The sequence below is a fragment of the Paroedura picta genome, chromosome 16 (assembly GCF_049243985.1).
Source record: "Paroedura picta isolate Pp20150507F chromosome 16, Ppicta_v3.0, whole genome shotgun sequence".
Lineage (NCBI taxonomy): Eukaryota > Metazoa > Chordata > Lepidosauria > Squamata > Gekkonidae > Paroedura > Paroedura picta.
Genome location: NC_135384.1, coordinates 15,826,991 through 15,952,665, shown reverse-complemented (window position 1 = coordinate 15,952,665; position 125,675 = coordinate 15,826,991). Strand labels below are relative to the sequence as shown.

The 125,675-nt window shown below is 42.6% G+C and overlaps 10 protein-coding genes and 1 pseudogene across 11 annotated transcripts; 7 read left to right on the top strand and 4 right to left on the bottom strand.

Annotated features, from left to right (window-relative positions):
* Positions 1 to 9,587: 9,587 nt before the first annotated feature.
* Positions 9,588 to 18,254, top strand: LOC143825508 (vomeronasal type-2 receptor 26-like). The gene is made up of 4 exons (XM_077313535.1): positions 9,588 to 10,394; positions 11,322 to 11,549; positions 11,896 to 12,022; positions 17,353 to 18,254. Exons 1-4 carry the CDS (start codon positions 9,588 to 9,590, stop codon positions 18,252 to 18,254), a joined length of 2,064 nt encoding a protein of 687 aa, XP_077169650.1.
* Positions 18,255 to 23,539: 5,285 nt separating this feature from the next.
* On the top strand, positions 23,540 to 34,493 carry LOC143826514 (vomeronasal type-2 receptor 26-like). Its single transcript, XM_077315351.1, has 4 exons — positions 23,540 to 24,340; positions 30,032 to 30,259; positions 30,814 to 30,940; positions 33,236 to 34,493. Exons 1-4 carry the CDS (start codon positions 23,540 to 23,542, stop codon positions 34,135 to 34,137), a joined length of 2,058 nt encoding a protein of 685 aa, XP_077171466.1. The 3' UTR covers positions 34,138 to 34,493.
* A 1,406-nt stretch (positions 34,494 to 35,899) lies between these two features.
* Positions 35,900 to 46,037, top strand: LOC143825507 (vomeronasal type-2 receptor 26-like). The gene is made up of 6 exons (XM_077313534.1): positions 35,900 to 36,054; positions 37,690 to 37,981; positions 38,578 to 39,462; positions 42,108 to 42,335; positions 42,669 to 42,795; positions 45,136 to 46,037. Exons 1-6 carry the CDS (start codon positions 35,900 to 35,902, stop codon positions 46,035 to 46,037), a joined length of 2,589 nt encoding a protein of 862 aa, XP_077169649.1.
* Positions 46,038 to 54,233: 8,196 nt separating this feature from the next.
* LOC143825506 (vomeronasal type-2 receptor 26-like) lies at positions 54,234 to 62,109 on the top strand. The gene is made up of 6 exons (XM_077313532.1): positions 54,234 to 54,244; positions 54,411 to 54,702; positions 55,316 to 56,200; positions 58,982 to 59,209; positions 59,544 to 59,670; positions 61,199 to 62,109. Exons 1-6 carry the CDS (start codon positions 54,234 to 54,236, stop codon positions 62,107 to 62,109), a joined length of 2,454 nt encoding a protein of 817 aa, XP_077169647.1.
* A 3,152-nt stretch (positions 62,110 to 65,261) lies between these two features.
* LOC143826451 (olfactory receptor 5G9-like) lies at positions 65,262 to 66,218 on the bottom strand. The gene has a single exon (XM_077315264.1). It carries the CDS (start codon positions 66,216 to 66,218, stop codon positions 65,262 to 65,264), a length of 957 nt encoding a protein of 318 aa, XP_077171379.1.
* Positions 66,219 to 68,737: 2,519 nt separating this feature from the next.
* On the top strand, positions 68,738 to 78,401 carry LOC143825505 (vomeronasal type-2 receptor 26-like). Its single transcript, XM_077313531.1, has 6 exons — positions 68,738 to 68,892; positions 70,365 to 70,578; positions 71,252 to 72,157; positions 75,231 to 75,458; positions 75,793 to 75,919; positions 77,491 to 78,401. Exons 1-6 carry the CDS (start codon positions 68,738 to 68,740, stop codon positions 78,399 to 78,401), a joined length of 2,541 nt encoding a protein of 846 aa, XP_077169646.1.
* Positions 78,402 to 81,299: 2,898 nt separating this feature from the next.
* On the bottom strand, positions 81,300 to 82,254 carry LOC143826466 (olfactory receptor 5A2-like; annotated as a pseudogene).
* Positions 82,255 to 88,239: 5,985 nt separating this feature from the next.
* On the top strand, positions 88,240 to 96,277 carry LOC143825504 (vomeronasal type-2 receptor 26-like). The gene is made up of 6 exons (XM_077313530.1): positions 88,240 to 88,253; positions 88,421 to 88,712; positions 89,308 to 90,213; positions 93,114 to 93,341; positions 93,677 to 93,803; positions 95,367 to 96,277. Exons 1-6 carry the CDS (start codon positions 88,240 to 88,242, stop codon positions 96,275 to 96,277), a joined length of 2,478 nt encoding a protein of 825 aa, XP_077169645.1.
* A 3,163-nt stretch (positions 96,278 to 99,440) lies between these two features.
* Positions 99,441 to 101,233, bottom strand: LOC143826444 (olfactory receptor 5G9-like). 2 transcript variants are annotated; one of them, XM_077315256.1, is made up of 2 exons: positions 101,115 to 101,233; positions 99,441 to 100,456 (listed from the first exon to the last, which is right to left on the bottom strand). In XM_077315256.1, the coding sequence occupies exon 2, from the start codon at positions 100,395 to 100,397 to the stop codon at positions 99,441 to 99,443; it is 957 nt and encodes a 318-aa protein (XP_077171371.1). In that variant the 5' UTR covers positions 100,398 to 100,456; positions 101,115 to 101,233. The 2 variants fall into 2 exon arrangements, with proteins under 2 accessions (XP_077171371.1, XP_077171372.1); XM_077315257.1 differs by having other exon boundaries at positions 99,441 to 100,412.
* Positions 101,234 to 110,447: 9,214 nt separating this feature from the next.
* Positions 110,448 to 111,404, bottom strand: LOC143826379 (olfactory receptor 2AP1-like). The gene has a single exon (XM_077315158.1). It carries the CDS (start codon positions 111,402 to 111,404, stop codon positions 110,448 to 110,450), a length of 957 nt encoding a protein of 318 aa, XP_077171273.1.
* Positions 111,405 to 115,647: 4,243 nt separating this feature from the next.
* LOC143825503 (olfactory receptor 2AP1-like) lies at positions 115,648 to 121,745 on the top strand. The gene is made up of 4 exons (XM_077313529.1): positions 115,648 to 115,791; positions 117,454 to 117,461; positions 117,921 to 118,877; positions 121,700 to 121,745. The coding sequence occupies exons 1-4, from the start codon at positions 115,648 to 115,650 to the stop codon at positions 121,743 to 121,745; spliced, it is 1,155 nt and encodes a 384-aa protein (XP_077169644.1).
* The last annotated feature ends 3,930 nt before the right edge of the window (positions 121,746 to 125,675 follow it).

Here is a 125,675-nt window from a genome sequence, read left to right as displayed (position 1 = left end):
GCCCCACAGTGGTTGCTGTGCAGTCTGCAAAGACCTGCTCGATGGCATATGACTTATGCCAACGTCTTCCTTTGGATATTACTGGTGCCTCTTATGGGGCTGCGAGCAGCTAGTCCGTCCTCTTGGAAACGCTCCATTCCAGACTCTCAGACGAATGTTCTGGAGCCCAAAGGCTCCATGGTGGTAGATAGTGAAGACAGTGAAGTACTTGACTACCCTCCCAAATGGTAAAAACTCTGTGCTAGTACTGAAGAAGGTCCCTGGGTCACAGATACTGACTCAAGAAGAGCTGCTGAAACTGCTCCTACAGGGAACTAATCATGTTGCAGAAGACATCTCGGCAGGTGACTCAGATCCGTCCTTGAATGAGTCCTCACCTCAGGAGACTTCTGTTTCTCCCCCTTCGGGCTCCTTGCCACGTCAAGATGAAAACATTCAGGGTGAGGGTGAAGTCTTTGAAAATGAACTGAACGAGAAGTTGATCGACCTCATGCTGGGAATCCAGCATATGGATATAAAAACAAGCTACTCTTGGTTATTACAGTGACCACCATAATTCTAATTATCATTGCTGTTATCTGCCTAACTGAGGTCTGGTCTCAGCGTTCTGCAGCGAAGAAGGGGAGCTTTCGGGGCAAGGAAAAGGAACCCCTGCCAGATGAAGGGCTTCCCAGAACTCCCTCTCCATTGATAAGCCCAGTGTTGAAAAAATATTATCTGAACCAATGCTGGAACAATGGATTCAACCTGTTACTCCACCTCCATCACCTGCAGAACTTGCTCCTCCTCCTGCTCCTGCTCCTGCTCCTCCTCCTCCACCACCACCACCACCACCACCTTCTACTCCTTCAGATAAGTCCAAAGAGAACAAAAGTTCAGAAAAAACAGAGGCCATCAGTCCAAAAGCGGCAGATGAAGACATAGAGAGCTCTGCTGAGAAACTGGTGAGCCCCCCTTCAACAGAACTTATGAGTGGAGGACCAGAAAGTGGAGAGGGGGATGATGGTGAAGGCAAAGGTGAAGGTGAAGAAGATGAAGAAGACAGTGACTGATCTCTCTCAAGTTATGGCTATTTACCGAAACTGTAATAAAGTTTTAGTGTTGCATCTATTAAACATGTGATTAAAAACACCTCTCTGACGTAAAGTGTTTTGATTGGGTTTGACCGAAAATCTGCAGTCATGTTTCCATCTCTAGAAAGAGCACTCATTCATTATTTATAGATTTGTTTATTAATATTAAACTGTTTATCTTGCCCTTCCCCGAGGGCGTGGGTGTGAGATATGGGTGTCAAGAACCTGTGGTTTGGAATGTTCGTTGAGTGTGGGAGAGGACTGACCTTTGGGAATTGTGGCATAGAGGTTAAATATGAGCTTTCAAGAGCCATGACTTCACATATGTGAAGGGAAAATCAGACTAGCAACAAGTTCCTCCCAGTTCTGTGTCCCTACTCCTTCTGTCTCCATTTTGTTACTGTTGATATAAAGTTCTGTGCTTACATGCTTCTTTCACTGTTGCCCTTTAGAACATGGATTTTTGTACACTGCTGTTTACTACCCAAAAGCTGTAAACAAACACATTTTCCCTTCATCTCCCGACAATAGACAACCCGTGAGGGATGTGGGACTGTGTGAGCTCTGAGAGAACTGTGAAAGACCTTGAGTCACCCAACAGGCCTCAGATGTCTCTAAGCAATTGCTTCCTATCCCCTAATAGTCACCCATGAGTGAACTGGGGCTGAGAGGTCTGAGAAAACTGGAATGGCCCACAGTCGCCCAGCAGGCCTCAGGTGTCTCTAAGCAGTTTAAAATCGCCTTTTCTCCCTTTCCCCCATAACAGGCACCCTATAAGAGAAGTGGGGCTGAGAGGTCTGTGAGAACACAGTCGCCCAGCAGGCCTCAGGTGTCTCTAAGCAGTTTAAAATTGCCTTTTCTCCCTTTCCCCATAACAGACACCCCATGAGAGAAGTGGGGCTGAGAGGTCTGTGGGAACTGGAATGGCCCACAGTCGCCCAGCAGGCCTCAGGTGTCTCTAAGCAGTTTAAAATCGCCTTTTCTCCCTTTCCCCCATAACAGGCACCCTATAAGAGAAGTGGGGCTGAGAGGTCTGTGAGAACACAGTCGCCCAGCAGGCCTCAGGTGTCTCTAAGCAGTTTAAAATTGCCTTTTCTCCCTTTCCCCATAACAGACACCCCATGAGAGAAGTGGGGCTGAGAGGTCTGTGGGAACTGGAATGGCCCACAGTCGCCCAGCAGGCCTCAGGTGTCTCTAAGCAGTTTAAAATTGCCTTTTCTCCCTTTCCCCATAACAGACACCCCATGAGAGAAGTGGGGCTGAGAGGTCTGTGAGAACCAGAATGGCCCACAGTCACTGAGCAGGCCTCAGTTGTCTCAAAGCAGTTTAAAATCGCTGTACACCAATTAGGAGTTGGGGAATTCACGTTAAACCTTCTTACTAAGTCTAGAAATGTTGTCTAATGTTTAACTAGGGGGAAAGCCTAGTTTTAATTGGTTTTAGTTGGACTTTTTCTAAACCACCACGAGCCTCTTGGGAGTGGAGGTTAATAAATTTAATAATAACAACAATAACAATAAAACAAAATATGGAATTTTTGTTTTATGCAGAAAATGAAACCTATGACTCCTTTACTGACCCTCATCAGTTTAGCTTAGTTTCACTTTTCAAACAGAAAGATTATACGATCGAATTTTTCATTCTTTTAAGTCTCAAATATCAAATGCCTGCTGAGGATTGTGTTTGTGTGTGCTTGTGTGCATGCATGAGAAAGAAAGAAATACTGAGAGGGAATATTCCTAAAAACGTTTCCCCCCTCTAAGGCTCTTTGGTCCACATTGTCAGATTAGAACAACAGGGGTAAACACTGTTTGGCAGGTTATTTTCAACATAATGAACCACTACAGTTCAGTACAGTACTTCAAAATCCTTGTTGACTTGCAGACGTGCAGTTTGGCTTAAGGATGACGCTCACACAAACCAACTTGGCAAAAAACTGGCCACAGCTTTTATTTAACATTCAACATCAAGGTGTTGGCATTCCAAGGGGAACAGAGGCCTAACCCACCCTGCTAAGGTCATCTGACCTTATACCTCCAGGCAGCGCCCTGGGTATCCCGTCCCAGACCCTTGCTGAGCCACGGGCTCCCTTGCTGCCTGGAATACCTTTCCAGATGGCCTGAATTGCCTCAGGAGGCATGGACCTCCTTCAGCCAATTCAATGCCACCTGCCTTCTGCGGGTGTATTTGGGCCTTCCCAGCCGGGTCGGCCTCCCACAGAACTCTTGCCTCTTCTGAGGCCCCATGCTTGGGCAGTTTTACCTTTAAACTCCCCTTTCTTGGTTAGGCCCTTTCCCCTTACCCTCCGCCTGCTGTGACAATATACAAACAAATCCATAACTAAACATTCAAATACACCACCCCCGAATCCCCGCTGTCATATAGGGTGGGTGGGTGGGAAGCAGCTCGCTCGGCTGGCCGGGGGAAAGAGGCCGGCCGCCGAGCACGTGGCGCCTTATAAAAGGCGCCACTCACGCTCCTCCCACCCTCCTGACGCGGCACGTCCGTCCCGCGTCAGGTTGCCCGGCTCCGGGCGCTCCCTCAGAGCACCATCCTTCCCACCCCGCACGCTGCGGCATCACACATCCTGATGGAAGTTTTTGTCCACCTCATTCCCTGTCATCATGGGCTACCACTTGACAAGCAGTCATGATAATAACGAATGAAAAAAGAAGTCATACTCTGATTATAATTTTTTTTAACAGATAAGGCTTACCATTGGCATACTTTTCAGTCCATATTATCCAGGCCAGGATGTTACATGCAGTCGTAGGGGAGCTTTAGTGATCCCTTCCCACTCATATGTAACTCTTTACTCTCTGCACAGGTCTTTATGGACTGTCTTATTTTTGCTACAAATGTAATTAAAAAAAATTAAAAACCAAGTTTAGAACTGCCTCTTTCCATAATCTGTGAAGAAGTTCAGGCTATGGAATCCTCTGTTCGGGTATATTGAATGTTCAGCCTTATTTTTCCCCAAATGCTATGTCATTATCCTGAGGCCTGAACTGAACACAAGAGAGCAACTGAAAAGGAAAAGGGATTAAATTATTTAATCAGCCACCTATTTGTTCTCTTGGTGTATTTTTATCTTACAAATACGGCATTTTTATTTTGGGGCAATAATGAAACCCATGAATCATGTCCTGACATTCATTAGTTTAGGTAAGTTTAGTTTTCAAACAGAAAAAAAAAATTATGCATTTCAATCCTTCATTTTTAAAGACTCAAATGTAAAAGAGCAGTTGGGGATTGTGTGCGTATGCATGTGCTTGTGTGTGTATGTATGTGCTCATACAGACCCAAGCATAATAGAGAGAAAGTGCTTTCCTAGAATTTTTTTCCCTTAGGCCACATTGGTCTGCAATGCCTGGCAGGATATTTTTAACATACTGAACCAGTACAATACAGCGCAGTACTTCATAGAATCATAGAGTTGGAAGGGGCCATACAGGCCATCTAGTCCAACCCCCTGCTCAACACAGGATCAGCCCAAAGCATCCTAAAGTATCCAAGAAAAGTGTGTATCCAACCTTTGCTCGAAGACTGCCAATGAGAGGGAGCTCACCACCTCCTGAGGCAGCCTATTTCACTGCTGAACTACTCTGACTGTGAAATTTTTTTTCCTGATATCTAGCCTATATCATTGTACTTGTAGTTTAAACCCATTACTGCGTGTCCCTTCCTCTGCAGCCAATGGGAACAGCATCCTGCCCTCATCCAAGTGACAACCTTTCACATACTTAAAGAGGGCTATCATGTCCCCTCTCAACCTCCTTTTCTCCAGGCTGAACATTCCCAAGTCCCTCAACCTATCTTCATAGGGCTTGGTCGCTTGTCCCCAGATCATCCTCGTCGTTCTCCTCCGTACCCTTTCAATTTTATCTACATCCTTCTTGAAGTGAGTCCTCCAGAACTGCACACAGTACTCCAGGTATGGTCTGACCAGTGCCGTACACACAACCTTGTTTTCACATATCCTGATGGATGTTTTTGTACACCATCCTGCCGTTCATCATGTCTTATGACTTAGTAAGCAATCATTAAAATAACACATTAAAAAGTCATACGCTGATAATTTTTTTAAAGTAGGGTTTTCTGGACTTTTAATTATTCTGTTCTCTTTGTTAAATTTTATTTTGTAAACGACCTCTCATAGTTTCTCTAGAAAATGGCATATAAATGTTCTAAATTTTTAAAAAAAGATGTATTCAAGGAGAAGCTATTCACTTTTTTGCATTGTGACTTCCCTTCTGGGAATCCCTATATATATATATATATATATATATATATATATATATATATATATATATATATATATATATATATATATATATATATATATATATATATATATATATATATATATATATATATAGTCTACATCATGGACAGAATGGGCATCTGGTGATCTGAACTTATTATTCAAGCATCCAGTCCCCTGAGAGAGAAGTTGGATTGAGATCAGCCAAATATTTTTGGTTCACGATTTCTGCAGCTAATTATCCCAGAACTCTATCAACAGTCTACCAGAAATTATCTCTATCATAATTATGGGGAAAAAAATCACTTCTTCCTCCAGGCTAAGTACCAATAACTTTCAGAAGGAAACTGAAAACAAATCAGAAATGAATCATAAAAATTCTGACTATGAAAGCTGGCACTGAACATTTCAGTGCTTAAACAAGGGATGATGGTATAGAGGAGACCAAGGAGAGTCCATGTGGAGAGTAGCATTTTTAATTGAACATACCATTATCTGTGATGTTTCTGCTGATATAAAGCTGCTTCCTCATGTACAAATCAAATAGTATGAAGTGCTCTGGAAACAATCCTCGTCAGATTCCACATCAGTGGTATCAGACAGGTGAAATCCTGATGGGTGGAATTGTCACTCATGTTGGTTGTGTTTCCCAAACCTTTCCATTTCAGCAGCAGTCCGACCAGGATTATAAATGTGATCCAGTGTAAGGGAATCATTGGTCCTCTAACATAGTTTGATAGTGATGATGTATTGTGACTTCCGAAATGATGTACTCATGGTCCAAGACCAAAGATTATGCTTGCAATGCAGATAGACTGCTCTCTTTTTGGCTAGACCATACAGACGTAGAATTTAGAGATTAAAATTAGTAGATATAGAACGCTCAGAGGTTACAAGCAGTATAGAAGGTAGTAGATATTTAAAATAAACAGCACAGGATTAGATACATTTATTTTGGTCAGCGACCAGTACAAAAGAGTAAAACACAATATAAGATGGTTAAAAGTTCCAAAATACTTCATGTGTTCAATAGATGCATCCTAACCTTTGTACATATTTGGCCAGGCGCTTCTACATAAGAAACAGCAATATAGATACACCCGCTCAATTGCAGGCTATTTTGAAACAGTCAGTTCTACACAGGGGATGCAAACATTTGAAAATATATGATGAGGGACCTGATTTTGAAAAAATATATAGAAATTTCTGAGAAAATTTAAATGTGATGAATATGTAAAAATAGTTTTTATGACTCAAAAGGCTCATGACGGTTATCAGTATAGACAGAACCAAGTGTGACAGCAGAAGAAATATATTTTTGTCCCTCGGGTTAAATATCTCTAACATTATAGGTAACAAAGTTTGAAAGACGTATTATTCATAGTATAGAGAAAGCAGAACAAGAGTGTCTAGCCCACTGTTCACAAGAGTAAAACTAAGGATCACTGAATGAATATTTTATTACCAGTATATATAATGCTGGGAGTGATCGAGGGCAAAAGAAGAAGGGGACGACAGAGAATGAGGTGGCTGGATGGAGTCACTGAAGCAGTCGGTGCAAATTTAAATGGACTTCGAGGAATTGTAGAGGACAGGAAGGGATGGAGGATCATTGTCCATTGGGTTGCGATGGGTCAGACACGACTTCGCACCTAACAACAGCAACGAATATATAGAACAGATATATGAAAGTAATTCTTCACAGAGCACTAGCCATATGAAGGTGTCTGGATTATACATGCGAAAGGGGGTTAGGAAAATTCAGAGATCAAGGGCCATTTCTTTGGGAAACTATCAAGACCCTCCAGTATCCTCTTGAATGTCAATCATGGGAGGGGAGGTGGGGTTGGAGTGCCTGATGGCTCCATGTCCTCCTTGTGGGTTTCCCGGGAGTTTTGTGTGGTGGAAAATGCAAAGTGGATTAGATGGGCCATTTCTCTCAAAAACAATACTGTGACCAATCCAGATACTGCACATTGAAGTATGCTTTTCTAAGGATTATCAGTTAGTTAACATCTTACTTGCAGATAAAGATAATGCTATTTCTTATTACAGTGGCAAAGTTCTGTTATATTGCCAGGAGAGTGCAGAAGTCCTTTTTGGTTGTTAAGACACTTGGTTTTGAGCCTAATAATTTTACTGTGGTTTTTTATGTTTTGATGCTGGGCAATCACCATAAATAAACACATGAATACACGAATGCTCTTCTAAATTCATAACTCATTATCTTTTCAGCCTGTTAACAAAGTTCTACCAGCACATCCTAGCCTTGGCATTTGCCATCCATGAGATCAATGAGAACTCCCACATACTGCCCAATGTCACTCTCGGGTTCCACATCCGTGACTCCACCATAATTCAAAAATGGATTTACAGGATCACCCTGGACCTCCTCTTTGCATCACCTGATTTCATCCCGAACTACCAATGTGGCACCCAGAAAAACATGATTGGTGTCATTGGGGGATATACTTATGAAACCACATCAGACATGGCAACTCTCTTAAGTCTTTACAAGATCCCACAGGTAGGATCTGAGAACTGGGATTATTTAGACTTTCACTAATTTCACATGTTCTTTAATCATCTTGGCTGATTTGTTATCAAGGACTGCAAAGAAAAAATATATATAACATAGAAAATGAAGAGGAAAGTGAAATATGTCCAGTTACATTTGGGTGGGATACAGATCTTGTAATAACAGATGCCAGGAAGGGTTCCAAAGAATGCGTATTGAATGTTCAGGCTGAATATGTTCATAGGATTTGGGGTAGGTGGGTTTACAGTCCTTCATTCTGTTCACTGCATGGGTGCTGATCTGATTGGTTCACCAGTCTGGCCTACCTACTATATAATCCATTATGTGTACCGTGAACAGTTCTTCAGTTATGGTAGCTACAAAAAAATTGAAGAAAAGAAGAATTGTACAGACAAGGAAATGTCATGGATTTACACAAAACTGGTGAACATTGGCTGTGATATTTTGTGGTCCTAAGATTAAGAACAACATTACTAGAATACAACATTTTTTGTTTTTATTTTAAATCTTCTTGGAACATCCAAGCTAGAGGGGTCTGTTTTTTTTCTGGGATACTGCTAGAGGACTGAAATCAACTTCCTGAATCAAGTTTATACATTTGGGTATGTTCAGAATGACGTGAAGGAAAGTGATTATCAAATGTATGGGCAAATGAAAAAAGAGGAACTTCAAAAAGAAAAAAGAGTATGCTTCAATTTTCACCTTGGGATCCAAATCTGTTTAAAGCCAGAAAAGGGATTGCTGGATCTTACATGGATTATTGTATTGTATTAAATGTCATGCTGAAACTAAGGTTCTGTTTCACTCATTAATCAGAAATAATGGTCACCTACAAAATAATTACTTGTTTAGGTTCAGTCAGTGGGGCATATTGGAAATAATCCCCCCCTCCAAAAACAATTACTAGGATGGAATACTGCTATTGTCAGCTGGGTTGCCGCCTTGATTTGGAGGACAGTTACATTAGACACATTATTAACAATCCATACAATTCTACACAATGCTGATCTTGTGAAACAGGAGATGACCTGTTAAAGTGTATTCTATACTCTCTGCCTCTCTTTCACCCTCTGAGTCCCAACGTTGCTTTGTTTTTTAAAACCCTACATGGCTTGAAACTAGAGTAACTTCTCCAAAAGCATCCTGTCCAGGAACTAAGATAACAGGGCAGGGGCCCTCCTGACTCCCACCCTTAAAGGAAAGACATTTGATGGGCACATGAGTGAGGGTCATTTCAGTGGCAGCCACACAGGGGAGGTGTGCCTGTCCCTCTCTTTGAATTGTTAGGAAGCATTAGAATACACTGTTATTTAAGGTTCATTTTACTAATGTAATCCTTCAATGAATGAGATTTAAAATTGTAGTCTTCCATGTGTTTTATAATATTGGTTTTATTCAGAATAATAGTTGATTTGAATATTCCAAGATGAAAATTAACAAAACAATTCCAGACAATAGTAATAGCAGGAGGAAAAAAATATGGGACATGTGCAACATTTTGGATATATGAGTTGTTCTTCATGCCATTTATGTTGGGAAAAATATAGATTCAAGATCTGTGGTATCTTTTAAATACTTTTCAAAGTAGGTGATGAGTGGACCCAAGTATTCCTATTATCCATCTGAAACATGATTATTTCCTTCTTAGTTGTCCTTTGGCTCCTTTGAATCAAATGTGGATGACCCAACTGGTCGTCCTTCCTTTTACCGCATGTTCCCTAAGGAAGACCTTCAGTATGAAGGAATCATCCAGGTACTTCTGCATTTCAGGTGGAAGTGGGTTGGCCTCATCACTGTGGATGATGAAAGGGGAGATCATTTCTTGCAGACGTTGGAGCCAATGCTTTCCAGGAATGGAATCTGTGCAGCCTTCACAGAAAAGTCAAGCAGACAAGTTTGGGGGGATGACTTATATTTTCTGAACAATTTTCTTGACAATAGTATTGGAAATTTCTTGGACAGCAAGGCAAAAGCAATTGTTGTATATGGAGAAAGTGGGACAATTGCGTGGCTGGCAACCGTTATCTATGTGCCCACAATTCTAATCAATCTAAACAAGACTGCATGTGTGGGAAAGGTGTGGATTGTAACAGCCCAGGTTGATTTTGCATTCCTTCTTTTTCACAAGGCATTTGATATACAAATATTCCATGGTGCTCTTTCCTTCTCAATCCATTCAAAGGACCCCCAAGGCTTCCATAGATTTCTTCAGTTGTTAAAACCTTCCTCGGCCAAGGGGGATGGTTTTATCAAAGACTTTTGGGAGCAAGTGTTTGACTGTGCACTACCAAGTTTTGTTAACCCAGAAGGGTCTAGTAAAACATGCACTGAAGAGGAAAGACTGGAGACTGTCCCAGCACCCTTTTTTGAAATGAGCATGACCGACCATAGCTACAGCATATATAATGCTGTCTATGCCGTTGCACATGCCCTACACATCTTTGACTCATCCAGAAACAAGAACAGAGCAATGGATAATCAAGGCAGCCAGTCTTCACTGAATGTACAGCCTTGGAAGGTAATTACTCTTCACTTGGGTGGGTGGGGGGGTTCCCTGCCCTGGTTATATGTCAATCTGTTTTTAAGAGTGGGGGAATGAGATTTGTAAATGGTTTTTCATGTCCTTCTGCATGTAAGAAATTTACTTAGCTGTCATGGATCTCCTGCCCCATTACTGAATTTTCCTATTATCTGGATTTTGTCACCATCATCCAGTCATAGCTATAAACAGTATTCTCTGCCCCTGAACTTGAATGGAGACTCCATTGCCACATTGCCCTTCTAGGCTTAGTTATTGACTCCTCCAGGGAAGAAAGTTACCTGCAATTCCCCTCCCCCCTTAAATTTTGGTTCACCTAGTTCAAACAGGATTTTTAATGCGGATTATAGAGGCCAGAATGTCTGTCTTTTCAATGAAAGGGAGACAGAAATCTGCCACTTCCTGCTGTGGTTCCATTTTACCAGTGAGAAATATGACAAGGTGGCTTGCGACTTGCTGCCTCTAGGTCATAGTGACCCTGGACTTCCTAGATGGTCGCCCATCCTAGTGCTGACCAGGGCCAACGATGGCTTCAGAAGGTGGACTGGATTTTCCTGTTGATTTCTTTCCCCTCCCCAGACTCTGTCTTTCCATTTTGCCAGCTGATTGGGCCCTCCGAGTTTTTATTCCAGACAGAGCCCACCCTTTCTCCTCCCACATTGCCCTTACCCTTTTATTTAATACCGTGGGAGCGGATACAGATAATTGGCTGAGTCATTCAGATTCTCTTTTTTATGCATGGGTACAAGAAACCCTGGGGTTTGTTGATGGCCTGGAAGGGTCTCCCAAATACGTGGCAGTTAATTTTTAATACATTTTAATAATTAAATATTTATTGGAAGGAACTGACTAGCGCATTGTGGTTTGTAACATGGATTCCAGCATACTTTCTCTCTTTCCCCCAAGCTCCACTCCCTTCTTCAGAGAATTGCTTTCAACAACACTGCTGGAGAGGAAGTGGCCTTCAATGAACATGGAGAATTGGAAGGTGGATTTGATATTACCAACTTGGTCACTTTTCCAAATAACTCCTATGTCAGAGTGAAGATCGGGAGGCTGGAGCCTCAGGTTTCTCTTAGTAAAAGAGTAATCATCCATGAGGACAGGATTCAATGGAACAGAAACCATCCACAGGTGGGAAAACATCTCAGTGTCTCCAAAAACAAATGCACCACTCTTTGTGTTTAAATAAAATGGGTAGGTAGACATTGAAGGGGAGCAAATGGGTTCCATGAATGTTTTAATCCATGATATTTTCTAAATCCTCTCCCAATTATATTATCACTGCACTCAACAAGCATAGCACATTTCAACCACTGATGGTTCCACTCGTCTTTGGTGAATATGCCTTCGTCTCACGCACAAGAAGCCATCCTTGAGATTGCACATATCACACTTCCATTACCATGAGATTTTAATTCTGAAGAAAAATGCTCGCATTTTTTTCTCAGTTCTCAATTTTTACTTTCTTCAAGGACAGGTGCCTCCTTTCTCTCGGTGTAATGATAACTGCATGCCTGGCTACAGCAGGATAAAGAGGGAAGGGGAGAAATTCTGCTGCTACGATTGTGATCTGTGTCCAGAAGGGAAAATCTCAGACAAAGAGGGTAGGAGCTGCTCACATAATGAACGTCCCTATTAACGATGCCCAATCTCAACTTGTTGTAGCTAAAAGAATGGCAGACTGTAATCTGAAGAACTGGGTTTGATTTCCTACACCACTACATGCAGTCATCTGGGTTATCTTGGATTAGTCACAGTTCCCTTTGAGCTGTTCTCACTGAGTCATCCTCTTAGATTTCTCTCAGCCCCACCTACTGCCCAGGGTGTGTGTTGTGGGGAGAGGAAGAGAAATGTGTTTATAAGCTGCTTGGGAATCCTTCAGTATTGAACTTTATTGCACTAGGCCATCAAAACATCAAAGTCATAAGGGTGGACCCGGTCTTGGTCCTGTGCAATGCAAGGTCAATCAACAGCAAGGCCTCAACTCTGCAACAATTTTTCGCGGAGTCTGGGGCCGACCCTGCGTGCGTGACTGAGACCTGGGCGAGGGGTGGCGAAACAGTCGCCTTAAAGGAACTTGCCCCCCCAGGGTTTGCGGTCCTGCACCAATCCCGGGTCCATAGGAGGGGAGGGTTGTGGCAATCTTGGTCCGGGAGGATTTCTCCTACAGGGCTCTCCCGGCCCCAGACATCAGGGGAGTGGAGTGCGTCGGTATTGGGTTGGACTCGGTCGAGAGTTTGGCCATCTGGTTGGTATACCGTCCGCCCAACGCCCAACCAGATGTCCTGCCGAGCCTGCTGGAGGCGGCAGCCGCCTGGGCCTTGCAGTACCCCAGGCTTATAATCTTGGGGGACTTCAATGTCCATGCGGACGCGCTGCCCCCAGGACTTGGCTCGGACCTAGTTTCGGCCATGGCGACGCTGGGGCTCTCGCAATTTGTTGCTGGGCCCACCCATCAGGCCGGCCACACCCTCGACCTGATCTTTGGGGCAGGGATAGAGGTGGTTCTGGATACAGCTTTGGCCGTACCATGGTCAGACAATTATGCCCTGCGGGCTCGGATCAAGACCCCACCCCCTCCCCAGTTGGGCGGCGGGCGCATTTTTGCCTGCCCAAGGAGACTCATGGATCCAATTGGTTTCCAGAATGCTCTGTGGGACCCGAAACCTCCCAGCATCTCGTTAGCGGCCATGGTGGAGGACTGGCAGTCCCGCCTGTCGGCTGCCATAGACGAGATTGCTCCTAGACATCTTCTCTGCCCTTGACTCAAACGGGCACCCTGGTATACTGGGGAGCTCTGGGAGAAGAAGAGGGAATTGAGACGACTAGAGCGAGTGTGGCGGAAGGCCCGTGACGAGGCTACAAGAACATCTCATTGCACGTTTATGAGGGCGTATGAGATGGCAGTGAAAGCGGCTAAACGTGAATTCTTTGCCGCGGAAATTGCATCCGCTAGCTCTCGCCCAGCTCAACTATTTAGGGTTGTTAGATCTCTTACTGCCCTGGAAGATGGGCGCCAGAATAGTAGGAATTTGACCATCAGCTGTGAGGCATTTGCGAGCCATTTCGCGGATAAAGTCTTGTCGCTCCGCCACTCCCTTCCAGCTACAGTTAATACAGTTAACGAACTAGAGGCCCGTTGGCCGCCTTTGGAGGTAACGTTTGATGGCTTCAGGCGGCTCTCTTTATCCGAAGTGGACGGGTTGCTGGGGAGGATGAAGGCAACCACCTGCCCCCTTGATCCCTGTCCGTCTTGGCTCCTTAAGGGACGGATGGACGGATAGGTGAGCAGCTCAGGGATATTGTTAACTGCTCTCTCCAGTTGGGGGAGTTTCCTGAGGTGCTGAAGGAGGCGATGGTGTGCCCTCTCCTCAAGAAGCCATCCCTGGACCCACATGACCCTGCAAGCTACCGCCCAGTAGCGCATCTAGCGTTCCTGGGTAAAGTGGTGGAAAGGGCTGCGGCGGACCAGCTCCTAGCGTTCCTGGAAGATACTTCGGCACTCGATCCATACCAGTCTGGCTTCCGCCCTGGTCATGGGGTGGAGACTGTGTTGGTCTCCTTGTTGGATGACCTCCGTCGCCAGCTTGACCGAGGTGGCTCTGCTGTGCTAGTTCTTTTAGATCTGTCGGCTGCGTTTGACGTGGTCGATCATGAGCTGCTAGCGAGCCGCCTCGCCGGTACGGGGATAAGGGGTACAGCGTTACACTGGATACGCTCCTTCCTCCAAAATCGGACACAGAGGGTAGCGGTGGGAGAGGAAGTATCGGGCCCTTACCGGCTCCCTTATGGGGTCCCACAGGGCTCGGTGCTCTCTCCTACATTATTTAACATCTTTATGCACCCTCTGGCTCAACTGGTACGGAGCTATGGGCTGGGTTGCCACCAGTACGCTGATGACACCCAGCTCTTTCTCCTCATGGATGGCCACCCAGACTCCCCCCCAGATCCATTTGCCAGATGTTTGGAAGCCGTAGCTGGATGGCTCTAGCAGAGTCGCCTGAAACTCAACCCCTCCAAGACGGAGGTTCTGTGGTTGGGCCGTAGGGGGGCAGATCAGGAAGCGCGCTTACCCTTTCTGGCCGGGACGCAACTTAATATCGCATCTCAGGCCAGGAATTTAGGGGTGACCATCGATGCCTCACTAACACTCAAGGCACAGGTTAAACAGGTAGCTAGCCGGGCATTTTTCCATCTTCGCCAGGCTCGGCTACTAGCGCCCTATCTGTCCTCCGAACACCTGGCCACAGTGATCCATGCGACGGTCACCTCTAGACTACATTTCTGTAACTCGCTGTACACCGGCCTGCCTCTGGGCTTGATCCGGAAACTGCAACTCGTCCAAAATGCGGCTGCTAGAGTCCTCACAGCTACACCATGGAGGGCTCACATCCAGCCAGTTCTGAGGCAGCTGCATTGGTTACCGGTCGCCTTCCGGATCTGGTTCAAGGTTTTGGTTTTGACCTTCAAGGCCATCCGTGGTCTAGGCCCAGCATATATGAGGGACCGCCTTTTGCCCTATATCCCCCGCAGGGCTTTACGCTCTGCGGGGGCTAACCTACTGGTCGTTCTCGGCCCCAAGGAAGCCCGCCTGGCCTCAACTAGGGCCAGGGCCTTTTCGGTCCTGGCCCCAACCTGGTGGAATGAGCTCCCGGAAGAGCTGAGGGCCCTGCGGGAATCACCAGCATTCCGCAGGGCCTGTAAGACGTAGCTCTTCCGCCAGGCTTATAACTGAGGCCGGGCGGAAAGAAAATCAGCCCCCCCCTCACAAACTGGCGGTAGAGAGCGTCACCCCCCGCCGTAGATGAGGATGCGAAGAGCAAATGAGTAGGCTACGCCATCGCTGTTATAATTATTGTAAATCATTGGTTTTTATTGTCATTTTATGGTTTTAGGGGACGGGTTTATGTAAGCCGCCTCGAGCCTTCGGGGGGAGGCAGGGTATAAATATAATAATAATAATAATAATAATAATAATAATAATAATAATAATAATAATAATAATAATAATAATAATAATAATAATAATAATAAAATTGTTCAATACAGTAGATTAGTTCAAACAAGCACACATCTATCACGGTTATCAGCTAAACAGAGTAAACATTTCATTTAACCCATACATTCTTCTCTTTCAGGTAGTGAGAAGCAGGGTAAAAAACCTCAGCTCTTTTCTTCATTAAAGTGTTTTCATTTGACGGGTTCGGATGTAAATATTTGCACTGTGAGGAAACATTAAAAAATAATGTGCTGTTTTGTTATTATAGTTCAAGAATACATAAAAGAAGTTGGGTCCTTCTGGATCAGACCAGTGGTCCATTACATCCAGCATTCTTTCTCACTAGGAGTCACCATTTCATAGAGGCCAAAGCCTTCCCCTGATGTTGACTCCTGGCACTGATATTCAGAGGTTTATTGCCTCGGAATGTGGAGGTTCCCTTTAGGCAACATTCTTATCAGCCATTAACAGTCTATCTTCCATTAATCTGTCTGGTTCCATTTTAACACTGCCTTGTATCTATATCAACAAGCAGAAAATTCCAAGTTTTTAATTATATGGTTTGTAAAGAAGTATTTCCGTCTATCTGCGTCGAGTCAGTTTCCTCAAAGGCCCTTAAATTCCAGTAGTTTTTATAATGGAGACAAAGTTATTCTGTCTGTGCTCTCTATCCCTTCAATTGTTTTCTAATTGTCTTTCCCTCTAGTCATCTCTCTTCTAAACTGAAAAAGCCTAGACTCTTCAGCCTTTCCTTATTAGAGAAGTCTGTCAACCCTTTTCTGTTCTCTCCCTATATCTCTGATGTCTATTTTTAGATATGGTGACCAGAACTGTACAGAGTGGCTCAAATGAAGTCACACGACAGAACTACATAGGGACATTAAAACATTGGCTGCTTTATTTTCAGTCCCTTTTCTAATGCTCCCCAGGATAGTGTTAGCATTTCTCACTGCTGCAGGACATTGGGTTGACATTTTCATGGAATTATACACTAAGAATTCAACTCTCCCCCCCCCCAGTTTCTGCAAGATCAGATTACATTAGCATATAATTGAAGCTGGGATTTTTTTCGTAACTTTCCACTTGTGTTGAACATTCATGTGCATTTCTCTATTTATTTCCAGAGATTTTGTGAAGTTACAAATGTTCACTTATAAATGAAACAGAATGCCCTGAAACCAGCTTAGTTCTCTTTCAGGAAAGGAGAGTAAGACTTATCAACGGGCACAACAAAAGTTCTTTAACCACAATAGGCTTCATGCTCTTATCTCAGTTTATCCTAGAAGGTGCAAATGTGGGCATGGCTTCTTTCAAAGATAGGACAGAATTATCAAACTGTTTTCATAATGAATTGATGGTACAGTTGAAGGTAACTACTATTGCACAAATATTTCTCCTTTTTTGATGATCAAATTGGCTACGTAGGCTTTCAAGATCTTGATTTGCATCCCCCAATATTAGCTGGTTGGCCAATCCCTATACTGCTGTATGCCAATGATGTAGTTCTTCTTTTGAGAACCCCCACAGGGATTAGGTGAATACTTTAAAAACTTGCCATATACTGTGAAAAAGAACATCTTGAAATTAACTACCAGAAGACCAAAATGATGACATTTGGTAAATGGCCAAAATCTAGAATGTGGGTCATAAATAAAACAAAATGCCCTGAAGGCACTGTGGCGTAGTTCTCTTTTAGGAAAGGTGATTAAAATTTATCAACAGGAATGACAAAATTTCTTTAACCACAATAGGCTTCGTGCTCTCACCTTAGTTTATCCCGGAAGCTGCAAATGGGGGCATGGCTTCTTTCAATGATAGGAAATGATTATCAAAATGTTTTCCTAATGAGTTGATGGTTCAGTTGATGGTAACTGCTATCATACAAATATTTATCTTTTTTGATGATGAAATTGGCTAAGTTATTTTTGTTTTCAGACATGGACCATTGCATCACTTGCTCTGAAGGTCATTATCCAAACCAGGGACGAGACCAGTGCCTTCCCAAGACTGCAATCTTCCTTTCATTTTCTGAACCTATGGGCATTATTCTGGCCTTTACATCTCTTTCCTTCTCACTGATAACAGCCCTGGTGTTCATGACCTTCATTAAGCACCAGAACACTCCCATTGTTAAAGCCAACAACCGGAACCTCACCTACATTCTGCTCATCTCTCTTTTCCTTTGCTTCCTCTGCTCCTTGCTCTTCTTTGGAAGGCCTAACAAGGTGACCTGCCTCCTCCGACAAATGACTTTTACCACGATATTCTGTTTTGCTGTTTCTTCTGTGCTGGCCAAAACAGTGACTGTTGTTGTGGCATTTATGGCCTCCAAGCCAGGCAATCTTTTTCGAAAATGGGTTGGAAAACAATTGGCATATTATATTATTATTTCTTGCGCCTTGGTTCAGGTTTGCATTTGTGCTGTTTGGCTTGGTTCTTCTCCTCCTTTCCCAGATATGGACACACATTCACTCAGTAGAGAAATTATAGTACAATGCAATGAAGGGTCAGTCACCATGTTTTACTGTGCCTTGGGTTACATGGGATTTCTTGCCACTGTATGCTTCATTGTGGCTTTCCTAGCCAGAAACTTGCCTGACTGCTTTAATGAAGCCAAGTTCATCACCTTCAGCATGTTGGTCTTTTGCAGTGTTTGGCTGTCCTTTGTCCCAACCTACCTGAGCACTAAAGGAAAAGAGATGGTAGCTGTGGAGATCTTCTCTATCTTAGCTTCCAGTGCCTGCCTTCTAGGCTGTATCTTTTTCCCTAAATGCTACATCATTCTCCTAAGGCCTGAACTCAACAGAAGAGAACAACTGAAAAGGAAAATGGATTAAATTATTTAATCAGCCACCTGTATGTTCTCCTGTTGTATTTTTATCTTACACAACTAGGGCATTCTTATTTTGTGCTGAGAATAAAACCCATGAATCATTTCCTGACATTCATTAGTTTAGTTGAGTTTAGTTTTCAAACAAAAAAAATATATACATTCGAATCCTTTCTTGTAAGTTTCTAATGTAAAAGAGCAATTGGGGATTGTATGTGTGTGTATGTGCGTTTGTGTGTGTATGTGCTCACACGTACCCATTTATGAGAAATAAAGAGAAAGTGCATTCCTATAATTTATCTCCCCTAAGGCTTTTACGTCCAAAATATATACATTTAGTAAAATGTGGGTAAACACTGCCTGGCAGGTTATTTTTAACATACTGAACATACTGAACATACATACAGTGAAGTACTTCTCACATTCTTTTTACTACATATCCTGCTGGAAGTTGTTGTATACCCTCCACCCTTTCATCATGGTTTACCACTTAGTAAGTGATCATTAAAATAACATAAAAAAGAAGTCACACTCTGATAATTTTTTAAATTGTAAAAAAGGGATAAGTTTTGCCATTCTGTATAATTTCAGTCCACATTATTCAGGACCTGTCACACGATCACAGGGGAGCTGTCTGTCTTATTTTTTGCTTTAGGTAAAATTTTAAAAATCATTAAAAGGTTTTCCAGTCTAGCATATTTGTGGGCTCTGTTTGGCACTAGCAGATAACCCTGCCTTCCAATAATAAAAGAGAAAGGATGGGAAGCTGGCGAGGATTTCTCAGTTCATGATGTTATCATGCAGTTTGGGTTTGGCAAAACTCCATTTGCTACTTCTGACTTTCAGATCCTCCTGAATGCAGCAGTGAGCTGGGTTGTTCCCAGAGTCGGCATTGGACCCATCCAATGCCCTATCCTTTGAGGCTTGTTTGATACCCACCTTGCTCTCAGTTAGGCATAAGGCTGAAAAAATTGTCTTTGCTCAAGCTCTTAATTAAGAGGGTGCTCGTACAATATTTTGATTGCTTCTAACTTGAAAAATCAATTTTAATACACTTGACTTAGCTTGGTATTTTTAATGTTACGTTTTTAAAATTAGTGTTTTCTGGACTTTTAATTATTCTATTCTCTTTGTTACATTTTATTTTATAAACTACCTTGAATAGGTTCTCTGAAAAATGGTATAGAAATGTTCTAAAGTTTAAAAAAATGTATTTGAGGAGAAGCTGTTAACTGTTTTTGCATTGTGACTTCCCTTCTGGGAAGCCCGATTTTTTTGTTTGGACTATGTCATGGACAGGATGGGCATCTGGTGATCTCAAGTTATTATTCAAGCATCCAGACCCCCTATAGAGAAGCTGGGTTGAGATCAGCCAAATATTTTTGTTTCACTATTTCTGCAGATAATTATCCCAGATCACTATCAACAGTCCTCCAGAGATTACTATAAGTACCAGTAGCAAAGTCCCTTCTTCCTCCAGGCTAAGTTCCAATACCTTTCAGAAGGAAACAGAAAATAAATCGGAAATAAAGCATAAAAGGGCTTATTATGAAAGCTGCCAGTGAACATTTCACTGCTTAAACATGCAATGATTGTATGGAGGAGGCCATGCTGAGTCCATGTGGAGAGAGGCATTTTTGATTGAACATAGCATTGAAGTTCCTGCTGATACCGAACCAGCTTCCTCATGAACAAATTAATTAGTATGAAGTGCCGTGGAAATAATCCTCCTTGGATTCCACATCAGTGGTATCAGCCAGGTGAAATACTGATCGGTGGAATTGTGACTCATATTGGTTGTCTTTCCCAAAACATCGCTTTTCAGCAGCAATCCGACCAGGATTATAAATGTGATCCAGTGTAAGGGAATCTATGTTCCTCTAACTTAAAAATCACTGAATGAATATTTTATTACCAGCGTACATAGAACAGGCATATGAAAGAAATTCTTCACAGAGCAGTAACCATACTGAAGCTCACTGGATTACACATACAAAAGGGGGTTAGGAAAATTCAGAGATCTATCAAGGGCCATTTCTCTGGGTAACTAACAGGACCCTCCAGTATCCCTTTTAATGCCAGTCATGTGAGGGGAGGTGGGGTTGGAGTGCCTGATGGCTCCATGTCCTGCTCGTGGGTTTCCCAGCAGTATTGTGCTGTGGGAAATGCAAAGTGGATACGATGGGCCATTTCTCTCAAAGACAATACTGTGACCAATCTAGATCCTGTGCATGGAAGCATGCTTTTCTAAAGATTATCTGTCAGTTAATATCTTATTTGTAGATAAAGATAGTTCTATTTCTTATTACAGTGGTGAAGTTGTGTTATATTGCCAGCAGAGTAAAGAATACCATGGTTGATGTTAAGATACTTGGTTGTCAACCCAATAATCTTACTGTGGTTTTACCTATGTTTTGATGCTGTGCAATCACCATAAATAAACACATGACTGCTTTTCTAAAAAAAGAACTCATTATCATTCCAGCCTGTTAACAAAGTTCTACCAGCACATCCTTGCCTTGGTGTTTGCCATCCATGAGATCAATGAGAACCCCCTCCTATTGCCCAACATCACTCTTGGATTCCACATCCGTGACTCCACCATAATTCCAAAATGGATTTACAGGATCACCCTGGACCTACTCTTTTCATCACCCGAATTCATCCCGAACTACAAATGTGGCACCCAAAAAAACATGGGTGGTGTCATTGGCGGATATAATTCTGAAACCACATCAGACATGGCAACTCTCTTAAGTCTTTACAAGATTCCACAGGTAGGATCATGTCGTTTAATCACCTTGACTGATTTGTTATCAAGGACTGCAAAGAAAAAAAAATATATAACATAGAAAATGAAGGGGAAAGTGAAATGTCAAGATTTATTTGTATGCGATACAGATCTTGAAATAACAGATGCTAGGAAGGGTTCCAAAGAATGCGCATTGAATGTTCAGGCTGAATATGATCATGGGTAGGTGGGTTAACTGTTCTTCATTGTGTTCATTGCATGGGTGCTGATCAGATTTGTTCACCAGTCTGGGCTATCTACTATATGATGCATTATGTGTACCGTCAACAGTTCTTCAATTATGGAAGCTACTAAAAATGGAATAAAAGAAGAATTGTATGGACAAAAAAAATTAATGCATTCACACAAATTTGGCTGTGATATTTTGTGGTCCTCAGATTAAGACCACCATTACTAGAATACAACAATTTTTTAATCTTCTTGGAACATCCAAGATAGAGGGGTCTGGTTTTTCTGGGATACTGCTAGAGAACTGAAATCAACTTCCTGAGTCAAGTTTATAAATTTGGGTAGGTTCTGAATGACATGAAGGGAAGTGATTATCAGATGGAAGGGCAAATGAAAAAAGACATTTTTTTTCTTCATTGAGAATACATTTCAATTTAAAAATATATATCTTAAGGTTTACAACTCAGGATCCAAATTTGTTAAAAGCTAGAAAGGGGATTGCTGGAGTTTACATGCATTATTATACTGTATTAGAAGAAGAAGAAGAAGAGTTGGTTCTTATATGCCGCTTTTCCCTACCTGAAGGAGGCTCAAAGCGGCTTACAGTCGCCTTCCCTTCCTCTCCCCACAACAGACACCCTGTGGGGTGGGTGAGGCTGAGAGAGCCCTGATATTTCTGCTCGGTCAGAACAGTTTTATCAGTGCTGTGGCGAGCCCAAGGTCACCCAGCTGGTTGCATGTGGGGAAGCGCAGAATCGAACCTGGCATGCCAGATTAGAAGTCCGCACTCCTAACCACTGCACCAAACTGGCTCTCATGTCATGCTGAAACTTTAGGTTCTGTTTCACTCACTGCCATTAATCAGAAAAAATGGTCAGCTTAACAATAACAACAACAAAAATAATTTGGAGGACAGTTATTAACAATCCATACAATTCTACACCATGCTGATAGTGTGAAACAGGAGATGACCTGCTAAAGTATATTCTATGCTCTCTGCCTCTCAGTCACCCTGTGTGTTCCAACTTTGTTTTGTTCTTTAAAGCCATACATGGCTTGGAACTAGAGTAACTCCTCCAACAGCATCCAGGCCAGGAATAAACATAAAGGAGCAAGGGACCCACCTGTCTCCTCTCCATCGAGGAAACTCATTTGGTGGGCACATGAGAGAGGCCATTTCAATGGCAGCCACTCAATGAGGGAAAGACTTACCAGGGCGGTGTGCCCACTCCTCTATTCGAATCATTAGGAAGCATTACAATACACTTTTATTTAGGATTCATTTTACTAATTTATACCTTTAATTATTGAGATATAAAATCGTAGCTTTTCATATTTGTTTTAGAAGTTGGTTCTTATATGCTGCTTTTCTCTACCTGAAGTAGAGTTGCTTACAGTCACTTCAAGTGGCTTACAGTCACCTTCCCTTTCCTCTCCCCACAACAGACACCCTGTGAGTGGGGTGAGGCTGAGAGAACCTTGGTATCACTGCTTGGTCAGAACAGCTTTATCAGCACCCTCGCAAGCCCAAGGTCACCCAGCTGGCTGCATGTGGAGGGGGTACAGATTCAAACCCGGCTTGCCAAAAAGGTGCCATATAGAGGATGGAGCAGAATTGATCTCTCTTGTCCAAGAGGGATGGACCAGAACCAATGGGATGAAATTAATTCTAAAGAAATTATGTCTAATCATCAGGAAGAAATTCTTGACAGTTAGAGCGGTTTCTCAGTGGAACAGACTTCCTCGGGAGGTGGTGGGTTCTCCATCTTTGGAAATTTTTAAACAGAGGCTAGATAGCCATCTAACAGAGGGGCTGATTCTGTGAAGGCTCAAGGGCTGGCAGGTTACAGTGGATGAGCGATTGGGATGTGAGTGTCCTTCATAGTGCAGGGGGTTGGACTAGATGACCCATGATGTACCTTCCAACTATATTATTCTATCACACTCCGAACCACTACACCAAACTGGCTCTCTATTACATTTTAGTTGATATGAGTATTGGAAGATGACAAGATGGGCAATAAACATTTTAAATAAATAAAACAATTCCAGACAATGGGAATGACAGAAGGGAGAAATTTATGGAACATGTGCAAATATCTGGAAATATGAATGGTTCTTTATGCAATTTATGTTGGGGAAAATATAGGTTCAAGATCTGGGGTAACATTTAAATATCAAAGAAGAAGGTGATGAGTAGACCCAAGTATTCCTATTATCCCTCTGAAACATGATTATTTCCTTCTTAGTTGGCCTATGGCTCCTTTGAATCACATGTGGATGACCCAATCGGCCGTCCTGTCTTTTATCACATGTTCCCCGAGGAAGCCCTTCAGTATGAAGGAATCGTCCAAATACTTCTGCATTTCAGGTGGAAATGGGTTGGCCTCATCACTATGGATGATGAAAGGGGAGATCGTTTTTTGCAGACGTTGGAGCCAATGCTTTCCAGGAATGGAATCTGTGCAGCCTTCATAGAAAAGGCAGCCAGGCAGGTTTTGTGGGATGACTTCGATTTTATGAGCAATTATGTGGGTGATAGCACTGGAAACATCTTGGAGAGCAAGGCCAATGCAATTGTTGTATATGGAGAAACTGGGATCATTACGTGGCTGGCAACCATTCTCTTTATGCCCACATTTCTAAAAAATCTAAATGAGACTGCCGGAAAGGTGTGGATTGTAACAGCCCAGGTTGATTTTGCATTCACTTTTTTTCACAAGGTATTTGATGTACAAATATTCCATGGTGCTCTTTCCTTCTCAATCCATTCAAAGGACCCCCACGACTTCCGTAAATTTCTTCAGTTTTTAAAACCTTCCTCATCCAAGGGGGATGGTTTTATCAAAGACTTTTGGGAGCAAGTGTTTGACTGTGCACTACCAGGTTTCGTTAACCCAGAAGGGTCTTGTAAAACATGCACTGAAGAGGAAAGACTGGAGACTGTCCCAGCCCCCTTTTTTGAAATGAGCATGACTGACCATAGCTACAGCGTATATAATGCTGTCTATGCTGTTGCACATGCCCTACATATCTTTGCCTCATCCAGAACCAAAAATGGAGCAATGGACAATCAAGGCAGTTTGGCTTCACTCAATGTACAACCTTGGAAGGTACTTACTCTTCATGTGGGGAGGGGAGAGGAGTTCCCTGCAATGCTTATATGTCAATCTGTTTTTAAGAGTGAGGGGATAAGATTTGTAAATGTTTTTTTCATGCCTATCAGAAAGTAAGAAATGTACTTACAGGCGATGGTTTTAGTGGCATCAAAATTATAGTACAAAGCTGTGGGAAAGCACTGGAATCTCCCACTAAGCAAAGCTAATGGAAATGTGCTTAATAAAGCCCTAGAGAAGGCCCACAAGAATTTAGAAATGGTAATATATTTTAGATATTTTATGGTAGAAAAATCCACATAAACCTTTATTGATTTATTTTTCTATTTTTAACCCCATCTTCCCTGAAGGCTCAGGGAGGTAAAAGCAGGTAAAAACAGACCATTTAACATTTCATATTATTTAAAATACAATTTCTAATCTTCAAATCTTTGGAAAGATTCCATAGTCTCCTCGCAATCTACCTTCAAGGCTGTTTGATCTGGGTGGCTAAACAACAGATGTTTGAACTAGGGTTGTGCACTGAGGCCCCGATTTGGACCGTTTTGGATCCGAATCAGCCCGATTCGGACCGTTTTGGATCCGAAATGGCCCGATTCGGACCGGTTCGGATCCAAATTGGCCAATTCGAACCGGTCCGAATCGATTCGGGGGCCAATGCAAGTCAATGGAGGCCAATGGAGGCCATTGACTTGCATTGAAAGGCTCCCGAATCGATTCGGAGCTGTCCGAGCCGATTTGGGGCCAATGCAAGTCAATGGAGGCCATTGACTTGCATTGGAGCCTCCCGAATCGTTTCGGACGATTCGGGGCCAATGCAAGTCAATGTCTCCATTGACTTGCATTGGAAAGCCTTCCCCGCATTCCCTGGGAGCTGGGAGGGAGGGGGTGCTAGTTGCACCCCTGAAACTTCTTGGAGATCTCAGAGAGGGTCTTCCCTGGGTCCTCAGAAAGTTTCAAGAAGATTGAACCAAGGGGTCCAATGCTAGGGGCTCCCAAAGAGGGTGCCCCTATCCGCTCCATTGGTTACAATGGAGTGTCTGATTCTTTAGGCTGAACATATTTCTCCATAGACTTCTATGGGGAATGTTCCTTGGGAGCCCCCAGGATGGGACCCCCTGGTACAATCTTCCTGAAACTTGCAGGGGACGGAGGGAAGACCCCCCCCAGAGCTCCCCTGAAAGTTTCAGGAAGGGGGCCAGCACCACATGGGCCTTGTGGACCATGGGCACGACCAGACCCAAACTCGCCGTGTCAGATGAGAGCATCTCCATGAAAGTCTTGAAGGGCCCAAGCACTTCCACGGTCTGAGAAATGATCTCCCACTCTCGGTGGGTGAGCCACTCCCCAGGCATAAACATCCTCATCTCCTGGACAAGGGGGTCTAAGGCTCTCCTCTGCTCCACCAAGCGCTTAAGCATGGCGTGGGTGGAGTTCCAGCGCGTGCTGACGTCTCTGATAAGGCAGTGCTGCGGCACGCCCATCAGGACCTGCTTTCTCTCCAGCCTCGAGATGTCGTACGAGCTGTGAGAGAAATGTGCCACGATCTTCCGGCACTTCTTGATGAGATGCCTGAAGTCAATGGCTTCGGCGGATGAACCGGTTCCCTTGGAGCCGATCCCAAGGGCAACCACGAGGTGGAGAAGGTGGGCCGCACAGGAGATGTGCTTCAGGCCCATGCCCTTGACCACCTTGGTCATGTTGAGGGCACCATCTGTCACCAAGAAGCCCTTGGTGACCCCCGTCCCACTGCCTACCCACCCATCTACCATTCTACGAATGGTGCCCTCGATGTTGTCTGCCGTGTGCCGCACATCAAAGGGCTCAATGTTCAGCAAGGCATGGCGATAGCCTGCCCGGCAGCCCTCACCCTGCCTAACAGGCTCAACCCCACCCAGCACCTCCCGTACGTCCCACCAATGCGCAGTCAGCGAGATGTATGCATCCTGCGCATGACATGACGTCCATATGTCCGACGTGAAGTGTACGGTCCCTGAAGCTCAGGATATCTCTACCCCCACATAGCACCTGGCTGCCCTATAAAGAGAGGGCAACACTGTCCTGCTAATTGTGGTACGACTAGGAGGCATGTACCAGGTGGATATGCGACGGCATAGTTGGTGGAAGTACATGTCGTCGGCCAGACTAAAGGGGTACCCACCCACGGCCATGAGCGCAGCTAGGTCATGGTTCGCGGCCCTACACCCTGCCTCAAACCCCCCTTTTGGCATGCCACTGCCAGCCCGGGCAAGCATCTCCACCATGGTCGCTTGCCTCCCTCTAACTCCAACCGCCCCCTAAGAAGAACTCTTAGGGAGAGCTCTCGAGGTGGAGGTCCCAGGTAGACTCTCCATCCCTATGCTGGTAGGTTGTGCCTGCGCAGGCACCCCACTGCCAGCCTGTCTCTCCCCCTGAAGCAGGACAGCCTGGTGGTGATTCTTCAGGTGGTTCATGAGGCCGCTAGTCGTGTAGTGGCGCTCTTGCCTTCCACGACTAACCCTCTGCCTACAGAGCTGGCACTCCGCCAGGTGGATTCCCTCCACTGTCTGGAAGTAATTCCAGACTTTGGAGCCTTTGGACGACGCAGGCTGGCTTGCAGCCTGCGAAGTCCTCTGAGCTGCCTCCTGTGAGGAGCTCGGGCCGGACACACCGTGTCCTGAGGTGGGGACAGAAGGAGGTGAGAGAGGGGGAAGGGGTCGAGATGGCGGGGCAGGGGGTGCCACCTCCATCTCTCCATTTTTCACCACCTCTACCATCTGCTTCTTTTCCCCCCCCAATTGAAGCCTGCTGGATCCTGGAGGAGAAAGGGGAGTAGACTGGCGGGCCAGTCCTTCACCCATCTACTCCTGGTCTCTCTGCAGCCCCGAGGTGATGCCTGGGGACATGAAGGACAAGCCACTCATGTCCCCAAGGCTCAACCCGAGGGAGAGATCAGGCAACTCCTCCTGACGCCCCCATGCCTCACTAGCAAAAGGAGCGGCACGAGGGGCTGCCTGATCAGCAAGCCCCGCAGAAGTGCCAGCAAAGACCCCTGCCTGACGCACCTTAGAAGGGGGCGTCCCGGCAGCCGCCTCAATAAAGAGACCCTTGCGGACACTCTTTATTGCACCACTCCGGCCAGAGGTCGGAGTGGTGGAAGGTCGACCCAAGACAGGCCTCTAGTTTTCTGTAGGGCCTTTCCCCCAGGGCCCCTAGCCTGACCTTCCTTCTTCCCACTCATGTTCCCTTGGACAAACTTTTCCTACTAACTGTCTGTAATCTAAGACACAGGGAAATTTGAGGCCCTACCACTAACTGCCCTAACACCTGTTTCTAAGGAAACCTTGAAACTTATAAAACCCTCCCACCAGCTACCTGTTTAGTTTTTTTAGACCCTAAGCTGACCTAACTTCTATGGAGTTTTCCTGTTCTCTCTCTCTCTCTCTCTCTCTTTTTGTTAAACTAAAGGAACATGTCTGGTCCTAGCTAAGTTTAACTGGCCCTACCTAACCTACAGCAGGGAAAAATTAGAAGAAAAAAAACCTTTTTAGACTTTTAAAGTGTTTTAAACTACCTGAGTGTTACTAGCTAGAAGGAAGGCTGGAGCAGATTTGTGCACCAAGCCCCCACCTGATCTGCTAAGAAGAACCCCTAAACCTGTGGGCCTCTAAATCAATTCCTGTCTCTACCAGGAAAGCTGGCCTTCAATAAAGCACAGCCCCTGCTGGTTTAAATTTTTTTTAACTATTAAGAAAATACTATTTTAACCTAAAACCCAAATCAGTGTTCTCTTATAAAAATCCTATCTGGCTACTTAGGAAAGAAACTATCTATTCTAAAAAAATTATTTGCACTTTATAATTTCTCCTAACACTATGGATTTTACTGCCTATTTAAAGGGTCACTAATTGGACACCCCAAGTAGAACGCAGCAATACCCCCCAGGAAGGAAACAAACAATCTCCAAAACACCAACCAGCTGCCAGCCACCCAGGGCACTCTCCCAAAGGTGGCAACCAAGCAAAAGTGGCCCTGCAAGGCCCAAACTGCCAAATCAAACCAAGCCTAGCCTAGGCCAACCAAACAGTTTCTGCAAACAAACAACCAGCAGCCACCCAGGGCACTCCCCCAAGGGTGGCTACCAAGAAAAACTTGCCCCGCAGGGCCCTAACCAAACAAGCTAACTCTATCAAAGAAACAGCTCCCAACAAACAAGCAGCAGCCACCCAGGGCACTCCCCCAAAGGTGGCTGGCAAAAACTGGCCCTGCAAGGCCCTAAGCTAAACCAACCTAAGAACAAACACAACCCCCCCTAAACTAAAACTAGCCCCCCACCAAAAAACACCTACACACCTATCAAACAACCAGCTGCCACCCAGGGCACGAAGCCCAAAGGTGGCAACTGAGGAAACCTGTGGAAAAAAACCCAAAACAACCAACCCCCCCAAAAAACAACCAGAAACAATGCAACTTTACAATACAAGCCCTAACCCCCACCCCCAAAATACCTTCACAAAAAACAAAATAGCAAACTGTTAACACAATAAAAACAGCAAATACAATTCCCCAACCCCCCTCCCAGGCCCCCACCCACAGAAACCCAAAGGCAAAAAACTTTTGAAAAGAGGAGAGAGAGAAAGGGAGAAGAGGGAGGGGAAAAAATAGAAAAATAGAAAAGGAGGAAAAAAAAAACCCTAAAACAAACTATTGATGTCTTCTCCAGCGCAGTCCACACAGGCCAGGTCCAGAGAGGTCCACCAGTCAGGAGGCAGGCAGGCAGGCAGGCCGCTCTACCAAGCAGGAACTTAGGAGCAGCACAGCCAGCCAGCCAGCCAGAGCTCAAAGTGAGCTCCAACAAGCAGCCCCTTGCTTTAAGTAGCCTCCTCCTAGGCAGGCTTCAAAGCAAGGGGATTTAAAAAATAAAAACCCTTCTGTGAGTGGCCAGAATGCCTGAGCTGAAAAGCTACAGGCATTCTGGTTGGCCACTCACTCCCCCCTCCCCCCGCCGCCAATTTAGGCGGCAAAAAATAAAGTTAAAAAAAAATGACAGCCAGAGAGGCTTCAGGCAACGGCTGCCCGAAGCCTCCGACTCAGCCGAATCGCCGAATTTCGGCAATTCGGACGGCTAGGGGGAGCCAAAGGGCCGATTCGGACCGTTTCTGGCTCGGAAACGCCCGAATCGGCCCCGATTCGGGCGATTTCGAACCTGAATCGCCCATCCCTACTTTGAACCGCTTCAACACCTTCCCATATCAAAGAACACTCTGATCCTATATTCCTGTGTGAATACCCGAGTCTCACCTCAGGCAGCTCTATTGCCCCATTCCCACGGCCCGGACATATAAACCCTGCCACCCCCTCCTCTGGTGTCTCTGTCAAGGATTCCTGTCTGTGAGCATATGCAAAGTGTAGACTCTGGATGCTGACTTTCACAATAAAGACTTTTTACTTAAAGCTTCACCCTGAAGCCCGAGAGTGATGTCTTTGGTGTGAGTTCGCTGGGGCTCAATTACTTGGTTGTTGACATTTGCTTCCCAACCATATTTTGGAAAATATTCCAGGGGTTTCACAATGGTAAAAAAGTTGAGAAAGGCTGGAGATTGACTATTTAAATGATTTCTCTTTTAGAAAGTGGAAGGCACTGACCAGCACACTCCAGTCCGTACCATGGATTCCAGCCTACTTAACACTCTTTCACTTTTCCCCAAGCTCCACACCCTTCTTCAGAGAATTGCTTTCAACAACACTGTCGGAGAAGAAGTGGCCTTCAATGAACATGGAGTATTAGAAGGTGGATTTGATATTACCAACTTGGTCACTTTTTCAAATGACTCCTATGTCAGAGTCAAGATTGGGAGGCTGGAGCCTCAGGTTTCTCTTAGTAAAAGAATAATCATCCATGAGGACAGGATTCAATGGAACAGACAACTTCCACAGGTGGGAAAACATCTCCATGTCTCCATAAACAAATGCACCACTCTTTGTTTTTGAATAAAATGGGTATGTAGACATTAAAGGGGAGCAAACCCTTAGTGTTTTGATGAGTTTTACTAAGTCCGCAATGAATTATGCTATCACTGCGCTCAACAAGTTGCTGGGAGTTCAATCCCAGCATCCGGCTCAAGGTTGACTCAGCCTTCCATCCTTCCGAGGTCAGTCAAATGAGTCCCCAGCTTGCTGGGAGGTAAAATGGTAATGACTGGGGAAGGCAGTTGCAAACCATCCTGTAGAGGGCATCACCCCAAGGGTCAGACACGACCCGGTGCTTGCACAGGGGAGACCTTTACCTTTATCTTTACGCTCAACAAGCATGGCACATTTCAACCACTGATGGTTCCATCTGGCTTTGGCAAATATGCCTTCCTGTCACATAAGAGAAGCCATCCTTGAGATTCCCAATATCACACTTCCATTATCATGAGATTTTAATTCTGAAACAAAATACCTGCATTTATTTCTCAGTTCTAAATTTTTACTTTCTTCAAGGACAGGTGCCTCCTTTCTCTCGGTGTAATGATAACTGTATGCCTGGCTATAGCAGGAAGAAGATGGAAGGGGAGAAATTCTGCTGCTATAGCTGTGATCTGTGTCCAGAAGGGAAAATGTCAGACAAAGAGGGTAGGTATTGCTCTGATAATAAACACCCCTGTTAAAGATGCCCAATCATAACCTGTTGCAGTGGATAAAGAGTGGCAAACTGGAATCTGGAGAACTGGGTTTAATTCTCTATGCCTCCACCTGCAGATATGTGGGTGATCTTGGGTTAGTTACAGATCTCATTGAGCTGTTCTCAGTGAGCCATCCTCTTAGAACTCTCTCAGCTCCAACTACTGTACAGGGTGTGAGTTGTGGGGAAAGGAAGAGAAATGTGCTTATAAGCTGCTTGGGAATCCTTCAGGTATTGAACTTAATTGCACTAGGCCACAGGCCATCAAAAGATCATACATAAAATAAAATTGCTCAATACAGTAGATTAGTTCAAAACAAGCACAGATCTATCACGGTTATCAACAGAAGGGAAAAAAATCATATTTAACCCATACATTCTGCTCTTTCAGGTAGTGAGAAGCGGGGTACAAAAACCCCCTCAGGATTTCCTTTCATTGAAGTGTTTTCACTTGAAGGGTGGGAATGTAAATATTTCCACTGTGAGGAAAAATGTGCTCTTTTACTTTATTTATTTATTTATTTATTTATTTATTTATTTATTTATTATATTTACAGGAAATTAAGTCAGCTGTAGTCGAAATACAGCGGGCGCTAGCGGTGAGCGTGAGTTGTGCGGGCCCCTCTGCGGGTTCCTGGGTCATGTCCCCGCACCCGTCTCCTCTGGCCCCCGCAGCATGGCCTACCAAAGTTGTTGTGGAGTCCTGGCCCTTTGTTGGTGGTCAGCGCCGTGGCGAGGCGGCGGGGGACATGGAGGTGTGCGCGCGATGGCGCAGTCCCCAGATGCGGAGGTGGCAGGAAGGCGGACCTGGAGGGGTGGCCTGAAGAGGGGTTGATGGAGCGGCGCAGGTGGATCTCCGACATCACGAGGGAGCGCCTGGGCCTCGCAGAAGCCCCAGAAAAGTGCCTGGGACCATCAGAAGCCCCAGAAGACCGGTGGCAGGTGGCAGAGGCATCTGCCGGGCCAGGTGCTCCCTCGCAGTGTCCAGGACGCTGTGAGGGATCGCCTGGGCCTGGCAGAAGCCCAAGAAGAGCGGCGGCGAGCGGCGGAGTCTTCTACTGGGCCCAGGTGCTCCCTCTCGGCATCCTGGATGCCGCAAGGGGGCGGCTGGGCCTGGCAGAAGCCCCTGAAGATCGGTGGCGGGCAGCAGAGTCTTCTGCCGGGCCCAGGCGCTCCCTCGCGGCGTCCTGGACAAAAGGCTTGTGAGTAAGGGACGTGGGACGGGAAAGGAGCACTCCTCCTTTCCCTAGTGGGAGGAGAAGGTGGCCGGAGGACGCACAATGCAGGCAACTCCCCAGCCGAGGCAAGCGAGGCTTGGCCAAGTGGCCAATGGCAAGTGGCCAATGGGGAGCCCCACGAAGCGCGGGCCCCCCATTGGCTGCTTGCCCTGGATGGACACTCAGGCGCCCTAATCAGGAGCCACTTCACAGCTCCTGATTGGGCCTCCTGAATTTTAATCCTGGACAGAGCCCACCCTATCTCCTGCTACATTGCCCTTACCCATTTATTTATTCCACTCTGCAGAATAAATAAACCCCTTAGGGATTATAGAATCATAGAATTATAAAATAATAGAGTTGGAAGGGACCTCATGGGTCATCTAGTCCAACCCTCTGCTCTATGCAGGACACTCACATCCCAATCGCTCATCTACTGTAACCTGCCACCCCCTTGCCTTCACAGAATCAGTCTCTCAGTCAGATGGCTATCCAGCCTCTGTTTAAAAATATCCAAAGATGGAGAACCCACCACGTCCCGAGGAAGCCTGTTCCACTGAGAAACCGCTCTATCAGGAACTTTTTCCATATTAGGCGAATGCTTAAAAAACTATACTGTGAAAAAGAACATCTTGAAATTAACTACCAGAAGACCAAGGTCATAGCTGCTTCAGATGCGAACGGCCAGTTTGGGTCCCGAAGTGCCTTACCCTAGTCATGGCATTTGATAAACAGCCAAAATATAGAATATGGAAGCTAAATGGTCAGAAAATCGAACAAGTGATCAAATTTAAATACCTAGGTGTATACATTCAAGCCTCTGGATCAAACACCCATTATTCATTTACATTAGAATTAGGGCAAAAATCAACAAATAACATATTGAAATTCTTTTGACAAAGGGCAGATTGTGTTACATTAAATGACCATATTCTTTTGGTCTTTTATGTATGGACTTTATATAACTTGGTCTGAACGACTGTAATACTGTTTGACTGACTGGCTAAGTAGGTTATTTTCTCCTTTCAGACATGGACTATTGCATCACTTGCTCTGAAGGTCATTATCCAACCCAGGGACGAGAGCAGTGCCTTCCCAAGACAGCAAACTTCCTTTCCTTTCCTGAACCGATGAGCATTATTCTGGCCTTTACAGCTCTTTCCTTCTCGCTGATAACAGCCCTGGTGTTTATGTCCTTCATAAAGCACAAGAACACTCCCATTGTTAAAGCCAACAACCGGAACCTCACCTACATTCTGCTCATCTCTCTTTTACTTTGCTTCCTCTGCTCCTTGCTCTTCATTGGACGGCCTAACGAGGTGACCTGCCTCATCCGTCAAATTACTTTTACCACCATATTCTGTGTTGCTGTTTCTTCTGTGCTGGCAAAAACAGTGACTGTTGTTGTGGTATTTATGGCCTCCAAGCCAGGAAACTTTTTTCGAAAATGGGTTGGGAAACAATTGTCATATTATATTGTTATTTCTTGCTCCTTTGTTCAGGTCAGCACTTGTGTTGTTTGGCTTGGTTCTTCTCCTCCTTTCCCAGATATGGACACACATTCACTCACTAGAGAAATCATAGTACAATGCAATGAAGGGTCAGTCACCATGTTTTATTGTGCCTTGGGTTACAATGGATTTCTTGCCACTGTATGCTTCATTGTGGCTTTCCTAGCTAGAAAGTTACCTGACAGCTTTAATGAAGCCAAGTTTATCACCTTCAGCATGTTGGTCTTTTGCAGTGTTTGGCTGTCCTTTGTCCCAACCTACCTGAGCACTAAAGGTAAATATATGGTAGCTGTGGAGATCTTCTCTATCTTAGCTTCCAGTGCTGGCCTATTAGGCTGTATCTTTTTCCCAAAATGCTACATCATTCTCCTGAGGCCTGAACTGAACAGAAGAGAGCAACTGAAAAGGAAAAGGGGTTAAATTATTTAATCAGCCACCCATGTATTATCCTGGTGTATTTTTATCTTACACAAATAGGGCATTTTTATTTTGTCCCGAGAATGAAACCCATGAATCATTTCCTGTCATTCATTAGTTTAGGTTAATTAAATTTTCAAATAGAAAAAAATTATACATTTGAATCCTTCATGTTTGTAAGTTTCAAACATAAACGAGCAGTTGGGGATTTTGTGTGTCCATGTGCGTGTGTATGTATGTATGTATGTACTGACACATACCCATGTATGAGAGAGAGAGAGAGAGAGAGAGAGCAACCCTAGAATATTTTCCCCTTAGCCACTTTGGTCCACAGTCATATCAGTAAAGTTTGGGTAAACACTGCCTGGCAGGTTATTTTTAACATACTGGAACAGGACAACACAGTGCAGTACTTCATACATCCTTGTTACCACATATCCTGATGGATGTTTTTGTACACCCTCCACCCGTTCATCATGTCTTACTGTTTAGTAAGCAATCATTAAAATAACACATTAAAAAGTCATACTCTGATATTTTTTTTAATTGTAAGAAGGGATAAGGTTTAGCATTCATTATCATTTCAGTCCACATTATTCAGGACCTTTCACACAGTCATAGGGGAGCTATATTGATCCCTCTTCACTGGTTTGTAATTCTTTGTTCTCTGCACAGGTTTTTGTGGACAGAAGTTTCTTTTGACTATCTTATTTTTGCTACAGCTAAAATTTAAAAAAATAATTAAAAGGTTTTCCAGTCTGGCATATTTGTGGGCCCTCTTTGTCACTAGCTGGTAACCCTACCTTCCAATAATAAAATAGAAAAATATGGGAAGCTGGTGATTTCTCAATTCATGATGTTCTCATTCATTTTGGGTTTTGCAAAACTCTGGTTGCTGCTTTTTCCATTGTGTTCGGATCTCGTTGAATTCTATCGTCTGGAGTATTTGCCAGTCCTCCCAATTTGGTGTCATCTGCAGACTCGATGAGTAGTCCCTCCACCCCCTCATCTAGATCATTAATAAATATGTTAAAAAATACCAGACTGAGCACCGAGCCCTGAGGTATCTCCTTCCTCCAGTCTGATGAAACACCATTGACAACAACTCTTTGAGTGTGGTTCTCTAACCAATTCCCTCTCCACCTATCTGAAAGTAGGGTTTTTCCGGACTTTTAATTATTCTATTATCTTTGTTACATTTTATTTTCTAAACTACCTTGAATAGGTTATCTGGAAAATGGTTTAGAAATGTTCTAAATTAAAAAAAAATGTATTTGAGAAGAAGCTGTTAACTGTTTTTGCAGTGTGACTTCCCTTCTGGGAATCCCCATTTTTTTGTTTGGACTATGTCATGGACAGGATTGGCATCTGGTGATCTGAACTTATTATTCAAGCATCCAGTCCTCCAAGAGAGAAGGTGGGTTGAGATCAGCCAAATATTTTTGCTTCACTATTTCTGCAGATAATTATCCCAGATCACTATCAACAGTCCTCCAGAGATTACTATAATTACCAGTAGCAAAGTCCCTTCTTCCTCCAGGCTAAGTTCCAATACCTTTCAGAAGGAAACAGAAAATAAATCAGAAATGAAGCATAAAAGTTCTTATTATGAAAGCTGCCAGTGAACATTTCACTGCTAAAACATGCGATGATATTATGGAGGAGACCAAGGAGAGTGTATGTCGAGAGAGGCATTTTTGATTGAACATAGCATTGATGTTCCTGCTGATACCGAACCAGCTTCCTCAGGTACAAATTAAATAGTATGAAGCATCCTAGAAACAATCCTTCTCGGTTTCCACATCAGTGGTATCAGCCAGGTGAAATACTGATCGGTGGAATTGTCACTCATGTTGGTTGTGATTCCCAAACCATTCCATTTCAGCAGCACTCCGGCCAGGATTATAAATGTGAACCAATGTAAGGGAATTTTTATTTGTCTAGAATGATGCCGTCTGATTTTATCTGAGCAAATCCTGTATATGCAAAAGGCATTTTGAATAATAATGGATGAAAGCTGAGTATATGGCTACAAAAATGAAGTGCACACACTCTAAAACCAAAGATTATGCTTGTAACAGTGACAGAACTATGTATGTGCTATTTGGTTTGGATAATACAAAAAGTACCCAAATCAATGTTGATTCGGATACATTTTGGACTAATCCAGTCTGAATAAACCTTTGCCCATAGTAAAACTGCCTGAATCAGCCTTGGCTGAATAGCTGAACTGTGATTTGTGCCTGAATCAGCCATGCAATGATTGGGCATTTAAAAGAGACCAAAATTTTTCTTTTTCTTTCTATTGAATGGTCTCGAGTTGGGTTTTATACCCTGCATTTCACTACCAGAAAGAGTCTCAAAGCAGCTTACAATTGTCTCCCTTTCCTCTCCCCCCAATGAACAGCCCGTAAGGTAGGTGAAGCTGAGAGTGCCCTTGCATTACTGCTTTGTGAGAAATGTCTATTTGAAGTATGAGTAGTCCAAGGCCGCCCAGCTGGCTGCATGTGGAAGAGCTGGGAATCAAACCTGGCCCGCCATTCTTAACCACTACACCAAAGTGGTAATGAGGATGGACTTAATATTTGAAAAATATAGAAACTTCTGAGAAGATATGAGTGTGATGAATGTGAAAACATATTTTATCCATAGTTTGAAGAAAGCACTTCTTCAACTAGCCCACTATTCACAAGAGTAAAACTCAGAATCACTGGATGAACTTTTATTTCTACTACTAACTTCAAAGCCCGTTCCTAAGAATGGGCTTTGAAAAGGTACTCTCCCCTGGCCCCTTGCCAAGCAGCTTAAGGTGGCTTTGGGCTGCAGCTCACAGCCGGATCAAGTGGGGCTGGTGGGGGTTGGGCAGCTCGTTAGCAGGGCCAGGACAGAGCTCCTTAGCAGGCAGTCAGAAGGCTAGGAGGCCCTTGTCAGCAGGCCCGGTCTAGCAGGCCAAGAGGCCCTCATTAGCAAGCCCTTCACCACGACCCTTTGCCCATGGCCCTTGCCCTTTACCTGCTGCTGGCTCTAGGCACTGAGGCATCTGAGAGCAAAGAGGCTAGAGTCCAAGGACAGAGGGCAGGAGCTGAAGGGGCAGGGCCAATCAAGCAAAGCTGGCTGCACCATCATTGGCCCTATTCCAACTTGAACAGCCAGACACATCCCACCCCCTAGGTTTTACAAATATATAGAGGAACAACAATGGATAAGGATAGGTAGAACAGATATATGACAGTAATACTTCACAGAAGACTGGCTATAATGAAGGGTACTGGGTTACACGTCCTTGAGGGGGATAGGAAGATTCATGGATCCATCAAGGGTAATTGGGGGGGGGGACTAGCAGGAACCTCCTGTATCCATTGTGTGCCAGATGGCTCCATTTCCAGTTTGTGGGTTTCCCAGTAGCATTGTGCTGTAGGAAATGGAAATTAGATCTGATGGGCCACTTCCCTGACTCAACTGAGGTGTTCTAATATTTCCAGACACAATATTGTGACTAATCCAGATGCTGTGCAATATCTAAAATATTCTAAAACAATCTCATTTTCTCTGCAGCCTGTTAACAAAGTTCTACCAGCACATCCTTGCCTTGGTGTTTGCCATCTATGAGATCAATGAGAACCCCAGGATATTGTCCAATGTCACGCTTGGGTTCCATATCTTTGATTCCACCACAGTTCAAAAATGGATTTACAGAATCACCCTGGACCTACTCTTAACAACACATGAACTTGTACCAAACTACAAATGTGGCACCCAGAAAAACATGGTGGGTGTCATTGGGGGATACAGTTCTGAAACCACAACAGACATTGCAACTCTCTTAAGTCTGTACAAGATCCCACAGGTATGATAACAGAAAAAGGATTATTTGGAATTTCACGAATCTCACATGTAGTTTAATCACCTTTGCTGATCTGTTATCAAGGTTTGCAAAGAATAAAAACTATTACCAAACTTATGGGGAGAGGTGAGGTGTGTGTTGATGTCTGTTAAATATTCAAGTTGAATATATACTTTATACATTGCTTCTCTTCTGGTAATTAATAAAATGGAAGAAAAGAAGGATTATATAGAAAGGGAAATATAATTGCTTCACACAAATCAGGTGACCTTTATCTTTGGTTTTTGGCTTCTCAAATCGAGAACAGTATTCCTAGAATATATATATTTTTTTTACTCTGAATCCTTTTGGAACATCAAAGCGAGAGGGGTCAGTTTTTTAAAGATATTTTTATAACACTTCTTTTATTAACATTACTAGCTGACTTGAGTACTGCAAGGTGAAAAGATGCCTAAGAAAAGTTTTAAATACATAAAATATTTCCAGACAATTGTACTAGCAGAAGGGAGAAATATACAAATGATAAACATGTGTGACAATCTGGAAAGATGAATTATTTCTCATGATTATTTCATGAAACATGATTATTTCCTTCTTAGTTGTCCTATGGGTCCTTTGAATCAAATGTGGATGACCCAACTGGTCATCCTTCCTTTTACCGTACGTTCCCTAAGGAAGCCCTTCAGTATGAAGGAATCGTCCAAATACTTCGGCATTTCATGTGGAATTGGATTGGCCTCGTAACCATGGATGATGAAAGGGGAGATTGTTTCTTGCAGACGTTGGAGCCAATGCTTTCCAGGAATGGAATCTGTGCAGCCTTCACAGAAAAGGCAGCCAAGCAGTTTCGGTGGGATGACATTGATTTTCTGACCAATTATCTGGACAATAGTATTGGAAATTTCTTGGACAGCAAGGCCAATGCAATTATTGTATATGGAGAAACAGGTACAATGATGTGGCTGGCAACTATTCTCTTTATGCCCACAATTCTAAACAATCTATATGGAACTGCGTATGTGGAGAGAACCTCTGTAGGAAAGGTGTGGATTGCAACAGCCCAGGTTGATTTTGCATTCACTCTTTTTCAAAAGGCATTTCATATAAAAATATTCGATGGTGCTCTTTCCTTCTCAATGCATTCAAAGGACCCCCAAGGCTTCCGTAGATTTCTTCAGTTGTTAAAACCTTCCACAGACAAGGGGAATGGTTTTATCAAAGACTTTTGGGAGCAACTGTTTGACTGTGCACTACCAAGTTTGGTTAACCCAGAAAGGTCTAGTGGAACATGCACTGAAGAGGAAAGACTAGAAACTGCCCCAGCCCCCTTTTTTGAAATGAGCATGACCGACCATAGCTACAGCATATATAATGCTGTCTATGCCATTGCATATGCCCTACACCTCTTTGCCTCATCCAGAACCAAGAACAGAGCAATGGATAATCAAGGCAGCCTGTCTTCACTGAATGTACAACCTTGGAAGGTAATTAATCTTCACATGGGTGGTGGGAGGGAGTTCCCTGCCATGCTGATATGTCAATCTGTTTGTAAGAGTGGGGGAATGAGATTTGTAAATGGTTTTTCTTGTCCATCTGAAAGTCTGAAATTTACTTAGCTGTCATGGGTCTCCTGCCTGAATTCCTGACTTTCCCCATTCTCTGGATTTTGTTGCCATGATCAAGTCATAGCTATAAACGGTATTCTCTGCCCCTGAACTTCAATGGAGACTCCACTACCACATTGCCATTCTAGACTTAGCTCTTGGGTCCTACAGGGAAGTACGTTTGCTGCAATCCCCCCCCCCCTGAATCATACTTCATTCATTCATTCATTCATTCATTCATTCATTCATTCATTCATTCATTCATTCATTCATTCATTCCTTCATTCATTACTTGTAGTTATTGACCCAGAATGAAAGTGAGCTCATATAATAATATCATCATAGGAGACTTATATGCAATCTGAGCTCCTCAAAGCACAAATCAGAGATATCTATTTCTTGATGGCCATATAAGAACATTTTGCCACAGTGTAAAAAATTGAATTGTCCTCATTAGCAAGCAAACAGTTGAGTGGAAATCATCAGAGGTTCCTGGGAACCTGGACAAAAGAGGTTAACATCAAGCAATGTCTCACATCCTGGTAGAAATTACAATAAAGCAAAATATGGGCAGTGGTTTCAATGGCATCAGAATTTAGAAATTGTAATATTGTTACAAATTGTTAAATATTGTATGGTGGAAACCTTTATTGATTTATTTTTCTATTTTTAACCCTACCTTCCCAGAAGACTCAGGATGGTTACAGCAGGTAAAAACACACAGTTTAACGTTTCACATAATTTAAAAGATAAAATCTAATCTTCAAATCCGTTGAAAGGTATTAAATGATAAAATTGCCTTCTGAATTTTAACATGTTCAGGGAGGAAGAGGAGGCAACTATGTCTTACAATCCCTGTGGAACTGCTTATCGTCTCCCAGCATTGTGATTTCACCATGCAAAGAATTCCACCTGTCTGGGGACAAGTCTGAAGACGAGGCCAGTTTGATTTCTTTAATGACATATAGGGCCTTGACTGAAGAACCATCTCATTCTGCAACACAGTACTGACAAGTCATAGAATCATATAATCATAGAGTTGGGTCATCTATTCCAACCCCCTGCACTCCTGTAACCACTCATGCACTGTAACCTGCCACCCCTTTGCCTTCACAGAATCAGCCTCTCCGTCAAATGGCTATCTAGCCTCTGTTTAAAAATTTCCGAAGATGGAGAACCCACCCCCTCCCGAGGAAGCCTGTTCCACTGAGAAACCGCTCTAAATTTCAGCAATTTCTTCCGGATGTTTAAGACGGAATTTCTTTTGCATTAATTTCATCCCATTGGTTCTTGTCCATCCCTCCGGGGCAAGAGAGAACAACTCTGCTCCATCCTGTATATGGCACCTTTTCAATACTTGAAGATTGTTATCAGATCCCCACTCATCCGTCTCCTCTCCAGACTAAACATCCCAAGCTTCCCCCAACTTTTCTTCATACATCTCCAAACCCCATATGGATCTTATTTTTTCCATTTCCAGAATGGAGTCTGCAAACCAATAGCAAGGACATTGTTAGTTATCCCTGTTAACAGGCAGAAAAGAAGGTAGAAGTCCTACTGATTGGAGTTGAACTTTCAGTCAAATCGATTATGCACAGCAGCAGCCACACCAGGTTACCACTAAGTCCTAGCGGTGGGGCAGCATGCCCCACCATGTCCTGTGTAAGCATGGGGGAAGAAATCCCCTGGCATGCATGGTCCATCCTGGAGTTGTACATGTGCACCCACAACTCCGGGTTCGGAATGGCCTGCAAAGCCTCATATTGGCGGCAGCAGCAGGGAATGGCACGTGGATCCCACCGCAGGGTGATGGGATAGTGACATGCTGTTATATGACCATTGTGTGTGGGGGGAGAAATGCTCTGTTCGGCTCGGAAGCAATGTGAAGCTGAATGGGGCATTTAGTGTCCCTGCAGGGACACCGTAAGTATGGTGGAGAACTGCCCCAGCTGGGCCTCAGCTGGCCACCATGGCAAGACAGGGCCATCCGAGGGCCTGATTTGGACCTGAGCCAGGTGGGGGCTGGGATGATGGTTATGTCATGCATATGCAGGAATTAGCCCCACTGCCCTCTCATGCCAGCCTAATCCTTCTGCACCAGGAACCAGTTGTTGTGTTGATTGACAATGAGAGCCTTTACCTTTAGAAGACCAGGCTCCTGTTGTAGCAACATTTTAGAAGTTTATTTTAGGCGGCAAAGAGCTCTATCACAAAGCATGCCTGTGTGGTCTCAAAAAGGGGGAAATTGGCTGAGCAGAATATATGAGTTGAGTTAGAGAAGTCTTTCTGAACCAGACATACCTTGGCAAACGTCTACCCCTCCCGGGCCTCAGTAAAATTGTCAAGCGGTGACCGGTCCCCAGTGATAAAAAGGTTGGGGACGACTCTTTTAGCGGTTTCTTAATGGTAAGAAAAGTTGACTATTTAAATGATTTCTCTTTTAGAAAGTGAAAGGCACTGACCAGCACACTCTAGTCCGTACCATGGATTCCAGCCTACTGAATGTTCTTTCTCTTTCCCCCAAGCTCCACTCCCTTCTTCAGAGAATTGCTTTCAACAACACTGCTGGGGAGGAAGTGGCCTTCAATGAACATGGAGAATTGGAAGGTGGATTTGATATTACCAACTTGGTCACTTTTCCAAATAACTCCTACGTCAGAGTCAAGATCGGGAGGCTGGAGCCTCAGGTTTCTCTTAGTAAAAGAATAATCATCCATGAGGACAGGATTCAATGGAACAGACAACTTCCACAGGTGGGAAAACATCTCCATGTCCCCATAAACAAATGCACCACTCTTTGTGTTTGAATAAAATGGTTAGGTAAATATTGAAGGGGAGCAAATGGGTTCCATGAATGTTTTTATCCATGAGATTTGCTAATCCCACTCCCAGTTATACTGTCACTGCACTCAACAAGTATGGCACATTTCAACCATAGATGTTCCAACCCGGCTTTTGAGAATATGCCTTCCTCTCTTGCACAAGAAGCCATCTTTTAGATTCCAGATATCACACTTGTATTAATTCTGAAGCAAAATGTTTGCATTTGTCTCTCAGTTCTAAATTTTTACTTTCTTCAAGGACAGATGCCTCCTTTCTCTCGGTGTAATGATAACTGCATGCCTGGCTATAGCAGGAAGAAGAAGGAAGGGGAGAAATTCTGCTGCTACAGTTGTGATCGGTGTCCAGAAGGGAAAATCTCAGACAAAGAGGGTAGGTATTGCTCTGATAATAAACACCCCTGTTAAAGATGCTCAATCTTAACCTGTTGCAGTGGCTAAAGAGTAGCAAACTATAATCTGGAGAACTGGGTTTAATTCCTTATGCCTCCACCTGCAGTTATGTGGGTGATCTTGAGTTAGTTACAGATCCCGTTGAGCTGTTCTCAGTGAGCCATCCTATGAGAATTCTCTCAGCCCCAACTACTGTACAGGGTGTTTTGTGGGCAAAGGAAGAGGAATATGTTTATAAACTGCTAGGGACTGCTTCATTACACTAGGCCTTCGGCTATCACAAGATCCAACACAAAATAAAATTGTTCAATACAGTAGATTAGTTCAAAACAAGCATTGATATATCACGGTTATCAAGAGAACAGAAAAGAATTACATTTAACCCATACATTCTGCTCTCTCAGGTAGTGAGAAGTGGGGTACAAAAAAACCTCAGCTCTTCTCTTCATCAAAGTGTTTTCACTTGATGGGTTTGAATGTAAAAGTTTGCACTGTGAGGAAACATTAAAAAATAATGTTTTGTCATTATACTTCAAGAATGCATCAAAGAAGTCGGGTCCTTCTGGATCAGACCAGTGGTCCATTACATCCAGCACTCTTTCTCAATAGGAGTCACCATTTCATAGAGGCCCAAGCCTTCCCCTGATGTTGACTCCTGGCATTGATATTTAGAGGTTTATTGCCTCGGAATGTGGAAGTTCCCTTTCGGCAACATTCTTAGCAGTCATTAACAGCTTATCTTCCATGAATGTCTCTGGTTCCTTTTTAATGCTGCCTTGTATCTACATCAAGAAGCAGAAAATTCCATGTTTTGAATTATGTCGCATGTAAAGATGTATTTCCTTCTATCTGTGCTGAATCTGCTGACCATCAGTTTGTTAGAATACCCTTGATTTCTTGGAATTTGCTTAATGGAAACAAAGTGATTCTGTCCATGCTCTCTATCCATTGAATTACTTTCTAAAAAGCCCACAGGAGTCATCTAAAGGGGGCCATTGCCACTGCGGGGGAGGAACATCAACAGGGACCAGGCTGCTGGGAGAGAACTCCCAGCTGTGGCCTTCTCTGGGCAGCGTGTTTGTTGGCATGGAAACAGGGGGCGTGGCTGAGTTAGGCATCAGTTAAATGGATGGCCTAACATTGCTCGGCCTCTTTTACCCCTCAGGGCACCCGAGGGCATCCTCCCTCCCTGCCTATGAATTGTTGGACTATATGTTAGATGTTGAATTGTATTAATGTTTAATTGTCACGGTTGGCAAAAGTGTAGCATGGGAATGATCAATTTTGGGGCGGCCAAATTTGTGCACTGCTCCCCCCCAGATTTTGGGGGCCCCCTTAATGGACTGAGTGGATGCAGAGCCTGGTTGAAGGCTTGCATTTCTGGGGGGGGCAGGAGAACCCAACAGAGGTTGACGCCCAGAGGGGTCATTCTATGTTGCCTCCCCCCTTTCTAAGCTTGCCATTAGGTCCAGGATTTTGGGCTGGATAACCAAGGCAACCCATTGAGGGGCAGGCTGTGATGAGCTGTCTTGTGGTCGGCTGACCACAAGAGGACAAATTTCTTTTCCCATGCTTGCCACGCTCAGTGTTGAATAAAGGATGTGGCCAAATATTTTGCACCAAATTATGGTTGTCGGTGTCCTCATTAGGCAGTCAATATCCCCCTGCAAGGCAAAACTCTCTTTCTCAAGTCATCTCTCTTCTAAACTCTTCAGCCTTTCCTTATTAGAGAAGTCATTCAACCACTTAATTACCTTTTTGCCCCCTTCTGTACTTTCCACAGCTCTGTGATATCTACTTTTGGATATGGTGAAAAGAACTGCATAGAGTGCTTCAAATGAGGTCACACCACAGATCTACATATCCACTAAGTATTCATCTTCATTTCCCTGCTCAGTTTCTGCAGGGTCAGATTATGTTAGCCTATAGTTAAGGCTGGGATTTTTTTGTAACCTTTCTCTTACTTGTGTTGAACATTGCTGTGCATGTCTTTATTTACTTCCAAAAATGTTGTGAAGTTACTAATGTTCCATTAGAAATGAAACAGAATGCCCTGAAATCAGCTTAATTCTGTTTTAGGAAACGAGAGTAAAACTTATCAACAGGAATGACAAAAGTTCTTTAATTACAATAGGCTTCATGCTCTCCTCTCAGTTTATCCCGGAAGTTGCAAATGGGGGCATGGCTTCTTTCAGTGAATGGACAGGATTATCAAACTGTTTTCATCATAAGTTGATGGTACAGTGCTAAATACTATTGCACAAAAATGTCTCCTGTTTTAATGATGAAATTGGCTAAGCAGGTTATCTTCTCCTTTCAGACATGGACTATTGCATCAGTTGCTCTGAAGGTCATTATCCAAACCAAGGACAAGACCAGTGCCTTCCCAAGACTGCAAACTTCCTTTCCTTTCCTGAACCGATGAGCATTATTCTGGCCTTTACAGCTCTTTCTTTCTCGCTGATAACAGCCCTGGTGTTTATGTCCTTCATAAAGCACCAGAATACTCCCATCATTAAAGCCAACAACCAAAACCTCACCTACATTCTGCTCATCTCTCTTTTTCTTTGTTTTCTCTGCTCCTTGCTCTTCATTGGACGGCCTAACGAGGTGACCTGCCTCATCCGTCAGATTACTTTTACCACTATATTCTGTGTTGCTGTTTCTTCTGTGCTGGCAAAAACAGTGACTGTTGTTGTGGCATTTATGGCCTCCAAGCCAGGAAACCTTTTTCGAAAATGGGTCGGGAAACAATTGGCATATTATATTGTTATTTCTTGCTCCTTGCTTCAGATTAGCACTTGTGCTGTTTGGCTTGGCTCTTCTCCTCCTTTCCCAGATATGGACACACATTCACTCAGTAGAGAAATCATAGTACAATGCAATGAAGGGTCAGTCACCATGTTTTATTGTGCCTTGGGTTACAATGGATTTCTTGCCATTGTATGTTTCATTATGGCTTTCATAGCTAGAAAGCTACCTGACAGCTTTAATGAAGCCAAGCTTATCACCTTCAGCATGTTGGTCTTTTGCAGTGTTTGGCTGTCCTTTGTCCCAACCTATCTGAGCACTAAAGGAAAATATATGGTAGCTGTGGAGATCTTCTCTATCTTAGCTTCCAGTGCTGGCCTACTAGGCTGTATCTTTTTCCCCAAATGCTACATCATTCTCCTGAGGCCTGAGCTGAACAGAAGAGAGCAACTGAAAAGGAAAAGGGACTAAATTATTTAATCAGCCATCTATATATTATCCTGGTATATTTTTTTATCTTAAACAACTAGGGCATTTTAATTTTGTGCCAAGAATGAAACCGAAAAATCATTTCCTGTCATTCATTAGTTTAGGTTAATTAAATTTTCAAACAGAAATTATACATTTGAATCCTTCATTTTTGTAAGTCTCAAACGTAAAAGAGCAGTTGGGGATTGTGTGTGTCCATGTGTGTATGCACGTATGTATGTACCCACACATACCCATGTATGAGAGTGAGAGTGAGTGCAACTCTAGAATTTTTTTCCCCTAAGCCACTTTGGTCCACTATGTCAGATTAGTTAAATTTGTGTAAATACTGCCTGGCAGGTTATTTTTAACATACCAAACTAGTACGATACAGTGCAGTACTTCACACATCCTTGTTATCACATATCATGATGGATGTTTTTGTACACCCTCCATCCATTCATCATGTCTTACTATTTAGTAAGCAATCATTAAAATAACACATAAAAAGTCATAGTCTGATAATTTTTTTTGGCCCTCTGTTGAACTAGATGGCCCGTATGGCCCTTTCCAACTCTATGATTCTATGATTCTATGATTCTATGATTCAATGAGGAGAGTAAGTAAGGAGAAGAATTTCGTGAGCTTGAGCTAAAAAAAAACTCACTGAATTCTCAAAATGGGACTTGCATGAAAAACATGTATGATGGGGCTGTAATAAAATAGAAACAATTAGAGAAAGTGGATATTTGGAAAATTTTAACCCCTGGCCAGAGCAGCATTTTAAATGAGAAGGGGCTTTTCTTTGGCCTCCCTGTCAGCCAATGGTTTGGCAGAAGGGGAAAGTTCCCCACCCTCAAAAGGAATGCCCTCAAGGTCCCCTGCGTTGCTCTTGGGAATAACTCTGTCCCCTCGGTCAGGGCCTGTCAGAGGCTCCACAGCAGGCCTGAGGAGAGGGAGCACACTCTCCAGCCTGCTACCGGCTCTGTCAGGGTTCTGAGGCAATTTGTAGTTGGACATGACAGTTAGGAGAGCCTTGGGGCGAAAAGGGCTGGCACAGCCTCTGTTCTCATTCTCCTTGGCAGCCCTGCTGACCTCCTCTCCCTGCGGTAGTCAGGGGCAGACTGGCACCCATGTCTCCAGATTGCCCTGGAACTCTGGTCTGTCCTGGTGAGGGCCCAATCGGAAGGCGCTTTGCGCCTTCCGTTTGGCCCCTCCGCTTGTCAGTCCGGGGCCAAGGGGCCAATCTGGGAGTTTTGATCTCGGACACAGCCCACCCCAACACCCCTTACTGTTTTATTAAGAGGGAACAGATTATGAGAGTAAATTTAAAACATTTCAAAAGATGTGTCATCTGGGCATGGAATTGGGGTCACTGTGGGGGCCGAGGTAGTTATGTTTCCTGCACTGTGCAGGGGATTGGACTAGGTTTCCCTGGAGACCCCTTTCAGAACCATGATTCTATGATTCTGTAACTGTAGCCAATACCCAGCTGTTTTCACTGTCTCAAGCCCATCAGTCCCTGCCTATCAAGCATTTTTGCCATAGGGATGGTGAGACTATGAGGCTGAGTATCCTGCTAAATGATGTTACAACCATCGTTGGTGCTCCTAACCACTACACTAAGCTGGCTCTCCTACTGGTTTCTTGGAGTCTTACTGGTTCAGTGTCCTGTCTGCATAGTAGCTAACCAGTTCATCTGGATGACCCAGAACAGGCTATAGAAGCCAAAGCCTTCTGCTGAAGTTGCCTCCTGGAACTATTATTTAGCCGTTTCCTAACTGTAGATGTGAAGGTTCGCTTTAGTCAACATTGTTAGTAGTATGCTGGCAGGAACTCTTGGGAATTGTAGTCCATGGAGAAGGAATGCCCTCCAACCTCTTAAAATAACCTTTCTTGGCATTGACTGTATTTTTCCAGCTCTGTAATGCCCACATTTAAATATGGTAATCAGAATTGCACACGGTAGTTCAAATGAGGTGAGACTACAGATCTACATAAGGGATTTAGACTATTGGCTGTTTTATCTTCAGTCCCTTTTCTTATACTCTTTGGTATAGAGTTAGCATTTTTTGTTACTTCACCACACTGGGTTGACACTAAAACCTATAAGTTCCTTCTCAGTTTCTGCACGGTCAGACTTCATTTTCATCTCTGTGAAGCTGGGTTTTTTGTCACCTTGAACTGACTTGTGTTGAACATTCCTGTACATTTCTCTATTTATTTCCAAATATTTTGAGGAGTTATGAGAACTCAGGCTTAAAGAAAACAGAATTCCTGGGCAGCCTTAGGGCTTAGTTCTTCTTTTAGGAAAGAATCATAGAATCATAGAGTTGGAAGGGGCCATACAGGCCATCTAGTCCAACCCCCTGCTCAACGCAGGACTAGCCCTAAGCATCTTAAGCATCCAAGAAAAGTGTGTATCCAACCTTTGCTTGAAGACTTCCAGTGAGGGGGAGCTCACCACCTCCATAGGCAGCCTATTCCACTGCTGAACTACTCTGACTGTGAAAAACTTTTTCCTGATATCTAGCCTATATCGTTGTACTTGAAGTTTAAACCCATTACTGCGTGTCCTCTCCTCTGCAGCCAACAGAAACAGCATCCTGCCCTCCTCCAAGTGACAACCTTTCAAATACTTAAAGAGGGCTATCATGTCCCCTCTCAACCTCCTTTTCTCCAGGCTGAACATTCCCAAGTCCCTCAACCTATCTTCATAGGGCTTGGTCCCTTGGCCCCAGATCATCTTCGTCGCTCTCCTCTGTACCCTTTCAATTTTATCGACGTCCTTCTTGAAGTGAGGCCTCCAGAACTGCACACAGTACTCCATGTGTGGTCTGACCAGTGCCGTATACAATGGGACTATGACAATGGGACTGTGACATAAAGAGATTATCTGGGAATAAATTGAGAGATATAAACAGGAACCACAACACTTCTCTAACCTCAATAGGATTCATGTTCTCATTGCAATATATCCCTGAAGATGCAAATGAGGACATTGTGTCCTATATTTTTCCCTGTTAGAATAGTTTTATAAAGCAGTTTTTATCATGGGTTGAGAATGCAATGTTAGGAACTATCTTACAAAAACCTCTGCTCGTTGAATGATGAAAGCATCTAAGAAAGTGACATTCTCTTTTCAGATATGGATTATTGCATCATTGTCCAAACCAGGACCAAGACCACTGCCTTTCCAAGATTCCAAACTTTCTTTCATTTCATGAACCAATGAGCATTATTTTAGTGTTTTTAGCTCTTTTCTTCTCGCTGATAACAGCCCTGGTGCTTCTGTCCTTCACCAGGACACTCCCATTGTTAAAGCCAACATCCGGAACCTCACCTACATTCTGCTTGTCTCTCTGATCCTTTGCTTCCTCTGCTCTTTGCTCTTCATTGGAAGGACTAACAAGGTGACCTGCCTCCTCCGAATAATGACTTTTACCACCATATTCTGTGTTGCTGTTTCTTCTGTGCTGGCAAAAACACTGACTGTTGTTTTGGCATTTATGGGCTCCAAGCCAGGAAAACTTTTTCGAAAATGGGTTGGGAAACAATTGGCATATTATATTGTTATTTCTTGCTCCTTTCTTCAGGTCAGCACTTGTGCTGTTTGGCTTTGTACTTCTCCTCCTTTCCCAGATATGGACACACATTCATTCACTAGAGAAATCATAGTACAATGCAATGAAGGGTCAGTCAACATGTTTTATTGTGCTTTTGGTTACATGGGATTTCTTGCCATAGTCTGCTTCATTGTGGCTTTCTTAGCTAGAAGCTTGCCTGACAGCTTTAATGAATCCAAATATATCACCTTCAGCATGTTAGTCTTTTGCAGTGTTTGGCTGTCTTTTGTTCCAACCTACCTGAGCGCTAAAGGTAAAGACATGGTAGCCGTGGAGATCTTCTCTATCTTAGCTTCCAGTGCTGGCCTACTAAGTTGTATCTTTCCCCCCAAATCCTATGTAATTCTCCTGAGGCCTGAACTGAACAGAAGAGAGCAGATGATAAGGAAAAGGCATTAAATTAAATCAGCCACCTTTTTGTTCTCCTGGTGTATTTTCATCTTATTCAAACAGGGCATTTTTATTTTGTGACAAGAATGAAACTGACATTTCCTGACATTCCTTAGTTTATGTTAGTTTAGTTTCCAAACACAAAAATTATATGTTTGAATCCTTCATATTTGTCTCAAATGTCAAACTGCAGTTGGGGATTATGTGTGTGCATGTGCATGTGTGTGTATGTATGTGCTCACACACACCCGTGTATGAGAGAGAGGGGGGGGAGATAAAGTGCATTCCTAGAATTTCTTCCTCCTAAGATTAGACACATTTGAGTAAACACTGCTTTTCTTTCAGTATGTCTTATACATATTTTATGCCAATAAAAGGTTACTGACTGATTGAGTAAACACTGCCTGAAGCAAAAATAAGGCAGTCAAAATTGTACAGAGACCAAAGAGTTAAATGAGTGGATCATTACACAGTCATAGGGGAGCTGTATTGATCTCTCTTCATTTGTTTGTAATTCTTTTTTCTCTGCACAGGATTTTGTGGACAGGAGTTCCCTTTGACTGTCAACACTCCTCATCCTTTCATCATGTGTTACTATTTAGTAAGCCATCATTTAATACCACATAAAAAGAAGTCATACTCTGATAATTGCAATTAATTATAAATTAATTTATAATTGAAATTATAAAAAGGGATAAGGTTTACTATTCAGTATCTGTTCAGTCCACATTATTCAGGACCTTTCACACGGTTGTACGGGAGCTATAGTGTTCCCTCTTCACTCGTTTGTCATTGTTCTCTACACAGGTTTTTGTGGACAGAAGTTCCCTTTGACTGTCTTATTTTTGCTCCAGCTAAATGAAAAAAAAAAACTAATGGTTTTCCATTCTGGCATGTTTGTGGGCCCTTTTTGGCTGTAGCTGGTAACCCTGCCTTCCAATAATAAAACAGAAAAAGATGGGAAGCTGGTGGGGATTTCTCTATTCATGATGTTCTCATTCATTTTGGGTTTTGCAAGACTTCAATTGCTACTTCTAACTTTCAGAGGCCCAACCTATCTTAGAACCACCTTCTCTTGTGTGTCCATCTCATCTTTTTCATAATTCAGAATGCAGCAATAAGCTGGGTTGTTCCCAGAATTCGTATCTTTCCCATGAATGCCCTATCATTTGAGGCGTGTTTGATACCAACCCTGCTTTCAGTTAAGCATAAGGCTGAAACAATCAACTTTGTTCAAGCTCTTAATTAACAGGGTGCTCTTGCAATATTTTGATAGCGTCTAACTTGAAAAATTGATTTTGATACACATGGCTTAGGTTGAGCTTTTTAATGCTAGTTTTTAAAATTAGTGTTTTCTGGACTTTTAATTATTCTATTCTTTTTGTCATGTTTTATTTTGTAAGCTACTGTGAATAGGTTGTCTGGAAAATGGTATAAATTGTTTCTAAATTTTAAAAAAAGATGCATTCGAGGAGAAGATGTTCGCTGTATTTGCATTGTGGCTTCCCTTCGGGGAATTCCCAGGTTTTTGTTTGGACTATATCATGGACAGGCTGGGCATCTGGTGATCTGAACTTATTATTCAAGCATCCAGTCCCCCTAGAGAGTAGCTGGGTTGAGATCAGCCAAATTTTTTTGCTTCACGATTTCTGCAGCTAATTATCCCAGAACTCTATCAACAGTCTACCAGAAATTATCTCTATCATAATTATGGGAAACAAAGTAACTTCTTCCTCCAGGCTAAGTTGCAATAACTTTTAGAAGGAAATTGAAAAACAAATCAGAAATGAAGCATAAAAGTTCTGGTTATGAAAGCTGCCACTGAACATTTCACTGCTAAAACAAGGGAAGATGGTATAGAGGAGACCAAGGAGAGTGTATGTGGAGAGAGGCATTATTGATTGAACATAGCATTGATGTTTCTGCTGATACTGAAGCTTCTTCCTCAGGTACAAATTAAATAGTATGAAGTGTCCTAGAAACAATCCTTCTCGGTTTCCACATCAGTGGTATCAGCCAGGTGAAATACTGATCGGTGGAATTGTCACTCATGTTGGTTGTGATTCCCAAATCATTCCATTTCAGCAGCAATCCAACCAGGATTATAAATGTGAAACAATGTAAGGGAATTTTTATTCCTCTAGAATAAAACTGATGCTGTCTGATTTTATCTAAGTAAATCTTGTATATGCAGAATAGACTAGGCATTCTTAATAATAATGGATGAAAGCTGAGTATTTGGCAACCAAAATGAAGTACACACACTCTAAGACCAAAGAGTGTATGTCTAGCCCACTATTCACAAGATTATGTTTGTAACAGTGACAGAACTATGTATGCGCTATTCAGTTTGGATAGTCCAGAAAGTACCCAAATCAATGTTGATTCGGATACTTTTTGGACTAATCCAGTCTGAATAAACCTTTGCCCATAGTAAAACTGCCTGAATCAGCCTTGGCTGAATAGCTGAACTGTGATTTATGCCTGAATCAGCCATGCAATGATTGGGCAGTTAAAAGGGACCAAAATTTTTCTTTTTCTTTCTTTTTTTTTTTTATAAAGTTTTTATTTTTATTTTCCAAAATTAAAGACAGTAAGATATATGCAATCTATGTTGTCCATACAGAAAAAAGAGGACTATGCTCTTCATTTAATACATTTGGTTCCCTGTTTCAATCCCCTTTGTGTTATTTTTTTAGATAGTTCAGGTAAGGGCCCCATTGTTCTTGAAAGGCCTCTTCTGTTTTTCCATTAATTATCAGTGTCAGTTTAGCCATCTTGGCAAAGTCAGCTAGTTTATTCAGCCAGTCTTCTGTCGAGGGTAGTTCTTGCGTTTTCCATTTCTTGGCCAATTCTAGTCTTGCTGCCGTCGTCGCGTAGAAGAAGAAGCTCTGTGTGTGGGTTGGGAGGCACTGAGGAGGAACACTTAATAACATAGCTTCAGCTTTCATAGGGAATCTAAGACCCCACATTTTCTGCATAATAGTATGTATTTTTGCCCAAAACTTATAAACTTTTTCACATCTCCACCACATATGAAAAAAAGAACCTACTTTATCATCACATTTCCAACATTTGTTGTTACAATTTTTGGCAATTTTAGCGATCACTTTTGGAGTTACATACCACCTATAAAACATTTTGTACCAATTTTCTTTAAGTATTTGACTGTTGGTATACTTTGGTATTCTAGACCATTCTTTTTCTTTCTATTGAATGGTCTCGAGTTGGGTTTTATACCCTGCATTTCACTACCAGAAAGAGTCTCAAAGCAGCTTACAATTGTCTTCATTTCCCCACAATGAACAGCCAGTAAGATAGGTGAAGCTGAGAGTGCCCTTGCATTATTGCTTTGTGAGAAACGTCTATTTGAAGTATGAGTAGTCCAAGGCCACCCAACTGGCTGCATGTGGAAGACCTGGGAATCCGGCCCGCCATTCTTAACCACTACACCAAAGTGGTAATGAGGATGGACTTAATATTTGAAAAAATATGTGGGTGTGATGAATATGAAAACATATTTTATACATAGCTTGAAGAAAGCAGAACAAGAGTGTCTAGCCCCCTATTCACAAGAGTAAAACTCAGAATCACCTGATGAACCTTTATTTCTAATACTAGCTTCAAAGCCCGTTCCTAAGAATGGGCTTTGAAAGGGTCCCCTCCCCTGGCCCCTTGCCAAGCAGCTTAAGGTGGCTTTAGGCTGCAGCTCACAGCCAGATCAAGAGGGGCTGGCGGGGGCTGGGCAGCTTGTTAGCAGTGCCAGGATAGAGCTCCTTAGCAGGCAGTCAGAAGGCTGGGAGGCCCTCGTTAGCAAGCCCTTCACCACGACCCTTTGCCCAGGGCCCTCTCCCTTACCTGCTGCTGGCTCCAGGCACTGAGGTGTCTGAGAGCAAAGAGGCTAGAGTCCAGGGACAGAGGGCTGGAGCTGCAGGGGCAGGGCCAATCAGGGCAAAGCTGGCTGCACCCTCATTGGCCCTATTTCAACTTGAACAGCCGGACATGTCCCACCCCCTCAGTTTCACAAATATATAGAACAACAATAGATAAGGATAGGTAGAACAGATATATGACAGTAATTCTTCACAGAAGGGGGATAGGAAGATTCATGGATCCATCAAGGGTAATTTTGGGGGGTAACTAGCAGGAACCTCCTGTATCCATTTGTGTGCCTGATGGCTCCATGTCCAGTTGGTAGGTTTCCCAGTAGCATTGTGCTGTGGGAAATGAAACCTGGATCTGATGGGCCACTTCTCTGATTCAACTGAAGTCTTCTAATGTTTTCAGACATAATATTGTGACTAATCCAGATGCTGTGCAATATCTAAAATATTCGAAAACAATCTCATTTTCTCTGCAGCCTGTTAACAAAGTTCTACCAGCACATCCTTGCCTTGGTGTTTGCCATCTATGAGATCAATGAGAACCCCAGGATATTGTCCAATGTCACGCTTGGGTTCCATATCTTTGATTCCACCACAGTTCAAAAATGGATTTACAGGATCACCCTGGACCTACTCTTCACAACACATGAACTTGTACCAAACTACAAATGTGGCACCCAGAAAAACATGGTGGGTGTCATTGGGGGATACAGTTATGAAACGACAACAGACATTGCAACTCTCTTAAGTCTGTACAAGATCCCACAGGTATGATAACAGAAAAAGGATTATTTGGAATTTCATGAATCTCACATGTAGTTTAATCACCTTTGCTGATCTGTTATCAAGCTTTGCAAAGAATAAAAACTATTACCAAACTTATGGGGAGAGGTGAGGTGTGTGCTGATGACTATTCAGGTTGAATATGTACTTTGTACACTGCTTCTGTTCTGGTAATTAATAAATTGGAAGAAAAGAAGGATGATACAGAAAGGGAAATATAATTGAGTCATATACATATATATATATATATATATATATATATATATATATATATATATATATATATATATATATATATATATATATATATATATATATATATATAGACACACATACTCTGAATCCTTTTGGAGCATCAAATCGAGAGGGGTCAAGTTATTTAACCTATTTTTAAAACACTTCTTTTATTAACATTACTAGCTGACATGAGTACTGCAAGATGAAAAGATGCCTAAGAAAAGTTTTAAATACATAAAATAGTTCAGACAATTGTACTAGCAAAAGGGAGAAATATACAAATGATGAACATGTGTGACAATCTGGAAAGATGAATTGTTTTTCATGATTATTTCATGAAACATGATTATTTCTTTCTTAGTTCTCCTATGGCTCGTTTGAATCAAATGTGGATGACCCAACTGTTCATCCTTCCTTTTACCGTACGTTCCCTAAGGAAGCCCTTCAGTATGAAGGAATCGTCCAAATACTTCGGCATTTCATGTGGAATTGGATTGGCCTCGTAACCATGGATGATGAAAGGGGAGATCATTTCTTGCAGACGTTGGAGCCAATGCTTTCCAGGAATGGAATCTGTGCAGCCTTCACAGAAAAGGCAGCCAAGCAGGTTCGGTGGGATGACATTGATTTTCTGAGCAATTATCTGGGTGATACTATTGGAAATTTCTTGGACAGCAAGGCCAATGCCATTATTGTATATGGAGAATCTGGGACAATGATCTGGCTGACAACCATTTTCTTTATGCCCACAATTCTAAACAATCTATACGGAACCGCTTATGTGGAGAGAACCTCTGCAGGAAAGGTGTGGATTGCAACAGCCCAGGTTGATTTTGCATTCACTCTTTTACAAAAGGCCTTTGATATACAAATATTCCATGGTGCTCTTTCCTTCTCAATCCTTTCAAAGGACCCCCAAGGCTTCCGTGCATTTCTTCAGTTGTTAAAACCTTCCTCAGCCAAAGGGAATGGTTTTATCAAAGACTTTTGGGAGCAACTGTTTGACTGTGCACTACCAAATTTGGTTAACCCAGAAGGGTCTAGTGAAACATGCACTGAAGAGGAAAGACTGGAAACTGTCCCAGCCCCCTTTTTTGAAATGAGCATGACTGGCCATAGCTACAGTATATATAATGCTGTCTATGCCGTTGCACATGCCCTACATATCTTTGCCTCATCCAGAACCAAGAACAGAGCAATGGATAATCAAGGCAGCCTGTCTTCACTGAATGTACAACCTTGGAAGGTAATTACTCTTCACTTGGGTAGGGGGGGAGTTCCCTGCCATGCTAATATGTCAATCTGTTTTTAAGAGTGGGGGAATGAGATTTGTAAATGTTTTTTCTTGTCCATCTGAAAGTCTGAAATTTACTTAGCTGTCATGGGTCTCCTGCCTGAATTCCTGACTTTCCCCATTCTCTGGATTTTGTTGCCATCATCAAGTCATAGCTATAAACGGTATTCTTTGCCCCTGAACTTCAGTGGAGACTCCACTACCACATTGCCATTCTAGACTTAGCTCTTGGGTCCTACAGGAAAGTAAGTTTGCTGCAATCCCCCCCCCCCGAATCATACTTCATTCATTCATTCATTCATTCATTCATTCATTCATTCATTCATTCATTCATTCATTCATTCACTTGTAGTTATTGACCCAGAATGAAAGTGAGCAGATATAATAATATCATCATAGGAGACTTATATGCAGTCTGAGCTCCTCAAAGCACTAATCAGGGATATCTATTTCTTGATGGCCCTATAAGAACATTTTGCCACAGTGTAAACAATTGAATTGTCCTTATTGGCAAGCAAAAAGTTGACTGGAAATCATCAGAGGTTCCAGGGAACCTGGACAAAAGAGGTTAACATCAAGCAATGTCTCACATCCTGGTGGAAATTACAATAAAACAAAATATGGGCAGTGGTTTCAATGGCATCAGAATTTAGAAATAGTAATATATGTTAGATATTTATTTTTCTATTTTTCATTTTAAGACTCAGGGTGGTTACAGCAGGTAAAAACACACAGTTTAAGGTTTCACATAATTTAAAAGATAAAATCTAATCTTCAAATCCTTTCAAATATATTAAATGATAAAATTGCCTTCTGAATTTTAACATGTTCAGGGAGGAAGAGGAGGCAACTATGTCTGTGGAACTGCTTATCGTCTCGCAAGGCTGTGGTTTCACCAGGCAGAGAGTTCCACCTCTCTGGGGACAAATCTGAAGAGGTTGAGGCCAGTTTGATTTCTTTAATGACCTATAGGGCCTTGACTGAAGAACCATCTCATTCTGCAACACAGTACTGACAAGTCATAGAATCATCGCATCATAGAGTTGGGTCATCTATTCCAACCGCCTGCACTCCTGTAACCACTCATCCACTGTAACCTGCCACCCCTTTGCCATCAAAGAATCAGCCTTTCCGTCAGATGGCTATCTAGCCTCTGTTAAACAATTTCCAAAGTTGGGGAACCCACCACCTCCCGAGGAAGCCTGTTCCACTGAGAAACCGCTCTAACTTTCAGGAATTTCTTCCAGATGTTTAAGACGGAATGCCTTTTGCATTAATTTCATCCCATTGGTTCTGGTCCATCCCTTCGGGGCAAGAGAGAACAAATCTGCTCCATCCTCTATATGGCAGCCTTTTAAATACTTGAAGATGGTTATCAGATCCCCTCTCAGTCATCTCCTCTCCAGGTTAAGCAGACCAAGCTTCCTCCAATGTTTCTTCATGCATCCTGGTCTCCAAACCCCTCACCATCTTTGTTGCCCTCCTCTGGACACCTCATGGATCTTATTTTTTCCATTTCCAGAATGGAGTCTGCAAACCAATAGCAAGGACATTGTTAGTTATCCCTGTTAAAGAAGGTAGAAGTCCTACTGATTGGAGTTGAACTTTCAATCAAATTGATTATGCACGACAGCAGCCACACCAGGTTGCCACTAAGTCCTAGCGGTGGGGCAGCATGCCCCACCATGTCCTGTGTAAGCATGGGGGAAGAAATCCCCTGGCATGCATGGTCCATCCTGGAGTTGTACATGTGCACCCACAACTCCGGGTTCGGAATGGCCTGCAAAGCCTCATATTGGCGGCAGCAGCAGGGAATGGCACGTGGATCCCACCGCAGGGTGATGGGATAGTGACATGCTGTTATATGACCATTGTGTGTGGGGGGAGAAATGCTCTGTTCGGCTCGGAAGCAATGTGAAGCTGAATGGGGCATTTAGTGTCCCTGCAGGGCCTCGTAAGTATGGTAGAGAACTCCCCCAGCTCGGCCTCAGCTGGCCACCATGGCAAGACAGGGCCATCCGAGGGCCTGATTTGGGCCTGAGCCAGGTGGGGGCTGGGATGATGGTTATGTTATGCATATGCAGGGATTAGCCCCACTGCCCTCTCATGCCAGCCTAATCCTTCTGCACCAGGAACCAGTTGTTGTGTTGATTGACAATGAGACCTGGCCTCTACCTTTGGAAGACCAGGCTCCTGTTGTAGCAACATGTTAGAAGTGTATTTTGGGCGGCAAAGAGCTCTATCACAAAGCATGCCTGTGTGGTCTCAAAAAGGGGGAAATTGGCTGAGCAGAATATATGAGTTGAGTTAGAGAAGTCTTTCTGAAACAGAGTTCTGTGAAACCCTGGGGGTTCTTGATGGCCCTGGAAGGGTTTCCTGAGTGGCAGTTAATCAATTTTTATTACAGTTTTAAAATTTGTTAAATATTTATTAGGAAATAGGACCATATATGGTCATGTTGACCCCCCCCCAAAAAAAAGGCCTTGAGTGTGTGGGAATGAAAGGGGTTCCAGGTGGGCAAGTCCACAGCTCTGCTTCCCATATATATTCTTCATGATCACACTACTTCTGGAGAATATTTTAGAGGTTTCTTAATGGTAAAGAAAGTTGAGAAAGGCTGGAGATTGACTATTTAAATGATTTCTCTTTAAGAAAGTGGAAGGCACTGACCAGCACACTCTAGTCCGTACCATGGATTCCAGCCTACTGAATGCTCTTTCTCTTTCTCCCAAGCTCCACTCCCTTCTTCAGAGAATTGCTTTCAACAACACTGCTGGGGAGGAAGTGGCCTTCAATGAACATGGAGAATTGGAAGGTGGATTTGATATTACCAACTTGGTCACTTTTCCAAATAACTCCTACGTCAGAGTCAAGATCGGGAGGCTGGAGCCTCAGGTTTCTCTTAGTAAAAGAATAATCATCCATGAGGACAGGATTCAATGGAACAGACACCTTCCGCAGGTGGGAAAACATCTCCGTGTCTCCAAAAACAAATGCACCATTCTTTGTGTTTGAATAAAATGGGTAGGTAGACATTGAAGGGGAGCAAATGAATGTTCCATGAATGTTTTAATCATGAGATTTGCTAATCCCACTCCCAGTTATACCATCACTGCATTCAACAAGTATGGTACATTTCAACCATTGATGTCCCTACCCGGCTTTTGAGAATATGCCTTCCTCTCATGCACAAGAAGCATTCCTTTAGATTCCAGATATCACACTTCTATTAATTCTGAAGCAAAATGCTCGCATTTGTCTCTCAGTTCTAAATTTTTACTTTACTCAAGGACAGGTGCCTCCTTCCTCTCAGTGTAATGATAACTGCATGCCTGGCTACAGCAGGAGAAAGAAGGAAGGGGAGAAATTCTGCTGCTACAGTTGTGATCTTTGTCCAGAAGGAAAAATCTCAGACAAAGAGGGTAGGTATTGCTCTGATAATAAACACCCCTGTTAAAGATGCCCAATCTTAACCTGTTGTAGAGGGTAAAGAGTAGCAAACTGTAATCTGGAGAACAGGGGGGCCATTCCGCACCAGGATCTATGTAGCAAATTGGTTGCAGAACAAAAAAATGCCATTTTAAATAGTGGAATTCGTCATTATGCATACCTGCCTTTGTAGTGGAATCCAGTTGTGTTTCTATCGCTTCCCACAGGTTTCCGGTCTCGGCAAAAATCGGTAGCCAGGAAGCGATATTGCGAGCTTTGTCCCGCCCCTGGGCGTCAAGCAGCCAATGGGCAGCCGTTATCATGCTCCCAAAAAGCCCCTTTCCCTTTAAGGAATTAAAACACACACTCACACGTTGCAACGAATCTGCGTTCATTCATTGCAACGGAGAGACCCATCTAGCTAGCAGGTGGTGTTTGAGCTGCTCTTTCATCGTTGCCCCCTGAGTGAAAAAAAAATACCCCCCCCCCCGCACGGGCGCGATCTTCGGCCGAAAATAGAGTGAAAATTAAAGGGAAAATAAACCAGAAAATGGGGCTGTGTGTTGCTTGGTGACTTAAAACAGCTCTGGGGAGGGACTGCAGCCAGGGAAGCCTTGCTGGGTAAATGAAGGATCGCCGGTGCTTTGATCTCCGCTCTCTCCGAGAAAAAAAAATGGCGATCGCTTCGCCGGAAGCGATATTTTACCCAAATTATGGTTGTCAGTGTTCTCATTAGGCAGTCAAAACTCTATAATGTCTGTCCCTGAAGTCATATTTCTTCTAAACTGAAAAGGCATAGACTCTTCAGCCTTTCCTTATTAGAGAAGTCATTCAACAATTACCTTTTTGCCCCCTTCTGTACTTTCCACAGCTCTGTGATGTCTACTTTTGGATATGGTGAAAAGAACTACACAGAGTACTTCAAATGAGGTCACACCACAGATCTACATAGAGGCATTAAAATATTTCCTGCTTTATTTTCAGTCCCTTTTCTAATGCTCCCCAGGATAGCGTTAGCATTTCTCACTGCTACAGGATACTGGGTTGAAATTTTCATGGAGTTATCCACTAAGTATTCAGCTTCATTTCCACCCTCAGTTTCTGCAGGGTCAGATTATGTTAGCCTATAGTTAAGGCTGGGATTTTTTTGTAACCTTCCTCTTACTTGTGTTGAACATTGCTGTCCATGTCTTTATTTACTTCCAAAAATTTTGTGAAGTTACAAATGTTCAGTTAGAAATGAAACAGAATGCCCTGAAACCAGCTTAATTCTGTTTTAGGAAAGGAGAGTAAAACTTATCAACAGGAATGACAAAAGTTCTTTAATTACAGTAGGCTTCATGCTCTCCTCTCAGTTTATCCCGGAAGTTGCAAATGGGGGCATGGCTTCTTTCAGTGAATGAACAGGAATATCAAACTGTTTTCATCATAAGTTGATGGTACAGTGCTAAATACTATTGCACAAAAATGTCTCCTTTTTAAATGATGAAATTGGCTAAGTAGGTTATCTTCTCCTTTCAGACATGGACTATTGCATCACTTGCTCTGAAGGTCATTATCCAAACCAGGGACAAGACCAGTGCCTTCCCAAGACTGCAAACTTCCTTTCCTTTCCTGAACCTATGGGCATTATTCTGGCCTTTACAGCTCTTTCCTTCTCGCTGATAACAGCCCTGGTGTTTATGTCCTTCATAAAGCATCAGGACACTCCCATCGTTAAAGCCAACAATCGGAACCTCACCTACATTCTGCTCATCTCTCTTTTCCTTTGTTTCCTTTGCTCTTTGCTCTTCATTGGACAGCCTAACGAGGTGACCTGCCTTTTCCGACAAATGACTTTTACCACTGTATTCTGTGTTGCTGTTTCTTCTGTGCTGGCAAAAACAGTGACTGTTGTTGTGGCATTTATGGCCTCCAAGCCGGGAAACCTTTTTCGAAAATGGGTTGGGAAACAATTGGCATATTATATTGTTATTTCTTGCTGCTTTTTTCAGATCAGCATTTGTACTTTTTGGCTTGGTTATTCTCCTCCTTTCCAAGATATAGACACCCATTCACTCAGTAGAGAATTCATAGTACAGTGCAATGAAGGGTCAGTCACCATGTTTTACTGTGCCTTGGGTTACATTGGATTTCTTGCCACTGTCTGCTTCATTGTGGCTTTCTTAGCCAGGAATTTGCCTGACAGCTTCAATGAAGCCAAATTCATCACCTTCAGCATGTTGGTCTTTTGTAGTGTGTGGCTGTCCTTTGTCCCAACCTACCTGAGCACTAAAGGAAAAGACATGGTAGCCGTGGAGATCTTCTCTATCTTAGCTTCCAGTGCTGGCCTACTAGGCTGTATCTTTTTCCCCAAATGCTACATCATTCTCCTGAGGCCTGAACTGAACAGAAGAGAGCAGCTGATAAGGAGAAGGCATTATATTCTTTAATTTAACATATAACTTTAATTTAACATATAACTTTAGAGGGGAGAAGCAGAAAATGTGAAAAGCAGAAAATGGAAAGTGGGGACAATTGTTAAACATGACTTGGGATAGAGGCAGAAAGAGACAGTGATGGGGAAGAATGAGTGAGTGATAGGGTTAGGGAAAGAAGGAGAAAGGAGGTGATGGGTAGGAACAGAAGGACAGAATAATGAGGAACACAAATAGTGAATGACAGACATTGGGGGAAGAATAAAAGATAGGGTAGTGGGATGGAAAGATGGAGATGCAGGGGGAGAGCGGAAGAAACACAGATGAAGTGAATCAGGTTGCCAATCCCACAAATTTCCTGAGGGTCCCTAAAGGTAACCAACACAATATGACCCAAAACAACCAACATGGTTCTTTCCTCCATTTCATCTTTACAATAACCCTATGAGATGGTTAGGCTAAGTGTCTGTGATTCTCCCCCAATCAAGTTTCCATGGCACAGTGGGGATTTGAAACTGAGTCTCCCAGAACTTTGGCACCCTAACCACTATACCACACTGGCTCCCCCCCCCCATCTCCAGTGTTTTCATGGCAGACTCAATATGGGGTGGTTTGCCAGTGCCTCCCCCAGTCATTACCGTTTACCCCCCAGCAAGCAAGTGATTAATAAACTCAAATTAGCTCAAATCTCCACATTGCTGTTTCAAGTCAGATAACTCCTCAGTTCCTTCTTAAGCAGTTCCTTCATTATCTGTATTTAGAAGCTCTAGTTATGACTTATGAAATAGTTGCTTTCATTGGGGGTACAAAGGCTTAGCTGTGACATTATTGCTATCAAAGAACCACTCAGCCAAGATGACGGTCTGTAAGAGAGGTGTAGTCCAGTGGTTTGCATAAATCATGACAACATTATGTTGCTGTTAAAAAACAAACAACCAAACTATAAGAACTGTATAAAACATCCCCTATCAGAAGCCATAGGAAACTATGATCAGTGAACATTTGTTATGGCTTGCCTTGTGTATAATCCAAAGTAGCTCCTCTCTTTAAATACCTCAAATATGATCACCCCATATTTAGTGAACTTGATGTGCCTGAAGATCAGGATGGCTTTCACCACCCCGCAATTCCATGCAATGCCCACTCCTGTGTGCATGGGTATGTTGCAGGCGCATCCACATGAGCAATGCTTGTTTAGCTGTGGCAAAGGGCCAATGATCTGATCCATTATGAATTGTACTGGAACTTCTACATGGAGCCCAGAAACAAATTTCTTAGTAGATTGCTCCCAATGGCTTCTGGCATTCCAGATTCCAAGAAAGTGATTCATCTAGCGTCTGATAACAATCCATACATTTCCAATAGGTTTGCACTGTTTGATCTGGCTGCCAGACAGATACAGTCTAAGGTGAGAGGCAATGGCTGATTCTGATGATCTGCAATATTCTGGTGTAGAGATTCCAGTATATATGTTATTATCTAGTGACCTGCTTTTATTGCTTCTGGCTGTCTTTTTGTACTTTGTAAAGGTCTATGGCTGCACAATAAACTTGATTCTGAATTCTGCTATGGTTTGCTAAAGTTTTTGAATGCTCAAACCTCAACGAGGTGAAAGAAAGATGGATTAAACCACTGTTGGAGAAGAATGAGCTTAGCATTTGTGGTGGCTATACGGGATCCTTCTTTTCTTTTTCACCAACTGGGAAGTGGGTTGGATCTAAAAGCGGCTGATGCACTGCTGTTGTTCTCAGCAACTTTTCAGCGATACACTGCCATTGAAACTAGAGGTTTGAATTAGTCATCATGGTGAACAGCCACTGATAGACTCAACCTCTATCAAGAATGAGCATATCATTGAATTCTAACATTTAATTCCTTGGAATGCATTCTTTAGGTGGCACTGTAGATGAAGGCCTGCAAAGACAGCCAGTCTTAAAGATTCTTTGGAATCCCAGTTTCAGTCTTGTTTTCGAGATGCAACTTGAAGAGCTCTCACATTACCATCTATCAAGCGGATCAGCTAAAACTGATCCTACCATTGTTAGTCATTATCAGTTATCAGACATCACTCTGGGACAATTATTAAATTGTGTCCTCCCCGAAGCCATGTAACATAGCTAGCTGGCTATCAGTATTTCTGCACAAACTGCATGTGTGTCCAAATGACCATGTTGGTCTTTTTCAAGTCAGTATAAGCGTAGGACTGAGCATGGTACATGATTGTAGATGAGGTATGTTTGAATTTTCCAAGTTATGTAGTAGATGGTTTTAGTAAGGCTGGGCTGCCCCATAAAACATACAATGCAGTCACACAATATTCATCCATAATATTATATATATGATTCATGTATCTTATCTTATAATATATAATGCTGATTTCTTACTAAATATATATTTTGATTCATTTATATCTTGCTTTCCTCACCAAGGTCGCCCAGCAAACTTGCATGACACAGTGGGGATAGGAAACTCCCAAATCCTAACACTATAACCACTATAAGACATTGGCTGAAAAACACACAAATCTTAGGGGGAAAGTTTGGTGCAAAGAAACCAAAAATACTGAAAAAAAAACAGCCTTAATTCTGTCTATTGGTATTCAGTGAAATCAACCGGAGTTAGCAAACAGAAGACAGAACTGATGGCAAAAAAAGCAAATTCATCCAATAATCTTTTACATTATTTATTGTCTAGGACTTGAGTTTAAAAAGCAAAAGTTACAGTTGAAAAATTCTCCCTTCAGGATATACATTTAAACACAAAACTAGAAACAGATGCCCCCCCCCCCCGTTCATCCATATATTAAATGATTCATTTATGGAGCAAAATATATAAGAGTACAAAGGTTTTTTTTTGAAAAGTGATTCACCATTACAAACCAAGAAAGCAAAAATTACAATTTTTAAAAGTGTTAGGTTGGATCCAGCTAGGCATATCCCAATCCCTTTCTTTTTGCAGCCTCCATTCCACATATCTTTGTCCTTGCAAGAGCCATGACGCCCAACACAGCTTTTTGGGGGGTGATTTTCAGATTTATAAAACCTTTTTGGTGGTAGAATGCTCTCCTAATTTTTTACAGGAAGAAAATTGATTTCAAATGGAAATGCCATCCCTAATAGCATAAGAGAGAAGCTGGACTTTGAGAATGCAAACACACATGTGCAGGATTATATTCTTTCAAATGGACAACATTTGGCTAGAGCCCTTCTGAAGGCCACTTTTACCTCCCTGTTTCTCAGGCTGTATATCAGGGGGTTAATCAAAGGAGTCAGGACAGTATAGAAAAGAGAAAAGACTTTGTTGAGGTCTTGCAGGGTCTCTGTTTTGGGCAACATGTAAACAATAATTATAGTTCCATAGAAAAGGGACACGACAATGAGGTGAGAGGAGCAGGTGGAAAAGGCCTTTTGCCTGCCAGAGGCAGATGGGATCCTGACGATGGCAGAAATTATGTAGGCATATGATGTCAACGTCAACAAAAATGGGGGGAGGGAACACATGGCCGCTAGGAAGAAAGTTAGAAGCTTAATGGTACGTGTGTCACTGCAAGACAGCTTTAAGATGGGATTAAAATCACAAAAGAAATGGTTGATTTCAGAAGGACCACAGAAAGTCAGTTGGTGCATTAAATATATAGTTATATTAATAGCCAAGGAACCACTTATCCAAGATCCAGCTACTAGCTGGAGGCACACTTTACCATTCATAAGTACAGCATAAAGTAATGGCTTACATATGGCCACGTACCTATCATAAGACATTGCTGCTAGGAGATAACATTCGGAAGCTGCCAAGAAACCAAAGAAGTAATACTGGGTCATGCAGCCTGCGACAGAAATGGTTCCTCGGCCCCCATGAAACAGATTAGCCAGCATCACAGGAAGGATATTGGAGCTGTAGCAAGTCTCCAAGCAGGACAAGTTGCCCAAGAAGAAATACATGGGGGTATGAAGGTGGTGGTCAACTACAATCAATACCACAATGAGGATATTCCCAACCATGGTTACCATGTAGATCAATAAGAAGAGCAAAAATAGAGGTAACTGTTGATCCTGAAGATCCCCAAAGCCCAGAAGAAAAAATGCCGTGACGGTAGTTACATTTTCTTGTTCTGCTTTTCCCATGCTGGTAGATCAAACCTGAAAAGGCAAAAAAAAGGACACTTCAGTGGTGAAAATCAGGTACTAAAGGAGATGATGGTAGATAAAGGAAGAGAGTGTTTAGGAAGTGCCAAGGATCAAACTAGCTTTTTCACTGAGCCCCCAACTCACATGGTTTTTGTCCAGATATGTCTTATGATGCCCAAGATAACTTGGTTTGCCTGTCAGATATGCATTTCAGGCAATCCTGTTATGTTAGCAATTAGTTATTTGGATCCAGACTTGTGGCATTTATGCTGATGATCATCAAGGAGCTATGCTATGATCCTTCTCTGTTCTAATAGGTTCTTATTTCTCATATCAATCCATAGCTAATGACATATGTCCTCAGGGTTGCAGAGAGACAGTTGGCTGTCTCTTTCACATCTTGTATGAGCAAGGGGATCTAGCACCCTTGCTGATGACATCAGTTGATGGCAATAGAGGCAATATCTGTTCACAATATCCAGGTTTAACCATCCACAATAACAGATTCTTGAATGAACCACTAAATGAATGAGTCTGAATTTATATTCCATCTTTCATCGTAACCTCTTAAAATGGCTAATAACAGATTAAAAGGAATTAAAAATAAAACACAATAGAACATGAATCAAATATGAAAAGAAGTGGTACTAAAAGTTCATGATAAAAGCGGTAAAGCATAGAAAATCCTCTCATATCAAGTGGTGGATTTCCTTACTTAATTCTGTGGTTCTGTCCTGGAAAGAGTCATTCTTCCTTTTTCTCCTCAGGACTGATCTCATAGTTGTTGTGGCTTATGGCTTCAACATGAAATCTGTTCATATTATTATCTTCAGGACCTTCATTCTTTCTCTTTTTGTTTCAGCTTTGTTTCCACCTTATATAATTCATCTAGATAATTCTCCTGCTACTTCATGTTTTTCCTCCCTTCCCAGAGGAGAAGTTCACAGTCTCTTTTGTCGTGGCTTCTGTATTAGGCATTCTAGTGACACATTTGGTTTTTGAGGTGATGCCCAGCAGTTATAACTTCTGGCTCCAGGGAGTCCCATGTGAAAGGAAAGGAAAGGACTTCAGAGGATCTCAGAAGAAAGGAAGACCCAACAATAGGAATCCTTTCCCCCTGCAATTAATTGGATTAATACTCATTGCAGAGATGGGGTGGTGTGGGGGTGGCATGCACTAGCTTCTGAGAACTGCAACTCCCATCTAACATTATTTGTTTATTTGTGATACTTTTTAAGTTGCTTTTTCACACAAAGATACAAGTCGGGTTACAAGGTTTCATAACAAGAAAATAAAGCTGATAAAACCCTATGGCAAGGGTGCTCAATCTTTTTGATTCTAGGGGCCCCTTTATTAAATGTATTTATTTACTAGAATTAAAGCCAGTTGTAGCTAATACAATGGGCACTAGCAAGGGAGGAGGGGGGAAATAGCAAAGAGAGAGGAAGGTAGAAAGGAAGAGAGTGATTAAGATAGAGAGAGCTTGGCATTGGGAAGAGTGAGGGGAGGGTTTGACCAGTCTGTAAGGGCATGAGGTTGAATATGTGTGATTGATTTTGAAAAAAATTGATTTTGAAACACATGGCTTAGGTTGAGCTTTTTAATGATAGTTTTTAAAATTAGTGTTTTCTGGACTTTTAATTATTCTATTCTTTTTGTCATGTTTTATTTTGTAAGCTACTGTGAGAGAGCCTCTTGTGGCGCAGAGTGGTAAGGCAGCCATCTGAAAGCTTTGCCCATGAGGCTGGGAGTTCAATCCCAGCAGCCGGCTCAAGTTTGACTCAGCCTTCCATCCTTCCGAGGTCGGTAAAATGAGTACCCAGCTTGCTGGGGGGTAAACGGTAATGACTGGGGAAGGCACTGGCAAACCACCCCGTATTGAGTCTCCCATGAAAACGCTAGAGGGCGTCACCCCAAGGGTCAGACATGACCCGGTGCTTCCACAGGGGATACCTTTACCTTTACCTTACTGTGAATAGGTTGTCTGGAAAATGTTATAAATTGTTTCTAAATTAAAAAAAAAATGCATTCAAGGAGAAGATGTTCGCTGTGGCTTCCCTTCTGGGAATTCCCAGGTTTTTGTTTGGACTATATCATGGACAGGCTGGGCATCTGGTGATCTGAACTTATTATTCAAGCATCCAGTCCCCCTAGAGAGTAGCTGGGTTGAGATCAGCCAATTTTTTTTGCTTCACGATTTCTGCAGCTAATTATCCCAGAACTCTATCAACAGTCTACCAGAAATTATCTCTATCATAATTATGGGAAACAAAGTCACTTCTTCCTCCAGGCTAAGTTGCAATAACTTTTAGAAGGAAATTGAAAAACAAATCAGAAATGAAGCATAAAAGTTCTGGTTATGAAAGCTGCCACTGAACATTTCACTGCTAAAACAAGGGAAGATGGTATAGAGGAGACCAAGGAGAGTGTATGTGGAGAGAGGCATTATTGATTGAACATAGCATTGATGTTCCTGCTGATACTGAAGCTGCTTCCTCAGGTACAAATTAAATAGTATGAAGTGTCCTAGAAACAATCCTTCTCGGTTTCCACATCAGTGGTATCAGCCAGGTGAAATACTGATCGGTGGAATTGTCACTCATGTTGGTTGTGATTTTCAAATCATTCCATTTCAGCAGCAATCTGACCAGGATTATAAATGTGAAACCATGTAAGGGAATTTTTATTCCTCTAGAATAAAAATGATGATGCTGTCTGATTTTATCTAAGTAAATCTTGTATATGCAAAAGAGTCTAGGCATTCTTAATAATAATGGATGAAAGCTGAGTATTTGGCAACCAAATGAAGTACACACACTCTAAGACCAAACACACAGTCTAGCCCACTATTCACAAAATTATGCTTGTAACAATGACAGAACTATGCATGCGCTATTCAGTTTGGATAGTCCAAAAAGTACCCAAATCAATGTTGATTCGGATACTTTTTGGACTAATCCAGTCTGAATAAACCTTTGCCCATAGTAAAACTGCTTGAATCAGCCTTGGCTGAATAGCTGAACTGTGATTTGTGCCTGAATCAGCCATGCAATGATTGGGCAGTTAAAAGGGACCAAAATTGTCTTTTCTTTCTTTTGAATGGTCTGGAGTTGGGTTTTATGCCTCTCAAAGCAGCTTACAATTGTCTCCCTTTCCTCTCCCCCCAATGAACAGCCCGTAAGATAGGTGAAGCTGAGAGTGCCCTTGCACTACTGCTTTGTGAGAAACGTCTATTTGAAGTATGAGTAGTCCAAGGCCACCCAACTGGCTGCATGTGGAAGACCTGGGAATCCGGCCTGCCATTCTTAACCACTACACCAAAGTGGTAATGAGGATGGACTTAATATTTGAAAAAATATAGAAACTTCTGAGAAGATGTGGGTGTGATGAATATGAAAACACATTTTATACATAGCTTGAAGAAAGCAGAACAAGAGTGTCTAGCCCACTATTCACAAGAGTAAAACTCAGAATCACTGGATGAACCTTTATTTCTAATACTAGCTTCAAAGCCCGTTCCTAAGAATGGGCTTTGAAAGGGTCCCCTCCCCTGGCCCCTTGCCAAGCAGCTTAAGGTGGCTTTAGGCTGCAGCTCACAGCCAGATCAAGAGGAGCTGGCGGGGGCTGGCGGGGGCTGGGCAGCTTGTTAGCAGGGCCAGGACAGAGCTCCTTAGCAGGCAGTCAGAAGACTGGGAGGCCCTTGTCAGCATGCCCAGTCTAGCAGGCCAAGACGCCCTCGTTAGCAAGCCCTTCACCACGATCCTTTGCCCAGGGCCCTCTCCCTTACCTGCTGCTGGCTCCAGGCACTGAGGCTTCTGAGAGCAAAGAGGCTAGAGTCCAAGGACAGAGGGCTGGAGATGTAGGGGTAGGGCCAATCAGGGCAAAGCTGGCTGCCCTATTCCAACTTGAACAGCCGGACACATCCCACCCCCTAGGTTTCAAAAATATATAGTGGAACAACAATGCATAAGGATAGGTAGAACAGATATATGACAGTAATTCTTCACAGAAGACTGGCTATACTGAAGGGCCACTTCTCTGATTCAACTGAAGTCTTCTAATGTTTTCAGACACAATATTGTGACTAATCCAGATGCTGTGCAATATCTAAAATATTCTAAAACAATCTCATTTTCTCTGCAGCCTGTTAACAAAGTTCTACCAGCACATCCTTGCCTTGGTGTTTGCCATCTATGAGATCAATGAGAACCCCAGGATATTGTCCAATGTCACGCTTGGGTTCCATATCTTTGATTCCACCACAGTTCAAAAATGGATTTACAGAATCACGCTGGACCTACTCTTAACAACACATGAACTTGTACCAAACTACAAATGTGGCACCCAGAAAAACATGGTGGGTGTCATTGGGGGATAAAGTTCTGAAACCACAACAGACATTGCAACTCTCTTAAGTCTGTACAAGATCCCACAGGTATGATAACAGAAAAAGAATTACTTGGAATTTCACGAATCTCACATGTAGTTTAATCACCTTTGCTGATCTGTTATCAAGGTTTGCAAAGAATAAAAACTATTACCAAACTTATTGGGAGAGGTGAGGTGTGTGTTGATGTCTGTTAAATATTCAAGTTGAATATATACTTTATACACTGCTTCTCTTCCGGTAATTAATAAAATGGAAGAAAAGAAGGATTATATAGAAAGGGAAATATAATGGCTTTACACAAATCAGGTGACCTTTATCTTTGGTTTTTGGCTTCTCAAATTGAGAACAGTATTCCTAGAATATATATATTTTTTTACTCTGAATCCTTTTGGAACATCAAAGTGAGAGGGGTCAAGTTCTTTAACCTATTTTTATAACACTTTTTTTATTCACATTACTAGCTGACTTGAGTACTGCAAGGTAAAAAGTTTCCTAAGAAATGTTTTAAATACATAAAATAGTTCCAGACAATTGTACTAGCAGAAGGGAGAAATATACAAATGATGAACATGTGTGACAATCTGGAAAGATGAATTATTTCTCATGATTATTTCATGAAACATGATTATTTCCTTCTTAGTTGTCCTATGGCTCCTTTGAATCAAATGTGGATGACCCAACTGGTCATCCTTCCTTTTACCGTACGTTCCCTAAGGAAGCCCTTCAGTATGAAGGAATCGTCCAGTTACTTCAGCATTTCATGTGGAAATGGATTGGGCTCATCACTATGGATGATGAAAGGGGAGATCGCTTCTTGCAGACGTTGGAGCCAATGCTTTCCAGGAATGGAATCTGTGCAGCCTTCACAGAAAAGGCAGCCAGGCAGGTTCGGTGGGATGACATTGATTTTCTGACCAATTATCTGGACAATAGTATTGGAAATTTCTTGGACAGCAAGGCCAATGCAATTATTTTATATGGAGAAACAGCGACAATGATGTGGCTGGCAACCATTTTCTTTATGCCCACAATTCTAAACAATCTATACGGAACCGCTTATGTGGAGAGAACCTCTGCTTATGTGGAGAGAACCTCTGCAGGAAAGGTGTGGATTGCAACAGCCCAGGTTGATTTTGCATTCACTCTTTTACAAAAGGCCTTTGATATACAAATATTCCATGGTGCTCTTTCCTTCTCAATCCTTTCAAAGGACCCCCAAGGCTTCCGTGCATTTCTTCAGTTGTTAAAACCTTCCTCAGCCAAAGGGAATGGTTTTATCAAAGACTTTTGGGAGCAACTGTTTGACTGTGCACTACCAGGTTTCGTTAACCCAGAAGGGTCTTGTAAAACATGCACTGAAGAGGAAAGACTGGAGACTGTCCCAGCCCCCTTTTTTGAAATGAGCATGACTGACCATAGCTACAGCATATATAATGCTGTCTATGCCATTGCACATGCCCTACACCTCTTTGCCTCTTCCAGAACCAAGAACAGAGCAATGGATAATCAAGGCAGCCTGGCTTCACTGAATGTACAATCTTGGAAGGTAATTACTCTTCATTTGGGTAGAGGGGGAGTTCCCTGCCATGCTGATATGTCAATCTGTTTGTAAGAGTGGGGGAATGAGATTTGTAAATGGTTTTTCTTGTCCATCTGAAATTTTGAAATTTACTTAGCTGTCATGGGTCTCCTGCCTGAATTCCTGACTTTCCCCATTCTCTGGATTTTGTTGCCATCATCAACTCATAGCTATAAACAGTATTCTTTGCCCCTGAACTTCAGTGGAGACTCCACTACCACATTGCCATTCTAGACTTAGCTCTTGGGTCCTACAGGAAAGTAAGTTTGCTGCAATCCCCCCCCCCCGAATCATACTTCATTCATTCATTCATTCATTCATTCATTCATTCATTCATTCATTCATTCATTCATTCATTCATTCATTCATTCATTCACTTGTAGTTATTGACCCAGAATGAAAGTGAGCAGATATAATCATATCATCATAGGAAACTTATATGCAGTCTGAGCTCCTCAAAGCACTAATCAGGGATATCTATTTCTTGATGGCCCTATAAGAACATTTTGCCACAGTGTAAACAATTGAATTGTCCTTATTGGCAAGCAAACAGTTGACTGGAAATCATCAGAGGTTCCAGGGAACCTGGACAAAAGAGGTTAACATCAAGCAATGTCTCACATCCTGGTGGAAATTACAATAAAACAAAATATGGGCAGTGGTTTCAATGGCATCAGAATTTAGAAATTGTAATATATGTTAGATATTTATTTTTCTGTTTTTCATTTTAAGACTCAGGGTGGTTACAGCAGGTAAAAACACACAGTTTAACGTTTCACATAATTTAAAAGATAAAATCTAATCTTCAAATCCTTTCAAATATATTAAATGATAAAATTGCCTTCTGAATTTTAACATGTTCAGGGAGGAAGAGGAGGCAACTATGTCTGTGGAACTGCTTATCGTCTCGCAAGGTTGTGGTTTCACCAGGCAGAGAGTTCCACCTCTCTGGGGACAAGTCTGAAGAGGTTGAGGCCAGTTTGATTTCTTTAGTGACCTATAAGAGCCTCTTGTGGCGCAGAGTGGTAAGGCAGCCGTCTGAAAGCTTTGCCCATGAGGCTGGGAGTTCAATCCCAGCAGCCGGCTCAAGGTTGACTCAGCCTTCCATCCTTCCGAGGTCGGTAAAATGAGTACCCAGCTTGCTGGGGGGTAAACGGTAATGACTGGGGAAGGCACTGGCAAACCACCCCGTATTGAGTCTGCCATTAAAACGCTAGAGGGCGTCACCCCAAGGGTCAGACATGACTCGGTGCTTGCACAGGGGATACCTTTACCTTTACCTTTAGGGCCTCGACTGAAGAACCATCTCATTCTGCAACACAGTACTGACAAGTCATAGAATCATAGCATCATAGAGTTGGGTCATCTATTCCAACCGCCTGCACTCCTGTAACCACTCATCCACTGTAACCTGCCACCCCTTTGCCATCAAAGAATCAGCCTTTCCGTCAGATGGCTATCTAGCCTCTGTTAAACAATTTCCAAAGTTGGGGAACCCACCACCTCCCGAGGAAGCCTGTTCCACTGAGAAACCGCTCTAACTTTCAGGAATTTCTTCTGGATGTTTAAGACGGAATGCCTTTTGCATTAATTTCATCCCATTGGTTCTGGTCCATCCCTTCGGGGCAAGAGAGAACAAATCTGCTCCATCCTCTATATGGCAGCCTTTTAAATACTTGAAGATGGTTATCAGATCCCCTCTCAGTCATCTCCTCTCCAGGTTAAGCAGACCAAGCTTCCTCCAACGTTTCTTCATGCATCCTGGTCTCCAAACCCCTCACCATCTTTGTTGCCCTCCTCTGGACACCTCATGGATCTTATTTTTTCCATTTCCAGAATGGAGTCTGCAAACCAATAGCAAGGACATTGTTAGTTATCCCTGTTAAAGAAGGTAGAAGTCCTACTGATTGGAGTTGAACTTTCAATCAAATTGATTATGCACGACAGCAGCCACACCAGGTTGCCACTAAGTCCTAGCGGTGGGGCAGCATGCCCCACCATGTCCTGTGTAAGCATGGGGGAAGAAATCCCCTGGCATGCATGGTCCATCCTGGAGTTGTACATGTGCACCCACAACTCCGGGTTCGGAATGGCCTGCAAAGCCTCATATTGGCGGCAGCAGCAGGGAATGGCACGTGGATCCCACCGCAGGGTGATGGGATAGTGACATGCTGTTATATGACCATTGTGTGTGGGGGGAGAAATGCTCTGTTCGGCTCGGAAGCAATGTGAAGCTGAATGGGGCATTTAGTGTCCCTGCAGGGACACCGTAAGTATGGTAGAGAACTGCCCCAGCTGGGCCTCAGCTGGCCACCATGGCAAGACAGGGCCATCCGAGGGCCTGATTTGGGCCTGAGCCAGGTGGGGGCTGGGATGATGGTTATGTTATGCATATGCAGGAATTAGCCCCACTGCCCTCTCATGCCAGCCTAATCCTTCTGCACCAGGAACCAGTTGTTGTGTTGATTGGCAATGAGACCTGGCCTCTCCCTTTGGAAGACCAGGCTCCTGTTGTAGCAACATGTTAGAAGTGTATTTTGGGCGGCAAAGAGCTCTATCACAAAGCATGCCTGTGTGGTCTCAAAAAGGGGGAAATTGCCTGAGCAGAATATATGAGTTGAGTTAGAGAAGTCTTTCTGAAACAGAGTTCTGTGAAACCCTGGGGGTTCTTGATGGCCCTGGAAGGGTTTCCTGAGTGGCAGTTAATCAATTTTTATTACAGTTTTAAAATTTGTTAAATATTTATTAGGAAATAGGACCATATATGGTCATGTTGACCCCCCCCAAAAAAGGCCTTGAGTGGGTGGGAATGAAAGGGGTCCCAGGTGGGCAAGTCCACAGCTCTGCTTCCCATATATATTCTTCATGATCACACTACTTCTGGAGAATATTTTAGAGGTTTCTTAATGGTAAAGAAAGTTGAGAAAGGCTGGAGATTGACTATTTAAATGATTTTAAGAAAGTGGAAGGCACTGACCCGCAAACTCTAGTCCGTACCATGGATTCCAGCCTACTGAATGCTCTTTCTCTTTCTCCCAAGCTCCACTCCCTTCTTCAGAGAATTGCTTTCAACAACACTGTCGGAGAAGAAGTGGCCTTCAATGAACATGGAGAATTGGAAGGTGGATTTGATATTACCAACTTGGTCACTTTTCCAAATAACTCCTACGTAAGAGTCAAGATCGGGAGGCTGGAGCCTCAGGTTTCTCTTCGTAAAAGAATAATCATCCATGAGGACAGGATTCAATGGAACAGACACCTTCCGCAGGTGGGAAAACATCTCCTTGTCTCCAAAAACAAATGCACCATTCTTTGTGTTTGAATAAAATGGGTAGGTAGACATTGAAGGGGAGCAAATGAATGTTCCATGAATGTTTTAATCATGAGATTTGCTAATCCCACTCCCAGTTATACCATCACTGCATTCAACAAGTATGGTACATTTCAACCATTGATGTCCCTACCCGGCTTTTGAGAACATGCCTTCCTCTCATGCACAAGAAGCATTCCTTTAGATTCCAGATATCACACTTCTATTAATTCTGAAGCAAAATGCTCGCATTTGTCTCTCAGTTCTAAAGTTTTACTTTCTTCAAGGACAGGTGCCTCCTTCCTCTCAGTGTAATGATAACTGCATGCCTGGCTACAGCAGGAAAAAGAAGGAAGGGGAGAAATTCTGCTGCTACAGTTGTGATCGGTGTCCAGAAGGAAAAATCTCAGACAAAGAGGGTAGGTATTGCTCTGATAATAAACACCCCTGTTAAAGATGCCCAATCTTAACCTGTTGTAGAGGGTAAAGAGTAGCAAACTGTAATCTGGAGAACAGGGGGGCCATTCCGCACCAGGATCTATGTAGCAAATTGGTTGCGGAACGAAAAAACGCCATTATAAATAGTGGAATTCGTCGTTATGCATACCTGCCTTTGTAGTGGAATCCTGTTGCGTTTCTATCGCTTCCCACAGGTTTCCGGTCTCGGCAAAAATCGGTAGCCAGGAAGCGATATTGCCGAGCTTTGTCCCGCCCCTGGGCGTCAAGCAGCCAATGGGCAGCCGTTATCATGCTCCCAAAAAGCCCCTTTCCCTTTAAGGAATTAAAACACACACACACACACACACACACACACACACACACACACACACACACACAGATGTTGCAACAAATCTGCGTTCATTCATTGCAACGGAGAGACCCATCTAGCTAGCAGGTGGTGTTTGAGCTGCTGTTTCATCGTTGCCCCCTGAGTGAAAAAAAAATACCCCCCCCCCCCCGCACGGGCGCGATCTTCGGCCGAAAATAGAGTGAAAATTAAAGGGAAAATAAACCAGAAAATGGGGCTTTGTGTTGCTTGGTGACTTAAAACAGCTCTGGGGAGGGACTGCAGCCAGGGAAGCCTTGCTGGGTAAATGAAGGCTCGCCGGTGCTTTGATCTCCGCTCTCTCCGAGAAAAAAAAATGGCGATCGCTTCACCGGAAGCGATATTTTACCCAAATTATGGTTGTCAGTGTTCTCATTAGGCAGTCAAAACTCTATAATGTCTGTCCCTGAAGTCATATTTCTTCTAAACTGAAAAGGCATAGACTCTTCAGCCTTTCCTTATTAGAGAAGTCATTCAACAATTACCTTTTTGCCCCCTTCTGTACTTTCCACAGCTCTGTGATGTCTACTTTTGGATATGGTGAAAAGAACTACACAGAGTACTTCAAATGAGGTCACACCACAGATCTACATAGAGGCATTAAAATATTTCCTGCTTTATTTTCAGTCCCTTTTCTAATGCTCCCCAGGATAGCGTTAGCATTTCTCACTGCTGCAGGATACTGGGTTGAAATTTTCATGGAGTTATCCACTAAGTATTCAGCTTCCTTTCCACCCTCAGTTTCTGCAGGGTCAGATTATGTTAGCCTATAGTTAAGGCTGGGATTTTTTTGTAACCTTCCTCTTACTTGTGTTGAACATTGCTGTCCATGTCTTTATTTACTTCCAAAAATTTTGTGAAGTTACAAATGTTCAGTTAGAAATGAAACAGAATGCCCTGAAACCAGCTTAATTCTGTTTTAGGAAAGGAGAGTAAAACTTATCAACAGGAATGACAAAAGTTCTTTAATTACAGTAGGCTTCATGCTCTCCTCTCAGTTTATGCCGGAAGTTGCAAATGAGGGCATGGCTTCTTTCAGTGAATGAACAGGAATATCAAACTGTTTTCATCATAAGTTGATGGTACAGTGCTAAATACTATTGCACAAAAATGTCTCCTTTTTAAATGATGAAATTGGCTAAGTAGGTTATCTTCTCCTTTCAGACATGGACTATTGCATCACTTGCTCTGAAGGTCATTATCCAAACCAGGGACAAGACCAGTGCCTTCCCAAGACTGCAAACTTCCTTTCCTTTCCTGAACCTATGGGCATTATTCTGGCCTTTACAGCTCTTTCCTTCTCGCTGATAACAGCCCTGGTGTTTATGTCCTTCATAAAGCATCAGGACACTCCCATCGTTAAAGCCAACAATCGGAACCTCACCTACATTCTGCTCATCTCTCTTTTCCTTTGTTTCCTTTGCTCTTTGCTCTTCATTGGACAGCCTAACGAGGTGACCTGCCTTTTCCGACAAATGACTTTTACCACTGTATTCTGTGTTGCTGTTTCTTCTGTGCTGGCAAAAACAGTGACTGTTGTTGTGGCATTTATGGCCTCCAAGCCGGGAAACCTTTTTCGAAAATGGGTTGGGAAACAATTGGCATATTATATTGTTATTTCTTGCTGCTTTTTTCAGATCAGCATTTGTACTTTTTGGCTTGGTTATTCTCCTCCTTTCCAAGATATAGACACCCATTCACTCCGTAGAGAATTCATAGTACAGTGTAATGAAGGGTCAGTCACCATGTTTTACTGTGCCTTGGGTTACATTGGATTTCTTGCCACTGTCTGCTTCATTGTGGCTTTCTTAGCCAGGAATTTGCCTGACAGCTTCAATGAAGCCAAATTCATCACCTTCAGCATGTTGGTCTTTTGTAGTGTGTGGCTGTCCTTTGTCCCAACCTACCTGAGCACTAAAGGAAAAGACATGGTATCCGTGGAGATCTTCTCTATCTTAGCTTCCAGTGCTGGCCTACTAGGCTGTATCTTTTTCCCCAAATGCTACATCATTCTCCTGAGGCCTGAACTGAACAGAAGAGAGCAGCTGATAAGGAAAAGGCATTATATTCTTTAATTTAACATATAACTTTAATTTAACATATAACTTTAGAGGGGAGAAGCAGAAAATGTGAAAAGCAGAAAATGAAAAGTGGGGACAATTGTTAAACATGACTTGGGATAGAGGCAGAAAGAGACAGTGATGGGGAAGAATGAGTGAGTGATAGGGTTAGGGAAAGAAGGAGAAAGGAGGTGATGGGTAGGTACAGAAGGACAGAATAATGAGGAACACAAATAGTGAATGACAGACATTGGGGGAAGAGTAAAAGATAGGGTAGTGGGATGGAAAGATGGTTCTTTCCTCCATTTCATCTTTACAATAACCCTATGAGATGGTTAGGCTGTGATTCTCCAATCAAGTTTCCATGGCACAGTGGGGATTTGAAACTGAGTCTCCCAGAACTTTGGCACCCTAAACACTATACCACACTGCCCCCCCCCCCCATCCACAAAGCTTAATATATAAAGTAAAGGTAAAGGTATCCCCTGTGCAAGCACCGGGTCATGTCTGACCCTTGAGGTGACGCCCTCCAGCGTTTTCATGGCAGACTCAATATGGGGTGGTTTGCCAGTGCCTTCCCCAGTCATTACCGTTTACCCCCCAGCAAGCAAGTGAATAATCAACTCAAATTATCTCAAATCTCCACATTGCTGTTTCAAGTCAGATAACTCCTCAGTTCCTTCTTAAGCAGTTCCTTCATTATCTGTATTTAGAAGCTCTAGTTATCACTTATGAAATAGTTGCTTTCATTGGGGGTACAAAGGCTTAGCTGTGACATTTTTGCTATCAAAGAACCACTCAGCCAAGATGACGGTCTGTAAGAGAAGTGTAGTCCAGTGGTTTGCATAGGTCATGATAACATTATATTGCTGTTAAAAAACAAACAACCAAACTATAAGAACTGTATAAAACATCCCCTATCAGAAGCCATAGGAAACTATGATCAGTGAACATTTGTTATGGCTTGCCTTATGTATAATCCAAAGTAGCTCCCCTCTTTAAATACTTCAAAGATGATCACCCCATATTTAGTGAACTTGATGTGCCTGAGGCTCAGGATGGCTTTCACCACCCTGCGATTCCATGCAATGCCCACTCCTGTGAGGGGCAATGAGGTGAGAGGAGCAGGTGGAAAAGGCCTTTTGTCTGCCAGAGGCAGATGGGATCCTGACGATGGCAGAAATTATGTAGGCCCACTCCTGTGTGCATGGGTATGTTGCAGGCGCATCCACATGAGCAATGCTTGTTTAGCTGTGGCAAAGGGCAAATAATCTGATCCATTATGTATTGAACTGGAACTTCTACATGGAGCCCAGAAACAAATTTCTTAGTAGATAGCTCCCAATGGCCTCTGGCATTCCAGATTCCAAGAAGGTGATTCATCTAGCGTCTGATAACAATCCATACATTTCCAATAGGTTTGCACTGTTTGATCTGGCTGCCAGACAGATACAGTCTAAGGTGAGAGGCAATGGCTGAATCTGATGATCTGCAATATTCTGGTGTAGAGATTCCAGTGTATATGTTATTATCTAGTGACCTGCTTTTATTGCTTCTGGCTGTCTTTTTGTACTTTGTAAAGGTCTATGGCTGCACAATAAACTTGATTCTGAATTCTGCTATGGTTTGCTATAGTTTTTGAATGCTCAAACCTCAACGAGGTGAAAGAAAGATGGATTAAACCACTGTTGGAGAAGAATGAGCTTAGCATTTGTGGTGGCTATACGGGATCCTTCTTTTCTTTTTCACCAACTGGGAAGTGGGTTGGATCTAAAAGCGGCTGATGCACTGCTGTTGTTCTCAGCAACTGTTCAGCGATACACTGCCATTGAAACTAGAGGTTTGAATTAGTCATCATGGTGAACAGTCACTGATAGACTCAACCTCTATCAAGAATGAGCATATCATTGAATTCTAACATTTAATTCCTTGGAATGCATTCTTTAGGTGGCACTGTAGATGAAGGGTCCAAATGACCATGTTGGTCTTTTTCAAGTCAGTATAAGCGTAGGACTGAGCATGGTACATGATTGTAGATGAGGTATGTTTGAATTTTCCAAGTTATGTAGTAGATGGTTTTAGTAAGGCTGGGCTGCCCCATAAAACATACAATGCAGTCACACAATATTCATCCATAATATTATATATATGATTCATGTATCTTATCTTATAATATATAATTCTGATTTCTTACTAAATATATATTTTGATTCATTTGTATCTTGCTTTCCTCACCAAGGTCGCCCAGCAAACTTGCATGACAAGGTGGGGATAGGAAACTCCCAAATCCTAATACTATAACCACTATAAGACATTGGCTGAAAAACACACAAATCTTAGGGGAAAAGTTTGGTGCAAAGAAACCAAAAATACTGAAAAAAACAGCCTTAATTCTGTCTATTGGTATTCAGTGAAATCAACCGGAGTTAGCAAACAGAAGACAGAACAGATGGCAAAAAAAGCAAATTCATCCAATAATCTTTTACATTATTTATTGTCTAGGACTTGAGTTTAAAAAGCAAAAGTTACAGTTGAAAAATTCTCCCTTCAGGATATACATTTAAACACAAAACTAGAAACAGATGCGCCCCCCCCCCCCCGTTCATCCATATATTAAATGATGATTCATTTATGGAGCAAAATATATAAGAGTACAAAGGTTTTGGATCCAGCTAGGCATATCCCAATCCCTTTCTTTTTGCAGCCTCCATTCCACATATCTTTGTCCTTGCAAGAGCCATGACGCCCAACACAGCTTTTTGGGGGGTGATTTTCAGATTTATAAAACCTTTTTGGTGGTAGAATGCTCTCCTAATTTTTTACAGGAAGAAAAATGATTTCAAATGGAAATGCCATCCCTAATAGCATAAGAGAGAAACTGGACTTTGAGAATGCAAACACACATGTGCAGGCTTATATTCTTTCAAATGGACAAAATTTGGATAGAGCCCTTCTGAAGGCCACTTTTACCTCCCTGTTTCTCAGGCTGTATATCAGGGGGTTAATCAAAGGAGTTAGGACAGTATAGAAAAGAGAGACGACTTTGTTGAGGTCTTGCAGGGTCTGTTTTGGGCAACATGTAAACAATAATTATAGTTCCATAGAAAAGGGACACGACAATGAGGTGAGAGGAGCAGGTGGAAAAGGCCTTTTGCCTGCCAGAGGCAGATGGGATCCTGACGATGGCAGAAATTATGTAGGCATATGATGTCAATGTCAACAAAAATGGGGGCAGGGAACACATGGCCGCTAGGAAGAAAGTTAGAAGCTTAATGGTACGTGTGTCACTGCAAGACAGCTTTAAGATGGGATTAAAATCACAAAAGAAATGGTTGATTTCAGAAGGACCACAGAAAGTCAGTTGGTGCATTAAATATATAGTTATATTAATAGCCAAGGAACCACTTATCCAAGATCCAGCTACTAGCTGGAGGCACACCTTACCATTCATAAGTACAGCATAAAGTAATGGCTTACATATGGCCACGTACCTATCATAAGACATTGCTGCTAGGAGATAACATTCGGAAGCTGCCAAGAAACCAAAGAAGTAATACTGGGTCATGCAGCCTGCAACAGAAATGGTTCCTCGGCCCCCATGAAACAGATTAGCCAGCATCACAGGAAGGATATTGGAGCTGTAGCAGGTCTCCAAGCAGGACAAGTTGCCCAAGAAGAAATACATGGGGGTATGAAGGTGGTGGTCAACTACAATCAATACCACAATGAGGATATTCCCAACCATGGTTACCGTGTAGATCACTAAGAAGAGCAAAAATAGAGGTAACTGTTGATCCTGAAGATCCCCAAAGCCCAGAAGAAAAAATGCCGTGACGGTAGTTACATTTTCTTGTTCTGCTTTTCCCATGCTGGTAGATCAAACCTGAAAAGACAAAAAAAAGGACACTTCAGTGGTGAAAATCAGGTACTAAAGGAGATGATGGTAGATAAAGGAAGACAGTGTTTAGGAAGTGCCAAGGATCAAACTAGCTTTTTCACTGAGCCCCCCAACTCACATGGTTTTTGTCCAGATATGCCTTATGATGCTCAAGATAACTTGGTTTGCCTGTCAGATATGCATTTCAGGCAATCCTGTTATGTTAGCAATTAGTTTTTTGGATCCAGGCTTGTGGCATTTATGCTGATGATCATCAAGGAGCTATGCTATGATCCTTCTCTGTTCTAATAGGTTCTTATTTCTCATATCAATCCATAGCTAATGACATATGTCCTCAGGGTTGCAGAGAGACAGCTGGTTGTCTCTTTCCCATCTTGTATGGGCAAGGGGATCTAGCACCCTTGCTGATGACATCAGTTGATGGCAATAGAGGCAATATCTGTTCACAATATCCAGGTTTAACCATCCACAATAACTGATTCTTGAATGAACCACTAAATGAATGAGTCTGAATTTATATTCCATCTTTCATCGTAACCTGTTAAAATGGCTAATAACAGATTAAAAGGAATTAAAAATAAAACACAATAGAACATGAATCAAATATGAAAAGAAGTGGTACTAAAAGTTCATGATAAAAGCGGTAAAGCATAGAAAATCCTCTCATATCAAGTGGTGGATTTCCTTACTTAATTCTGTGGTTCTGTCCTGGAAAGAGTCATTCTTCCTTTTTCTCCTCAGGACTGATCTCATAGTTGTTGTGGCTTATGGCTTCAACATGAAATCTGTTCATATTATTATCTTCAGGTCCTTCATTCTTTCTCTTTTTGTTTCAGCTTTATTTCCACGTTATATAATTCATCTAGATAATTCTCCTGCTACTTCATGTTTTTCCTCCCTTCCCAGAGGAGAAGTTCACAGTCTCTTTTGTCGTGGCTTCTGTATTAGGCATTCTAGTGACACATTTGGTTTTTGAGGTGATGCCCAGCAGTTATAACTTCTGGCTCCAGGGAGTCCCATGTGGAAGGAAAGGAAAGCACTTCAGAGGATCTCAGAAGAAAGGAAGACCCAACAATAGGAATCCTTTTCCCCTGCCATTAATTGGATTAATACTCATTGCAGAGATGGGGTGGTGTGGGGGTGGCATGCACTAGCTTCTGAGAACTACAACCCCCAAATAACAATATTTGTTTATTTGTGATACTTTTTAAGTTGCTTTTTCACACAAAGATACAAGTCGGCTTACAAGGTTTCATAACAAGAAAATAAAGCTGACAATACCCTATGGCAAGGGTGCTCAATCTTTTTGATTCTAGGGGCCCCTTTATTAAATGTATTTATTTACTAGAATTAAAGCCAGTTGTAGCTAATACAATGGGCACTAGCAAGGGAGGAGGGGGGAAATAGCAAAGAGAGAGGAAGGTAGAAAGGAAGAGAGTGATTAAGATAGAGAGAGCTTGGCATTGGGAAGAGTGAGGGGAGGGTTTGACCAGTCTGTAAGGGAATGAGGTTGAATATGTGTGATTGATTTTGAAAAAATTGATTTTGAAACACATGGCTTAGGTTGAGCTTTTTAATGCTAGTTTTTAAAATTAGTGTTTTCTGGACTTTTAATTATTCTATTCTTTTTTGTCATGTTTTATTTTGTAAGCTACTGTGAGAGAGCCTCTTGTGGCGCAGAGTTGTAAGGCAGCCGTCTGAAAGATTTGCCCATGAGGCTGGGAGTTCAATCCCAGCAGCCGGCTCAAGGTTGACTCAGCCTTTCATCCTTCCGAGGTCGGTAAAATGCGTACCCAGCTTGTTGTTGTTGTTATGTGCGAAGTCGTGTCCGACCCATCGCGACCCCATGGACAATGATCCTCCAGGCCTTCCTGTCCTCTACCATTCCCCGGAGTCCATTTAAGTTTGCACCTACTGCTTCAGTGACTCCATCCATCCACCTCATTCTCTGTCGTCCCCTTCTTCTTTTGCCCTCGATCTCTCCCAGCATTAGGCTCTTCTCCAGGGAGTCCTTCCTTCTCATGAGGTGGCCAAAATATTTGAGTTTCATCTTCAGGATCTGGCCTTCTAAAGAGCAGTCAGGGCTGATCTCCTCGAGGACTGACCGGTTTGTTCGCCTTGCAGTCCAAGGGACTCGCAAGAGTCTTCTCCAGCACCAGAGTTCAAAAGCCTCAATTCTTTGACGCTCGGCCTTCCTTATGGTCCAACTTTCGCAGCCATACATTGCAACTGGGAATACCATAGCCTTGACTAAACGCACTTTTGTTGGCAGGGTGATATCTCTGCTTTTTAGGATGCTGTCTAGATTTGCCATAGCTTTCCTCCCCAGGAGCAAGCGTCTTTTAATTTCTTTGCTGCAGTCCCCATCTGCAGTGATCTTGGAGCCCAGGAAAATAAAATCTGTCACTATCTCCATTTCTTCCCCTTCTATTTGCCAGGAATTGAGAGGGCCGGATGCCATGATCTTTGTTTTCTTGATGTTGAGTTTCAAGCCAACTTTGGCACTCTCCTCCTTCACCCGCATCAACAGGCTCTTTAGTTCCTCTTCACTTTCTGCCATTAGAGTGGTATCATCTGCATATCTGAGGTTGTTGATATTTCTCCCTGCAATCTTGATCCCAATTTGTGACTCCTCTAATCCCGCATTTCTCATGATGTGCTCTGCATACAAGTTAAATAGGCAAGGCGACAGTATACAGCCTTGCCGAACTCCTTTCTCAATTTTGAACCAGTCAGTGATTCCATGTTCAGTTCTCACTGTTGCTTCTTGACCTGCATATAAATTTCTCAAGAGACAAATAAGATGCTCTGGTATTCCCATCTCTTTAAGAACTTGCCACAATTTGTTGTGCTCCACACAATCAAAGGCTTTAGCATAGTCAATGAAGCAGAAGTAGACGTTCTTCTGGTACTCCCTAGCTTTCTCCATGATCCAGCGTATGTTGGCAATTTGATCTCTAGTTCCTCTGCCTCTTCGAAATCCTGCCTGCACTTCTGGAAGTTCTCGGTCCACATATTGCTGGAGCCTAGCTTGTAGGATTTTGAGCATAACTTTGCTAGCATGAGAAATTAGTGCAATGGTGCGGTAGTTTGAACATTCTTTGGCATTGCCCTTCTTTGGGATTGGAATGTAAACTGACCTTTTCCAATCCTGTGGCCATTGTTGAGTTTTCCAAATTTGCTGGCATATTGAGTGTAGCACTTTTACTGCATCGTCCTTTAAGATTTTGAATAGTTCAACTGGAATGCTGTCACTACCACTAGCTTTATTGTTGCTCAGACTTCCTAAGGCCCATTTGACTTCACATTCCAGGATGTCTGGCTCCAGGTCAGTAACTACCCCATTGTGGTCATCAGGGATGTTAAGCTCGCTCTTGTATAGTTCTTCTGTATAATTTTGCCACCTTTGTTTGATCTCTTCTGCTTCTGTGAGGTCCCTACCATTTTGGTCCCTTATCATACCCATCTTTGCATGAAACGTTCTCTTCATATCTCCAATTTTCTTGAAAAGATCTCTGGTCCTCCCCATTCTATTGTTTTCTTCTATTTGCTTGCACTGTTCATTTAAGAAGGCATTCTTATCTCTTCTAGCTTTTCTCTGGAATTCTGCATTCAATTGGGTGTATCTTTCTCTTTCTCCCTTGCCTTTCACTTCCCTTCTCTCCTTAGCTATTTGTAAAGCTTCCTCAGACAGCCATTTTGATTTCTTGCATTTCTTTTTCTTTGGGATGGTTTTAGTTGCTACCTCTTGTACAATGTTACGAACCTCCGTCCATAGTTCTTCAGGCACTCTGTCTATCAGATCTAATTCCTTAAATCTATTTGTCACGGGGTAAACGGTGATGACTGGGGAAGGCACTGGCAAACCACCCCGTATTGAGTCTGCCATGAAAACGCTAGAGGGCGTCACCCCAAGGGTCAGACATGACCCGGTGCTTGCACAGGGGATACCTTTACCTTTACCTTACTGTGAATAGGTTGTCTGGAAAATGTTATAAATTGTTTCTAAATTAAAAAAAAATGCATTCAAGGAGAAGATGTTCGCTGTGGCTTCCCTTCTGGGAATTCCCAGGTTTTTGTTTGGACTATATCATGGACAGTCTGGGCATCTGGTGATCTGAACTTATTATTCAAGCATCCAGTCCCCCTAGAGAGTAGCTGGGCTGAGATCAGCCAAATATTTTTGCTTCACGATTTCTGCAGCTAATTATCCCAGAACTCTATCAACAGTCTACCAGAAATTATCTCTATTATAATTATGGGAAACAAAGTCACTTCTACCTCCAAGCTAAGTTGCAATAACTTTTAGAAGGAAATTGAAAAACAAATCAGAAATGAAGCATAAAGGTTCTGGTTATGAAAGCTGCCACTAAACATTTCACTGCTAAAACAAGGGAAGATGGTATAGAGGAGACCAAGGAGAGTGTATGTGGAGAGAGGCATTAATGATTGAACATAGCATTGATGTTCATGCTGATACTGAAGCTGCTTCCTCAGGTACAAATTAAATAGTATGAAGTGTCCTAGAAACAATCTTTCTCAGTTTCCACATCAGTGGTATCAGCCAGGTGAAATACTGATCGGTGGAATTGTCACTCATGTTGGTTGTGATTTCCAAATCATTCCATTTCAGCAGCAATCTGACCAGGATTATAAATGTGAAACCATGTAAGGGAATTTTTATTCCTCTAGAATAAAAATGATGATGCTGTCTGATTTTATCTAAGTAAATCTTGTATATGCAAAAGAGTCTAGGCATTCTTAATAATAATGGATGAAAGCTGAGTATTTGGCAACCAAATGAAGTACACACACTCTAAGACCAAAGAGTGTATGTCTAGCCCACTATTCACAAGATTATGCTTGTAACAGTGACAGAACTATGTATGCGCTATTCAGTTTGGATAGTCCAAAAAGTACCCAAATCAATGTTGATTCGGATACTTTTTGGACTAATCCAGTCTGAATAAACCTTTGCCCATAGTAAAACTGCTTGAATCAGCCTTGGCTGAATAGCTGAACTGTGATTTGTGCCTGAATCAGCCATGCAATGATTGGGCAGTTAAAAGGGACCAAAATTGTCTTTTCTTTCTTTTGAATGGTCTGGAGTTGGGTTTTATGCCTCTCAAAGCAGCTTACAATTGTCTCCCTTTCCTCTCCCCCCAATGAACAGCCCGTAAGATAGGTGAAGCTGAGAGTGCCCTTGCATTACTGCTTTGTGAGAAACGTCTATTTGAAGTATGAGTAGTCCAAGGCCACCCAACTGGCTGCATGTGGAAGACCTGGGAATCAAACCTGGCCCGCCATTCTTAACCACTACACCAAAGTGGTAATGAGGATGGACTTAATATTTGAAAAAATATAGAAACTTCTGAGAAGATGTGGGTGTGATGAATATGAAAACATATTTTATACATAGCTTGAAGAAAGCAGAACAAGAGTGTCTAGCCCACTATTCACAAGAGTAAAACTCAGAATCACTGGATGAACCTTTATTTCTAATACTAGCTTCAAAGCCCGTTCCTAAGAATGGGCTTTGAAAGGGTCCCCTCCCCTGGCCCCTTGCCAAGCAGCTTAAGGTGGCTTTAGGCTGCAGCTCACAACCAGATCAAGAGGGGCTGGTGGGGGCTGGGCAGCTTGTTAGCAGGGCCAGGACAGAGCTCCTTAGAAGGCAGTCAGAAGGCTGGGAGGCCCTTGTCAGCATGCCCAGTCTAGCAGGCCAAGACGCCCTGGTTAGCAACCCCTTCACCACGATCCTTTGCCCAGGGCCCTCTCCCTTACCTGCTGCTGGCTCCAGGCACTGAGGCGTCTGAGAGCAAAGAGGCTAGAGTCCAAGGACAGAGGGCTGGAGATGTAGGGTAGGGCCAATCAGGGCAAAGCTGGCTGCCCTATTCCAACTTGAACAGCCGGACACATCCCACCCCCTAGGTTTCAAAAATATATAGTGGAACAACAATGGATAAGGATAGGTAGAAGAGATATATGACAGTAATTCTTCACAGAAGACTGGCTATACTGAAGGGCCACTTCTCTGATTCAACTGAAGTCTTCTAATGTTTTCAGACACAATATTGTGACTAATCCAGATGCTGTGCAATATCTAAAATATTCTAAAACAATCTCATTTTCTCTGCAGCCTGTTAACAAAGTTCTACCAGCACATCCTTGCCTTGGTGTTTGCCATCTATGAGGTCAATGAGAACCCCAGGATATTGTCCAATGTCACGCTTGGGTTCCATATCTTTGATTCCACCACAGTTCAAAAATGGATTTACAGAATCACCCTGGACCTACTCTTAACAACACATGAACTTGTACCAAACTACAAATGTGGCACCCAGAAAAACATGGTGGGTGTCATTGGGGGATACAGTTATGAAACCACAACAGACATTGCAACTCTCTTAAGTCTGTACAAGATCCCACAGGTATGATAACAGAAAAAGAATTATTTGGAATTTCATGAATCTCACATGTAGTTTAATCACCTTTGCTGATCTGTTATCAAGGTTTGCAAAGAATAAAAACTATTACCAAACTTATGGGGAGAGGTGAGGTGTGTGTTGACGTCTGTTAAATATTCAAGTTGAATATATACTTTATACACTGCTTCTCTTCCGGTAATTAATAAAATGGAAGAAAAGAAGGATTACATAGAAAGGGAAATATAATTGCTTTACACAAATCAGGTGACCTTTATCTTTGGTTTTTGGCTTCTCAAATTGAGAACAGTATTCCTAGAATATATATATTTTTTTACTCTGAATCCTTTTGGAACATCAAAGTGAGAGAGGTCAAGTTCTTTAACCTATTTTTATAACACTTTTTTAATTCACATTACTAGCTGACTTGAGTACTGCAAGGTGAAAAGTTTCCTAAGAAATGTTTTAAATACATAAAATAGTTCCAGACAATTGTACTAGCAGAAGGGAGAAATATACAAATGATGAACATGTGTGACAATCTGGAAAGATGAATTATTTCTCATGATTATTTCATGAAACATGATTATTTCCTTCTTAGTTGTCCTATGGGTCCTTTGAATCAAATGTGGATGACCCAACTGGTCATCCTTCCTTTTACCGTACGTTCCCTAAGGAAGCCCTTCAGTATGAAGGAATCGTCCAGTTACTTCAGCATTTCATGTGGAAATGGATTGGGCTCATCACTATGGATGATGAAAGGGGAGATCGCTTCTTGCAGACGTTGGAGCCGATGCTTTCCAGGAATGGAATCTGTGCAGCCTTCACAGAAAAGGCAGCCAGGCAGGTTCGGTGGGATGACATTGATTTTCTGACCAATTATCTGGACAATAGTATTGGAAATTTCTTGGACAGCAAGGCCAATGCAATTATTTTATATGGAGAAACAGCGACAATGATGTGGCTGGCAACCATTTTCTTTATGCCCACAATTCTAAACAATCTATACGGAACCGCTTATGTGGAGAGAACCTCTGCTTATGTGGAGAGAACCTCTGTAGGAAAGGTGTGGATTGCAACAGCCCAGGTTGATTTTGCATTCACTCTTTTACAAAAGGCCTTTGATATACAAATATTCCATGGTGCTCTTTCCTTCTCAATCCTTTCAAAGGACCCCCAAGGCTTCCGTGCATTTCTTCAGTTGTTAAAACCTTCCTCAGCCAAAGGGAATGGTTTTATCAAAGACTTTTGGGAGCAACTGTTTGACTGTGCACTACCAGGTTTCGTTAACCCAGAAGGGTCTTGTAAAACATGCACTGAAGAGGAAAGACTGGAGACTGTCCCAGCCCCCTTTTTTGAAATGAGCATGACTGACCATAGCTACAGCATATATAATGCTGTCTATGCCATTGCACATGCCCTACACCTCTTTGCCTCTTCCAGAACCAAGAACAGAGCAATGGATAATCAAGGCAGCCTGGCTTCACTGAATGTACAACCTTGGAAGGTAATTACTCTTCACTTGGGTAGGGGGGGAGTTCCCTGCCATGCTGATATGTCAATCTGTTTGTAAGAGTGGGGGAATGAGATTTGTAAATGGTTTTTCTTGTCCATCTGAAAGTTTGAAATTTACTTTGCTGTCATGGGTCTCCTGCCTGAATTCCTGACTTTCCCCATTCTCTGTTGCCATCATCAAGTCATAGCTATAAACTGTATTCTTTGCCCCTGAACTTTAGTGGAGACTCCACTACCACATTGCCATTCTAGACTTAGCTCTTGGGTCCTACAGGAAAGTAAGTTTGCTGCAATCCCCCCCCCCCCGAATCATACTTCATTCATTCATTCATTCATTCATTCATTCATTCATTCATTCATTCATTCATTCATTCATTCATTCATTCATTCATTCACTTGTAGTTATTGACCCAGAATGAAAGTGAGCAGATATAATAATATCATCATAGGAGATTTATATGCAGTCTGAGCTCCTCAAAGCACTAATCAGGGATATCTATTTCTTGATGGCCCTATAAGAACATTTTGCCACAGTGTAAACAATTGAATTGTCCTTATTGGCAAGCAAACAGTTGACTGGAAATCATCAGAGGTTCCAGGGAACCTGGACAAAAGAGGTTAACATCAAGCAATGTCTCACATCCTGGTGGAAATTACAATAAAACAAAATATGGGCAGTGGTTTCAATGGCATCAGAATTTAGAAATTGTAATATATGTTAGATATTTATTTTTCTATTTTTCATTTTAAGACTCAGGGTGGTTACAGCAGGTAAAAACACACAGTTTAACGTTGCACATAATTTAAAAGATAAAATCTAATCTTCAAATCCTTTCAAATATATTAAATGATAAAATTGCCTTCTGAATTTTAACATGTTCAGGGAGGAAGAGGAGGCAACTATGTCTGTGGAACTGCTTATCGTCTCGCAAGGCTGTGGTTTCACCAGGCAGAGAGTTCCACCTCTCTGGGGACAAATCTGAAGAGGTTGAGGCCAGTTTGATTTCTTTAATGACATATAGGGCCTTGACTGAAGAACCATCTCATTCTGCAACACAGTACTGACAAGTCATAGAATCATAGAATCATAGAGTTGGGTCATCTATTCCAACCACCTGCACTCCTGTAACCACTCATCCACTGTAACCTGCCACCCCTTTGCCATCAAAGAATCAGCCTTTCCGTCAGATGGCTATCTAGCTTCTGTTAAACAATTTCCAAAGTTGGGGAACCCACCACCTCCCGAGGAAGCCTGTTCCACTGAGAAACCGCTCTAACTTTCAGGAATTTCTTCCGGATGTTTAAGACGGAATGCCTTTTGCATTAATTTCATCCCATTGGTTCTGGTCCATCCCTTTGGGGCAAGAGAGAACAAATCTGCTCCATCCTCTATATGGCAGCCTTTTAAATACTTGAAGATGGTTATCAGATCCCCTCTCAGTCATCACCTCTCCAGGTTAAGCAGACCAAGCTTCCTCCAACGTTTCTTCATGCATCCTGGTCTCCAAACCCCTCACCATCTTTGTTGCCCTCCTCTGGACACCTCATGGATCTTATTTTTTCCATTTCCAGAATGGAGTCTGCAAACCAATAGCAAGGACATTGTTAGTTATCCCTGTTAACAAGCATTAAAGAAGGTAGAAGTCCTACTGATTGGAGTTGAACTTTCAGTCAAATTGATTATGCACGACAGCAGCCACACCAGGTTGCCACTAAGTCCTAGCGGTGGGGCAGCATGCCCCACCATGTCCTGTGTAAGCATGGGGGAAGAAATCCCCTGGCATGCATGGTCCATCCCGGAGTTGTACATGTGCACCCACAACTCCGGGTTCGGAATGGCCTGCAAAGCCTCATATTGGCGGCAGCAGCAGGGAATGGCACGTGGATCCCACCGCAGGGTGATGGGATAGTGACATGCTGTTATATAACCATTGTGTGTGTGGGGAGAAATGCTCTGTTCGGCTCGGAAGCAATGTGAAGCTGAATGGGGCATTTAGTGTCCCTGCAGGGACACCGTAAGTATGGTAGAGAACTGCCCCAGCTGGGCCTCAGCTGGCCACCATGGCAAGACAGGGCCATCCGAGGGCCTGATTTGGGCCTGAGCCAGGTGGGGGCTTGGATGATGGTTATGTTATGCATATGCAGGGATTAGCCCCACTGCCCTCTCATGCCAGCCTAATCCTTCTGCACCAGGAACCAGTTGTTGTGTTGATTGACAATGAGACCTGGCCTCTACCTTTGGAAGACCAGGCTCCTGTTGTAGCAACATGTTAGAAGTGTATTTTGGGCGGCAAAGAGCTCTATCACAAAGCATGCCTGTGTGGTCTCAAAAAGGGGGAAATTGCCTGAGCAGAATATATGAGTTGAGTTAGAGAAGTCTTTCTGAAACAGAGTTCTGTGAAACCCTGGGGGTTCTTGATGGCCCTGGAAGGGTTTCCTGAGTGGCAGTTAATCAATTTTTATTACAGTTTTAAAATTTGTTAAATATTTATTAGGAAATAGGACCATATATTTATTTATTTATTTATTTATTTATTTATTTAGATTTATATACCGCCCTCCCCGAAGGCTCAAGAAATTCTACTGCTACAGTTGTGATCGGTGTCCAGAAGGAATATGGTCATGTTGACCCCCCCAAAAAAAGGCCTTGAGTGGGTGGGAATGAAAGGGGTCCCAGGTGGGCAAGTCCACAGCTCTGCTTCCCATATATATTCTTCATGATCACACTACTTCTGGAGAATATTTTAGAGGTTTCTTAATGGTAAAGAAAGTTGAGAAAGGCTGGAGATTGACTATTTAAATGATTTTAAGAAAGTGGAAGGCACTGACCCGCAAACTCTAGTCCGTACCATGGATTCCAGCCTACTGAATGCTCTTTCTCTTTCTCCCAAGCTCCACTCCCTTCTTCAGAGAATTGCTTTCAACAACACTGTCGGAGAAGAAGTGGCCTTCAATGAACATGGAGAATTGGAAGGTGGATTTGATATTACCAACTTGGTCACTTTTCCAAATAACTCCTACGTCAGAGTCAAGATCGGGAGGCTGGAGCCTCAGGTTTCTCTTAGTAAAAGAATAATCATCCATGAGGACAGGATTCAATGGAACAGACACCTTCCGCAGGTGGGAAAACATCTCCGTGTCTCCAAAAACAAATGCACCATTCTTTGTGTTTGAATAAAATGGGTAGGTAGACATTGAAGGGGAGCAAATGAATGTTCCATGAATGTTTTAATCATGAGATTTCACTAATCCCACTCCCAGTTATACCATCACTGCATTCAACAAGTATGGTACATTTCAACCATTGATGTCCCTACCCGGCTTTTGAGAATATGCCTTCCTCTCATGCACAAGAAGCATTCCTTTAGATTCCAGATATCACACTTCTATTAATTCTGAAGCAAAATGCTCGCATTTGTCTCTCAGTTCTAAATTTTTACTTTACTCAAGGACAGGTGCCTCCTTCCTCTCAGTGTAATGATAACTGCATGCCTGGCTACAGCAGGAAAAAGAAGGAAGGGGAGAAATTCTGCTGCTACAGTTGTGATCTTTGTCCAGAAGGAAAAATCTCAGACAAAGAGGGTAGGTATTGCTCTGATAATAAACACCCCTGTTAAAGATGCCCAGTCTTAACCTGTTGTAGAGGGTAAAGAGTCGCAAACTGTAATCTGGAGAACAGGGGGGCCATTCCGCACCAGGATCTATGTAGCAAATTGGTTGCAGAACAAAAAAATGCCATTTTAAATAGTGGAATTCGTCATTATGCATACCTGCCTTTGTAGTGGAATCCAGTTGTGTTTCTATCGCTTCCCACAGGTTTCCGGTCTTGGCAAAAATCGGTAGCCAGGAAGCGATATTGCCGAGATTTGTCCCGCCCCTGGGCGTCAAGCAGCCAATGGGCAGCTGTTATCATGCTCCCAAAAAGCCCCTTTCCCTTTAAGGAATTAAAACACACACGCACAAACACACAGACACACACACACACACACACAGGTTGCAACAAATCTGCGTTGATTCATTGCAACGGAGAGACCCATCTAGCTAGCAGGTGGTGTTTGAGCTGCTGTTTCATCATTGCCACGCTCCCCCTGAGTGGAAAAAAAATACCCCCCCCCACACGGGCGTGATCTTTGGCCGAAAATAGAGTGAAAATTAAAGGGAAAATAAACCAGAAAATGGGGCTTTGTGTTGCTTGGTGACTTAAAACAGCTCTGGGGAGGGACTGCAGCCAGGGAAGCCTTGCTGGGTAAATGAAGGCTCGCCGGTGCTTTGATCTCCGCTTGGTCCGAGAAAAAAAAATGGTGATCGCTTCGCCGGAAGTGATATTTTACCCAAATTATGGTTGTCAGTGTTCTCATTAGGCAGTCAAAACTCTATAATGTCTGTCCCTGATGTCATCTTTCTTCTAAACTGAAAAGGCATAGACTCTTCAGCCTTTTCTTATTAGAGAAGTCATTCAACAATTACCTTTTTGCCCCCTTCTGTACTTTCCACAGCTCTGTGATGTCTACTATTGGATATGGTGAAAAGAACTACACAGAGTATTTCAAATGAGGTCACACCACAGATCTACATAGAGGCATTAAAATATTTCCTGCTTTATTTTCAGTCCCTTTTCTAATGCTCCCCAGGATAGCGTTAGCATTTCTCACTGCTGCAGGATACTGGGTTGAAATTTTCATGGAGTTATCCACTAAGTATTCAGCTTCATTTCCACCCTCAATTTCTGCAGGGTCAGATTATGTTAGCCTATAGTTCAGGCTGGGATTTTTTTGTAACCTTCCTCTTACTTGTGTTGAACATAGCTGTCCATGTCTTTATTTACTTCCAAAAATTTTGTGAAGTTACAAATGTTCAGTTAGAAAAGAAACAGAATGCCCTGAAACCAGCTTAATTCTGTTTTAGGAAAGGAGAGTAAAACTTATCAACAGGAATGACAAAAGTTCTTTAATTACAGTAGGCTTCATGCTCTCCTCTCAGTTTATCCCGGAAGTTGCAAATGGGGGCATGGCTTCTTTCAGTTAATGAACAGGAATATCAAACTGTATTATCATAAGTTGGTGGTACAGTGCTAAATACTATTGCACAAAAATGTCTCCTTTTTTAATGATGAAATTGGCTAAGTAGTTTATCTTCTCCTTTCAGACATGGACTATTGCATCAGTTGCTCTGAAGGTCATTATCCAAACCAGGGACAAGACCAGTGCCTTCCCAAGACTGCAAACTTCCTTTCCTTTCCTGAACCTATGGGCATTATTCTGGCCTTTACAGCTCTTTCCTTCTCGCTGATAACAGCCCTGGTGTTTATGTCCTTCATAAAGCATCAGGACACTCCCATCGTTAAAGCCAACAATCGGAACCTCACCTACATTCTGCTCATCTCTCTTTTCCTTTGTTTCCTTTGCTCTTTGCTCTTCATTGGACAGCCTAACGAGGTGACCTGCCTTTTCCGACAAATGACTTTTACCACTGTATTCTGTGTTGCTGTTTCTTCTGTGCTGGCCAAAACAGTGACTGTTGTTGTGGCATTTATGGCCTCCAAGCCGGGAAACCTTTTTCGAAAATGGGTTGGGAAACAATTGGCATATTATATTGTTATTTCTTGCTGCTTTTTTCAGATCAGCATTTGTACTTTTTGGCTTGGTTATTCTCCTCCTTTCCAAGATATAGACACCCATTCACTCAGTAGAGAATTTATAGTACAGTGCAATGAAGGGTCAGTCACCATGTTTTACTGTGCCTTGGGTTACATCGGATTTCTTGCCACTGTCTGCTTCATTGTGGCTTTCTTAGCCAGGAATTTGCCTGACAGCTTCAATGAAGCCAAATTCATCACCTTCAGCATGTTGGTCTTTTGTAGTGTGTGGCTGTCCTTTGTCCCAACCTACCTAAGCACTAAAGGAAAAGACATGGTATCCGTGGAGATCTTCTCTATCTTAGCTTCCAGTGCTGGCCTACTAGGCTGTATCTTTTTCCCCAAATGCTACATCATTCTTCTGAGGCCTGAACTGAACAGACGAGAGCAGCTGATAAGGAGAAGGCATTATAATCTTTAATTTAACATATAACTTTAATTTAACATATAACTTTAGAGGGGAGAAGCAGAAATTGTGAAAAACAGAAAATGGAAAGTGGGGACAATTGTTAAACATGATTTGGGATAGAGGCAGAAAGAGACAGTGATGGGGAAGAATGAGTGAGTGATAGGGTTAGGGAAAGAAGGAGAAAGGAGGTGATGGGTAGGAACTGAAGGACAGAATAATGAGGAACACAAATAGTGAATGACAGACATTGGGGGAAGAGTAAAAGATAGGGTAGTGGGATGGAAAGATGGAGAAGCAGGGGGAGAGCGGAAGAAACACAGATGAAGTGAATCAGGTTGCCAATCCCACAAATTTCCTGAGGATCCCTACAGGTAACCAACACAATATGAACCAAAACAACCAACATGGTTCTTTCCTCCATTTCATCTTTACAATAACCCTATGAGATGGTTAGGCTAAGTGTCTGTGATTCTCCCCCAATCAAGTTTCCATGGCACAGTGGGGATTTGAAACTGAGTCTCCCAGAACTTTGGCACCCTAACCACTATACCACACTGGCTCCCCCCCCCATCTACAAAGCTTAATATATAAAGTAAAGGTAAAGGTATCCCCTGTGCAAGCACCGGGTCATGTCTGACCCTTGAGGTGACGCCCTCCAGCGTTTTCATGGCAGACTCAATATGGAGTGGTTTGCCAGTGCCTTCCCCAGTCATTACCGTTTACCCCCCAGCAAGCAAGTGAATAATAAACTCAAATTAGCTCAAATCTCCACATTGCTGTTTCAAATCAGATAACTCAGTTCCTTCTTAAACAGTTCCTTCATTATCTGTATTTAGAAGCTCTAGTTATGACTTATGAAATAGTTGTTTTCATTGGGGGTACAAAGGCTTAGCAGTGACATTATTGCTATCAAAGAACCACTCAGCCAAGATGACGGTCTGTAAGACAGGTGTAGTCCAGTGGTTTGCATAAGTCATGATAACATTATGTTGCTGTTAAAAAACAAACAATAAAACTATAAGAACTGTATAAAACATCCCCTAACAGAAGCCATAGGAAACTATGATCAGTGAACATTTGTTATGGCTTGCCTTATGTATAATCCAAAGTAGCTCCCCTCTTTATATACCTCAAATATGATCACCCCATATTTAGTGAACTTGATGTGCCTGAAGCTCAGGATGGCTTTCACCACCCCGCAATTCCATGCAATGCCCACTCCTGTGTGCATGGGTATGTTGCAGGCGCATCCACATGAGCAATGCTTGTTTAGCTGTGGCAAAGGGCCAATAATCTGATCCATTATGAATTGAACTGGAACTTCTACATGGAGCCCAGAAACAAATTTCTTAGTAGATTGCTCCCAATGGCCTCTGGCATTCCAGAATCCAAGAAAGTGATTCATCTAGCGTCTGATAACAATCCATACATTTCCAATAGGTTTGCACTGTTTGATCTGGCTGCCAGACAGATACAGTCTAAGGTGAGAGGCAATGGCTGATTCTGATGATCTGCAATATTCTGGTGTAGAGATTCCAGTATATATGTTATTATCTAGTGACCTGCTTTTATTGCTTCTGGCTGTCTTTTTGTACTTTGTAAAGGTCTATGGCTGCACAATAAACTTGATTCTGAATTCTGCTATGGTTTGCTAAAGTTTTTGAATGCTCAAACCTCAACGAGGTGAAAGAAAGATGGATTAAACCACTGTTGGAGAAGAATGAGCTTAGCATTTGTGGTGGCTATACGGGATCCTTCTTTTCTTTTTCACCAACTGGGAAGTGGGTTGGATCTAAAAGCGGCTGATGCACTGCTGTTGTTCTCAGCAACTGTTCAGCGATACACCGCCATTGAAACCAGAGGTTTGAATTAGTCATCATGGTGAACAGCCACTGATAGACTCAACCTCTATCAAGAATGAGCATATCATTGAATTCTAACATTTAATTCCTTGGAATGCATTCTTTAGGTGGCACTGTAGATGAAGGCCTGCAAAGACAGCCAGTGTTAAAGATTCTTTGGAATCTCAATTTCAGTCTTGTTTTCGAGATGCAACTTGTTGAGCTCTCACATTCCCATCTATCAAGCGGATCAGCTAAATCTGATCCTACCATTGTAAGTCATTATCAGTTATCAGACATCACTCTGGGACAATTATTAAATTGTGTCCTCCCCGAAGCCATGTAACATAGCTAGCTGGCTATCAGTATTTCTGCACAAACTGCATGTGTGTCCAAATGACCATGTTGGTCTTTTTCAAGTCAGTATAAGCGTAGGACTGAGCATGGTACATGATTGTAGATGAGGTATGTTTGAATTTTCCAAGTTATGTAGTGGATGGTTTTAGTAAGGCTGGGCTGCCCCATAAAACATACAATGCAGTCACACAATATTCATCCATAATATTATATATATGATTCATGTATCTTATCTTATAATATATAATGCTGATTTCTTACTAAATATATATTTTGATTCATTTATATCTTGCTTTCCTCACCAAGGTCGCCCAGCAAACTTGCATGACACAGTGGGGATAGGAAACTCCCAAATCCTAACACTATAACCACTATAAGACATTGGCTGAAAAACACACAAATCTTAGGGGGAAAGTTTGGTGCAAAGAAACCAAAAATACTGAAAAAAAACAGCCTTAATTCTGTCTATTGGTATTCAGTGAAATCAACCGGAGTTAGCAAACAGAAGACAGAACTGATGGCAAAAAAGCAAATTCATCCAATAATCTTTTACATTATTTATTGTCTAGGACTTGAGTTTAAAAAGCAAAAGTTACAGTTGAAAAATTCTCCCTTCAGGATATACATTTAAACACAAAACTAGAAACAGATGCCCCCCCCCCCCGTTCATCCATATATTAAATGATGATTCATTTATGGAGCAAAATATATAAGAGTACAAAGGTTTTGGATCCAGCTAGGCATATCCCAATCCCTTTCTTTTTGCAGCCTCCATTCCACATATCTTTGACCTTGCAAGAGCCATGACGCCCAACACAGCTTTTTGGGGGGTGATTTTCAGATTTATAAAACCTTTTTGGTGGTAGAACGCTCTCCTAATTTTTTACAGGAAGAAAATTGATTTCAAATGGAAATGCCATCCCTAATAGCATAAGAGAGAAACTGGACTTTGAGAATGCAAACACACATGTGCAGGCTTAAATTCTTTCAAATGGACAACATTTGGCTAAAGCCCTTCTGAAGGCCACTTTTACCTCCCTGTTTCTCAGGCTGTATATCAGGGGGTTAATCAAAGGAGTCAGGACAGTATAGAAAAGAGAAAAGACTTTGTTGAGGTCTTGCATGGTCTCTGTTTTGGGCAACATGTAAACAATAATTATAGTTCCATAGAAAAGGGACACGACAATGAGGTGAGAGGAGCAGGTGGAAAAGGCCTTTTGCCTGCCAGAGGCAGATGGGATCCTGACGATGGCAGAAATTATGTAGGCATATGATGTCAATGTCAACAAAAATGGGGGGAGGGAACACATGGCCGCTAGGAAGAAAGTTAGAAGCTTAATGGTACGTGTGTCACTGCAAGACAGCTTTAAGATGGGATTAAAGTCACAAAAGAAATGGTTGATTTCAGAAGGACCACAGAAAGTCAGTTGGTGCATTAAATATATAGTTATATTAATAGCCAAGGAACCACTTACCCAAGATCCAGCTACTAGCTGGAGGCACACCTTACCATTCATAAGTACAGCATAAAGTAATGGCTTACATATGGCTACGTACCTATCATAAGACATTGCTGCTAGGAGATAACATTCGGAAGCTGCCAAGAAACCAAAGAAGTAATACTGGGTCATGCAGCCTGCGACAGAAATGGTTCCTCGGCCCCCATGAAACAGATTAGCCAGCATCACAGGAAGGATATTGGAGCTGTAGCAGGTCTCCAAGCAGGACAAGTTGCCCAAGAAGAAATACATGGGGGTATGAAGGTGGTGGTCAACTACAATCAATACCACAATGAGGATATTCCCAACCATGGTTACCGTGTAGATCACTAAGAAGAGCAAAAATAGAGGTAACTGTTGATCCTGAAGATCCCCAAAGCCCAGAAGAAAAAATGCCGTGACGGTAGTTACATTTTCTTGTTCTGCTTTTCCCATGCTGGTAGATCAAACCTGAAAAGGCAAAAAAAGGACACTTCAGTGGTGAAAATCAGGTACTAAAGGAGATGATGGTAGATAAAGGAAGACAGTGTTTAGGAAGTGCCAAGGATCAAACTAGCTTTTTCACTGAGCCCCCAACTCACATGGTTTTTGTCCAGATATGTCTTATGATGCCCAAGATAACTTGGTTTGCCTGTCAGATATGCATTTCAGGCAATCCTGTTATGTTAGCAATTATTTTTTTGGATCCAGGCTTGTGGCATTTATGCTGATGATCATCAAGGAGCTATGCTATGATCCTTCTCTGTTCTAATAGGTTCTTATTTCTCATATCAATCCATAGCTAATGACATATGTCCTCAGGGTTGCAGAGAGACAGCTGGTTGTCTCTTTCCCATCTTGTATGGGCAAGGGGATCTAGCACCCTTGCTGATGACATCAGTTGATGGCAATAGAGGCAATATCTGTTCACAATATCCAGGTTTAACCATCCACAATAACTGATTCTTGAATGAACCACTAAATGAATGAGTCTGAATTTATATTCCATCTTTCATCGTAACCTCTTAAAATGGCTAATAACAGATTAAAAGGAATTAAAAATAAAACACAATAGAACATGAATCAAATATGAAAAGAAGTGGTAGTAAAAGTTCATGATAAAAGCGGTAAAGCATAGAAAATCCTCTCATATCAAGTGGTGGATTTCCTTACTTAATTCTGTGGTTCTGTCCTGGAAAGAGTCATTCTTCCTTTTTCTCCTCAGGACTGATCTCATAGTTGTTGTGGCTTATGGCTTCAACATGAAACCTGTTCATATTATTATCTTCAGGACCTTCATTCTTTCTCTTTTTGTTTCAGCTTTGTTTCCACCTTATATAATTCATCTAGATAATTCTCCTGCTATTTCATGTTTTTCCTCCCTTCCCAGAGGAGAAGTTCACAGTCTCTTTTGTCGTGGCTTCTGTATTAGGCATTCTAGTGACACATTTGGTTTTTGAGGTGATGCCCAGCAGTTATAACTTCTGGCTCCAGGGAGTCCCATGTGGAAGGAAAGGAAAGGACTTCAGAGGATCTCAAAAGAAAGGAAGACCCAACAATAGGAATCCTTTTCCCCTGCAATTAATTGGATTAATACTCATTGCAGAGATGGGGTGGTGTGGGGGTGGCATGCACTAGCTTCTGAGAACTGCAACCCACATCTAACAATATTTGTTTATTTGTGATACTTTTTAAGTTGCTTTTTCACACAAAGATACAAGTCGGGTTACAAGGTTTCATAACAAGAAAATAAAGCTGATAAAACCCTATGGCAAGGGTGCTCAATCTTTTTGATTCTTGGGGCCCCTTTATTAAATGTATTTATTTACTAGAATTAAAGCCAGTTGTAGCTAATACAATGGGCACTAGCAAGGGAGGAGGGGGGAAATAGCAAAGAGAGAGGAAGGTAGAAAGGAAGAGAGTGATTAAGATAGAGAGAGCTTGGCATTGGGAAAAGTGAGGGGAGGGTTTGACCAGTCTGTAAGGGCAGGAGGTTGAATATGTGTGTTGTGGGGATGTGGTGGCATGGTGACCAATGAGGGCATGGGTGTGGAGAGATGGGTGTAAAGAACCTGTGGTTTGGAATGTTCATTGAATGTGGGAGAGCACTGATCTTTGGGAATTGTGGCATCATGGTTACAGATGAGCTTTCCAGAGTCATGTCTTCAGATATGTGAAGGAAAAATCAGACTGGAGACTCTTCTTAGGGGGAGATTACATGGCAACCAATTCATCCCAGTTCTGTATTCAACCTCATTTGCCTTCTTGTGCGAATTAGGTGTGAATTAGGCCCAGACACCGAAATGTTGCCCTGCCCTAATACACATAGGGTAGTCACAGTACACAGGTGTCTACCCTGCTCCTTCTGTCTCCATTTATTTTACTATTGATATGTTTCTTTCACTGTTGCCCTTAGAAGAAGAAGAGATGGATTTTTGTACCCTGCTGTTTAAAACCAAAAGGAGTCTCAAAGCGGTTTACAAACACCTTCTGAAAAAAAAGTGAGGGGGTCTACCTACAGTCTTAGGCAATCTATAACTCTAGAGAGAAGCCATGGAACCAATGTATGTGTACACTGGGATCTTCAAAAGAGCTGAACAAAGCTGCCACAGGTCTCCATGCATAAGACAGACAAAAGTTTTTTCCCCTTTAAGGGGACCATGAGCTCCAGGTTTGCAAACACTGAAGTTCTCTGGATTCACCCAACCGTGTAGAGCCTTCTGTTCCTTCCATAACTCTATATGTGCTTGTGTCCATGTGTGTGTAAATAACTGTCGAGTCACAGTAAACATAGGGCAACCACATAAGCTGTGCTGCTCTCCCAGGCCACATGTACTCGGTCGGGTTGTTGTGCCGAGGCAGGGGTGGTGGTATGAGAGCCAGAAACAAGAGTCCAGTCCAGGAGGTCAAGAACTAAAGAGACAGTTCAAACAGGGTAGAGAGCAGAGTTAAGCCGAGCTGGGGTCAAGAACCAGAGAAACAGTCAATGACAAAAAGTAGTCAGAAGCTGGAAGCATAGTCAGAAGCTGAGACCAAAAGTCTGGAGCTGAAGTCATAGCCAGAAGTCAGGCCAAAATCAGAAACCAGGGCCTAGTCTGCACACAAAGGATAATGCACTTTCAATGTGCTTTGGCAGCTGGATTTTCCAGTGCAGAACAGGAAAATCTACTTCTCAAGTGCATTGAAAGTGCATTATCTATTGTGTGCAGACTTGGCCCAGGAGTCAGTCAGGCAGAGCTTCATCATAGCTGTCTGAGAAGATAGGCAGGTAATGCATGCATTGTACTCACAAAGGACCTTGCTTCAAGGCCTTTTTGAATGCAGCCAAGTCAGGTGGGGCAGCCCTCAGGGGTCTTGCAACTGATCCCAGTCCTCATCAGAAGAAGCAGGTGCAGCTAAGCCCCATCTACTCTGACAGCAAGCTGACAGGTGTGCCTATCTGTTGACAGCTGTCAGGGTAGATTGACTCCTCCAATGCTGCTGTGTGGGTTCTCTGGGGTCTTCACCTGGGAACGGTGGTGATGTTTGTCCGGCGAGCCTTCAGAGCTGGCATATGCAAGTACATTAGGCTGGGTGCTGGTCTGGCTGGGTACCAGCTTGTACATCCTTTGGGGTATTGGGCTGGTCTTCACTGGCCAGATCTCCAGGTGGGGCCTGGAGTGCTGAGTCTGGGCAGTGGATCAGGATCAGCTGCAACCTCTGAAGTGCCCTCTGCAGGTTCAGCCAGAGGTGCATCAGGGGGCATGGCATAGGGTTGTCAAGATTAGAGACATTCAGACATTCAAAACATGCTCTTTCATACCAAGTCAACACCAATATGCCTGGACACTGGGATCTCCTACAGAGTTGGTCCAGCTGAATGGGCTGCAGTGCATCATACACAAGACACACAAAAGGTTTTGCCTCTCAAAGAGTACCATTTGCTCCAGGATTGCAAACATGGAAGTTCTGTGAATTTAACCACCATTGCACAGCCTTCTCTTCCTTTCATAACATAATATATGTGTGTTTCTGTGTGTGTAAAGGGTGTGTAAATGGTGTGTAAAGGGCCTTTTCAGTCCTGGCCTTGACCTGGTGGAATGAGCTCCCAGGAGAGCTGCGGGGCCTGCAGGATCTTTCAGCGTTCCGCAGGGCCTGCAAAACAGAGCTCTTCTGCCAGGTCTATGGTTGAGGCTGGGGTTTTAATGGGGTTTTAAGACACTGTAACCCTCCACGAGCCATTTGCGAGTGGCGGGAAATAAATTCAAATCATCATCATCATCATCATCATCATCATCATCATCATCATCATCATCATCACATTGCAGTCAAGATAAGAAATGTTCAGAGGTGGTTTGCCATTGCCTCTTCCTGTGTAGTGATTCTGGCATTCCTTGTTGATTTCCCTTCCAAATATTAAAGGGCTGGCCCTGCTTACCTTCCAAGATCTGGTATAGGAAATCCATAATTGTCCTAAGGCCACAGCTGATCACTGAAGCGCATGAATTTGCATAACCCATCAAGGTAAATGATCAAATAAACCCAAAGCACAGGATCAACAAATTTGTATGAGAGGACAGGCAGCATCAGTTGTTTCTGTTTGACATTGTTGAGATTTTATTGGGTCTATCACCTGAAAAGGATTTCATCGCTCTCTCCCATTAAGGTTAAGGAAGTGTTCTAAGTGGATAAGTGAACATGGGTATAGGGGAGCCTTTCTCAACTTTGTTAACAATGAGAAATCCCTGAAAGAGTCATCAGGCTTTGGGAAACCCCAGATATCAGCAGGCCACAGCCTCCTGCCACACCCCTGAAGTCACTAGTCACCAGATGTGACAACCCCAGGCCACACCCAAAGCACAGGAAGTGACAGCACAGAAATATTTTTAGATTATTTGTGAACACAGCCATGCTAGCACTCTGGGCTGGCTACTAGTTTTATGCAAGGAGTCTGCAGTGGGAGCCTGTAAAAACAGCGCCAGGGCAAGCCTATACTGCTCTGTTGCCTTCACCCTCCCAGCACCAGAAACAGAGTCGGAGCAGGCCTATATTTCTCCATTGCCTCCCCCCCCAGCAGTTAAATTAAAATGAGATTACTTACTTTACTGGACTCCAGTCACTATCATGTGCAATTAGCCTCATCCAGCAAAGATTTGTATGGATGGGCCCCCAGCAAAGATTTGTATGGATGGGGCCCCATATTGGCCATGTTTGGAGGAGAGCAGGTCAACAACCATATATGGTCATATCACCTGATAAGTTTTTTTTAATTAAAATTTAATTAACACACACCCAGTAGGTGAAACCCTTCTGGGACATTGTAAAGCCCTAGAGTTTCATAAAATCCTGAGGGGAAAAAGCCTGGTTTAGGGTGATTATTATAAGTTGATGTTGCCTCAGAAATTTTTCTATTGCATTGTGGATGAGCCCCCTTCATAGGGGATATGTAGTTTGTTAGGAGGAGGTGACAGTGCCCATGCCTGCTTACTTACCTACCAATAAGAGATAGCTTTTGACCTTTAATATGGACTTTGGATCTAGTCTTGGGATGTTCAAAGATAAAAATACCTAGGTAACGTGCACTTCTTGGGTTCCATTTTGGTTTGGGAAAGCCATTGACCTATACCTGATATATTTGCAGCTGTGATCCTAAATGCAAAAAGAGGTACAAAATGGTGGTTAGGGGTGGCAATGTGTGGTGGTATACACTATAAAACTTTGACACACCATGGCAATGCTATGCCCTATTTTTTTCCATGAACCAGTATCAGTGATCACTGGTGGTGCTGAGGAAAGAGGGTGCTGGCAGGAACCTTGCTCAGCTGCAACCCAACCTGGATTCTGCCCTGTCCAAAGTATACAGCAAGTCCAAGCCCAAATAGCTTGCTAAAATGCAACAGAACATAAACCCAAAACAATATTGTTTTGATTCTTCTCTTCACTCAGAGGTAAGCATTCTGTCTTCTTTTCTTTAAAATATTTTCTTGTTCTGCTGTGTACAAATATCTAGGGAGATTATATCTTCCATCAGGACATTATTAAAAAGCAGTAACCCAAGAAGGGATTTCATACTCCTCTGAGGGTGGATAAATACTGAAAAAGAAGGGATGATATATTTTACAGTGATTTTAATTGTTCAGACCAATTACTGTGTCGTCTAATATCAACCTTCATGTTGACTTCTTGATGATGGGGATTTAAGAGACCAGCAGGACTTTGGAATCCACACCCTAGATAGCCAGGGGTGTTTCATGATAAGTTGGTCTTTTCCACTTAGACAATTGATAAGTTGGTCTTTCATGATAAGTTGGTCTTTTCCACTTAGACAATTAATGATAAATTGGTCTTTTCCACTTAGACAATTAATGATAAATTGGTCTTTTCCACTTAGACAATTGGCATTTTTACTCTTTAGCCCCTTATTCTTAGTTTATTATCAAGATGGGAAATGAACAAAAGCTGGTTTAAGGATTATACTACAAATCATGATAAAAGACTGTAGTTAAATGGGATGAATCCAGCCAGGATTTAAAATGTAAATATAATTTTGGATTACCATGCAAATAAAGATCAAAGGCTGTAGTTCAATGGGATTAATCCAGACAGCCTTTTGACCCAATTCTTTGCTTTATAACAAAAGGTGCAGCGGACTTAACTGGGGCGCTTTGTTGGTGGGTAGAGGGCGAGGGGAGGGAGCGGCGACTCCTGCAGCCAAAAGCTGCATTCTGGGCTGGTGTGCTGCGGCGGCAGCACGCATGGCGAAGGGGCGGGGCTTGGAGCATCGCTTTAGGACGCTGCCCGTTGCCTGTCCCGCCTCTTCGCCAGCCTGCAGAGCAAGCTACCCACCCACCCTCCCTTTGTTATTACAGTATTTTATTGTATTGTTGTTTATTGTCACAGCATGTTTTGCACAAGAGAATGAGCCTGTTTGAGGGGAGCCGGTGTGCCATCGGCCTCCCCGCGGGGACTGGGGCCTCCTTAAGGAGGTGGTGATAACGAGGCGCAAGCAAACCCTGTGGGGTAGGCTTGGATAGCTCGTTCATGACCAGATGACTCAGGAGATAACCAAGGATGTTTGCGCCCTTTGGCTTTCCAGCACGGGTCATCTCCCATGAATAGGCTGACCCACTGAGGAGACCCGTATTCCCAGCGGGGAAATTGCTGGGCTCCTCATGGATTGGCATGCAGGCGATGCAGTCAGCGGACTGTGTAGGTCAATTTCATTCCCTTGTTGCCTCCAACCCTCCGTTGGGTATTGATTAAAGGCTGTGGCCGTTTAAATGCCAACAAAAACTGACCTCTTTCCTGCCAGCTCATGTCCCATATATATTTTGGACATAGAGGTCTCATGATTCTCAGTGGAGTAATTTTGGGTGGTTGAAGCCCCCCCGCTTCTTTTTCAACAGAAGACAAACTGGTTGGATCTACCTCAACTATCAAAAAACCTTCTGGTACATAGATTGCTTCCTGGCTTAATTATGTGTTCTGTATCAAGAGAAACCGATCAATCTGGGAATTCTTTACATAGTTTCAAAACACAGAAAATCTAGAGATTAAGGATGAGCTACAAAGCAGCAGGGAACATTCTCCAGTAGAAATGATGAACAACTGTTGATGGATTATACAAACAGTGTACTGTATATTTTTAAAATAGTAGACAATCTCAGTCCCTAGAACCATGAAGTTTTCAGCATTCATTATAAGTTATAGATGTTGTCTTATTCCATACTTACTAATACCTTATTAACTTTGAATTTGAAGAAAAGTTGGCATTTCAAAATGGCTTTCATTCCCTTCTTCTTCCCACAATAGGCATATTGTGAGGTATGTGGGGCTGAGAGAGTTTTGACTGGTCCAGGGTCACCCAGTAGGCAGAATCTGGAGAAGTGGGGAATCAAACCCAGTTTTACAGATTACATTCCCCCACACTTAACCACTACATTATGAAGAAGAAGAAGAAGAAGAAGAAGAAGAGTTGGTTCTTATAGGCCGCTTTTCTCTACCTGAAGGAGGCTCAAAGCGGCTTACAGTCGCCTTCCCTTTCCTTTCCCCACAACAGACGGGTGAGATGGGTGAGGCTGAGAGAGCGCTGATATCACTGCTTGGTCAGAACAGCTTCATCAGTGCTGTAGCGAGCCCAAAGCCACCCAGCTGGTTGCATGTGGGGGAGTGCAGAATCGAACCCGGCATGCCAGATTAGAAGTCCACACTCCTAACTACTACACCAAACTGGCTCTCTATGCTGGCCCTATGGTGCTACTGCCATTTACCTCCATTTAATGTTACCAAAATATCAATCCTTCAGTATCAACCCAAAATTTCATCTAATTCAGAATCCTAGGCCCTCGATTTTACCTCCTTGAAAATATATGAATCCACGGGGAATTCAAAGTATCAAAACCATTGGTCCCTCTTGATAGTTAGGAACTCCAAAGGACATTTTGGTTCAGATTCCGCCTTCCCTTTATCAAAACAACACCTGATCCACAAAGCAGGAGAACCTCTGAAGAATGGTTCCATTCTTATGGAGTCTCCTTCATCAAACCCATCCTTTCTCTGAATGATATCTAAGGGAGTAATCCTAAGTGGATCTACTTAGGAGTAAGTACCAAAGTACCATTATATTCATTGGACCTTCCTCGCAGCAAAGTGGGTCCTATCCTCTTCTACCAATAGGAATCATTCCCCACTGACCATCTCCAGGTGCTGAGGTGTGGCTCTCCCTCCTGTGTTATGGGGCAGCCATGGCTAAACCCCACCGCTTCTACTGTCCCTTCATGCAGCATCTCCAGATGTTTAATCCCAGTAACAGAGGTTGCAAAACATTGTTAATGGACGTTTGTGGCCAACTTCCCATTGTGGCCTATAGCTCCGTTATAATATCCCAACACACTACCTTGAACTTGACCACTCTAGACTTATTTCTCCATTGGGTATGTTGGGTAGGGAAGGATACTCTTCCCATCAAAAGCCTTCTATGGAGCACCCTGGATCGTATGGGAAGGGGCACTGCTCAATAATAGGACCGTGGTTCTACTCCCAGCTGTTAATCCCACCTGGATTGTGGCTAACCGGGCAGATGACTGTTAACCTCTGTCAGGATGACCACTGCCACCTGCCAGTGCTATCTGGCCCCACCCCCCCAGACTGGTTGCTCTGCTAGAATATGCAGCACCTCTAGTGGAGGCTCCATCCATGGTAAGTCCCAAACTCTAATGGGTCTACAGGACTGTTTCTATCTGATGTCCTCAAACTGTGACAATATTTCTGAAGACCCCCCAAGTTTCAAGAAGTTTGGACCAGGGGGTCAAATTCTAGGGGCACCCAAATAGGTTGTTCCCAGTGGAGCCCCATTATATCCTATGGAGCTAAGACTAGACTAGAGACTCTTTTTCTCATCATAGGGGGAAATACCCTCCCCCAAAGGCCAGGGAGAAGGAGGGAACTTGAAATTCACCATTGATTTCAATGGTGCCCATTTTTTCGGCAGGACCCAAATCTGAAACAGCAGTTTTGGACAGGATTTAAATGGGCTGAAACAAGTTCCTCTGAACCCCAAACAATCTGAATTCTTTTGCAGGTGCAAACTGGTTCTCTATGCTGAAAAAGGCACAGCATGCTCTGCCCCATGAGATCTGGGCCTTGTGGGACGTTAGACAGTTCTACAGGGCTGGTTAAACAGAGCTGTTCTGCTGGGCTTCCAGTTGACATGGACATTAACATTTAGCCACTGAGTTGTCCATCAGGCAGTGCTCCTCAGTGAGGGTATTGTTAAGTGGACCTCCCTTTTCATACAAGAACACTACTAAAAACAAGAGTCACCATGTGATTTTAAAATGTTTTAAATTTATTCAATTTATTTGAAATCTTATTTTTGTATATTTTTAGAATACATGTGTATTACTGGCACTGTAATCTACCCTGAGACTTTTTGAGACAGGACACAGTAGAAGTCGAAACATCAATTTTTGGTGGGAAATGTGGTGTGTAGAAACAGAAAACACTGTGCAAATAAAAGTCAAAGTCTTAATTCATCGGTGAAATCAACTGAAATTCGCTAAGTTAATATGGATAGAGATGTTGTGGAAAAATGGATGGCAGAAAGCACCTGCATCCAATAATCTATTTCATGGTTTATTATGTTTCAGATTTGGATTTGAATAACAAGTGTGAAAACTGAAAAATTCTCCCTTTTTGAGATATAAATTTGAACACAAAGTTGGAAACGGACCAATAAAAAATCCAGTTCATCCATTGCTTAAATTATTCATTTTTGAAAGCTGATTTGCCCTTAGAAAGCAAGAACACAACTTAAAAAAAACTGTTCTTCTTTACATCCTCCATTCCACCTGTCTTTGTCCATGCAAGTCCCAGGATCCCCAACACGGCCTTTTTGGTGGTGGAATACCCTCCTTATTTTTTCCAACAGGAAAAATGCTTCAGTCTAATCCATATAAATGGAAATGCTATCCCTAACAGCATGAAGGAGAAACTTGACTCTGAGTATCCAAACACAGAGATGAAAGATTATATTCTTTCAAATGGACAACATTTGGCTAGAGCCCTTCTGAAGGCCACTTTTACCTCCCTGTTTCTCAAGCTGTATATCAGGGGGTTAATCAAAGGAGTCAGGACAGTATAGAAAAGAGAAAAGACTTTGTTGAGGTCTTGCAGGGTCTCAGTTTTGGGCAACATGTAAACAATCATTAGGGTTCCATAGAAAAGGGACACGACAATGAGGTGAGAGGAGCAGGTGGAAAAGGCCTTTTGCCTGCCGGAGGTAGATGGGATTCTAATAATGGCAGAGATGATGCAGCCGTACGATGTCAAGGTCAACAAGAATGGGGAGAGAGAAAACACAACAGCCAGGAAGAAAGTAAAAAACTTAATGGCATGTGTGTCACTGCAAGACAGTTCTAATATGGGGTCTAAGTCACAAAAGAAATGGTTGATTTCTGAAGGACCACAGAAAGTCAGTTGGTGCACTAAATATATAGTTATGGTAATAGCCATGGAACCATTTATCCAAGATGCAGCTACTAATTGGACACAAACCTTAGCATTCATAAGTACAGTATAAAGCAATGGCTTGCATATTGCCACATACCTATCATAAGACATTGCTGCTAGGAGATAACATTCCGAAGCTGCCAAGAAACCAAAGAAGTAATACTGGGTCATGCAGCCTGCGACAGAAATGGTTCCATGGCCCCCATGAAGCAGATTAGCCAACATCACAGGCAGGATAGTGGAGCTGTAGCAGGTCTCCAAGCAGGACAAGTTGCCCAGGAAGAAGTACATGGGGGTGTGCAGGTGATGGTCAACCACAACCAAAACCACAATGAAGATATTCCCTACCATGGTTATAGTGTAGATCACTAACAACAACAAAAAGAGAACCAAATGTTGATCCCCAAGGTCCCCAAAGCCCAGAAGAAGGAATTCAGTGACAGTGGTTTCATTTCTTTGTTCTTTGCTTCCCATGCTGTTAGATCAAATCTGTAAAGGCCAAAACAACAAGCATTATAAAACATTGGCTCTCTATGCTGAAAAAGGCACAGCATGCTCTGCCCCATGATATCTGTGACCTGCAGGACCTTAGACAGGTCTACAGGGCTGGTTAAACAGACCTGTTCCGCTGGGCCTCCAGCTGACATATTAACATTTAGCCACTGAGTAGTCCAGCAGGTAGTGCTCCTCAGCAGGTAGTGCTCCTACTACTAAAAACAAGAGTCGCCGTGTGATTTTGAAATGTTTTATCTATATTCAATTGACCAGTGAAATCAACTGAAGCTCGCTAAGACCGTTTACGCACTGGGAACTTCACTGCCCCAGCTCCCATGCAGGAGCACAAATCTGGGCCACATGAGGTCACCAGGCCAAATGCTCCCCCATGTGGGTGCAGGAAGAGGTGGGGCAACCTGCCATGACTAAAATTCCACCCTGCAGCCTGGCATGAAACCTGCAGTGCATAAACGGTCTAAGAGAAGATGGATAGAAATCTTGTAGAAAAACTGATCACAAAAAGCACACACATCCGATAATCTAATTCACTGTTTATGTAAGATTATGTCTTCCATAATAAACCCAAAACTGTCGGCATTATTTTTACAGGTGCACAGCCCTAATAACAACAAAACTTTACTGTGGTGAAAATCAGATACTAAAATGTTGGTAAATAGAGGAAGACATGTTTAGCAAGTGCTGTGGCTCAGTGGAAGGCACTGTGGGCTGGATCAAACTAGCTTTTTCACCCAGCCCAAAACGCACATGTTTTTTGTCCACATATCCATTTTGATGCCCTGAATAACCATTTTTGACAGTCTGACAGCCAATTTGGGCAGTCATGTCAGCAGAGAAGCTACTTGGACCTATGATATTCATGCTGAAGATCATTAATGCTGGAAAAAATCCTTCTCTATTTGAAAAGGTTCTTATTTATGAGATTAATCCACAACTAGTGTATTATAGCGACACTGGGGGTTGCTGACAGACTGCTAGTTTTCTCTGCCAACTCTTGTTGTATGGTCAAGGGGATCCAGCACCCTTGCTGGTGACATCAGGAGATGGCTATAGAGACAAAATCTGTTTACAATATCCAGGCTTAACTATCCACAATAGCGTAATTTTGAATGAAGCATTGATTCAAGGAGTTTTTATTTATATCCCACCTTTCATCCCACATCCCAAAGTGGCCAATAACAGATTTAAAGGAATTAAAAGAAAGCACAATTGAAGGCACAGAAATATGAAAAGTATTAAGGATTTATTTATTTATTTATTTACTTACTTATTTATTTATTTATTTATTATCTTGATTAGTACATCGCTGTATTTCCTAGGAACCCGCAGCGGTTCACAGAATAAAACATTAAAAGATATTAAAACCCCCATAAAATCCCGATTACTATAGACAAGCAAGTGGTCAAAAACATATTTCAACAATCTATCCTATCCCACCTCATTCATACGGAGGCTGAGTCTTCTTCCATTGGGAGTGAATATGTGCAGATCTAACAGACTCTAATAGACTGACCAAGAGTGCTTGCACTCGAAAGCTCACGCCTTGAATAAATCTTTGTTGGTCTTAAAGGTGTTACTGGATTTTATTGTTCTACTTCAGACCAACATGGCTACTCGTTTGCATTTAGACTCTAATAGATTTTGGGAAGGGGTCCTTGAGAGAAACACCAGGAGTCTTCCCTGGTCTCAACCAATAAAAACACTAAAAGACAGCAATTCCATCCGTTCCTTTCCCAAAACTGACTGAATATTTGTGAACTTTCATAGGATTATAGGTACATGGAAAATCCACTCACACCCAGTTTGGGAAGATGACCTCTCCTTCTTGTTACTTACCGCATTTTTTAAAATGCTCATAGCGGTGGGTTTCCATCCATGGTTCTGTTCTGGAAAGAGTCAGGCTTTCTTTTTCTTCTCACGACCTCCATTCTTCCTGGGAATGAGTTTTTGTTTCAGCTTTGTTTCTGCCTTATATTATTGACCTGGATGATTCTGTTGCTACCTCATTATCTCCCTCCCTTCCCACAGGAGAAGTAAACAGTCGCTTAGACATTCTAGTGACACTTTTGGTTTCTGAGGTGAGACCCAGGATTTATAATTTCTGGCTCTAGGGAGCCCCTTGCCAAAGGACAGAACTTCAGTTGATCTCAGAAGATAGGAGAAGCCACTGTGGGGCTCACAGTGCCAGGTGGCCTAGAGGGACCAAGGAAGCTTGGTACTCCAGGTGGCCACTTCCATTGAATAGGATCCCAGTGGCAAGGGGAGCTGCATTCCTGACAGAGAATTGCTGCGGGCTCCCCAGGGTGCTGCTGGGGTTTGGTTTCTAGTGGTCGGCAGACCACAAGCCAGGCTCCATATCCCATGACATGTCAACACTCCTGCAGAGTTAATAATAAAGCTGTGGCCTTGTTTCAGCCAACTGAAATGTGTGCACATCTTCTTTGAACCCAAGATGCTATCCTGCAAGTCAGCTTGGTGAACCCCCTTTAAATGCAGAGCATTTACACTCGCATGGCTCAATGCTTTTGCATCTAAGGTGTTACAAGGGAGATTTTCTAAGACTCCCTTCGAAAATAGAATATGTCATTGCGAACTAATTAGTTTTAAAATCTATTATCGATCAAGGCAAAACCTCAAATAAACCCTAACCACAGTTTGTATGAGAGAACAAGCAGCATTAGTCATTTCTGTTTGCCACTTGTAAGGTCTTTAGGAACTCAGATCTGTCCTATTGTGGTCAAGAAAGTGTTCTGAGTGGATAAGTGAACATGGGTGTAGGGTGATTATTATAAGATGATAGTGCCACAGATATTTTCCTACTGCATTGAGGGTGGGCCCTCTTCAAGGGGGATATGTAGTTTGTTAGGAGGAGGTGACAGTGTCCATGCCTGCTGACTTACCTACCAAATGAGAGATCGCTTTTGACTTTTGAATGTGGACTTTGGATCTAGTCTTGGGATGTTCAAAGATACCTATGTAGTGTGCACTTCTTGGGTTCCATTTTGGTTTGGGAAAGCCATCAACCTGTACCTGATTTGGTTGCAGCTGTGATCTTAGTTGCAAAAATAGGTGCAACATGGTGGTTGGGAGTGGCAATGTGTGATAGTACACACTATAAAACATTGGCACACCATGGCAGTGCTATGCCCTATTTTTTCCCATGCACCAGTATGAATGATCACTGATGGTGCTGAGAAGGGTGTGTGTGTGTACTAGCAGGAACCTTGCTCAGCCCCACTCCAACCTGGATTCTGCCCTGTCTGTATTACAGTGAGTCCAAGTCAAAGGATCTTGCTAAAATTCAACAGAAAATATTGCTTTAGGATGCTTAGGGCTGATCCTGCATTGAGCAGGGGGTTGGAGTAGATGGCCTGTATGGCCCCTTCCAACTCTATGATTCTATGATTCTATTGTTTTGATTCTTCTCTCCACCCATAGGTAAGCATTCTGTCTTCTTTTCTTTAAAATAGTTTCTTGTTCTCCTGTGTACTAATATCTAGGGATATTATGTCTTCCACCAGGACATTTTCCACCAGCGGCTTCATACTCCTGTGAAGATGAATAAATACTGAAAGAAGGGGTGATGTATTTTATAATGACTCTGATTGTTCAGACCAATTACTGTGTCGTCTAATATCAACCTTCATGTTGACTTCTTGATGATGAGGATTTAAGAGACCAGCGGGACACTGGAATCCGCACCCTAGATTGCCTGAGCTGTTTCATGGTAAGTCAGTCTTTTCCACTTAGATTTGTATAAAAAGGCAGAGTTGAAGCTTCAACACCACAAAGTCTCCAAGTAACAACTCCAAGTAACAACTGTTCACTCTTTAGCCCCTTAGTCTTAGAGTATGATAAAGCTGGGAAATAAAAAGCTTTTCTTTTCTTTTTTTGCCCAGAGGAGTCACAAAGCAACTTACAATCACCTACCATTCCTTTCACTACAACAGACACCCTGTTAGGTAGGTGAGGTTGAGAGAGCTCTGAGATAACTGACTGGCCCAAGGTAAACCATCTGGCTGTATGTGGAGGAGTGTGGAACCAACCCGGTTCTCTTGTCCTTAAAATAGGTTTTTCTTTTTGTACTCATGTGTGTAAATATCTCAGGATATTTTGTCTTCTGTGAAAAAATTTCAAAAAAATAATAACCAAAGAAGATGTTTCATGCTTCTCTTAAGTTGGATGAATTCTGAAATAAGAGGCGATGTATTTTACAAGGACTCTGATTGTTCAGACTGATTACTGCAGCCTCTTGTATCGGCCCCCAGGTCGTCTTCTTGATGCTGGAGGTTTACGAGACCAGCAGGACCTTATGATTTGCATCCTAAATAGGCAGACCTATTTCACGGTAAGTTGGGAACCTAAATGTTGAGCTGCAGAAAAAGTTTTATAATTTAAAATGCACTTGACATTAGGGCTTGCTGTGTGGTTAAGAATCTGTAAGTGGTTAAGAATCTCCCACAAATATGTGTTGTATAAATGTTGTCTAATATGGAGACCACACTTTGAAATATTATTCAAAAGACCACCACTCTCATTCTAAAGTACCTGGCTCTCATTCTAAAGTCCTTTCTCATTTATATAACATATATTAGTTGGAGAATCAGCTTATAAGTGCATTTTAAAGGAAGAACCTTAAGATCATAGAATCATAGAGTTGGAAGGGGCCATACAGGCCATCTAGTCCAACCCCCTGCTCAACGCAGGATCTGCCCAAACATATCTGGTCCTACTTCCATGTGTTCTAGTCGATTGTATTATACAGGATGTAATGGAGATTTTAGCAGTGTTTTCAACTTTTATTATCTGCACCTGATTATAATAACGATTTGTTTTTTTTAATATAAAACTTTTTCTTCAGCTCAATCCTTAGGTTCCTAACTTGTCTTCTCAGGTTGGGTTTTTGTTTCCCTTTTTGGTTTTGTACTATTTCATGGTAAATCAGTCTTTTTCACTCAGAAAAAAGGGAAAAGTTTCCCTTATACAAGGGAAAAAAAGGCAAAGTTTCAATGCCATAAAGTTTTCATGAGACAAATGGCATTTCCACTCTTTAGCCTTTCATTCTGAGACTATGATCAAGCTGGAAGATTCACAGGAAGGAGCAATTCAATGCATTTTGCACTATGCATGTCCATGTACGTCCATAAGCCCTACAAAAAAAGGATGAGGAACATGGGAATGTTCAGTCTAGAGAAAAGGGGGTTGCAGGAGGGGGCACAATTGCACTTCTTAAATATTTGAAAGTTTGTCATTCCGAGGAAGGAGAGAAACTGTTCCTGCTAGCAGCAGAGGATAGAACTTGGAGTTATGGGTTTACATTATGCACAGAGAAGTTCCAGTTGGATATTTAGATTTTTTTTATTTACAAAGTAGTTCAACAGTGGAATAGGCTGCCTAAGGAGGTTTTAAACTCCTCTTTATGGGCAGTCTTCAAGCAGTGGCTGAATGAACATTTGTTAGGGACACTTTAGGCTAATCCTGCATTGAACAGAAGTTTGGACTAGATGTCCTATATGGCCCCTTTCAACTATATAAGCTGAAAATCTTAGAGGGGACTGGAGTGTTTCAGTATAAACATTAGACTGTTGGATAAGCATAGCTGACTGCCAAATGCTTTTAGAAAGACATGAAAGGAAATAATTAGAGGAGACCTTCTTCATCTCTGAACTATCCAAGAGTAGGGACATCTCACACTACCTTTGCAGATGTCTGATCTACAGTCTGACATCCAAGGGTCACTAAACCTATAGTCTGATGTATACTTACTTGAGATTACCACTTTGTAGAACTTACTGATGAGTAAGCATTGAACTGTATAGAATCCACTGGATTTGACACATGGTTGGACATTCTTAAATTTTAATGCAAATAAAGCAAATTGGTTCCATTATTATCAAGTTAATGACCCTGGTTGGGATCAGCCAGTTTTTACAAAGTCTTGCTTAACACCGGTCTTTATTACAGCCGTTGTCATACTAGGCTTTGTTCCACGTGTGTTCCACAATTCCAGATAGTGAGGTATAAGGAGATAGATATAATTGGAGAGTTCTGTTCTAAGTCTCAAATGTCATCTGGTTTGCTTTCCATACTGAGTGTTTTATCAGCTTTTTTCCTCCTCATAATGTACTCTTCTCACTGCTAACATGCAGATCCCATCATTCCTGGCCTTTTAAGGTTGCTCAAAAAGCATGCCTACTTTTTCACTACCAGAAAAGCTGGTTGGATCCAGAGACTTTCATTTTGTACATTACGTGGGATTCAGCTTCCTTCTAAAACCAGGATAACATTTCTTTCAATATGGTTTTGCTAACCTCTTGACGGCAATAACTAAATCATGTGAAAAATAAAATGGTTATCACATTGATACAGATCTTGTATTACAAACTGGGGTCTAAATAGCTAGAAAAGTCCGTTATTTGTATAGCTTTTCCTTTGATTTAAGTTGCCCTCTCCCTTTTCTTCGTTTTCTTTCTCTAGCATGTGGGATTTTGCCTGCATACCACTGTGCCAAACACAACATGAAGTAAATCAAACAAGAATTATGGAATTCATTCTCCTAGGATTTGGGACTGCCCCAGAGGCCCAGATTCCACTCCTATTGCTGCTTTTTGTGATTTATATTATGACTATCAGTGGGAACCTCTTGATTGTTGTGCTTGTTGTATCAGATGAGCATCTTCACACTCCAATGTACTACTTCTTGGGCAACTTGTCTTGCTTGGAGACCTTCTACAGCTCAGCCATCCTTCCCAGGGTGTTGTATAGTCTCTTGACAGGGGACAGGTCTATTTCATTCAAAGGTTGTGTCTCCCAGTTTTATTTCTTTGGCATCCTTGTCTCAACAGAGTGTTTCCTGCTTGCTGCCATGTCTGTTGATCGCTACTTAGCCATATGTAAGCCACTGCATTATTCTGCTCTCATGAATGATAAGCTATGTGTTCAGCTAGCTGTTGGTTCTTGGATGGGTGGCTGGCTGGCTATCACCATCACTACCTCTTTCATGTCCCAGCTAGTGTTTTGTGGTCCCAATGAGATGGACCACTTCTTTTGTGATTTTGCCCCAATGGTCAGTCTGTCCTGCAGCGACACCAGGACAATAGAGGTCTTGAGTTTCATATTGTCATCTGTATGTGCTTTTCCACCTTTCTTGTTGACTTTGGCAACCTATGTTTGCATCATCAGTTCTATCTTGAGGATCCCATCTACCTCAGGAAGGCAGAAGGCTTTCTCTACCTGCTCCTCTCACCTCCTAGTGGTGACCATTTTTTATGGCACTCTGATCATTGTCTATGTCTTGCCAAACTCTACCACTCTAAGGGACATGAACAAAGTGTTTTCTCTCCTGTACACCATATTGACTCCTCTTGCTAACCCCCTTATATACAGCCTAAGAAACAAAGAAGTGAAGGAAGCATTGAAGAACAGTGTCAGTAAATTTTACAGAAATGTAAGAATATGAGAGGAGCTCTACTAAATATGATCAGGGATTCATCTAGTCTAGCTCCTCAATCATTCATCCAAGAATATGATTCAGAAAACCTAGAAGCATATGAACAGAGACTAAGGCCCATTCTGCACAGGTTAAATGTAGAAGGAGTGTGGCAAATTGTAAACGCTACTAATTTGCAGTTATGCACGACGTTGCAAACAATCTGCCACATTCCTGAAACAGACCCGCGAAAAGCGCTTTGTTGTAGCGCTTCCAGGGAAATCCCAAAAAGTGGATTCACCCTCTGGAAAGCACTACATTCTTGCAAACAATCTGCAACACTAGCGAAAAAGTTCTGTGAGTTACCATTGTTGCGGTTTCAGCAAAGTCCCTCCCCCTGGCTCTCTCCTCTGAACTTCCGGCAAAGCGATCGCCATTTTTGTTCTTGGAGCAAGCGGAGAGCAACGAGCCGACGAGCCTTCATTCACCCAGCGAGGCTTCTCCGGCTGCAGTCCCTCCACAGAGCTGCTTTAAAGCTTCCCTCAAGTCACCAAGCCCAACACAGCTCCATTTGCAAGTTCCCTTTATTTTCAGCTGAAAATCTCGCCTGTACATGGGGAGGGGATTTTTTTTTCACTCGGGGGAGCGTGGCAATGATGAAACGGCAGCTCACACGCCAGCTGCCAGCTAGATGGGTCTCTACGTTAGGAGGAAACAAGGAATCAAGGAATCAAGGCATATTCGTTGCAACGTGTTTTTTTTTTTAACCTGTTCTTAAAGGGAAAGGGGCTTTTCCAGAGCATGGTAACAACTGCCCATTGGCTGCTCATTTGATTGACGGCCAGGGGCGGGACAAAGCACGTGAAAAATCACTTCCTTTCTAGCGATTTTTGGCGAGACTGGAAACGTGTGGGAAACTATTGAAACACAACTGGATTCCACTACAAAGGCAGGTATGCATTACGCCAAATTCCACTATTTTAAATTCTGTTATTTCTTTCTGTAAGCAATTTGCCACATTGATCCTTGTGCGGAATGGGCCTAAATTTTCCTCCCTTTATTGTTCTACCAGTAAACCTGCATTTAAAGATGTACTGCCTCTGAACATGGGGGTTCTGTTTAGAGATATAGGAAATAATATATTTTATTCCGACAATTAAACAATAGCTAAGATGTTACATGATATTTATTGAAACCCAGCTAGATATTTAGATGTCTAGATAGACAGTTAGTGAAAGTCAGCAAACTTATAAACATTTTCCCCCTATCCACTTAGCAGACTCAAATACATCATGTTATGGGGTTTACTGTTTAATTGAAGACTGACTGACATAGTTATTATTAATCCACATGAGCAAGAAAATATGACTAAGTATATAGGAGGAACCACACTAAATATTACCAGGGATCGATCAAGTCCAGTTTCCTGTTTCCCATATTTACCAAGTAGATCTTTAATAAAGTTCACAAAGAAGGATACAGAGGCTAAAGTTTCCTCCCCTTATTACTCAACAAACAACCTGTATTCATTCTGCTTCTGAACATAGAAGTACTATTTAGCAATGTAGGGCATTAGACTATGGGATTATTATTTTGACAATATTATAATAATTTAGAGATGAAATCATACATTCAATGAAACACAGCTAACTAATAAACATTGCCTTTTTCACTAACCAAACCAATACCTATCATGTTATGTTGTTTATTGTTGATGTGGAAACACATCTTATAGCATGCTATAGAAATTGTCCCAGATGTGACATCCATCTGTCCTTCTTCCACAAGTATGACATAAGAGGCAGTGAGGCAGCTGGCAGGAAGGTGGCCAGTGGTGGTGGTAGAAGTGGTGGCAACAGAAGCAACTGTCGAGTTCATGGCAGAGGCCCTGGCATTGGCCCCAGTATTGGCAGCAGTGGTGGTGGCAGAATGAGTGGCCCTCAGTGCAGCTGAGGCCCATTACTGGGTACTAAGGTCATCCACCAGCAAAGTGAGCTATCAGCACAGTTGTGGTCCAGGGCCAAGCACTGAAGATGGGTGGTGGTAACACATGGAGTGGGGCTGAGCACAGTCATGGGTTAGGGCTGGAGCTGGGCACAAAAGATGGGCAGTAGAGGATTGAGTGGGGATCAGCACCAGCCCTGGCTAGCTGCTGCAGCACCCATTAATGTGTTTCAACATAATGGGTGAAAATTTGTTTGTCGCTATTTTTTTTTAAATGTTAAGACTGACCAACACAATAACACTCCTTAGAAATAAATATGACTGAAGCGGCTTACAGTAGCCTTCCCATTCCTCTCCCCACAACAGACACCCTGTGAAGTGGGTGAGGCTGAGAGAGCCCTGATATCACTGTTCAGTCAGAACAGTTTTATCAGTGCCGTGGTGAGCCCAAGGTCACCCAGCTGGTTGCATGTGGGGAGCGCAGAATCGAACCTGGCATGCCAGATTAGAAGTCCGCACTCCTAACCACTACACCAAAGTGGCTCTCCAGAGGCAGAGGAGCTGGCTTTGCTCCCTCTGGTGGTGCACTGTCCTGTGGCTGCCACTATGAATGCTGAGACCTGTAGTCTCGATCTCCCAAGCAGCGTCTTTCTTCAGTGCTCTTCCCCCACAGCACCAATGGCCCCCTCATCGATCTTCAGGTGCTATTCTCGTGTATTTTGCTTCATAAATGAATTATTTAAACTACCAAAGATCTTTTCTTTTTGGTTTTCACTTTTTTGTTAAAATGTATATTTTGACAGGGAAGAATTTTTTGATTGTAATGTTTGTTTTTAAAATCTGACTCATAGACAACTGGATGGGGGATACGCTTCTAGGTAACACTGTGTGTGAACGAGACCTTGGGGTACTTGTGGATTGTAAATTAAACGTGAGCAGCCAGTGTGATGCAGCAGTAAAAAAGCCAAATGCCATTTTGGGCTGTATCAACAAGGGCATTACATTAAAATCACAAGATGTCATAGGCCCATTGTATACGGCACTGGTCAGACCACACCTGGAGTACTGTGTGCAGTTCTGGAGGCCTCACTTCAAGAAGGACGTAGACAAAATTGAAAGGGTACAGAGGAGAGCAACGAGGATGATCTGGGGCCAAGGGACCAAGCCCTATGAAGATCAGTTGAGGGACTTGGGAATGTTCAGCCTGGAGAAAAGGGGGCTGAGAAGGGACATGATAGCCCTCTTTAAGTATTTGAAAGGTTGTCACTTGGAGGAGGGCAGGATGCTGTTTCCGTTGGCTGCAGAGGAGAGGACACGTTTAAACTACAAGTACAACGATATAGGCTAGATATCAGGAAAAGATTTTTCACCGTCAGAGTAGTTCAGCAGTGGAATAGGCTGCCTAAGGAGGTGGTGAACTCCCCCTCACTGGCAGTCTTCAAGCAAAGGTTGGATACACACTTTTCTTGGATGCTTTAGGATGCTTAGGGCTGATCCTGCGTTGATCAGGGGGTTGGACTAGATGGCCTATATGGCCCCTTCTAACTCTATGATTCTATGATTCTATGAGTCTACAATGCTTATTTCAATAGACAATAAATGATTGTTAATTAAATTTGATTTTCTGTCACCAGTTTTCCTACAATATTTCTATCTATCTTCTCTAAGCTGACTTCAGTGGATTTCATTAATTCCAAACTTTAAGGATTTATGTCACCTTCCTCACAAAATTAATGACCTTTAAAACTAGATAATTGTAGCTGGATGGTTTATGTACTCTAGGATACTTGCTCTTAAAGACTTTATGGTTTAGTAGTAGAAGTGTCCAGTTAAAATTAGATTACTTTGGTTCACATTCCCACTCTATTGTTATAATCCCTGGATGACCTTTGTCAAATTGACCCACTTCTTATTCTCAAACTAATACCAATTATAGCCAAGCTAATACCAGTTATACCACTCCTAGTAGTTACCAATTTCAGTACAATAAATGCCCAAGTCCTTATTTCATTCTTTTAACTTTTCTCGAAAAAGTCAATGACAGCTTTCCAATTAGTAATAGATAAAGTTATAGTTTTACTCTAATCAAAGCATTGATTTTTGCTTAGCCAATTATTCAAATTCCATCAGTTTCATCATTTAATCTTTTAAGGTTTTCCAATTTTGTGCATATAAAAGTCTCACTATTGTCAAATTTCCATAACCATATGCAATTTGTTTGTCCATTAGTCACAATAGAAAGACCTCTGGTTTCAACTCTACCTTTTAAAGATTTTCTGCATTAGACAACATATTTCTATTCACATTTTTAAAGATTTGGAGACAAAGACTTATGAAGAAAGGTTGGGGGGGAACTTGGTTTGTTTAGCCTAGAGAGGGGACGACTGAGAGGGGACCTGATAATCATCTTCAAGTATTTAAAAGGGTGCCATATGGAGGATGGAGCAAAATTGTTCTCTCTTGTCCCAGAGGGACAGACCAGAATGAATGGGATGAAATTAATTCAAAAGAAATTCCATCTAAACATCCGGAAGAAGTTCCTGACAGTTAGATTGGAATAGGCTTCCTTGGGAGGTGGTGGATTCCCCATCTTTGGAAATTTTTGAACAGAGGCTAGATAGCCATCTGACGGAGAGGCTGATTCTGTGAAGGCAAAGGGGTGGCAGGTTACAGTAAATGAGCAATTGGGATGTGAGTGTCCTGTTGGACTAGGTGACCCATGAGGTCCCTTCCAACTCTATTATTCTATGATTCTACAATTCTATCATTTTAAAAATCTTTTACCATATATGGTAAAAAAGATTCTATGTGCTGCTCACATCTCCAGCATTTATTCCAAACATTTTATAGGGTTTACCCAATTAATCTGTCAACAAAACCCCAAGTTTATCATATATTCTTTCACTTACTCTTCTGTTTCATTCTTTAACAGAAATTTATACACTTTTGCTATCATATTATCATCATTTGTACATTGTTCTGTTTCAAAACTGTATTAATTTCTTCAAAGCCAAACTGTTCTATTCATTTTAAAACTCTCTATTGAGTGTTAAAAATACCCTGACAATTAAAGCCCTCTTAGTTTTGAAAAGACACCCTTCTGCTTAGAAACACTGCAATTCCATGTGAAAATGGAGCCGCTTCTGGTTGTGCCCTGGTCCCGGGAAGCTCCACTTTCTTCCGCATCTCGCTAACGCGGCTTTTTCGACGGCATATGTTGACTCTGCGCCCGGTTGCCGCCTGCAGTGTGCATAATTGGTGATTTTAGCCGCCGCCATTCCACCCTGAATGCGGACCTTCCACTCCGTGCATAATGGGCCTAAGATTGGTAAATCATCTTGCTTTTGCTGCTTATTCTCAAGAGAAACCACCAAAGAATTATAGGATCACTTCACAGAGGTGGGTAATGGCATACCATGTCTGTGCATCTCTTACCTTGAGAACCCTGTATGGATGCCCTATGTTGGCTGCACCTTGATGGCACTTTACACATGCACACACATAAATGGACACACATTGAGTTATTGAAGGAAGAGAAGGGTGTACACTGATAGTTGAATCCACAGAATGTCAGTGATTGCAAACCTGCAGCACATGGCGCTCTTTTTGGATTTCATTGTTTTTAATGTTCATTATTTTAGATTCTAGAAGAAGGAAGAAATAATTAAAAAATAAAAATAATGTTAAATGGGGTTCTGCTTTCTTATAAAGCAAATTACATGCCTAGTCCATGCTACTACCCCCCCTCCTTTCTTCAACTGGTATTAATTTATTTAATGAAGATTCCCTGAGATTATCTGAGGTTGTTTTCTTTCTCATGTTAACCCCTGGAGCCAAAATATAATGGCCATGTGACATCACAGAAACTAAATGTGTCTCTAGAATGTCTAATAAAGAATCCACGTCAAAGGGCTCTGTAAACTTTTCCTGTGGGAAGGGAGGGAACAAACTAAGGTGTCAAGAGAATCATTCAGATGAATTATATAAGGAAACAAAGCTGAAAGAAAACATATTTCCAGGGAGAATGGAGGTCCTGAAGAGAACAAGAAAGACGGGTAACTCTTCCCAGAACAGAGCCCTCGAGGTAAGTAAAGAAATCCACCACTTTGACCATTTAAAAAATTGGTGAGTAATAAGGCAGAGATGGGGGTAAACTTTTCATGTTTTAAAGAAAAGCTTTTTTACCCCTTGAAAGAGTCCCAAAGAAGCTTACACTACCCGAAAGAGTCACAATTAAGCTCCTCTCCCCCAACACATACCTTGTGAGGTAGGTGGGATTGAGAGAGATTTGAGAGAATTGCTCAGTGAGAACAACTTTAACTGAACTGTGACTAGCCCACTACTGGCTGCATGTGGAGAAGTGGGGAATAAAACCCAGTTCTTCAGATGAGAGTCTGCTAGTCTTTAACCATTACGTGTGAGAGGATTTTCCATGCTGTTATAATCCCTTCAAAGTTAAGGCATATTCAGTCAACTCTGAGGAGGATAATGGATGGACCTGCCATTTTAAAGTGTTTTTATCAGAAAATATGAATACATGTTTTTTTTTAATCTTTTGTGCCTTAAATTACATTTTTTAAAACAATATATATGTTTAACCTGTTAGGGATATTAGAATGAAAGGCGGAATGTAAATTCAGAAACCGCCATACACTCAATGGTTCATTCAAGAACGCTTTATCATGGATGGCTAACCTGGACACTGGGAAGAGAAATTACCTCCACTGCCTTTCCTGATATCACCAGCAAATGTGCTGGATCCCTGAAATCCCGCAGCAACACTTGACAGAGGTAACTAGCAGAGCCCCAGCAGGCCCCTGGACTTGTGTTGCAAGTCATGGATCGATATCAGAAATTAA

Bases quoted from the DNA above. Each gene is read 5' to 3' on its own strand.
- LOC143825508 (XM_077313535.1), top strand. From the start codon at position 9,588: ATGTTCCCTAAGGAAGACCTTCAGTATGAAGGAATCATCCAGGTACTT. The intron at 10,395-11,321 runs GTAATTACTCTT...CTTTCCCCCAAG, and splicing joins TGAATGTACAGCCTTGGAAG to CTCCACTCCCTTCTTCAGAG. The intron at 11,550-11,895 runs GTGGGAAAACAT...CTTCAAGGACAG, and splicing joins GGAACAGAAACCATCCACAG to GTGCCTCCTTTCTCTCGGTG.
- LOC143826451 (XM_077315264.1), bottom strand. From the start codon at position 66,218: ATGGGAAAAGCAGAACAAGAAAATGTAACTACCGTCACGGCATTTTTT.
- LOC143825504 (XM_077313530.1), top strand. The intron at 90,214-93,113 runs GTAATTACTCTT...CTTTCTCCCAAG, and splicing joins TGAATGTACAACCTTGGAAG to CTCCACTCCCTTCTTCAGAG. The intron at 93,342-93,676 runs GTGGGAAAACAT...ACTCAAGGACAG, and splicing joins GGAACAGACACCTTCCGCAG to GTGCCTCCTTCCTCTCAGTG.
- LOC143825506 (XM_077313532.1), top strand. The intron at 56,201-58,981 runs GTAATTACTCTT...CTTTCTCCCAAG, and splicing joins TGAATGTACAACCTTGGAAG to CTCCACTCCCTTCTTCAGAG. The intron at 59,210-59,543 runs GTGGGAAAACAT...ACTCAAGGACAG, and splicing joins GGAACAGACACCTTCCGCAG to GTGCCTCCTTCCTCTCAGTG.
- LOC143825507 (XM_077313534.1), top strand. From the start codon at position 35,900: ATGAAGCATCCTAGAAACAATCCTTCTCGGTTTCCACATCAGTGGTAT. The intron at 39,463-42,107 runs GTAATTAATCTT...CTTTCCCCCAAG, and splicing joins TGAATGTACAACCTTGGAAG to CTCCACTCCCTTCTTCAGAG. The intron at 42,796-45,135 runs GTAGGTATTGCT...TTCTCCTTTCAG, and splicing joins GAAAATCTCAGACAAAGAGG to ACATGGACTATTGCATCAGT.
- LOC143825505 (XM_077313531.1), top strand. From the start codon at position 68,738: ATGAAGTGTCCTAGAAACAATCCTTCTCGGTTTCCACATCAGTGGTAT. The intron at 70,579-71,251 runs GTGGGTGTCATT...TTTCCTTCTTAG, and splicing joins GTGGCACCCAGAAAAACATG to TTGTCCTATGGCTCCTTTGA. The intron at 75,920-77,490 runs GTAGGTATTGCT...TTCTCCTTTCAG, and splicing joins AAAAATCTCAGACAAAGAGG to ACATGGACTATTGCATCACT.
- LOC143825503 (XM_077313529.1), top strand. From the start codon at position 115,648: ATGTATTTTACAAGGACTCTGATTGTTCAGACTGATTACTGCAGCCTC. The intron at 118,878-121,699 runs ATTTTACAGAAA...CTTCTAGGTAAC, and splicing joins TTGAAGAACAGTGTCAGTAA to ACTGTGTGTGAACGAGACCT.
- LOC143826514 (XM_077315351.1), top strand. From the start codon at position 23,540: ATGTTCCCCGAGGAAGCCCTTCAGTATGAAGGAATCGTCCAAATACTT. The intron at 30,260-30,813 runs GTGGGAAAACAT...CTTCAAGGACAG, and splicing joins GGAACAGACAACTTCCACAG to GTGCCTCCTTTCTCTCGGTG. The intron at 30,941-33,235 runs GTAGGTATTGCT...TTCTCCTTTCAG, and splicing joins GAAAATGTCAGACAAAGAGG to ACATGGACTATTGCATCACT.
- LOC143826444 (XM_077315256.1), bottom strand. From the start codon at position 100,397: ATGGGAAAAGCAGAACAAGAAAATGTAACTACCGTCACGGCATTTTTT.
- LOC143826379 (XM_077315158.1), bottom strand. From the start codon at position 111,404: ATGGGAAGCAAAGAACAAAGAAATGAAACCACTGTCACTGAATTCCTT.